General features: G+C 51.1%; 2 protein-coding genes and 1 pseudogene across 3 annotated transcripts; 2 read left to right on the forward strand and 1 right to left on the reverse strand.

Annotated features, from left to right (window-relative positions):
- The first annotated feature begins 2668 nt into the window (after positions 1–2668).
- Positions 2669–32344, forward strand: Grip2 (glutamate receptor interacting protein 2). The gene is made up of 24 exons (XM_038319543.1): positions 2669–2708; positions 10664–10744; positions 10989–11124; positions 11761–11906; positions 12547–12633; positions 13329–13404; positions 14301–14446; positions 15246–15393; positions 15478–15647; positions 16294–16416; positions 16741–16884; positions 18672–18858; positions 19276–19421; positions 20026–20106; positions 20334–20400; positions 20492–20637; positions 21655–21799; positions 23649–23788; positions 24296–24475; positions 25220–25391; positions 26427–26532; positions 29658–29801; positions 31226–31372; positions 32186–32344. Exons 1-24 carry the CDS (start codon positions 2669–2671, stop codon positions 32342–32344), a joined length of 3117 nt encoding a protein of 1038 aa, XP_038175471.1.
- Positions 32345–39462: 7118 nt separating this feature from the next.
- Positions 39463–111484, reverse strand: Slc6a6 (solute carrier family 6 member 6). 2 transcript variants are annotated; one of them, XM_038320293.2, is made up of 15 exons: positions 111420–111484; positions 96797–96840; positions 74171–74410; positions 72729–72863; positions 71058–71292; positions 61101–61233; positions 56416–56550; positions 55439–55542; positions 55193–55317; positions 51449–51561; positions 47473–47610; positions 46416–46518; positions 45879–45979; positions 43800–43970; positions 39463–41240 (listed from the first exon to the last, which is right to left on the reverse strand). In XM_038320293.2, the coding sequence occupies exons 3-15, from the start codon at positions 74397–74399 to the stop codon at positions 41100–41102; spliced, it is 1863 nt and encodes a 620-aa protein (XP_038176221.1). In that variant the 5' UTR covers positions 74400–74410; positions 96797–96840; positions 111420–111484; the 3' UTR covers positions 39463–41099. The 2 variants fall into 2 exon arrangements, with proteins under 2 accessions (XP_038176221.1, XP_038176222.1); XM_038320294.1 differs by having other exon boundaries at positions 111344–111426.
- On the forward strand, positions 63727–64295 carry LOC119806422 (annotated as a pseudogene).
- Positions 111485–142558: the final 31074 nt, after the last annotated feature.

Raw genomic sequence — 142558 nt, forward strand, 5'->3', positions numbered from 1 at the left:
CCTTGATCATCACACACAGCCTCTGGGTTTGGAGACTCTGAGTCTCCTGCCCGCTCAGTGGTCGGGCCACCCTCCAGGGTTACCCATACGTCCTGTCCCAGCGTGTCTGAGCATAGATAAGTCAGATGCTATCTCTGGGAACTGCAAGAGGCCTGGCTCCTGGCCACTGCATCCACCCTACACTCTGTCTCCTTCTCCTCTGCCTCCCTGGGCCTGGAAGCATTGGGCTAGAGGGGTGGTCACTGGAGCAGGTCCCAGAAGCAGCTTGGTCTGCACTTGGCTCCCAGGTAGGACGTTTCAGCAGCATTCCAAGATGCCTGAGTTCCTGGCAAAGGCTCCTCGCCCTTTTTCCCTGCAACCATCTGTGGCTCCCCCATTGCCTGCAGGAAGAAAGCAAACTGAGACTTCAGAGGCATTTGTTAACAAATAGGTTTGGCTGGATAGGCCACTCTTTCTAGCAAGTCCCCAGTGAGCGACATCCCTCAGTCCTTACTTGGAAGGATGAGACCTCCTCTGGCTCCATCTGCTGTTTCTCCTTCATCTTTCAGGAGGACTTTGTTCATAGGTTCACATGGTAGCTGCTTTCTCATTTCCACATCTCCTTCAAATTCAGGCTCAAAAACCTCCTCAGAGTTGCTTCAGATAGCTACATGCTCACCATCTGCATCCCCAAACCTCTTTACCAGCCCTTGAAATCCTGAGCGGTCCCAGACCTCAGACTCTTAGGATGGAGACTCAACTCCGCACAGATCAGCTGGGTGACCTCGAGAAAGTTGCTCAGCCTTTCTGTGTCCGAGTTCACATTCAGACCTCCTTTGACCCCAGGTCGACCCACAGTCACTTCCTCACATAGGCACAGATAAAAGGAAATAGAAATGTGTGGTGGGGCCAGGGGGGCAGGGCAGAGGCACAACCTGTTTCCCTTCCTGTCTGGTTTTGTCTGCCGGTCCCCGGAGCCCAGCATAACAGTCTCCTGTTAATCCATGGGGTGACCTTTCCAAGGGCTTCTCAGCCACAAAAGTAAATTCCAAAGGAGCAGCAAAGAGCCGAAGAGCTCCAGCTGAGCTTCCACTGCCAATCAGAATCACTCTTGAAATGCATCTGTCAAGAGAATAAATGTTTTCTTAAAGAAAGGGCAGACGGCATGCCAGACGCCTGTGTATCTTTTGCCATTCTATCCTCGTGGGGCTGCAGATGGGGGGTGGCTCTGCTAGAGGACCTCTGCTTACTTCCTTTGCACTAGCGTGGAGTTCGGATGCCCAGGAAGTCCTCTGTGCCCTGGTGAAGGTTCATGTCTTCATGGCCAGTCCCTCCTTGCCATTTCCAGACAGGGGGCCACATGGAGCCTGAGCGCTCTCTGCTTGGTACGACTCACTTACCTGAGATTCAGGCCCATCTTTTCCATTCTTACCAACTCTCCCAATGCTCCTAGATCTTTGACCTTGGCCTCAGTGCTGGCCCAGGGAACTTTCTCAGTGCCTGTGCTCTTCCCTTTCCCCTCCCGCTGAGACCCTCCATCCGCTTCTCTACTCAAGTTTACCTGATGAGGAAGGCCTTCTTGGGAGTAAGAACAGAGTAGACTTGAGCCTGTAGGTAGCAAACATGGATTCATCTGAAGGTGTCACCAGAGTTGGTTTGGGGTAACCTGTGACTTCCACAGTGACTGGGAAGCTAAGAATTCCCTGGTAGCAAGGACCCTGTATCTAAATCTCTGATGCATTTGGCTGGATGTACTGTGCAGCTGCACAGGTTGTAGGTAGCCCGTTGGGTATCGTGTGTCACTAATACTCTGCCCTTCTTCTCAGTGCCCATGTGTAGCCCTGGGAGAGTGGAATGGGGCAGGAACAATGAGTAGGTACCACTGCCCCACCTTGCGGGGGGGGGGGGTTCCTGGGGCTACATTAGGATCTTCCTGGTTGATTCCAAGCCCTGAGTGAAGGAGACAGATCAGTGTGCAGGACTGGGGCCCAGCTGGGACAGGCAAGGGGCAGCCTTCCAGCTGCGACTGCAGCCCATGTCCAGCTGCCTCTGCCCATCAAGCTCAGATCCTCGGCCTGGCATACTCAGTCTTCAAGTAATGCTTGTGGACACTGTGTATGGTAAGCTGTTAAGTTCATAGTCCTAAATCCCACCTTCCAGAGAGAAAAGTGAGGCAGAGAGAAGAGGGGCATCCCTGCCAAGGTTCTGAGGACTGTGAATACCTGCAGAGGTGCCCAGGGGGTGCCATGGCCAGAGAGGCTGTACTTTACGACTTATGACTGGAATTCCATGCCAGTCCTGATGAAATCTGTTCCTTACAAGGATAAAGTTTAGGAAGTCCTGTCTTTCTTTCCAGATGTAAAAACTGAGCCTCTGGGAGGACAGTCATTGGCCAAAGCCCTGTGGCATTTTAGGAGTAGAACCCTCTGTCCAGGATACTGTGGGAGGACCCGGGATCATGCTCTTCTGAGAGTCTGGGTGCTGCCATATGCCCTAGAGCTGAAGGGACCTCGGATACTCATCCTGGAGCCACAGTGTTGAAAGCCTTGTCCCCTTTAAGTAGAGAGCGGGCTGCAGTGGGTGGACTATGCCCAGCCAGTGGGAGGGAGCTCCTGGGCCCCTCCTTGGGAGGGTGAGGGAGGGACCTGGTGTGTGGCTAGAAGCTGTGGGCAGTGAAGAGACCGCAGACATGCTGTGTGGGATCAGCCGGGACAGCCCTGCTGAGGCAGGTAGGTGGAGCATGCAGACACCACACCTGCTGAGCACTGCAGAGGGGGGTCTGGATGGTGGGAATGGGACTGTCACTCTAGGGGATAGGGACTTGGGAAGTTGGGTGGGAAAGAGGGCATGGGATCCCTAGCCAGGCATATGCTGAGGGCTGTCTGCTCTGGAGCGGTCCTGTCACTGGAAGGCTGTCTCCCAGGGCTGTCCCTGGGACACAGGTTACAGGGTGTTCAGCCAGAAACCCAGGGAGGCTGCCCCTCTTGCCTCAGGGGAACGAGTAGTGCCGCCAGCTGTTGGGAGTATAGGGCTATCCACTGGACTGAGCCTTTCCCAAGGCCGGAGTATGTCAAGGTTTCTGGGGGTTCTGGGCTCTGGAGCTCAGAAAGAGGGGTGGGGCCCAGCTGCCACATTCCTCGGTGGTGATGGTGGTGGTGGTGGTGGTGGTGGAGGAGTGGGGAGGATATGTGGGGTGAGTACAGTGATCCCTGTCTCTGTCCAGCTGCCTCTTTCCTAACTTTAGCCTGTTGAGCCTGACATCCCCCCCCCCCATAGCGTGTGCCACCCTGCTCTCTGTGCCTTAGGGTCAGCACCTTCTGTGGAAGGTACTGTGTCTACACACCCCTCATGGGCCTGTGCCACTGGGCACCACAGGTCTCCTTTAAGGGACATCTCAGTTATAACAGTTGGCTTTGGGGACGGTGGAACTTCTGTGCTTGGTTTAAACCCAAGCCTGCTGGGTTTTCACCCCACTGTGTTCTTTTAGGCTTCCACCCCCGCCAGAGCCCGTGCCCTGGTCTTCTGGCTTCTGGGCCTCCATCTCTAGCAGGGCTTGTGTTCTGGTATTCTCCTGATTTGCCTCAAGCCCTGAGTTCCCAGGAGGAAGCGCCTAAGCCTGAAGTCTGCTTTTAGCTTCTGTGCTCTCAGAGCCCCCATAGGCTCTCTAGTTTCAACTCTGATATTTCTGCTCCCCACTGCAGCCCCTGAGAATCTCCTCAGTAGGTCATAGGACCTCACAATCACACTTGCATCGGTATTAGCTGACTTCGGGGAACAGCAGAATCTAGGTGTTCTCTATTTCCTTCTCCCCTCCCTGTTCCTCTATAGGTCAGCCTTTTTTTTCCTTGTTCCTTCTTCTTAATCACTGGGCTTCATGTCAGAGAGCCTGTTTCCAATAGTTCCCTCAAAAGTCTCAGGACCCAATATGGATCCCATTCCCATCGCTAAACCAGCCACAGGGCCTCTCACTGACCAAGCCTAATTGTAGAGCTTCTTCTAAGCAAGGGAAGGCGGCCAACAGGTGGTCACTGCATAGATGTCTACACTGCAGATGTGGGGTGGCTGGGGCCGAGGCCTCTGTGAGAGTGGGATTGGGATTGGGGTTTGTGGACTGGACTGGATGGACTCTGCCCGAGTGGATCTTTCCTCAGTCCATCCTGGGACTGTCCAGGCTCTCTCCTGGGAGCCTTTAGGGTATCTAAAGGAGGATGATAACATACTAAAACGGCTGAGAGCCCCACCCCCACTTATCCCAGCACATACACACTGCCTTCGAACTCCTGCCTGAAGGATAGGCAATGTCCTCTGACTCCTGACCACAAAGATGCCTTTGTCACCAGGGGCTGCCAGGCTTTAGTGAACACTGGCCTCCCAGCCGGGCTCAGGGCAGCTCAGGCAGAGTGTACGCACAATTTCTGCTGGCTCCCTCCTCCTTGGGGTCTTCATCGGAGCCACTTCTAGGTCTGGACTGTGGCCATGGGGGAACCTTAGAGGCCACCCACTTGGGGGACAGCCAGGAGCCTGAAGTCAGGAAGAGGTGGGCTCCACCCAGGCTCAACCCCTTCCTATTCCTGGCCTCTGGCCACTCATTATGCTTCTTTGATGGCCGTTCTCCTCACTCACAAATGGGGGTTGAGTTCCAAAGCTAGATGATTGCAGAATACTAGAAAGCCCCCACTCCCACCGCCACTCCCACTTGAAGCACAGTGAGGTTTTCCTGATAATGTTGAGTGTTGAGGAAGGAATGGCAAGAGTTGGTAGGGACATCATGAGGTATTGGGATGAGTCTGTACTGCAGATTCACGAGCATGACCTCCCTGACCGGAGGACATTTCATCAGGTTACTGCAGGAGTTAAGAGGGTGTTTCAAGATGTCTGGGAAATCTTTTAGGCACAGGGAGGAGTGATTCTAGTCATGGCTCCAAGGAGCCTTGCCCTACCTAGCCAGCATTTCCTGTATCCTCACTTGAGGTCTTTGGCGCTCTTGCTAGGGACTAGAGCTAGGAGTGAAGGATGAACCCCCCTTGGGTCAGGGACATGTGGTTCTGCAGCACACCAACTGTGGCTTCAGTCCCCCCATCACAGGACCCCCAGTGAGACCGCCCCCTTGCTTCTCAGTTCACTGAGAAGCTTGTGTGGATGCTTGCAGCTGGCCGGCGGAGGAAGAGCCCAGCAGGGTTGCCAATCCTCGTTCTCTCTGGCCACCTTGGCACTGCACAATGAGGCTTCCTGTTTGATGTGTGGCTACTGGGCTCATGCCACTGAAATGTACCGTGGCTGTCTTGTCTGTCATCCCATGCCTCTGCCTGTGGAAAGCTGGCTTCCTGGAGGTCTATTGGCTGTGGAGACCAAAGCCCACATCTCAACCGTCTGTTGATGCAGCCCTTCAGGGATGGAGGTGTCATTGTGGGACAATGTCTGTTTGAGCAGAGAGGCCTTTGAACAGGGACTGAAGTGTTATCATGTTCAGAGGAAGGGGACATACCGGGCAGGACCAGGTGCCCTGGGAAGCCATGTTGCCTGGGCTTGAATGCATCCAGGAATTGAGGTGTCCTTATTAACTTCTGTGTGCCTCGGATTCTCCATCTTTCACATGATAGTGATAGTGGCGCTTCGGACTCAGGCTTATCGTGAAGACAGAGTGGCAGTGACTTTGAAGTTTTTAGAATCAGGCCTGGGGCAAAGCTTGTTCCATCTTTTACCATGAGGCAGTATTCACTCTCTCTTTGCCTCAGTTTCTCCCCCTTTGTATCAGTATGCCAAGCTGGCCTGACTCCAGAGTTCACCCTTCTCTCTGTATACCAACAATGCCTTCCATATCCTGGCAGTCAAATCCAGGTTGGACAGGGATGTGATACCAAGCAACCGCTCTCCAGGAATTGTTGCTGAATCTTCACGAACCATTGAGAAAGTAGGATGCTAAGGGTTGGGAGAGGGGAACCTTGATCTAGCTGTCATGGGAACACGTGGGCCCCACTATTGGGTCTTCAGCTTCAGCTTGCTCAGCTGCCTCTGATGCAGATTCCAGGCCTCAGCTAAGTTTATAACATCCCCGGCCTCGTGCCCCCTTTTCTGGCACTCCGCTTAGGCGGCACCCTGGCACAGCAGCCTGGCAAGGGACAGACTTCCTTTTCCCTTTGTCAGAGTTCAGTAGCTCCCCGGGGCTGCAGAGGGAGGGAGATGTAAGGCAGAATCAGCAAGATTTGCCTGAGAAAAAAGAAAAAGGACTCACCCCTCCTCCACTTCCACCCGCCTCGCTGAAGCAACCAGGACCAGGTGTCCGGGCCTGTGCCCTGGCTCCCCATGAGCCCCGGAAGTGAATTTCCCTCTGAAGCAATTTCTGCAGCACCGATTGACTGAAGTAGTGCTTATAATTGGCCATTGCTGGAAGGAGGAGACTAGAAAAATGCAGATAAAAATATCCCTGTTTTTTATGCATGTTTCCAGCCGAAATTGGTGGGAAAGATGTTTTTTGAAAAGCCTTCATCTCTAAGCATGTAATTACCAGGTCCAGGAGCCCCCCTCCCCCGTCTCAAAAAATTCAAGAGGACAGGAGAATGTGAACATATTCCATGAAGGAGGATGCTTGGGGCCAAAACCCATGGAGCCATCTATAAATAAAGTGGTCCCTTAATTTCTCACTGTTCTCGGTGAGGGAGACACCTCCCCCACTACAGAGAACAGCGCATCAGGCATGCAGCCAGTTGGCAGTTCTGACCCTGCTTTGATTCTTGGTTTGAATTCTGCCTCAGTCTCTCCCATCCCAAGGTTGTCCTGGATGGGAAGAGGCATGATGTTCCCCCGAAAATGCATCACTAGATAATATCCATTCCTATGGGTTACTCTGAATATGGCTGGGGGTGGAGGGTCTTGGATTCAAAAGCCTCTTACCCTGTAGATCTCCTAGCCAGTATGACCTCCTGACCTTCAATGGAGGCCCCTGGCTCAACCTGAAATTCATGGCCTTGTTCTGACCTCTGCTAACTGCTCTCTCTCTCTCTTCTCTCTCTCTCTCTCTCTCTCTCTCTCTCTCTCTCTCTCTCTCTCTCTCTCTGTCTCTCTCACCACACACACACACACACACACACACACACCCCTGGCTTTTTATGTGCATTCTGGGAGACCCGAACTCGGGTTCTCATGCTTGCATGGCAAGCATTTTATCTTCTGCACCATCCGTCTCCCAGTCACTGCTTACTGACTCTGTGCACAATACCATTAGTCCATTTTGTAACCTCATCCCATCAAAACCTGGAGCTTCACAGCTGGCAGCCAGAGCCCAAGGCTAGCAGGATGAAGGATAAAGTCGGGGCCACTCACTGTTAGAACTAGAGGACCCACGTGATTTAGCTGCCCCACGGAAGTTACCATGACCGAGTTCAGCACTGGACAAGATCTGAGTATTGGGATGAAGAAAGCAGGGAATGTTAGCTTTAAAGATGGATTGTGAGGACACCACAGGGACACTCTAGGAACAGGGTCCCCTCCTTCAGCAGCTAGCTTCACAACCCTGGCTGCTGAGAGCAGCCTTGGGGATGCCTGGTCTTCAGTTCTCGGTTCCTTCGATTTTATCTTCAGGGTTCAAATCTCTACCTTTAACCGACAGATATTCAGAGATGCATTCCAAAGGAGTTACTGTTCTGGTTTGGATAAACTTGGTCTTCAACTACCTTGAAACATGGGCCGCCATACCCTTCCCCACAGACACATAAACCTTGACTCTTATCTCTCATCTCCCCTGCACAGCTCAGGAGGGAAGGGAGCCTATGAGGCTGGATCTGATTTGCCCGGGATAAGGCATTTCAATTTCAGAAACGTCCTGGTGAAATACCAGAGACATCTGCGCACCACGTCGCTGATGGAACCCAGCCTTTCTAATTTTATTAGCTCAATAACGTCTTGTTGGATTTTTATGAAGGACGTACAAGGGAGCAGTAACGGGGAGGCATAATACTAAATGGTGTGTCGCTTGCATCAACGGTGTCTGTGAACATGGGGAGGAGGGGGAACACAGAGAGCTGGGGACCCCACTCCAGGAGCCCTAAAAATGTTACTACTTTAACTGCTGTTTGACTGGTTATTTGCCAGCTTTGGGGGAAGCAAAGAGAACCTGGTCACTCAGCAGAGTAAGTGGAAAACCAAGACAGTTTTTCATGGTTTAGACTAAAGAAGGTGAAGGTTTCCACAGGTCTCAGTTGAGCTGTGGCCCTGACCCTAGCTAAGCCTTTCCCTTATGTAGGCTGAGCACGTCCCTGATCATAGAACAGTGGTCTCCGTGGAGGCTGATGTGACTCCCCCAAGGAACTCTTGGTAATCTCTGAAATCATTTTTGACTGCCTCTATTAATCTATTGATGTCTGGAAATAGAGACCAGGGGTGTTGTGACCCTTCCTACAATAAAGAGACCCCTTCCCAAGAAAGGCAGTCGAGTAGAGGTTGGGAAACTAACTGAGCTCCAGATAATCCAAGTTGTCTTGACTTAGGCTGATTTGCCCAGGCTGACCTCTAATATAGCAAGACTTAGGTGGGTGCCTTTGCCATCTGCAGAGGAACCGTGACTTCTGCTGACACCAGGCCAGAGGATTAGAGAGAAGATACCTCCCTACAGCTGTCGAGTGACAGACACAATCCACTTAGAAGGATAGACCTTTCTGTTCTGAGCTGGACTTGTTTAAGGGACAGGCGAGGGGCATGTGCAGGATCAAGTGAGGTCTGAGGAAGGAGTGGGAAGCTATAGATACACCTGGTGCCTGGGAAGGATGCCCCCTCCTCAGGTAGCACAGGGAGTCTGCCTACTTAGGCAGGTGTTGAGAAAAATGTGGCTTGGTGGAACACAGTATACGGCCTAGTCAGGAGATCCTGAGCCATGGGCTGGGGAGGGGGCAAAAAGTCTACCTTGGAACTGCCGGTCCGAGCTTCAGTTTCCTTATCTGTCAGTGCACACAAAAGTCTCTTCTCTGGGTTCACCCTGAGCATCAAATAAGGATGCAGCTGCAAGAACAGGGGAGTCCAGAGAAGGAATTGTGTAAAACAAGGGTCCTACAGGATGGGAGAGGCAGTGACTTCACCAAAGGGCAGGTGACCTGGATGCCCTGCAACTTCAGACTGTCCTGAAACACAGATGTGGTGAGCCTGGGAAGGGGTGGAGGAGGCCATCGATTAGCAGGCAGGGAAAGGCACAGCTCTCTCAGGCCAGTTCTGGGTTACGGGTGCTGCTGGACTGGGCTTGTCCCCAGGTGTCCAAGGGAGATGCTTCTAAAGCCCGTGAATAGCAAAAGTCACACAGCCTAGGTCGCGTCCTAAAACAATGCTATTTTTAATGTGTCACCTATGTGCATTCCAAGGACGGTCAGTGACCATCCCTCTGCCGTGGGCCAACCAACTGCACGTAAAATTTATCAGGAGAAATTTGTACTGAACATATGCAATTTCTTTTCATCACAGTCTTACATATTGTGTTACCCAGTCATCTGGGTCGGAAGGTACTCGCTGTCTGGATAACATACTATTTTATGAATGGGCTGGGGAACTGACAGACCTGGGGTTCTTTGGGGGCTTGGACACCTGATCCCTGTGGATGCTGAGGGACAACTAAGCTACCTCATTTCTAGATTTCCTAAAATGCCCGGCACAATGTCCACGCTGGTTATAGCTGCTGCCCTACATTACTTAGGGATTCATGGAAGAAGGGGGAAAAAGCCTGGGCATGTTCAGTATAGGAACATTTTTTTTTTCTGAGCATTTTTTCATAGTCACATTTGCAGGTGTGAGGACAGAGGGCTGACTGTATTTTCTTTATATCTGAAATATCAGGACCTGGTGTTTTTGTTTTGTTTTGGTGAGGGCCTTATAGCATAGGCTGGCCTTGGAGTCATTATATAGTTGAGGGTGACCTTGAGCTCCTACCTCTGGGGTGTGGGGAGACAGCCTGGGCCACCACACTGTGCTCTAATAACTCTCTTTTTAAAAATCCCCAAAGACGCCTGTCAGTGCAGATGAGACATGTCCCAGGAAGATAAGGAGACAGGAAATGAGAGAGGGCTGGTAAGGATCTGGGGAGAGTGGCAGGCCCCCGTCTTTCTTCTAAGCATTCTGAGAGAGAGGCTGAGAAACAGCACTCGATGATGCAACGGGAGAGATTTTTCATCCAGTAAAACTGAGGTTGGGGGGCTTACACATAAGTGGGATTTATAATCTGTAAAACGTTAACATACATGCGTGTAAGCACATGTACACATGCATGCACACAGAAGCACTGGCCAGGTCTGCTCACAAAACTACGGTAACTGCCTGCCCCACCAGGTGTGCATCTAGATCCTGGGACAGGGCCAACAGACCTGGGTTCTAAACCACGTTATGAAGCCCAGTTGTGTGATCCTGAACCCGAAGTCTCCCTCTCTGAGCCTTAGCTTCCTTTCTGGATAGTTGGGTAATATGAGCCATGATAGCAATATGCACTGTGACATGGGCATGTCAGATGCTCAGCCTTAGATTGGCCCAGAAGCTCCCGATGTGTGATCCTTATCCAAGCATTCCTGACCCTAAAGAGAACCCCAGGACTCCTTTACAGGATACCAGGTATAACGGGGGAACGGCATGAGGTAGAAGAGTTCCCTAAGTGGGATGAAGATGAAAGTGGGGCCTGGACCAGTCTCTGATCCCCATTTCTCCCTTTCTCCCACAGACGATGGGCCTTACTCAAAAGCGGGGAAGGACGGAACAGGGGCTGATGGGGCCCTGGTGTGCCGCCGCCAGAGCATCCCAGGTACCGTAGATCATGCTCTGCCTTGAGCTCTGCCCTAGGGATTCCAGTGACTCATGAAGTGTAGGCACTGACAAGAGCTGGCACTGTGCCCCCAATGTGGTCACTAACCCTGCCTGGTCCTCCCTGGTGGAGGAGGGCGATGTCACTCAGAGTAAAGTGGCTGAGTGCTTACCTCCCTGTCCTAACCTCCCCAGTCTTGGTCCCAGTGCAGGTACTCCCAGCTCATCTTCCTGTCTGTCTACAGAGGAGTTCCGGGGCATCACCATGGTGGAGCTGATCAAGCGTGAGGGCAGCACTCTGGGCCTGACTATCTCGGGAGGCACTGACAAGGACGGGAAGCCCAGAGTCTCCAATCTGAGACCTGGGGGCCTGGCGGCCAGGTGAGAGATGTGGGGCAGTAGACAGGGCATAGGTGGGGGGCAGATAAGAGGGGAAGCTTGATGTCTGCCACATCACCCCACCAAGGCAAGGCCACGTACCCTTCTGTGCCTTTCCCTATGACCCCCCCCCCCAAAGCACACCCCTGGCAGACTCCCATCCATCCCTCCATACGCAACACAGAAGTCACTGCTTCCAGGAAGTCCTCCAGGCTTCCAACCAAGGTAGCACCCTGTACACACTGTTCTGGACGTTTCTTTAGACAACAGGGCTGGAAGTTGGCCCCAGTGTCCAGATGAACCAATCAGAGGGCTGCAGAGGACCATGGGAAGAAAATGAGAGGAGTGGTGGATGGGACACTATAGCTGTTCTTTGGGTTTATGCAGGACGGTCAGAGATGTCACCATGATGCTGTCACCAGGCCAGCACAGTGGGACAGACTGGGAAGTTCTGGGTGTCACACCCAGACTTGGTTAAACAGGCGCCGTCCCACCCCCTTGCTGTGTGGGCCTTAGGCAAAGGAAGGACCGCTCTGAGTCTCAGCTCTCTGAGGATCCAGGGGTGGGGTGGGGTGGTATGAATGTTGGTACCCAGAGGCTAGCATTGGTCCAACGTGGGCTCTGGCTTTCCTGCTTTAGGAGCGACCTACTGAACGTGGGCGACTACATCCGCTCAGTGAATGGGATCCATCTAACCCGGCTCCGACACGACGAGATCATCACCCTGCTGAAGAACGTGGGCGAGCGCGTGGTGCTGGAGGTGGAGTATGAGCTGCCCCCGCCCGGTGGGTGCCCTTGGACGGGGAACTCTGTCCACTGCCTCAGGCATAGGGGGACACAGCTGCCTCCCTGTCCAGGCCTAGGGGGGTTCGGGGTCACCTAGACAGGGTGGGTGAGATCTGGAGGCTGGCCACACAGGCTAGGGCATGCATAAAGTATGTTGTCACCTGGTGGTGGGACCCTGCTCATAAGTTGGCATTTTACATAGTTGGGTAGAAGGGAAGGTCTGACGACAGGGACTGAATGACCTGCTCCCTGCCCCATGGCTTCCGATCCCACTGACCTGCACTGATTACAGTGGCCTAGGACTTCTCCCAGTTCTGAATTTTCAAAGTTGGCCTGAAATGTTAACTGGAGTAACTGGAAGCAAGCCTGGCCCGGCCACCAGTCTCACTGCATCCTGTGCTCTGCTATGGCCCTCATGAGCATGGTCAAGTCCTCTCCACTGTCCGTGGTGGACTAGGTGTGGGTAGAGACGAGGACGTCCCAGCACCTCCCCCTCCTCTGCCTGTAAAGTAGAGAGAGGTCAGCTGTTGCTGTGACTCTCTGACTGGTCGCTTGGTTCTCCTGGAGTGAGCCTTGGGCACTTCTGCCAGCACAGAGACGTGGCAGAGAAACTCAATGGAGGCCTTGATTTCTCCATAGCTCCCGAAAACAACCCAAGGATCATCTCTAAGACAGTGGATGTCTCCCTCTACAAGGAAGGCAATAGCTTTGGCTTTGTTCTCAGAGGTCAGTGTGACAGTCTTTCTTGGAGTTGAGATGATAAGAACAAGGTCATTGAGAAGCCGTGCATGCTCCCTGTCACATTAATGTGACAAACATTTTGCTTAGATATTTACCCACTTGTTTAACTTTAAATCTCTCAATCTTTCTCTCTCTCTCTCTCTCTCTCTCTCTCTCTCTCTCTCTCTCTCTGTGTGTGTGTGTGTGTGTGTGTGTGTAGAGCATGACACGTGTGTAAGGGTCAAAGGACAACTTGTAGGAGTCGGTTCTCTCATTTCACAGCATGTATGGGTTCAGTGTTTCAAACTCAGGTCATGAGGCCTGGCAGCAAGGATCTTACCTGAGCTATATCTCAGTAGCCCTTGCTTAGGACTTTAAAGGATCCTGGACCACTGAGTCAAACATTAAATGAAATATCATGAGAAGCGACATGTATGCATGACTTGATGAGAGCTCAACAACAGAAATGGGGAAAGCTGGGCCAGACTCATAACAGAGTTTGGAGTTACCAAGTAACTGAGGCAAAAAGGAAGAGAGGATGAGCTCACAGGAGACACACGCTGTTTGAGAGGATTTGGATTGTGTTTCTTATCCCTCATCTCACTTGTGGGGAGGGAGGCGGCCCAGGCTGGTGTCAAGGACTTTGTTTACCAGGAGAACAGTGGGTAAGAGATTCCTGCTTCCTGTTGAATTCTGTCCAGGAGGTGCCCATGAGGACAGGCACAAATCCCGCCCATTGGTCCTGACTTACGTGCGACCTGGTGGCCCAGCAGACAGGTGAGCCTGCATCCTGTGGCCACTTGACATGTGGATGTGTGGACATGTGGACACTGTGGTCATCTGAGGCCCTGTGTTTTCACATCACTTCCCAGGAGGGGACAACCTGCCCAGAGTCACTCAGGGATTCAGTGGAGGTGGCTAGGAGAGACCCCAGCTTGCCTCTTCCTAGGGTCCTCCTGACTCAGCCTATGACAAAGTGCTCTGGCCCCTGTGACTGGCCATTGCTGGGACCATCTGTATACCCTCTTATGACCCAGCAGTGCCTGGCTCCTCCCATCAGGGCCGGGAGGACAGGGTGTGGGATAGGAATATGTGCCTGCCCCTGTCCCCTGACCTCTCACCCTTCATCTCTGAGCAGGAGACTCCTGACCATTTTAAGAGAAGCCTGGACCCAGCTTGCTGTAGATCTAAATTTGTCCTTGGTCTGAGGCCCTGCATGAGTCGCTATTCATAGAACCTCCTGGAATAGCTTTGGCACCTGTCAGGGGTGACATTCCAGGGCAGGGATTAGGCCCAGACTGGAGCCCAGCTGAGTTCTTTCCCAAGCTCATCTGTCACTAGGCCAGAATCACTACTGGAAAGTAGGGGTGGGGACAATGGGAGGAGACTCTACAATGGGCAACATGGTATTTATATACCACCCACCCCTTCTCTGATGCTGTGTGTCCCCAGTCAGGTGAACACTCTCTCTGGGCTGTGGTTTAGGAGGTGAGTGAGTAGCCTCGAAGAACAACGGCAGCTCAGACATGCTGTGGGGTAGAGGGCATCAGAGCTAGTTTGGCACATTTTACCTGCCCTTTCTGTCTGTTCAGCCCCAACTCCTTCAGGCTTCCCTCCCCACACTGCCCCATCCCTGTGCCCTTCAGCTGACTGGGCTTTCACCTCCCCCACAGGGAAGGCTCCCTGAAGGTGGGTGACAGACTGCTCAGCATAGATGGGATCCCACTGCATGGGGCCAGCCACGCCACTGCCATAGCCACCCTGCAGCAGTGCAGTCATGAGGCCCTTTTCCAGGTGGAGTACGACGTGGCCACCCCAGGTGCGCTGGAGTCTGAGGGTAAGGGCCGGGGCAGGAAGAGGTCCCAGAGGCTCAGTACTACTTCGTACTGTGTGATCTAAGGCCAGTACCTTAGCTTCTCTGAGCCTCTTGACTATGCCAGGCATCTCCTGATCTCACTGGGGAACATGCAGGAACAATACAGGTGAACTCTGTGGCCTTGTGGGGAAGGGATGTCTGTTAGCATACTAGGTAAGTTAATATATGTTAGATGACAGAGAAAAGAGCAAAGAGAGAGGGGAAGTGCATGTGTGTGCACAGACACATGCAGGCGAGTGTGCACACATATGCGCACGAGCACACACACACAATCCACCCCCCCCCCCCCCACACACACACATGCACACAGATAAGCAGCCTAGGGCATAGCCTCTAACTAGGGCTTGAAGTGAAGGAGTGAGCCTTTGTGGACGCTCTAGGCAGGATGAACTGGAGGTGCAAAGGTCATGGGGGAGAATATTTGGCCTGAGAGTGAGGGGCCAGGTTGGCTGTAACAGATGGCTGAGTGGGGAGAGACCAGGACAAAAGTGGAGGTAGAAGCCACAGGGCTCCAGGAAGTGACTAGCTGTCAGAGAGAGCTGATGAGACCAGGATGCTTGGGGTGCAGCAGATAGAGGGTGTTTCTGAACTGCCATGGAGGCCTGACCCGATTTGCTGGTGGCTGTATGTAACTTTTCCCTTCCATGCCTCCCCCTTCCTCAGCAGCGAGGGTTAAGGACGGCAAAGCTAGTTCAGGTGGGACACTGAACACATTCTAAGGTTCTTCTTTTTCTTTTTCCAGACACAGTGGCCAATGCTTCAGGCCCGTTGGTGGTAGAAATAGCCAAGACCCCAGGATCTGCCCTGGGGATCTCTCTCACCACCGGCTCCCACCGGAACAAGCCAGCTATCACCATCGACCGCATCAAGCCAGCCAGCGTGGTGGACAGGTGAGGTGAGGCAGGGGTGCGCAGGGCAGAGGCAACCTGTGGCTCTGTCCACTGGACCAGCCACTCTGGGCTCCTGTCCTGCAGGAGTGGTGCCCTGCATGCTGGAGACCACATCCTGGCCATCGATGGCACCAGCACGGAACACTGCTCACTGGTGGAAGCCACCAAGCTCCTGGCCAGTGTGACTGAGAAAGTACGGCTGGAGATCTTGCCTGCACCCCAGAGTCGTCGGCCCCTCAAGCCCCCAGAGGCAGGTAGGCACCTCAACAAGTCTGGGGACCTAAACCTGAGATGGGGCAGGGAGAAAAAAACGAGGCACCAGAGTTCCAGGATGGAAGCCTTGAGCTGACAGGAGGACTGTGTGATGCTTGTACACTAACTGCCTGCCACACTTGGCAGGGAAACCCAGCTGTGGGAAGGACTATGTGGGGGCCCATGACGGACTTTGTTGACTTAAAGTCTGCAAAGGGCCTGGCTGGAAGCCCTAGGGATTCTTTCTGAGGAGGCGGCCACTCTCCACGTCTCATTATATATAGCCGAGAGAGGAACCCAGATCAGGGAACAAGGGCAGCCAATCTCTGGCACCCCATGGGGTTCCATGCTGCTGCAAAAGTTTAGGGGGCCTTGTGAACACAGCCTGCTGTGCCTCTTCAGTCTCTCCAAAGGGGCTTCTGTGGGTAGCACTCATCCGGGAATCTCTGAGCCCAGGGCCTGGCCTTCTTACCTGTTACTGTGGCTGATGCCTGGGTGCCGTGCTCAGCGCATAGTGGGCGGCAGGGTGTTCTGTGCCTCGCTGGCTTGGGCAGTGCAAAGGTTTTGGATCTCACCGTTGGTGTGCGAGGACAAGTCTGCCTGATGGCTCCAGACATCCGTGACCCTTCCCTCTCCTCTCTGCTGCAGTGAGAGTACAGAGGAGCGAGCAGCTGCACCGCTGGGACTCCTGCAGCCCCTCTTGCCACAGCCCAAGGCCAAGCCACTGCAGGGCCCCCACCTGGGCACCTGGAGGCCAGAACCAGAGCCGATGTAACGTACCCACTGCTGCAGCAATGCTGCCGTCCTGGTACCCCTTTCTGGTGGGCAGTGTCTGATGCATAGGGAGGGAACCGACACTGGAGCAGAGGGCTGCCCCGTGTCATTAGCCTGTCCCCAGAGGCCCGTGGAAATCCTAGTCAGGGAGGCCCAGAGCAGGAAAAAGACCTGTCCAAGGCCACACAGTAAGGGGCTTCGGTGAAGGGGAGACAGGATGCCTGTCTCTGTCCATGTAGCTGTGTAGTTCTCCAACCCCACTCCTGTGCAAGGGAATAGGGTCCTGCTGGGGCTCATGGGGCTGTGTTCTGGTCTTCCCAGCCTTGTCCTCAACTCCCTTCTCCTCACCAACCGTGAACCCCGCCTTTCCCTGTGCCAACGCCAGCACCCTGCCCCGAGGACCCATGAGCCCCAGGACCACAGCCGGGCGGAGGAGGCAGCGAAGAAAAGAACACAGGAGCTCTTGTAAGCTGGAGGCCGTCCCCATAGGGCACCAGTGTGGCTGAGGATGGGGCTGGGAGTGAGACTCGGGGTAGCGATCCAAGTACAACGAGGGATGGAGTTAAACAAAAATGATGTCATACACTGGAGAGTCCCACTTCTGACAGAAAGGAGCCTCTGAAGCCACTGTGTTCAGTGTCTGATGCCTGTCACCAAGGGTCACATAAGATCATTTCTGTGATATGTCCAGGGAAACCCAGAGGGACAGAAATAGGCTGAGGATAGATTGCCTGAGGCAAGATGCCGGTCCTGGGGCAATGGGTGAGGAGACAGTGACTCCTTTCTTTTCCTGGTTTGAGACGAAATCTCACTCCGTGGCCCAGTCTGGGCTAGAATGCATAGTCTTCCTGCCTCAACCACCCAAGTGCTGGGATTTCAGCCATGCACCACTAGACCTGGCTAGGGGGGGGTCTCTCGGGAGGGAATGACAATGCTTTAAGCCATCAAATAATACACTGAATGGGTGACAGCTTTTGTGTGGGGATCGTGTATCAATAAAACTGTTACCAGGAGCTAGAGAGATGTCTCAGTGGTTAAGAATGTTTACTGCTCCTGCAAAGTTCAGTTCCTAGCACCCATGACAGGCAGCTCACAATCATGTATAACTCCTCTTCCAGGGGGAGTTTACACCCTCTTCCGGCATCTACAGACACCCTCATTCACACACACACACACACACACACACACACACACACACACGCACACACATAATTAAAAGCAAAGAGGCATGTAGAATATAGAGCACAAAATACAGCACCGCCCTGAATCCGGTTTTTCTCTCCAAGTTTTAGTTACTCACAGTCAACCACAATCTAAAAATATTAAATAGGCAAATCTGGAAATAGACCATATGTTTTAAATTGTACACTGTTCTGAGTAACACAGAAAGGAAAAGCTTATGTCCATCCTGGGATGTGAGCTGCCCGGCACATCTGTCATGTATACACTACTCAACTGTCAGTCACCCTTTCTCATCTCTGTGGTCAGATGGGCTGGTGTCCACTTCTCAGGTGACACTTACTGTACTGAATAATGCCCAAAGAGCAATAGTCATGGGGTTAGGGGTGTAGCTCAGACAGTGAACTGCTTTCCTAGCATGTATGAAGTCCTCAGTTTTACCCTCAGTACTGAATAAATGGGCACAGTGGTACATGCCTGCAATCCCAGCATCCAGGATGGGGAGGTGGGAAGGTCAGAAGTTCAAGGTCATGCTACACAGAAAGATCACAACCAGTCTGAGCTATGAGACTCTGTTTCAGAATAAAACAGAAGGCACTACAGTAGTGATTCTGGTAATTTTTTGAGAATATACTGGTATAATAATTATAGTTTATCATTAGCTGTAGTTAATCTGTCTCTTCCTGGGACTTGTTAGTAGGTAAAAACTCATCATAGTGGGATGTGTCTAGAGTGTCTGTAGATTTTGGTACTATCCATGGTTTCAGGCATTTCCTGGGGTCTTGGAACACATATCCTATGGATAAAGAGGGTTCTGTAATATCATAAACAATACAGGCATCTAGAACCTCTGCCTTACAAAATCATAGTCCCTAATGCTGTCTCTTAGCCACTGGTCATGCAGGGTAGATGCCATAATGCCCCTGTACAGACAAAGAAACCCAGGCCCATTCCAGGTGGCCCCAGGACTCCTGCTTACCTGCCACTCTGGCTCCCAGACCTCTTGAGGACTCTGGCTCCGGGAGGGCTACCAGTGTGCATCTAAGCATCAACCCCCTGCCTTCGTCCCACAGTGTCACTGGCCTCCAGCACGGTAGGGCCAGGCGGGCAGATCGTCCATACAGAGAGCACAGAAGTTGTGCTCTGTGGAGATCCCCTCAGTGGCTTCGGCCTCCAGCTCCAGGGAGGCATCTTCGCCACCGAGACCCTGTCCTCTCCACCGTTGGTGCGCTTTATTGAACCTGACAGCCCCGCTGAGAGGTGAGTCTACTGCCTCTGTGGGCCTGCAATTTCGGGAGCTCTAGTCTATTGGGGAAACGGAGCCACAACTATGGGCCCAAGCTTCACAAATATACTTTTCTTAATCACCGTATTGGCCCCATGAGCAGTTTTACAGTTAAGGAAGCCAAGGCTCAGAGAGGTTGGTGCACTTGTCTAGAGTCACACAGTATGTAAACCCTACCTACCTGTCTGCCTCTGGGACTCTGTGTATATTGTAAGGACAATGGTATCATCCCTAGTGGACAGACAGAGAAACTGAGGCCCAGCAAGCTCAAGCCCTTACCTGGGGACAGGGCTGAGTCACTGAGACCAGGAGCTAAGAGTGGGCCCCCACTTTGCACCACATCTGGGGTTCTAGTCACCGGCTTCTTCTTTCCACTGGGCTCTGGGGGTTAGGTGTGGTCTGCTGCAGGTGGGGGACCGTGTCTTGGCCATCAATGGCATTGCCACTGAGGATGGAACTATGGAAGAAGCCAACCAACTGTTGCGGGATGCCGCACTGGCCCGCAAAGTTGTTTTGGAGATCGAGTTTGATGTGGCAGGTGAGTAGGTGACCCAACTGCACACACTCACTTTGGGTCCCTGACCCTCCCCCTTTTATGCTCCCTGGGACCATGCACAGTGCATGCCTAAGCCCTGCCTAGGGAGGAGTCAGGAGCCGGGAGGACGTAGAGTGGATTGCATGCAGCAGGGGCATAGAATGGGGCTGAAGGACCCCAGGCAGCGTAAGTCAGGGCTCTCTGGTCCTGGGAGTTCTACACTATGTGGACAGGACACTGCCTCCCTCTGACCTCTGTTTCCCCGTTCGTCAGACAGCGGAAGACGGGTGTGGTATGAATTAGTGATGAGATGTGAATATACCTGGGTCCAAGTGGGCCACGTTGGCTTCCTCGCTGGCCAGCATGCCCCATCTCTGGCCTCTGCCCTGTCTCTGCTCTGAAGACAGCACTCAGCTGTTTGGAGCCAAGTGGTCAGCTCTCTAGGCCTCAGCTTCCTCCTACATCAGGTGGAAGCAGCGGGGTGGAGTTGGAACGGTCACTCTCTGAGATTACCCCCTCCCGACCCATGAGAATCCAGAGTGGGTGCAAGACGCAGGTCTCTGAGCTCTTCTGGAGTCTCGCGTTACCCATGGCTGTTGGTTCACAGAATCTGTCATCCCAAGCAGCGGGACCTTCCATGTGAAGTTACCCAAGAAGCGTGGTGTGGAGCTGGGCATTACCATCAGCTGTGAGTCCTCTTGCCACCTTACCTGGTTTATCTCACGACATTGCCACAATGGGCTGCAGCCCCGTTCTATAGAAGGGAAACTGAGTCACGTAGAGGTGAGCTGATTTGCTCACAGCCACCCAGCCAGGAAGTAATGGGACCAGGAGCCAACAGTGTCCTCGCCCAACCCCACCTTAAACAGGGGCCCTTCAAGATTAAATTCACAGCCTGTCTCCCCTGCTCCACAGCAGCCAGCAGAAAGCGAGGGGAACCCCTGATCATCTCTGACATCAAGAAGGGCAGCGTGGCGCACAGGTGGGGCGCCACACGGGCAGGGGTGTGACTGCGGGGGTGGGGCACTGCCCATCTGCACCAGGCTCCTCCCATCCCCACCCCACTCATGCAGGACTGGCACCCTCGAGCCAGGCGACAAGCTGCTGGCCATTGACAATATCCGCCTGGACCACTGTCCCATGGAAGACGCTGTGCAGATCCTGCGCCAGTGTGAGGACGTGGTCAAGCTGAAGATCAGGAAGGATGAGGACAACTCAGGTATGTGCCTAGGAGACCATGGCTGATGGCCAGCTGCGGGGACAGAGGGGCTCTGGGAGGACTTCTGTAGACATCCCTTTCCCCTGTTCCAGGGCCCTCGAGCCACCGTGAGGTTCTCCAGATTGTGAGGTGTGCAGGGCTGATATCTGAGCAGCTTGCAGGTTGCAGGGTTGACTTTAGTGTAGCAGAGGCAGCCTGAACTGGTGGGAAGGGAGAGGCGGAAGGGGGTGGTGAGGAGTGCTGTAAATGGGGTGTCCGAGAGGGGGTGTGGGACCCTCACCCTGGAGAAGCCACTGGTGGCCAGTTTTGTTTTCCTTCCTCCTTGTCTCCTGTCCTTATTCCTTTCTTGCTTTTTTTTTTTAAAAAAATTATTTTGTCTTTTTATTCATTGTCTTTGTTTATCTTGTTTCTATGTGTATGGGTGTTTTGTCTGCATGTAATGTCAGTGAACCACGTGCATGCTTGTTGCCCAGGGAGACCAGAAGAGGGAGTCAGAGCCCCTGGAACTGGAATTACAGGTGGTTGTGAGCAGACATGTGGGTATTGGGCATTGACCCCGGCCCTCTGGAAGAGCAACAAGTGCTCTTAACTCCTGAGTCATCTCTCCAGCCCCTCCTTTCATTTCTTCCCTCTTTTCTCTGTCTTTACCCTTCCTTCCTCCTTCCCTCCTCTTCCTCCCTCCTTTACCCTTCCCTCCTTCCTCCTTATTTTCTCCCTTTTCCTCCTTCCTCCATCTTTCCCTCCCTTTTCTCTCACTTCTCCTTGCTATAAATCTTGAGTTGCTCTGGGTGGCATGTGAATCTGTGTTTTCAAATCTTGGTTCCATGTTCCTGTAGGTTTTTTTCTTCCTTCCCCTCATGGCTTCTGGGCAGCAGGCTGGGGGCCTGAGGTGCCTGAGCAGGTGTGTGAGGGGTTGATGGAGTCCTAGGTGGTGGGGAGAGCGCTGAGCCTGGGGAGGGGTGGGTCCCAGCCCCGCCCCCTCCTGGGCCTCACCCTCAGGAGCCTGTCCACTCTTAGATGAGCAGGAGAGCACGGGCGCAGTCAGCTACACGGTGGAGCTGAAGCGCTATGGTGGACCCCTGGGCATCACCATCTCCGGCACCGAAGAACCTTTTGACCCCATCATCATCTCTGGCCTCACAAAGCGTGGCCTGGCTGAAAGGTAAACTTTGGGATGACATGGGGAGGACCTGGGGATCCTCAGGGAGCAGAAGGTGGGCTTTGGAACCAGCCGATCTGATTGTTTACTTCCGTTTCAGCATCAAACAACTCAAGGATAACCACTTCCTCTCTGAGCACTTACTCCCCATCCTTCACAGAGATTTTGGTCCAACCCAGTGGCCAGGACAGAGGAAATGAGGACAGAAGGGCCCAGGGGACCAGAGCTGAAGGGTCCAGTCAGGGCAGGGCTGGGCTCACCTTCAGCTGCCTCCCAGAGTCTATCCCCGTAACAGCCAGTACTCTGGGGTCTCTGTGCGTCTGAGTATCTGGGGTAGGGCCCCGTTGATAGAGCCCCACGTGAGGCTTATCCTGAGTCCCTGAGGTTGCTGGTCTGCCTGCTACTCTAAGTGTCTCTGGGGCTGTGCCAGGGAAGGAGCCTTGAGAGGAAGGTGTCCTGACTGCCCCTCAGTGGGGTGGGCAGAGATGAAGTGGGCCCCAGGTGAGTGAGTCCAGCTTTCTACCTCAGCTTTGCCAGGGGTGAGTCAGGGGTGCCAGGAAGTGTGAGTTCCCCTGCACAGCAGGGCGAAGTGCCAGCTTGAAGGGCGAACTTCATAGAGTCCAAGCACCCAGCCCAGCTGCCTAGGCAGGGTCCAGACTCAGGCAGGGCTGCTCTGGAGCGCCCTCTACTGGACTCTAGAGAGACTGCAGGTGCCTAGTGGCCCACGCTGACTCTGGAGGGCGGTTCACAGCCTTCTACCCAGGGCCGGGTAGCCCAGAGCAGCTGCGGGACAACCTGACTTGCTCTCCAAACTGGCTTCCTAGCTGTCACATTCAAAAAACTAAGCGGAAAGAAATTAATCTTAAATAAATATGCACTTCGACATGTACCCAATATGCACTTTTTAAAGCTAGCGTGCAAATTCACGGGTTTCATCATGACATTTTCATATGAATATGCCATTGTTGCATTTTGTTCTTATCCCCCCTCCCCCACTGCCAAACATCTATCCCTCTGCCCCCCTCTTCCTGATCCCCTTCCTTCTCTTACATAGCTCCCCTCCTGTTCAGGTCCCAAGTGTCCACCCATTAGCCTCTATATTTCCCTGTGTCCCTGCTCCCATCATGGTCCTCTTATGATCTTTTTAACCCCTCCTCACAGATAGTTTTAACTCTAGCTTCCACATATGAGAGAAGACACATCATTTGTCTCTCTGAGTTGGACTGATTTTGCTCAATTTAATTATTTTCATCTGTTTTTCTTATAAATTTTGTTTTTTCCTCTTCAAGCAGTGTTACCTTGAACTCACAGAGATCCGCCTATCTCTGTCTCCCAAGTTCTGGGGTTAAAGGCGTGTTGCTACTATGTCAGGCAGCTATTTTCAGGTTTTTGAGAAGCCTCAACATTGACTTTCCTAGAGAGCTCCAGGCCAGCCTGTGCTACATAGGCCAACCTGTGCTACATAGCAAGACCTGTCTCAAAACAAAAGAGAAGAAGAAGGTGACTGACTTTAAGTTGAACCAATAGAGGTAGAAAGCCTGGAATCTGGGGGAGAATTGTTCAGCAGAAGTTCTGAGGATGGCTTGGATCTCTCACCCCTCTCTTTCTCCTCCACCCCTCCCTCTTTGTCTCTCCTCCCACCTCTCTGAGACAGGGCCCCAGGATCCTGCTCTGCCTCTGGAACACTGAGCCTACCAGAGTGTGCTGCTTTGCCTGATTAGCCTTCCTCCTGCACAACTGGGGCCGGTCAGGCCTGTGCCTTGGGGCCTCTGCAGGGTATCTGGAGGCAGGACCGACACACTCTGAGACTGTAGCATTTGGGCCTCATGTGTGCTCTGTGCTCCCTCCTCAGGACTGGCGCCATCCACGTGGGGGACCGCATCTTGGCTATCAACAGCGTGAGCCTCAAGGGCCGGCCCCTGAGCGAGGCCATCCACCTTCTGCAGGTGGCAGGGGAGACAGTCACACTGAAGATCAAGAAGCAGCTGGACCGTGAGCCTTGCCCCTTCCTGGGGACTTCCTGGCCTACACAGGAAGGGCAGTCCTGGGTCAGGCTATGTGTCACCAATCTGGAGAGGGGGTGGAACCAGCTGATGAGGAGGCTAAGAGAGAGAGGCCCTATGCCATGGTGGCATAGTGTGATATGGGGTAAATTCTGGGTCTAAACCATGCTCCTCATTGCTTCCTATCTCTTCAGGTTCCTACATGTTCCTATGTCCTATGCTCCTATGTGCTGTGCACGCCACAGTTTACCTGAGTCATGGGGTCTTCTGTTAATCTGGCCTCCGTCGTTGTTCACCATATGGCCTTTGACCTATTGCTCAACCTCACACACCTCTGTTTTCCCATCTGTGTGATGGGTTTACTTACTAGTATGCCCCCCCCCCTCCACAGCAGCAGCCAGGTTGTCAAGTGCCTGAGAATTCCCAGAAGTAGGGAAACTAAGGCTCACAGAACACCTGTCTCTGAGGTCACTGATGATGCTCCGTCTCTTCCCAGGTCCCCTCCTCCCCCGCCAGTCAGGCAGCCTCAGTGAGGCCAGTGATGTGGACGAGGACCCCCCCGAGGCCCTCAAGGGAGGCTTGCTGACAGCCCGCTTCTCACCTGCTATACCCAGTGCGGACAGTGCTGTGGAGTCCTGGGGCAGCTCTGCCACAGATGGTGGCTTTGGGGGCTCAGGTAATGGGCCCGGGCCCTTGAACAGGTTTCTGTGAAGGTGATCCCACTGCCTGGTCTTCTTGGCACCTTCTGTCCTAGCTGGCCTTTTCCTTCAGAGGGAGCTCCCAAGGGTAACCTGACTAACTCCGCCCTTCACCCGCCCCTCAGAGGCATCCGCAGTCCTGTCTTTCCTTGCCATGAGCTGGGGACAGAGCAGCTTTTATTCCTATGTCTCTCTCCTTATCCCCATGCCTAACACACAGTAGGTGTCAATTCCTGTTCGTTGTGTCCAGTTGAAGATGAGAAGGCAGACAATGTCCTCCTTGCCCATATGGCTGAGGCCCACTGGTGCTGCCCTCTGGCCTGTGTGGTTAAGGCAATTAGCAGAGAAACATCTCTGGGTTCTTGGCTTCAGGGAGGGCCTTTGGCTCTCCCTGAGTGTCCCCATCCCAAGCTCCAGGGAACGCTCATCCTCAGGGTTCCTGTAGGTCTGTCTGGGTGTGGTCAGATCTGAAACTCCATTTCAAGGAGGCCCTTTAGCAGGCCAAGCCTGTGGAGCTGACCGTGGTGCTGGAACTTCAGTGTTAACTGCTGGATGGATGGATGTTCAGGCGCTTGCTGGAGAGACAAGGACTCCTGGGTCTCTCAGTGGAAACTTGGGCCCAAGAAGGGCACATATCTGCCCACTGGTATCCAATTTCTGGGAACAAAGGGGAGCAAGGCAAGGATAGAGAGAAGGCCCACACCCCTCTCTCCACCCGCCAGGTTCCTACACTCCACAGGTGGCAGTCCGGAGTGTGACTCCCCAGGAGTGGCATCCCAGCAGACTGAAGAGCAGCCCCCCACCCCTTGAGCCCCGGAAGACAAGCTACACACCTGGCCCCACTGATGAGAGCTTCCCAGAGGAGGAGGAGGGGGACTGGGAGCCGCCGATGAGGTCTGTAGTGGGGACGCTAAGCTGGGGGTTGCCAGAGGGTGGCCATGCCAGGACGGGGGAGCTAGGAAGACAGAGGAAGATCCCCGGCCTGAGGAGCAGAACTGGGGCAGAGAGGGCATCTGTGGGAAGATGGCAGCAGACATGTCCTGTTGAGACAGCAGTCCGACTTGTTCCTCCTGAGCCTGTGAATAGCTGTGCTCGAAATCACAACACAGACTCAGAATTTGAACCCAGACTCCTCCTCAGATCAGGTTGCAGGAGGCATGCCTCTCAGTTCATAGCCACCTGGGCTGTGCGTGTTACATGTGTATGACTGGGCTCCTACAGCAGCCAGCTCCCACAGAGTGGGTCCCCACAAGAAACACCCATGCCTCCTCTGCCTGGACTCACCCCTCTATCTCCACTGCACTGTCCTCCTTAAAAGCAAAGCCAGGCCTTTGAGAAATGAGGACTTTGTGAATCGCTGTGTGGTGAATGGCCAAGGGCTCTCTGAGAGCTGTCAGGGGTCCTGCAAGCTAGGTGTTAGCTGCGGATGGGCCACACAATGTGGCCTGGCCAGGATGGGTGCCTCCCACCCCTTCCCCAGCACAAATAACCCATTTTCTCCATTCATCTGTGTCCTGGCTAGTTCTGGCTCTGTTCTGTCACTGTCCCGTGGTGCCATGTGTCTGGGTGGGATCAGACTGTCTTCTGGGGCTATCCCATGGATCTTTCTGTCTGTCTCTGTCTTCTGTCTGTCCGTCTGTCTTTCTTCCCAGGCGTCCTGTGTCATCGCTCTCCACCCCGTCTCATCTGCCCCTGTTATAATTGGCCACCAACAGTCTTGGTCGCCCCTAACTGCGTCTCCCCCCACATTCTGTGTCACCAACCACTGCCCTGGGGCCCCAGCACTGCCACCGAGGACACCCGCCTGCCTGCCTGCCCGCCCTATGGCCCCTGGAGCCCAACACTGGGCCCTAGGCCACGAAGACTCCTCAGGCCCAGCCCGCCCACCCTCCCGCCTGCCAGGAGTTGACGCTGTGGTTCCTGTTGCAGCCCAACCCCTGGCCCCGCCCGAGAGGAGGGCTTCTGGAGAGTGTTTGGAGAGGCCCTTGAAGACCTGGAGTCCTGTGGACAGTCAGAACTGCTAAGGGAGCTGGAGGTACTGTCACCTGACCAGAGGGCCTGTGGGGTACCATGCCTGGACACACTGTAGGGCTGGGGGAGGCTACACATCAATGGAGTCAGGTTCCTGTGTCACCTGGGGATGTGTAATACCTATATGTCTTGTTGCCATGACAAAAGCCACTTTAGAAAGGAAGGGTTGGGCTGGAAGTGGCTCAGTGGTTAAGGCACTTATTCAGATCCCAAAAATCCATATAAATGCAGAGTGGGCATGGCAGCCTGTCTGCAAATCCCAGCCTCTAGAAGGAGATGCCAGGGGATCCCCAGGCCAAGCTAGTTAGCAAGCTTAGCTATTATCGACGAGCTCTGAGTTTGATTAAGAGACCCTGCTGCAATGAATAAAATGAAAGAGCAATTCTGGTGGGGGGCGGTGATTTTGGACATCAACTTCGGAACTCCACATGCCCTCAGACATACATGCCTGTGCACTCCCACACATGTGCACATATACCCATGCAAGTATGCTTACCCACATATGCATGTCACATCTACACATGTGAGGAATGGGAAGGAGGAAGGATTTGTTCTGGCCCACACTACAGGACACAGTCTATCATGGCAGTACATGAAGCCTTGGCAGCAGGAGGCTGGGGGTGCTGGTCGCTGCGTCTGCAGTGAGGCAGCAGCGGCTTGAATGCTGTGCTTGGCTCTGTTGTCCCTTTATTCAGTCCAGAGCTCCAGCCCCTAGGTCAGAGCCACTCACATTCAGAATGACAAAGCCATTCTGAGCTCAGTTTGGGGAGCAATTGAAAGCTCTGTTTCATCTGCTGCCACCCCCACCCCCATTTTATTCCAGCATTGTTGACTGGGGGCATTCCCCATTCATCAGCCTTGCCAATTACCAAATTAAAAAAACGCAACAACCCTGTTTTGGTTTTTCAGTATTTCCTGTTTGTTTTCTGTCTTGCTCATTTTGATATTCATTTTCTTAGACGTGCGTGCGTGTGTGTGTGTGTGTGTGTGTGTGTGTGCGCGCGCGTGCGTGCGTGCGTGCGTGTGTGTGTGTGTGTGTGTGTGTGTGTGTGTGTGTGTGTGTGTGTAGTAAAGATATTCGTCCTGGTTTCTTAGCTATTTAATCTCCACTCTTCTTTTTTCATATAATATATTTTCAAAGCTATGAGTTGACCTGTTAGCACTGAGTTGGCTGTGACCCTACAGTTTTTGTTTGTGGACTCTTGTTGTCTACTCTGTATCAAATATTTTAATGGTTTCCACTGTCAACGTGAAACCCTTGAAATTTACAGAAATGCATGTTGTCTTAGTCAGAGTTTCTACTGATGGGATAAACACCAGGACCAAAAGCAACTTGAGGAGGAAAGGGTTTCTTCCACACCATAGTACATCGTCCAGGGGAGTCAGGATAGGAACTCAGGGTTTCTATCCTGGAGGCAACAATAGACGCAGAGGCCATGGAGGGGTGCTGCTTGCTGACTTGCTCCTCATGACTTGCTCAGCTTACTTTCTTATACAACCCAGCACCTCCTCCCAGGAGTGGCACCTTCCACAGTGAACTGGGCCCTCCCCCATCAATCTTCAAACAGGAAAATGGCCTGCCTACAGGCCAATCTGATGGAGACATTTTCTCAACTGAGGGTCCATCTTCCCACACGACGCTAGCTTGTGCCAGGTTGACATAAAAGTAGCCACCACAGGGGTTCTAACTGCTAATTGCCTTCCTTAATCTCCCTCCCAGCTCACCAAGCCTCTCCTTGACGGTATTTATCACAATATTAACCCAATTCCTAGAATTTGTTTCAATTTCTGTATTTTTAATTTCCCCAACATCTCTACTTTTCTTTTTTTTTTTTGCTTGTTGGTTGGTTGGTTGGTTTTTCGATACAGGGTTTCTTCTCTGTAGCTTTGGAGCCTGTCTTGGAACTAGCTCTTGTAGACCAGGCTGGCCTCGAACTCACAGAGATCCACCTGCCTCTGCCTCCTGAGTGCTGGGATTAAAGGCATGCGCCACCACCACCCAGCTAACATCTCTGCTTTTCACGTCTTAAGATTTTCTTTCTTAACGTCTTTTATTTTTTAGCTTCTTATTTTTCTGTATGTTTTAGACAGACTTACATTTTCTCTTGCATTTTCTATTAGTTCCAGCCTACGGGGTTCAGGTTTGCCTGTCGTGTCTCATGTGGTCTTGGTTCTGGTCTGCCTATCATCTACTGTGGTCAGAGTGGAGGTCACCTATCTGTTTTGTCTGTGGTCGGGTGGGCTTCTCAACTTCGTTGTTGCAACTGCTTCAGCTGCAGTTGCCCGTGCACTCTTTGCTCTGTGGTGTGGAGTGTCTCTGAGGTCTCAAGTCTTTGAGCTTCACTTGTCCCAAACCGGGTTTTGCCTGCATGTATATGTGCCCTACATGTGTGCAGCTCCCACAGAGGCTAGAAAAGGACATCAGAACTCCTGTCACTGGTTCCATAGGTTGTGAGTGCCAGGTAGGGGCTGGGGACTGAATCCAGGTTCTCTGCAAGAGCAGCCTGTGCTCCTTGCCATGGTCCCACCATGTCCTTTCTGGCCACCATTCCCTCCTGAGCACACACATCTGTTCATGTGACATTCTTCACCCGTTACTTGCTCCCGAGTCACCCTATTGTCGTCACATACTTACTGTAAGCTGCAGGGTGCTGGAAGACCCTTCCTCTCCAGGCTTTCCTACAGCCCAGCTTTGCTGTGTCCCCTCTGCCAGGGGCGCTCTTCTCTCCCCTTCCTGTTTGAGATATTAGCTCTGGCAGCATCGCTGATCCCTCCCTCTGTCCTACCTCTCCCTTCCCCTGTGCCTTGATGATATGAGCTGAGGCTCAGATCCCTAACTGTGGAGTCAGTTTCTGAATTCAGATTCTCTCTCTAAATCTGCTTGTCTGTAAAACAGAGAAAACAGCTCGGTACCACAGAACGTGAGATGAGTTAAACTTGTAATTGCTGAGAACTGAGCCTGGCACAGAGCAGATGTTAGTCTGCTGTTAATCCCCAGAGGCTCTTGTTCTGATTCTGTGATTGGCCGATGACCCACCTCCACTGTGTTCACCCTGTGACCAAGCACCTGCCTGACAGAGTCAGTTGGAGTAAGTATATGGTGTCTGAGTGACAGTCATGTTCCCACAGGCTTCCATCATGACAGGCACTGTGCAGACTGTGGCTGTGGATGGCAGGCCTGGCCCTCGACCTTGGCGCCGGAGCCGGGAGGTCCGAACATCCTCTGAAGACCTGCAGGAGCTGCTGTTGCCAACACCCCTGGAGATGCATAGGGTGGGCACTGGGGTTGGGAGATGCAAGTAGGCACAGTGTGGGCACGGGGGTGCCTGGCAGCAGGAAGAGCTTACCTGCTTGGGATACTGAGCCCCTTGTTGAGCTTGATTCTCCCTCACTGCAAAATAGGGGCTAGAAAGGGGACTTAGCTGTTGAGAGCACTGGCTGCTCTTTGGGGGACCCAGGTTTGATTTCCAACACACACACCGCAGTTAGAAAGCACTGGTAATTCTAGTTTCATGGAATCTGATGCCCTCTTCTGGCCTCCAAGGGCACCAGGCACACAAGGGGTATGCAGACATCCATGCAGGCAAAACATCAAATACATAAAATAATAAAAACTTTAAAAACCCAAACCAACCAAACAACAATAACAAAAACACCCAGGGATTTTTATTAGGTTTTCTGTAACTCTCACTATCTGGATAGTTACACCACACACCTATGCATAGACATGCCTGTGATACACTTTTGTGATTCATTTTCAGCAGTTATTATCCCTGTATGCACATACACATATACAAATGTGTATGATACATACATACATGTATATACACAGGAAGGTTACATTACATATAGGCATATATGTGTGTATATACAGTTAGTCCTCCCTACCTACAGGCTCTGAATTCAGACCACCAACCATGGATCAAAAGTATTCAGAGAAAAGCTGGGCATGATGGTATAGGTCTTTAATCCTAGCACTTTGGAGACAGAGGCCCTCAGACCTCTGAGAGTTCAAGGCCAGCCTGGTCTACATAGCAAGCAAGTTCCAGCCTAGCCAGAACTACATAACAAGACCCTATCTAAAATAATAAAATAATAATAATAATAATAATAATAATAATAATAAACAGAAAAAATCTGTACTGCACATAGGCTGGCTTTAGACCTCATTCCCGGAGCAGTGCAGGTAAATCACCAACCATGAGCTAGGAGGTCTTAGAAGCCCCTTGGAGAAGACTTGAACATGTGGGCAGACAGGCACAGGTTCTCTACAGATCCTACACCACTGAGCATCTGCAGATTTGGGGGTCCTCACAGAATCCAGGAGCTGGCACCCTGCAGATCCCAAGAGACCACTTTGCATGCCACCGTAGGCAGATGACTGACATCACCTTCCTGCCACCAGCTGCATCTCTTGTACCTGTGGGTATCTCTGTAAGAACCAAAACATCACAGCACATGCCAAATCCAGGGGTTTGCCCAGGGTGATGAAAACGCTATGATCTCCTACTTCCCTTTTTAAGGGACCCCCGAGCACAGGGACCTGCGGGCTGCACGTAGCAAGGCCAATATCATAGGGCACAGGCTCAATAGGCTGCTGAGGGCAGCCTGGAGTAGGGCCAGCCAATAGGCTGGATCTGTATCCCAGGACGTAATGGGGACTGGAGGGAGCAAAGGCCACCTCCTCTTCCTCCCAGGTGACCCTGCACAAGGACCCAGTGCGGAACGACTTTGGCTTCAGCGTCTCAGATGGCCTCTTGGAGAAGGGTGTCTATGTCCACACTGTGCGTGTGGATGGGCCAGCCCAGCACGGAGGCCTACAGCCCTTTGACAGGCTCCTGCAGGTAACTCAGGGAGGTCCCAGCACTGGCCCAGGGACAGAGCTCGGTTCTCACTGTGAGGGTGCATGGAAAGGCCAGGGGGCTGAGTGGGGTGAGGTTGCTCACACAAGAGCTGAGCTTCCACTCGCTGTTGACTACCTGGCTGACAGAGGGCCTGCCTGTCTAGAAACGGCTCCCTTAGACTCCATGGTGTAGGAAATCGCTTCCATTTTTTTTGTCCTGCCTTCACTCCAAACCATTACATGACAGGTTCCTTTTTAGTCTACTGGCCAGAACCAATCACATGGTCTTCTAACAGAAAGGGAGCCTGGGAAACAAAGTTAGCTGTTCCTAACTTAGCCTCCAAGACTGCCCTTCCCTTGCTCCAGCTATTTTTGTTCCCTTGTTGATCTTCTTGTATTTGTTCTAAATGTACTTATGTTTTGTCCTAAATCTGGGTGGGGTCAGGACTTCAGGAAAATCACACATTTTGATAAAAACCGCGGTTCTTGCCTCAAAGGGGGTTTTACCCTGGGCCATGAATGACTGAAATCAACACGACTTGTAAAAGCATTAGTGGATCTATCAGGTAGGCTGGTTACAGCACGTCAGAAAGCCATGTTTTAGATCTCTGATGCCATTCTTAGTTTGGGGGTTGGTGGAAACTAGCGGTCACTTGATTGTTAAAAGGACGTTAGGTCAGATAGCTCAAGATAAAGTCTGAGCTTTGGTCCTGCCACGTTCTAGCCTCTCTTCAGCTCTAGTCTTACAGGTGCAGCTTCTTTCTAGAGAATGTTCATTTACGGGGACTCTGTCCCTTGGCTGTGTACTGTGCAGGTCAACCATGTTCGCACTCGGGACTTCGACTGCTGCCTGGCGGTTCCACTCCTGGCGGAGGCTGGAGACACCCTGGAGCTGGTTGTCAGTCGTAACCCACTGGCACAGAGTCGCCGGACACCACGAGCACCAGGACCCAGCAGTCCCCAGATGCTATGAGGTCATCACGTAGCTCAGCTGGAGGAGTGGCCCCCGCTCATCCACTTGTGGGTCCACAGATTCCACACCCGGCAGAGTGGAATCATCAAGTTGGATCTTCAAGATGTTCGGTGAACCCCACCTAAAAGTGGTTAGCCCTGCTGCTCAGCCAAGAGAGAGTTGGGATTCCTCCAGATCCCTGCACGGTCACCTCAGAGCAGTGACAGGAGCGGGGACAGCCCTGCTCCATGTGTTAACTAGAGTGCGCTACCAGTGTTTCCCATCCTGAGAGGGGAAGAAGCAGGAGGACAGTCCTGAACTGTGGCAGGAGATGTTTGGTGATCCAGCTGTTCAGGTGGTACCCGGTCACACAGAGACGCTGCCACCAGGAAGGATGTGGCACAAGGAGGATAGTGTTCTCCCAAATCTTGGTGTTCTGAGAGCCACCAGCATCTAATGACTGCAATGAGAAACCCCAATTAGGAACATCTGGGGTGCCAGAGAATGCTAGCCCCTTCCGTCAGGTTGGCAGCTCAATTGTTTCAGCTTCGTGGGTGACTCTGGACCCCAGAGCAGAGCTGTGGCCATCAACCCCTCCTGCTCCACAAAACCTTAGCGCAAGTTACTACTCGGGGTGGAGAAGTCCAGGAGTGTCCACTCACCTGCTATTCCAACAGTTATAGAATCAAGGCTGGGTCGTAGCTCTGCTGCCTGCCCTACCAGTGGAGGGGAGAAGGAGGAAAAGGAAAGAGAAGCTGAGATGGAGGGAATCCAGCTGAATACAAGAGAGCAGCAGGAGGGAGCAATGTCCAAAAAGGCTATTCAAGGAGGTCCTCACTTCACAGCTGGGCGTACCAGCATCCCCTTTACTCGGGCTTCCTCCATTTCTGCCGAGCTTTCAGCTTCAAGCAGGACATAAGCCACCTCCCCGTGGTGTGGGCTGGTCTGGGGATTGGCTCTGTGTTTACCCAGTTCAAGATCTCAAGGATCCAGGGGCCTCCAACCCTACCCCATCTCCCCTTCTCTGCCCTTGAAACTCATTGCCAGAGAGACTCCCTGTTCAAGAGGACAGATGGGAGCCCAAGAAGCCATTCTTTGCTCCTGGTTCCCTTCGTGGCTGTGTGACCTTGGGTGAACCTGAGCAGATGCTGGGCCATCTCCACCTACTCACTGAGACCCCTTGGCTCTCTGCTCTTCCACGGCGTCCCCACTACCTTGCCCTTCGTGACTGCTTCCCCGGGTCCCTCAGGCCTGGGTCCAGGTAACCCAGCACCCTGCATTTACTGCCCCAGGGAACAGAGATACCACTCACTTACCATGGGCAACAAACAAATCTAGATCTTCGGCCTCGAGAGCAGGTGAATGACACAGCAGAGAGTTGACTCCTAGCCACCAGCACCCGATACTGTGTGATCTCGGGCAGATGGCTCCGTCTCTCCAGCTTTCTGGTATGTGACATAACTTGACTGTACTGTAAGGGCCTCTTGGCTTGGGAAATCTGTGTTCCACTCAAAGACTCCAGGCTCTGCAAATACAACTACTCGACCCCTGACCTCCCCTCGGGCTGAGGCTCTCCCATCTTCCCAGATGTATGCAACTAGGCCAAGCGGGTGGACCTCCTGGCCATGGCCTGAGGCCTTCTCATATGCAATACCCACCCCCTCCCGGCTTCTCACATCCCTAGCTTCCTCCCCAGTGAGCAACCTGCCTGCCTATGCATTTTGGGTACCTCCCCTGTGACACCCCTGCCCCACCCCCAGAGCTGTATTTTTCTCTGGCTAATATTAGAACATATTCCTTGTAAAGTATTTTTCTATATGGGTTTTCTTAGGGCTCCCAGGAAGCACCCAGCACACCCATGGCTCCATTGCACAGACTGGTCTGTCTGATCTGTCTGGGGCCTATGGTTAAATCTTTGTCCCACCAGGTATCAGTGACTGGGGGGATGGGGGAGGTGAGTGCTATTGGGATGAATTTTTAATAAAATTGATTAAATGCACACAGTAGGTTGTTTACTTTATAAAAAAATAACATGGCTGGTAAGGCTCAGCTTCTGTGTGAATCTTACAGCCCCTCAACTTCTTTTCATTCATTCATAAAGTGGTCCATGGACCTGAAGAGATGGCTCAGTGGTTAAGAGCTCTTAGTTCTCTTGCAGAGGACCTGGGTTTGGTCCCCAGAGCCCACATGGTAGCTTACAGCCATCTGAAACTCCACATCCAGGGGATCTGACACCTTCTTCTGACCTCTGCAGGCCTCAGGCACACATGTGGTGTACATACACACACACAGGCAAAATATTCATACACATAAAATGATGATCTAGTGGCTAAGAACATTTACTGCTCATCCAGAAGACCTGGGTTCAGTTCCCAGCATTCATATTAGACAGCTCTCAACCATCCTTAACTCCAGCTCCAGGCGACTGAACGCCCTCTTCTGGCCTCCATGAACACTGCACTCACAAGCACATACCCACCACACACACAATAAATAAAAATCCTTAGCAGAAAAAGTCAGCTGGCTGTACATCATAGTGAAGACAGTGAGCTGCTCATAAAGAGTCTTTGTAGAAGGTATAAAGAACAGTGGAGAAAACACTACCTATTGGAACAGGGTAACGAGGTCTGCAACCCAGGAAGGGCTCCTTTGAAGGAGGGATAGCCACAATAAGAATTGTAGGACAGAAGTCAGTCCAGTTAAGACCTGGAGGAAGTGTCCGTGTGTGTGTGTGTGTGTGTGTGTGTGTGTGTGCAAGTGAAACGAACTGTGCCATGAATGAGTCTGGCAGGCTTTACGGTCCAAAGGGGTGGTGGCACTGGAAATTCTGGGGTGGGACATGCCTTAGTCTGTGTAGCCAAGGAATCTTGAGCATTGGTGAAGGAACGTGCCAGGTGGATAACCTGGAGGTCTCACTGTTGCTCACCGGGCGGGAAGAGGCCTGCAGCTCCATCACTACAAGGCCCCAATGCAAGAGAGAAACCTTGTATCAAAAAAACCAAAAGAAAGAAAGAAAGAAAGAAAGGAAGGAAGATACATATATTATAATAAAATTAAATTTGTATCAATAAATCAAAATCTATACCAATGTAAAATATTTAAGATTAATAGTTGTTGTTTGGATTAAAGTCGTTTCAATAATATAAACTTTTATTCTATCACTTCTATGTCATATCCCCTTTTTTCTTTTAGAAGGAAGTTTTTGATTTAACTCCTTTGTTTGGCTTTTTTTCTGACTATGACCAATAACAATTTGTAACCAATCCTCTTTAAATGATAACAAACAACTGTTTTTATTTAAGCTTTTTTTAGGTCTTATGTGAATCTACTCTGACAATGGGTGCTATTTGTAGGTGGGATTTTCCTATCCTGACCTCCTGCTCCCAAATAACTGGGAACTGCTTTCCAAAAACAGACTTAAAGACTTAATATAGATTACAAATGTTTGAATAGCTCAGGCTATCACTACCTCTTACATTTAAATTAACCCATATTTCTTATTTATGCTTTGCCATGTGTCTCATGGCTTGTTACCTCATTTCCTACACATCCTGCTTCCTCGGTGGCTGACTGGCATCTTTCTCCACTCCACCGTTTTTCCTCCCCAACTCCTTAGTTTGGTTGCCCCCGCCCGCCCCGCCTATACTTCCTTCCTAGACTGGCCAGTCAGTGTTTTATTAAACCAATTTGAGTGACAAATCCACAGCACATCCTTTATATGAAGACCTGAAATCCAAAATGCTCCCAAATCAGAAACTGGATTAACAACTAAGATAAAGGCACTGTCAGACCTGAGCAACTGGGGGGCAGCCACCCAGTTCCACTACTGTCTGCTTAAAGCAAGCTGTGTGTAGAACTGGCCAGCTGACTGCTTCTCCCAAAACTGGAATTTTTGGGGAAAAGCAGTCCCTCACTGGTTTCTGACATTCCTTTTATGGGGAGGGGTTAGGGTTGATAGAAAACAGTTATTGAGATAATTGGCTGTTAGCACCTGGACAGAAGAGCTGGGACTCAGGACTCAAGGTTGCCTGTGGGGTGGATAAGTGTAAGAATCCATCATGTGTTAGGGGAGTGAAGGTGTCAGGGAAGACACTTTTTTTTTAGGCAAAAGGGTAGTCACATAGCAGAGGTTCAGGAGTTTGGCAAGGCAAAAGGGATCGGCATATGTCATGGGGTTACAAGTTCAAACATGGTTTGGAGGATACATTAGGCCTCAGAAACAGACACTCTTGTAAGGTATGGAGACTTAATGACAATGTGTAACAATGTGGCTCTTTGATGTCATGGTGCCAGGCTAGGGGGTGAGGGCAGCTCCTGGATGTGCTTGGCCTGCAAGCGTGAGGACCAGAGTTTGATCCTCAAAACCCATCTGAATTTGCCATGCAGGGGCTAGAGAACAGTTTAGGGGTTGAGAGCTCTTGCTGCTTTCCCAGGAGACTGGATTCAGTTCCCAGCACCTACATGGCAGCTCACAACTTAACTTCATCTTCCAGGGGGCTTTGATGCCCTCTTCTGGCCCCTGTGGGCACTGCACTCACATGCACATACCAAGCCACCATATCACCCCCCACATAATTGTTTATTAAAAGCCAGGTGAAATAGTTCTTGCAATGCCCTAGCTGGGGAGGAGAGACACCTGAATCCCTAGGGCTCACAGGCCAGCCTATTCTAATTAGCCAGCCCCAAGCTACTAAGAGACCCTGTCTCAAAATGCCAAATCAGCAAATGGTCTGAACAGCTGAGTCATCTCTGCAGCCCCAGTGAAATCCCTTTATAAACTGTACAGTGTCTGCCAAAATATAGATGTGAACACACCGCTCCAAAACATAACACCACACGTTCTTGGATTTTAAAAAGGAAATGTTTATTGTTGTGTTACAAGGTGATTATAAACTCCTCTAAAAAAAGCAAAGATGGATTTAAAATATCAATATACATATTCATCTAAAAAGCAAAAGAGGAAAAAAACACGAACCTCTGCAAAATGCAGGGTCGTCGTCATTAAACATCAATACACAGAGCTTGTATACTGCAAGACAGATCACACACCAAGGATCCTTCAAACACGAACGCTCCTCCCCTTGTTGATTGGTTTCAGGTTTTGTGTCTGTGTGTGCGTGTTTGTTTTTTTGTTTTTTATTTTTTACAAAAGTTTAAAATATCTTAAAAATATTTTGAAGTTTTTTTTTAAAAAATGTCCTGATGAGCCAGACATATTTCTGAAGGAGGCAAAACCCACGTTCTCAGCTTTCTCTTGTGCTAAATACAGAGTCACAGTTGTTAGGGATTAGAAAGATCAATTGGGTTTTTTTAAAAAAAAAAGTGGAGCTACCATCTCATTTTGAAGCCAAATATATAACAAGATGCTCTGTCCTTCAGGGAACATGCCAGAACATGCCTGTAATGATACCAACACCATCACCCCTCCACCCTCCCAAAGAACATGGAAAACCAGCTTCCTGTGACGACCCAACTACTGGGAGGTCAGCATGGAGGAGGAGAGGCAGGAGCAGTGCTTCTGGCTTCTAGGGCACCCCTCTCCATCTTGGGGTATCTGGGTATGGTTTTGTGTGTGGTTTTGGACTTGATGAAGGAGGGGTGTGCACAAAGAGGTATTTACAGTGTCCGTAGGGACAGGGGTCTCAGGATTGAGGGGGACTGTGAGGGGCCTTCTCTAAGATGCCTTCCTGGTTGCTGTCTGCGTCTTGGAGAGAGGATCAAGACTGGTGCCCGTTTTGACTGGTTGCCTAGAGCATTGCCCAGCCCAGAGGAGCAGGGCTGGAATGCTGGCGGCCATGGCAGTGGCACCCTAGGATACAGAAAGCCCTTTCCTGGACAGAGGGGACACATGCTGCTTTCTCCTCGTGCTTTGCCATGGTCTGCATGGTCTTTCCGGGTGTTAGGGAGATGAGGATTGGGGGCCAGGAGCATAGAGGGAAACTTCCCATCATCTTCTCAAGAAGGAAAGTAACCTTCTCAGGCTACTCCCTGCATAGCCTTGGCTACATGGAGGTCAAGGACCTGCCATTGTAGCGTGCCTCAGGCCCTTCTCACTAGTGCTGACTTTGGCCCTCAGTTTCCTGTGGTACAAGTTAAGGGGTAGGTATCAATTCCTAGCTCCTAAAGGCTTTGGAGAGGAAGGAAGGGTAGCATGGGGCTGGGGTGAGCAGGAGTAAGGATGGGTGGAAGTGGGGTCTGCTCTCTGCTCCATGAGCATGGACAGGGGCCCTTATCAGTCTGGCCTTTGGTTGACAAGGAAGGCCTGGGGGTTCTTAGCCAATGCCCCGGTTCCGCTTTCCTTCTGCCCATTCCTTGGAGATCCTGGAGCTACAAATGACTCAATTATCCAGTTCCACTCAGCTCACATGCAAGTTTCTCCTGCTCTAGGCCTTGGTTTTTCTGTTTACAAAAAGTGCCTTGGATTAAGGGCCCTCTGGGACTGTCCACAGCACCCAGTAGGGATCCTCCACTCAGGGGCTAACCGTCTTGGGACCAAATAACATCTCCCAGGAGAGGCCTCCTGGTCATCATCTAAATCCAGCATTGTGTCCTGCTCACAGCTGACAGGCAGGACACACCTGACCTGTCCCAGGCAAGGGCTGGGTCGGGGCCCGCTTAGCCCTCTCTCCAAGAGGCAGGCGGACCAGAATCACGAGCTCTACTTCAAAATGTTCCTTACATGCAGACACGGAAAGACAAACATCACAACGAGGGCTATCAGGGCCGGGGTGACAGTGGTGGGCATTGAAGACAGGTGCAGGGATTACTGTTGGGGAGTGGGCTCAGGAGGCGGCTGGCCTTCCATCCAGGCAGGGCCTGGGGACTTGGCCCGCTATGTCTTTGGTCTAGAATTTCTTTTGATCTGGGAATGATAAAAAGGCCTTTCTCAGGCCATTTCCAGAATGGTGTCATTTGTCTGCCAACCCAAAATACTGAAGGCTCGCCAGAATGGCATGCCTGGTGGAGGGGAACGGTAGACGGGCACGACCACAGACGCTGCCGAAGCTGGACAAGCCCCCCCTCTCCCTTACACTTTACCTGTCTTCAATCACCCACAGTGGTTACTTTTAAGGTTCCACAAAAAAAAAAAAAAAAAAAAAAACAAAAAAAAAAAAACAAAAAAAAAACAAACAGGGCACATTACAAATTGGTAAAATCAGGGGGAAATAAAAACTCCAATACACAGAAGAACACAAGAGCAACCAGAAATACACAGGACAACAGGAACACAGTAGAATCACGGGTGGCTGACTCAGCAACCACTGGAAGAGGACTGGAGGGTCACTTGGCAGAGTACATTGCTTTGGAGACAGAGAAATGTGTACATTTGTCAAAGAGGTTCAGGATGGCACAGTTGGGCCCAGTGGAAGCTGGGGTGAAGGTGTAGTGCCCTCTCCCTGGTTCAGAAGGAAACAGCCCTGCCTGAGGTCAGCCAGCTCTGGGGCATTGGCGGCCTCTCTGTGGAGACAACCTCAACCTACAAAATGTCCCCTTTGTCTTCTCTCGTCAGTTCCCTGGGGGCAACACCTGTCCAACAGTCACGGCAGAACAAGATCTGAGGTCACTACCAAGTTGGCTCTGTACTTGAACTCCAGCATCTATAGCCACTCCGAGCGTTCCGTGCCGGGAGCTGGATGGCTCTAGGGCGGCATCTTTAACAAGGGTTTGTCATGAGGCAAGGGAAGAAAGTATCCTCCTGGGGTACACTTGCCAGTCTGGGGTACACTCACCCTCCTGAGCTACTAAAATCCTTTGGTCCACTGACTTCCCTCCAGGCCCTCACCAAAATGCATTCTGCTTGGGGCACGCCCTGACCCCCACCCACCATGACTCCATTCAAATACAACAGCCCCTTCTTGTGTGTGCCCTGGCAGCTCCTGTGGACTGGCCTCGGGCAACTGTGTTGAATGCGCCAGAAAGGCTGAGGCTTCTGCCTAAGCGTGCTGAGGCTCCCAGCCCCATTCTCATCTGCCTTTCAGACTTCCCATTCCTGCCTCTAAGACCCATGGTGGTCCAGACAACCCCACTGACTACCCACCCTCTACTTTAAAATAAAAGGGAGGGGTTTGGCCCTGGTACAATGGCTTCAGCTGCTCTTAGGATCAATCCTTCATGCTGAGGGTGAGGCTATTATTTTGGCATCTTTCTTGTGGGTTCTCCCCACAGCCCTGCTCTCTCCTGCCCCTCAGGTCTGTTCAGCTAGTGAGGGCTCCCTCTCCTCAGCTGTATTCTTCCTCCTGAACCAGCACAGAAGGGACTAAACCTTTCTTGAAGATGTAACCACCATCATAGAAAAAATTCCACCCAGCATTTAGGGTTTTTTTTTTTCTTTCTTTTTTTGTTTGTTTTTGGGCAGAACTTTCTGCCAGCTATATAAGCACCGAAGAATTGCTTTTGAAAATGAGATCCATTGCTGGCAAAACCATTTCAAGTGGTAAAGTGTATGACAGACTCTAAGTATATATAGTTATATGTTAAAAAAAATACAATGAAAATTTTACCAAGTTCCCATAAAATACATCAAAATCAATAAGAAAGTCCATCCTCTCCCCAGGACTTAGGCCCGTGGGTTCTTTTTGTACAAAATGTCCCCCGAATCAAAACAAAATACACATATAGACATATACGTGATACACACACATACACATAGAGTAACATTTTCTGTGACAATTAAAAAAAAATCCTAGTACAAATATAAAGCTCTGTAAACCTGGTCCTATGAGAATCTAACGTTAGTAAACAGCAGGAAAGCGGCGCCCGTGGCGTGACCCGGACCTCACATCATGGTCTCCACAATGACGTGGCTGGGTTTCATGAGCGTGCCGTTCATGAGGGAGCGGGAGTTGAAGGGTGTGGCCCCCTCACGTTCCACAGCCCAGCGGTTGGGCTCTCTGGGGGTTATCAGGTATTTGATTCTCTGTTTAAAAAAAAAAAAAGATGAGGAGGGGTCAATAGGGGATCCAAGGGGTTCCTCCCCACCTACCTCTTGAATACCCCAGGGTGTTTGCTGTGTGGTATTTGGCCAACTGCCACTTACTCTGGGCCTTTTGTTGGTTTTTGGAAATGGAGAGGAACGGCACTCGATGTCCTATAGTGGTTTCTACAGCCAACCTCTGCACACATGCTTAAAGACAGGCCACACACAACTCAACGCGTAGGAACTTTCCCTGAGGAGCTGAGTTGTGTCTCCCTGTGGTTTATTCACCCTGGTTGCTTTGACTTGGGTTAGGTTAATAACCTAAGGCCCTACCTTCTCCGAGGAGAAAGTTGGACCCCTTGGCCTCCCAGAGCCTGTGTTCCCTGCTTCCGGGAGGCAGTTCCTCACAGGCAGTTCCTTCTCCTGCAGGGTTGAGAGACCACTGCAGGGAGGGCTCTGCCCTTCGAGACAGGAAACAGCGGGGAAACTCCTCAGATCCTCTAGGCATGGAGCCCAGACTTCCCAGTGTGGTAACTGATCAAGGAATCGGTGAGGAAAGAGTCCTCTCCAGGGACTCCAGGAAGTTACTAGCAGAGCTGGGAATGGAACTTGGCTCCCACCTCCCACCTTCTGCCCACTTCCTGCCAAGTGCTCAGACTGAAATGGGCCAGCAGTTGGGGTTGGGGTGGGGGACAAGAGGGGAAGATAAGGCTCTCCTAGGTATTTACATTCAACTATGGCAAATTAAGAGCCGGAAAAGCCACTTAAAGCCTGCATAGGTGTGTGGACTTGAGTTTTCCCTGGCACTGCCAAAGAATCTTTTAAAGACATTATTTCACTTGAGAATACACATTTCCACATTCTCTTGGAAAAAAGAAACAAAACAAAACAGAAAAAACCAACCAAATAAACAAAAAACACAAGACCTGGTCCTACAAACACCTGAGTTGCTCTAAGCAGGCCAACAAACCTCCCCATAGACCTAGCCTGCCTGCTCGGCTTCAACCCTGCCTCCCCTGCGTTGGAACATCGGGCTCCATCTGCAATGTGGCGAAGTGGCACCCGTCACTTGTAGCCACCGGGGCTGTCTACATGGGAAGCTCAGCTAGCTCTGGAATCCGGTAGGGCTGGAGATCCAGGTGTGCCACTAGCTACCTCACAACTCGGAGGCCACCTGGACAGTTGGTACTGCCAGACTGGCTGCAGCTCACTCTAGCTGTGGGGAGACCCCCCCCCCCCCCCGCTGCTGCTCCTCCCTCCCTCAGCAGCTCATTCTGAAGGAACCTGTCTGCACAGAGGCCAGACCAGCCTCTTAAAATCAGGCCTTGAGCAAGACAGTGGGCCTTCTACCCATACCCCAGCACTAGAGAGGCTGAGCCAAAAGAGCTGTGTATTTGAGCCAAACTGGACTATATAGTGAATTTTAGACCAGCTCGGGCTATAGATTCAGACACTGTCTCAAAAGACACCTGGGATTTCAAGAGACCCCCAGCTCCAACTTAATGACTGCTATAGAAGTTGTCTAACCTGAACAAACCTCTAGAAACTCCTACTATATTCAACTAACTTATGTTTGGGTGGTAATGACCCTCTAGGGTAGTAACCCAGGTTGGCTCGGCACTGAGGGCTCAGAGCAGACGCTGCACAGCCTGTCTGTCCTGGAATCTAGTCTTTCATCACTAACAATACAGAGGGATTTAGACTCTGGTTTAATAGTAGGAGAGCTGGGGAGCTAGAGGTCCTAGCCCCAATCCTCTACTCTCTAGGAGTCTCAGGGCCTCAGACCAGCATGTACCCCCAGCTCCTTCCCTGTCTCTTCTCTTCTCTCCCAGCCAACATAGCCCCCTCCAAGGGAAGAAGCCTGGGCCAGGCCAGAGGGGAGCCAGAGCCCCAGGACATCCTGGCTCCAGATTCTTTTTGTAAGAGAATAAAAACAGCTCAGAATAAAACTGTGGGGCCTTGGAGCCAGCCCAGGCACAAAGGTTAAAGTAGATTCTGAGAAAGGGATTTCGTGGAAAGAACAGGGGACTGCCAGGCCTGGAGGCTCCCACATTGTGGGAAGAATTCTTGAGGAGGCTGGGGGCAGGGAAGGGGCGCCATGAGGAGACAAGCAGTCAGTCCTAAAGGCGAGATGCAGGGCAGTGGGACAGGATGGCACACCCCAGCACAAAGGGTAACATGGGGGGAGGGGAATAGGGGGGAGTGCTGGGTTTCCTCTCCAGAGTCCATCTCCTGTCCTGACTCAGAACAGAGATCCCACACCCTTTAGCTTGGTATGTGAGGCCATTGTCCTCTCTCTAGCCTGACCATTAATCCTCTGTATCTGATACCAGGACCATATTCCATCTCATATTATGTTGGGTACTGTCCTCTTAAGTCCATGGTCCACTTCAAAAGTCACCACAGAGTCTCCTCCCAGGTGAATGGCACCTATCCCTGCTTGCAAACAGCACACTCCTGCCTTTTGTGCAGTGAGAGAAGACCAGGGACTCGGAGAGGGTCACACAGAAACGGGCACTGGTTGTCTGCCACCCCCCATCGCCCACGTCCCATGCTCACCACGCGGAGCGGTCCCTCCGTCCGGCAGAGGAAGATGAGAATGACCAAGGGGATACACACCATGGAGGAAAGAGCCAGGCCCCAGCCCAGCCCAATTGCCCAATCCGGGTACACGTAGACTTTGTTGTAGGTCAGGGGTACATACTTGACAAGAGAGAAGACGAAACATCCCTGTGAAGAGATGGGGCAGTCAGAGAGAGCGGGATGGCCTTTGCTGGGGCAGGGCCTCTCCCCTATCCTTACTACGGAGATGGGGCAATATTATCCCTGATAGGGCTCTCTAGGGCAAATCTGGCCAAACCGCTGCTCAGTGTCCTTCCCTGGCTTCCCAGGTCCTTTGGAACCAACCACATCAGCCCATAGCTATGAGCTCCTCCTCTGTCATCTGCCCCCACGCCTCAGGACTCTTTCTAACTCTTTAGCATGTGCCCAGGGCTGTTCCTCCTGCCTGTCCCTTTTCCTTCATTTTTCACCCTACTTCCACTCCAACACACTGGCCTTGCTTGCCCAGATCCCAGCTTTTTTCCTCCAGAAGCCATGTGGCCCTGATACCCAAAGTTTAGCAACCTCTAGAGCAGTGATTCTCAATCTGTGGATCGTAACCCCTTTGAGGGGAAGGGTGTCAAACAACCCTTTCACACTGGAAAACACATATATTTACACTACAATTCCTAACAGCATAATTACAGTTATGAAGTAGCAATGAAAGTAATCTTATGGCTGGGGGCCACCACAGCATGAGGACCTGTCTTAAGGGGTCGCAGCATTAGGAAGGTTGAGAACTACCGCTCCGGAGCATCTTTCTTTTCTTTAACAGCTGCAGCTTTGGGCATACCCAGCAAATGCTCAATAAACATCAAAGGCATGGCCGAGAGCCAGGCAACCAGCAGCCTCAGTGCCATCACCTCTCTGTACACTGGTCACCAGGTCTGGTCCAGGTGACAGGGTGTGGACCCGGCCTTGATCCTGAAGAAAGAGTAGGGTGGGGTGAACCCTGGACCCTAAAGTTGTGCAGAGTCCACGTTTGCCTTTGAGAGGGCCTCCTGGGGGACTGCCACGAGGCACCCTAGGGAGGGTCACGGGTGAACTCAATCAGCTGCTCACTGACTAACAACAAGGTCACAAGGGACATCGTGGCGCCGGGTGAGGGCAGATGGTCCATGGGACCCTACCTTTCTCTGATGCTTTCCACCCAGAAAGCCGGGGCTTAGGTAAAGAGAACCCCATAGGCTCTAGTCGCTACCTAGCTTTTCCATCAGGGAGCCTCATTCTGCCTCAGAGTACAGTCCACCTCTGTTCCAGGCAACTCTCCAGAGAGGAGAGAGAAGGAGATTGGGGGTCAATGTGAGAGGGACCCCACGCATAAGCCTGGGATGATTGAGAATGGCAGTGCTGGCCTGAGCCTGGCTGACTGCTTCTCTACCTGGGTTGGGCCCCCCGTTTGTGATCTCGACTTTGTTGGAGGATGTGTGTTGAGAACCATGGTCACGCTCATCAGATTCTAAACTGTCACCTGCCACTGAAGTCCCATGTCAGGGTGTCCTTGTCACAGAAGTGGGGAAACTGGGGCCCAGATAGAGAAGTGAATTAGCATGTCTACTCGGTCTAGCCTGGGAGTAGAGGCCACAAGAAAGAGGACCCATTAATCTCTAAGCACTGGTTCTAAAGTGAAGGCCATATGGACTCAGGGTGCTAGCCAGGAATAGCAGCGCAGGTGAGGCTCCCACACACTTAGGTTCCTAGGGCATGGGCCAGGATGGACTTTGAGAGTTCAATGGGTCTCACAAGCAGAGTCTTAGAGAAGGACCTTGCTAAAGGTGCCCATACAAGCATCAAGGCCGGCTCCAAGGTGGCGGGCAAAGGAGAGCAGCCTGGTCTAGTGGGGCTGCCCTTCCTGTTTCCTCTTCTTCACAAACTCTTATTGGTCCTACAGAACCCTTTTTAACCAGGCAACAAAGAGCAACCTGCCCACCCCTCTCTGGTATAGCTGAAGCTGGCTTGGTCAAAGCCCACACCTAGGAGATGCTAAGCAGAAGGCAGGCTCTCAAAGGGAGACTTGTCAGACTGGGTGAGACTTACAACACAGAGAGCTGGAGTGATGACAGCCCAGCTGTACTTCATCCAGGGCCCAGGCCGATAGCCAATCATGTCCTCAATACCGTCATATAAGTTATCACCGCCTATGAGAGACAGCAGTGAGGCTCAGGTGACACACTGGCCAAAGCTAGAACAGCCCTGCGGGGTCACCGGGGGACCTCTAACACCACCAAGCATGGTCAGGTGTGTCTAAGGCAGCTTGCCGCTTAGATGCAGTTGGGTGCCTGTATTTTGCTGCAAATCTTAAGACAGAGCCCACATCTCAGTGTGGCCGACCCAAGATATCTAAGAGGTCAGAGTGGACCGTTTCTAGGCCAAAGAGTAGGTCACTACAGGCTCTGGTGTGACAGTGTTATATTTATAGCCACATATGTTCCCACCTTGTGCTTTCAGTGGGATTATCTGTGAGATGCTCAAGGGGCATCCCAGAGGGAACATTCCGGGCAAAGGACTTTTTCCCATTAAATTCTCTGACCAAATGAACAGCTTGAAAAAGGATGTGTAAGCATGTATACTCACCATATATCCAGGCAATAACAAAACATTCAAAGAATGCAACCCACAAAAGGCATACACCACTAGCTGCATAGTAGTCAAAGAGTTGAAACACATACATGCCACCCTGTGAGGGGAAAAAAAAATCAAAGATAAAGTTGGTTTGTTATGTGATCTCCAGTTCCCTTCATATATAAAGGGCTATGCAAATTAACATTTTTTTTTAATTCTAAAGAAAAATGGGCAAAAGCTAGGATGATCAAATACAGGTTATGAAGAAAGGAAGAGGAAGAGGAAGAAGAGGAATGGGAGGGAGAAGAATATGATACTGGGGGCTAAGTGTGGGGTCTCACAGCACTTACAACAAATACTCTAGAGGCCAAGGCAGGTGAACTGCTATGAGTTCAAGGCCAGTCAGGGCTATATAACAAATTCAACTTCATGTCTGGCAAGACACACAGGGCTGGGGGAGAACACAGACTTTGTGTCTTACAACACAAAGGGTCACAGAAATCTATACACACAGGTGAGCTTAAAAGCCAAGTGTGACCAAGTCCAGGGAACCCCTGCTTGGTGAGTGGATGCCATCTGACTTTGAAGGGGTGTTCTCACAAGCACTTCCCTCAAAGTTTCTCCTCTGGTAAAGAAAAGTGGTGAAGGCCTGAACATGGTCTCGGCTAATGATTGACAACCTTCTAGAGAACTCAGGTAGGTCAGTGTGCTGGGGGCTCATCCCTCGTATCTGTCTTTTCTCTAGTCACTGCCATCTCCAGCCTCCAGTCTTCCTGTTCCCTTCCGTTCCTGGTGTCTCCTCCTCCTAGTTGAGGTACAGTTCCAGCCCTCTGGGCATAGTGGATGCTCTCTTCAGCAGACAACCACACAAATGCCAGGGCCTTGGTTTGACCAAAGCATCTCAAAAAGGGAGCGTGGGGGAAGCTACTTGGTCACTGAGAGCTGGATAGATCAAGGATTGGGAGGCAATCTGGAAGTGGTACAGCAAGTACCCCCCCCCCTCCCAGCTGTCTCCCTTATGGCTGGGCACTCAATCCAAATGTAGGAGGGAAATCTCTCATCCACCTACCTCCGTCACCATCGTCAGCCCCAGCAGGTAGCTGATGCTACACACGATGGCGATGAAGATTTCCCGACGATAACCCTTCCTTAGGAAGGACGGGTAAAGATCAACCAAGGATGTGATCTGTCCTTCGACTTCAACAAACTGACGGGTAAGAGAGAGAGAGAGAGAAGGGGTGTGAGGGGACTCAGCACTGGCATGGAGCTCAGAAAGGGGCCTTGGCAAATCTGACAAAAGATAGGACTAGGAGCCCTGTCCTGGGCAATGCCTCACAAGACCTACCTGGAAATCTACGTAGCCAAACCCTGGGCTGTGCAGGCAGCCACTGTGGTCTGTGGTCCAAGCAACTCAGGATGTACGGCTCTACTCAGGCCATCCCTGCCCTCATCACCGGAGACTCACCCGAGATCAGTCACTTCTCTAAGAGAGCCAGGGCCAACTCTCTGGCCTGACACACTTGGAGTGAGCTTGTGGGCATGATGGCCTTCCTCCTTTCCTTGATCAATGCCGGTGCCACTCATCAAGGCAATGAATGCTTAGCCCAACCCTTCACATGGCTGCTCAGCCAGAGCATGACAAGCAGGTCATCAACCTCTGCACTAACCAAATGGAAGACTCTGGGCAAACTCTGGCCTCAGTTTCCCCATCCACAGCATAGAGGCACTTCCCTTCTGACTCACATGGTGGCTTAAACCCACTGGAAATCATGGGATCCAAGAATCCATGGGTTCCAGACATCATAAAGAAAATTCTGGAACATCTACACACACACACACACACACACACACACACAGCATGCTTGAGGATGATCAGTCTTTCTACATCTTTCCATCCTACATTTTTCCAACCTAATGGTTTACCTGGGAGACTGCTATGTCCCTAAAAGAGCCACCTTGCTTTAATAGCAGCATAAAACTTCATCCTCTGGACCCATCACCTTTCACCTCACCAATGACACTGGCAATGACATTCCTTGTCATCAGTCTTTGGGCACGAATACACAAGTCTGTAACAAGGTCTTGGCAGTATTTGGGGGTCTAGGGGTCACAGAAGTTACTTAAATTAGAGGAGCTGCTCCCAGACTGCTCTGAGTCATTGAAAAATTGAGATGCTAAAGGTTGGGGATGTAAAACCCGGCAGCACGCTCTCCTGGCATGCAAAGGCCCTGGGTTTGATCCATAGTACTGCATTAACCAGGCGTGGTAGTACACACCTGTAATCCCAGCACTCAGGAGGCAGAGGCAGGAGGATCAGAAGTTCAAAGTCAGACCCGACTACATGGTGAATTTGAAGCCAGCCTGGTCTACAGGAGATGCTGTCTTGAAATAAAAAGATACAAAGGTTTGGGGACAGAAGTTCCCCCAGCATTTCTATGAGAACGATCTAATCATGAAGGCCTTCGGGGGCTGGAGAGGGAGAACATATTAGAACAATTAGAGAGAAAAATCCCTCTCATGTGCCAGAAGAGATAGCACCTGCACCCAGGAGTCAGGGATAAGATGACCAAGAAGTTCCTAAGCCGAGCTCAGAGAAAAAGGTGGACTTTATGATGTCTAACTGAGATCATAGGCACAAAGGGGATTTGAGCCTAAAAAAGAACTGAGTGGCAAACCAGCTACCTCAATGCCAAGCTATAAAAACAAGTTAAGACAAAAGGTGGTAAATCCGAGCCAAGACAGGCCTCTCTCAGCCTCAGTTTCTCTGGCTGCAGAAAGGGTAACAGTGACATCCAGGTCAGAACACTGCAGGAACAGGAGCTAATATATAAAATTTGGGTGCAGTGGGCTGGGGAAGAGCATGTATCTAATATGGACAGTGTCCTGGATGGATCCATCCCCAGCACTACAAATAAAGAAATCTGCTGGGGGCTAGAGAGATGGCTCAGAGGTTAAGAGCATTGGCTGTTCTTGCAGAGGTCCTGAGTTCAATTCCCAGCAACCACATGGTGGCTCACAACCATCTGTAATGAGTTATAACACCCTCTGCATACATGCAGACAGAACACTATATACATAACAAATAAATAAATCTTTAAAAAAGGAAGGAAGGAAGAAAGGGAAGAAGGAAGGAAGGGAGGGAGGGAGGGAGGGAGGGAGGGAGGAAGGAAGGAAAAGCTAAGAAAGAAATCTGTTGGTGCAGCACTTGGGGACCAGCCTCAATCTGGGAGTATGGAAAAGTTCCAGGGACAAAGCCTGATATTAGACATACTCAGTGCCAATGAGCTACACATGGAAAAAAATGGCCATGTGACTTCTGGCACTTGGTGGCATCTTGCACAGTAGAACTCTGTGCACCCCTATGTAAGGCTGGCTTCTCCAGTTCTGTAAACCAGAGTCTGGAAGGCCAGTCATCTATTTTCTTGCTCGTCTGTGCTTGAGTGAGTGATGATACCATTAAGTCATTGAAGCCCCAAGCCTTGGGAGCCCACTCCTTTACATAGCAGGGCACAGAGGAATACCCCAGGGCCAGCTTTCAGAGCCCCTCAAGACTCTCCTTTTAGCCTGTGGCTCAGCTGAGAGTCACACATCCTACACTGAGACCCGCTCCCCCAGGGGAAAACACTCATGGCAGCTCGGGCTGGGACAGTGGTGAGCCTGTGTGGCCAGTTGGGAGCCATGGTGATGTCACGCTTAGCCACTCATTAACTTGTGTCTTTGTTTTCTTCTTCCCCTCTGAGCGCTGGAAGATGTTCTAAAAGCCACTAAAAGGCACTGCATGGGGTCTGCTCCCAGGGCCAAGCTCTCAGAGCAGGAATGATTAACAGAATCTTGCTTGTTTACAACAGTGGTTGCCCATCCCCCAACGACACAAGGATTTGTTTTTCTGGCTCTGAAAAGTTTTCGCTGTCTTCTCTGTTAATCTGACCCCCCCCCCCCCTTGGCTGCCAAGTCTTGTACAGTGTTTTTGACCTTGCTAGCTGCCTCCTCTGGACTCGTTCACCTCTGCTTGGTTCTGAGTCCCCAGGACCCATCCTGCCAACGCCTTCTGAGGAAGGGCTCAGTGGGAAGGTGATAAGGAGTCAGGCTCCAGACCTGACCCTACAGGCTACTTCAGTTTGATGGCCCTTTCCTGAAGCAACTGGACCCCCAAGCCCAGGCCACATAGGAGTTTCTCCTGCCTTCCCTGCCTCTCTAACCGGCTTGAGCGCACGACCACTGCCCAGCACATATCACAGTCACCCTCCTGGAGTTTCAGTATAACCCCACAAAAAGATACACGTCAGGGAAAGAGACCCACAATCTCTCATGAATCTCCCGGGCACCTGACTTCTCTATGCCTGGCACTGAGCCACGAGCTTCACAAACTATACCCATTAAGCAGGATGAGGAAACTGAGGCTCAGAGGGAAGATGATGGATGTGGCCATCGTCACACACTACCTCCCCTGAGCTAGATGCAGCAGCTGCTGGCTGGCTGACACCAGTACTCCCTGGAAGTGAATGCCTCTTGTGGAGTCCTACCAGGGAGCTGGGGCAGGATGTAGGGTTCAGAGCACAGGAAAAGGCTAGGAGGCATGGCTTAGGGCAGAGTCCACACTTAGTGCAGGTGAAGTCCTGGTTCCACCCCCAAAATAAAACAGATATGGAGATAAGGCAGATGTTACAGCAGCCAGAGGATGGGGGACAGGCCGGCCTGAATCAGGAGCCGTATGCCAAATGTGGGTTCAGCGTTTCTGGACGTACTTGGGACTGTGGTGGCCTGAACCATGATAGACACATTCACTGACACTTGTACCTCTGAGTCCTGGCCTTCTAATTCTCATTTATGGCTTGACTTTAGCCACATCCCCCAGTCACCCTCATCTCCTTGCCGGGGTGATAGCCTGGAGCAAAAGGATGGAGGGTCTCCTCCCACTGCCGAGCTGAGGCCTTTCTCTGACTGGTTGAAGCCTTTAAGTTAGGGATCTGAGTGTCCCTCAGCTCCAATAAGGATGGGTTCTCCCAGTGAGGCCACATCAGCACCACAGCCCCACATCCACATACCTGGCTGTCCAGTCCAAGCAAGAGGAGCATAATAAAAAACAGAATGGACCAAAAGGTGGGCAACGGCATCATAGTCACAGCTTTCGGGTAGGCAATGAAGGCCAAACCAGGACCTAAGGGAGAGAAACGGGGAGGGGGACACAGGAGGACAGACATCAGCACCGTATCAATCAGAGCCCTGGGCCTCACAGAACACTCATGTCTGAGTGAGGAGAGGGTCACTTAAGCCCCAAATGCAGGAGGAGCCAGAGAAAGAGACTGGTGGGGCTCGGGAGGGGCCCCAGGTAAGAATCTGTCTCCTATCCAGTACATGGCCTCCTCTCAGGTGAATCTAAACCCGTACAGGCACGGGATCCTAGGGGCAGGGAGCAGGACTGAGCCTGTGGCTCAGGCGGCCAGAGACTGAGGAAAAGGAGGACCCGCCCCTCCCATAACCAAAGCAGCACACTGACGCTGGCTGGAAGGAAAGTCGTGGTTATCTGATTCGTGACACGAGGCTTTGCAAAGAACGCTTTCTATTTTTGAGTTAATGGCTAAAACACTGTTTGAATGGAAAGAAAAAAAAGAAATTTAGAATCATGCCCAGCAGAGCAAATGGCTCTTCAGGGGCATGCCTATGGGGCCTCTGTCCCCCACAGTTACCCAAGTTCACACAAGGCAAGGTAGAACCAGCCAGACCTGGCACTGAGGGGAAGCAGCATGGGCAGATGGGTCCCCAGGCCCAGGAGACTAGCCACACCCCAGTCCTCATCCACCACTTTTGCTCTTTTGTGGGCTTTAGTCTCCTCTACCTGAAATGTGAGGATCAGGTGGCCCCAGGATCCTTCTGTTCAGATTCTCAGAGGTGGATCCTACTGCCCAGAAAAGGGCTACAGATCCCTATCAACAGGGAGCTCTCGCCAGACCCGGAGGCAGCGAGGGCCAAGAGGTCCGCCCACTCCATGTGCCTCTCACAGAGTCACTGGAACACAAACATCTCCTGCTTGCAAAAGCCCCCAAGTAGATGCTTCGGGGGACATTATCAAGCTGGTACTTGTGGGCTGAAAAGCTAAAGTGAAATCAGCTACGAGAAACAAACAAACCAATCAAGAAGAAATACAGGCCAGACTACAGGGGACTTGAAAGATGTTCTATACTTTAAAGCAAACATCAAAACCGAATGAATGGCTTAAGGAGAGGGAAAAATAAATCCACAAAAACAAACCAATTTTGCAAAAAGAAAAAAAACAAACAAACATTTTTTTGGAACCAGAATTCACTCAATAAAGCATCAACAAGCGCAACTGTGCCGGGAAGAGCGAGACTCTCAATGCCGTCTGAGAAACCCTGCTGAAACAATGACCGGGGACAGCCAGCCACTGAAGTGGTCAGTAGAAGAGGTACTAGAAGATTCTGTAAGGGGGTGGGGGCTGGGAGCTGCTTACCAAGCCAGAAGCTGCTTGAATGAGCAAGATGGAGGGGAGAGAGAGCTGGGTGCAGAACACGTACCTCCCCCCCCCCCCCAGGATATCATGAAACACACTGGGGATCTAGTTAGAACTGAAAGGCATTCTGGTTCCCCTAAACTCCAAAGCTCTGACCCTGCCTGGCCTACCCCAAGAGTGAGGAATCAGGACTAGCCAACTACAAGACAGATGTAAAATGTGGTACCCCCTGCCCCCTGCAACACCTCTGCACCAGACGCTGTGAGCAGACTCAGTTCACTTACTTCTGCGTTTCACTTCAGATTTTCATAAGCCAGTCTCAGGAGAGGGCCTAAGCACCCTTCTCTAAAATGACAGTGAACTTGGGGAGGGTAGAAGCCGAGAAAACTTAAGCCATTCTGATGCCCGCCAGCACAGCAGAGCCATGTCCTGTCTAGGCTTCCCTTGGCTAGACAATACCCTCGTTCGGATGCACTTTTCTTTGTTATAGTGCTCGCTAGAATCTTATGGAGTCACTGTCCCTCTTGCCGTGCTGGCTGCTCAGGCATCGCTGTGGGGAAGGAGTGACGAAGTCTTGGAAGTGGAAGAAAGAAGAAACAACCCGGACTGACCACACACGCAGCGTGAAAATACCTGTTGTGTACAAAGATCTCCTCATTCTCTCCCCTAACAAACTTCCTCTGTGCCCTTGGTGACACCCAGTTACTGATTTAGAGTACGTACAAGCAGAAAGAGTGACATTTGTAGAGGGGCTGGAAGTGGTACCTAGAGTTAGACGCCTTGCCATACAACTTTGCAACACAGGAGGCTGCGGTAGAAGTTCTTGTGCCCTGAGTCTCTCCTGTCTGTGGAGCCTCTGAGGATGGGCAAACAGTTCTGAGTGTCCGGCTGGGACACAGTGCAACAGACACATGTGCGCAGTGTGGAGTTCACACTGGTAGGGGGTCTGGGTTAGAGACTGGCAGCAGGCAGGGATGAGGGGTGCCTAGGTCCGAGGTGCTAGTAGGAAGGGCAAGGGCCATAGTAGAGGGCCCATCAGACATGCAGTGGGCGGGGACTCAGCATCCAGACACACTGCCTGTGGCTAGGGCCTGGCCCAGCCAACTCAAGCAAGGCTCCTGCTTTGGGGTTCTTGATCTCATCTGAGACATGGGGACACAGTGTCAAAGTACCCTCTGTCAAAGTATCTTCTAATATGAGGGCTCAGGACTGGGAAACTGGAAATGACCTTGAGTTTCAAACCCAAGGAGCTCAAGGACAGAGAATGACAGGGACTTCAGGTACCTGGCCCTGGTCTACAAAAACCCAAAGAATAACAATACAGTCTGCCCCTATCTCACCCATCCCTGTGGCCTGAAGGGAACCGCAGCCCGGAGCTCTTGGCAGCCTCTAGAAGGTCCCGAGAGGCTGTGGGCCATTAGGTTAGATTAGACAATACCTGACCACTCTCCAAGAGAACTGGGTGGGGAGGTGACCCCTGTGAATTTCCACCCCAGAACCCCAGGTTCTACAAGGCTGAGTTGCAGGCTTAGGCCAAGGTCAAGTCCTCAGACCCAGACTTCTGAGACACCATGATGAGGTGGTAGGATTCTAGTTCATGTTGCAGACTTTCCCGGAGCTCTGAGTCCCATGTTGCTAAGGAAGGACCCAGTCTGTGCAGAGCCCAGGGCCCTGACACTGACCACTCATTCTGTGACTGAAGGCGTCTTGAGTAGCAACATGGACCCAACTGGCCCCTAACCCCTAAGGCAACAGTGTTCTTATAGCCTACCCCCAAATCAGCTCTGTCACAGCCCCTGGGTGGTGTTCCGTCCCTGCCCTCTCACTCCTGGTGACTGTGGTGGAGGCTGGGAGGGGTGAGGCTTGGTAAACAGACACAGGAAGGACGGAAGAGTGGATCGGCCCGGTGGTGGAGCTCGCCGGGAGCAAAGAGCAGACCACAGAAATGAAGGCTAAGGCACCAGCAGGGCTGGTGATGGTGTGCTAGCTGTGGCTGAGCCTCAGCTGGACAGCAACTTCCATGGCTAAAGCCAGTGGTTGTTGGGGAAGGATTGGGGGCTGGAAGACCATGACTAAACCAGCCACCAATTCCCATCTCAGCCGCCCGTGTTCCTCCCACCTTCAGTGGGCCAGGATGCACTGAAACCTTTAAATGTAGTCTTTGTACTCAGGTATGGGGGGCACGTGTTGAGGGGAGAGGGGATGTCTATGTAAAAGCCAGGCTCCCTCCATCCCCCTGGGGTCTGGCTCCATGCCTGCAGTACTCATCTTACACACTAGGTGGCAGTGCCCACCACCACTGCCACCGACACCACCGTACCTGACTCAGCCACATCAGCAATGTCCACCCCTTGCTCTTGTGCCATGAAGCCCAGGATGGAAAAAATTGCGAAGCCAGACACAAAACTGGTACCACTGTTCAGGCATCCCAGCAGCATACAGTCCCTAAGTTACACACACGTCAGGGGGTAAGTTAATCACAACACAAGGAAGCCACGCTCCCTACTTCTCTTTTTCTTTAATCATCATTTCTAACGTTCACCGGGCCCGCCAGCGCGACACTTGCCTGTACGAGTTATACTTGTACTTGTTGTAGCTTCCCAGTGAGGTCATGGCCCCCAGGCAGATGGCATAGGAAAAGAATATCTGGGTTCCGGCGTCGATCCATACCTGCAAGGGAGGGGAGGAAGAACATTAGGGTGAACACGGGGATGGGAAGGGGCTGGCAATGTGAGGATTTTTGACCAACCATGACAAGGTCTACATGGGGATCCTCAGTGTTGATGGAACCCCAGAAGGCAGAGCCAGGTGCCTCTTCTTTGTGCATCAGCTAAAAGACCAGACTTTAACTCTGGGGTAAAACTCTGGGTACCACTCCAGGAACCCTGGTATTTGTATCTACAGAATGTGCCCCTAGCCTACCCCGCCCTTCAGCGTAACTTTCCATACTCAGTAAAACGTGATCTTTACCCCGTCAGCTCCCAGGCTGTCACGGCCTACTCCTAGGTCAAGGCTGCTTTGACGGCTAAGTCCAGGGAGCTGAGAGGCAGGCTTCACTTCTCCAGGCACTATCCCAGTAGCTATGGAAGGCGGCACACCTACCTTCCGGGCTCACAGCTCAGGCCGGCCACCAACCCTGCTCTAGGGGCTCAGAGACCCAGAAATGCTGGCCCCTGGGAGGCAACTGGAGAACTTGGGATCCTGGGACAAAGGTCTCAAAAGGCACACAAAAGCCTCCTGGGTTTCACCAACTCCTGACGCCCTTTAGCTATGTGCTGAATGGGGGGGACTTATAATACGACCCCTTTAACTGCCAACAATCCTAAGTCTCTCCCTCATCTGAGGATGCTGCCTTGAATACCGAGTCTCTAGTCTTGGCACGGGTGGAGCAGGAGCCCCAGCCTTAGCCAGTGCCATGCCTGAAGCCACAAGCCACCACTGGCCCGGTGGAAAAGTACTAGGCAGCAACTCTTGGCTACACCTGGGCGTTGAAGAGCCACAAGAAACACTGCCACCTGCACCCTGAGCACCACCCTACCATACCTGTGGGTCCTCGAGGCGGCTGATGTCAGGGTACAGGTAGAATTTGATGCCTTCACCAGCACCTGGCAGGGTCAGTCCACGGACGAGCAGCACCAGAAGCATGGCAAACGGGAAAGTGGCGGTGAAGTAGACAACCTGGAGGGAGGAGCAAGAGGGGGTCAGGTAGACTGTGAGGCCGCAAGGACTCTGCAGACACGCTGGTGTTGCTTAACCTCTCTGAGCCTCTGTCACCCTTCCTAGATAGGCTATAAGAATCTAGCTTATAGATGAAAAAAAAAAATTAAATCCTGTGGATAATTTGCATAGCTCATCTAAGTTCAGAACTTAAAAAAGCAGGCAAGACGGAAAACAAATCCTCCCCGCTTGGAAGAGCTGATCCCTAGGAGACAAACAAATATGAACAGTGTATAACTGAGAATCACCTATCAGGGGTATAGTCAACAGCCCAGTAGCTGTCACATGGCACCCAGCACACACTGACCGCCATGACACTGTCAGCGTGACACTGGGGTGAAGAATCAGAGGACTGGAGAGATGACTCAGTGGTTGAGAGCACTAGCTGCTTTTGCAGAGACCTGAGATCAGTTCCCAGCACCCCCTGGGCAGCTCAGGACTATCTGAAACTTGAGTTCCAACGGATCTCGTACTCTCTTCTGGCTAACCGTAGGCACCAGACACATACATGTAGGCAAAATACCCACACACATTTAAAAAAAAGTACAAACGGAACCAGGTGTGGGTGCACATCTGTAGTCCCAGCACTCAGGAGGCTGAGGCAGGAACGTTCGGAGCTGCCTGGGGATACAGTGAGACAAGCGGCTCCTCAGCTCCAGTTCTGGGCCTTCTCTTGCTAAGAGATGTGGGACACAATGATTACTCTCCCTGGGCCTCGGTTTCTTCTCTGAAATGAGGACAAGAGTCACAGCAGCCCTTGTCAGAGGATGGGTGAGGAGATTAGTCAGACAATAGCAAATGGTTGTCAAGACACAGCCTGCTTAACCGTGACTTGAGAGGAAGTGGGTGGGAACTTCTCTAAGGTCATGGCCAGCTTACAGGAGACCCATGAGGTCACATTGTGTGTCCTAATAGGCCGGGGTCAGGGGTAAGAAAGGGACTGGTAATAATGCCCTCTGCCTGGTCCCATGCGCTATCTGGTCATGCCACTGCTGGGCTGTTGGCCTTTACAGGGGGTAGGTGACCTGAGGGAAGCCACCACTTTCTAGGGAGTCAAGTACCTCGGAGGGGAACTCAAGCACAGTGCCTGGCAGTTGGTGGTCACTATCCCTCTCTAGACTTGGTCTCCCCATCTCGAGGTGAGAGTCTTGGACTGGATAGGCTTAGGTTCCCAGCTCTGAGGCTACAGGACAAGGAGGTGGTTGGCCCAGAGGGTCCCCTGAGCTGTCACTCACCTGTCCTACCTCTCACCCTCAGTCAAGGTCTGCAGGGAATGTCTGGAAACGCTCAACAACCCAAACGGTGGTGGCTGGTGGCATCCTACAAAGCGGAAGGCCCTCTCCTGCCTGACACCCTCCCTGAATGCCTTTCCTTCTTCGGGCCTTGGTGTCCCCCAGTCACCCTTGTTTCTTTTTCCCTTGATGGACAGACAGACACCTGGGACAAAGGCCAGTCAGGAAGCCATTGAAAGGGTAAAAGAAAAAAAAACCCTGCCTGTCCCCTCCCTTCCTGTAGATAGGTGGGCAGCACCCCTGGCCAGGTCCCCTCTCTGAGGCCCTGCAAGGCCACACCCAAGTTGGTAAACAATAGCCACACACAGGAGCCCCTCAGGGGTCCCCAGAGAGCTACCACTTCAAAGCAAGTGGATTGCAGCTAGAATCATTGGTGAGCTCAAGGCGGAGGGGGGGCTCCCTGACTTGCCTCTTTAACAAGCACTTACGTGATGCCTGCCATGTGCCCAGCATGGTGTTGTGAACTTAACACCAAACCTGGATGAGCTCAGGAACATTGCCACCTGCCCTTTCTTTTGCGAGGAAACTGAGGCCCACACTGGCCAGTGTCACCTGCCTGGAATCTCCAAATAGTAGGAGGTGTCAGCAGTGGGATCTGATCTAGGCCAAGTACTTCTGGGGCTCCCATATCTTCAGGAGTGTTACTGTCGTTGACAGCCCTGCCCTGCTTCTCCTGCCATCCCTCCAGAAAGCCACCCTTGTTTGCAGCCTCTGCTGCTCCTCGGATGAGCCTGGGAGCCCTTCTCTCAACTTTTCCGTGACCGTCCCTTGGGATCCTCCAGGGAGAGGCTGGTGCCAGGCGCCACCTTGGGCCCCTGACGGTGGCCCAGTAGGCCTTGCTGTGGGACGTGGTATTTTTCCACTCCTGTTGCTGATTCTTCATAGCTCCTCTGAGCTCCGGGCCAGAGCCCTTGAAGAAAATGGAGGCTTACAGGACACCTCGCCCGCAGCACCCTGGAAGCTAGTGGGTGCAAGAGGGAGCGAGTGTCCAGCCTCCTGTTAGTCAGCTTAACTTGGGAGCAGATGGCCTGGACGTCATTCATTCATTCATTCATTCACTTTACACCAGGGGAAACTGAGGCTGAGCAGGTGAGAGGGATTTGCAAAGTCATTCTGTTCGTAGGAGCAGGGCTGAGACCAAACCCAGGTCAGGCGCTGTCTGCTCTGGAGAGTGACCGCAGACCCAGCCATGCACATGCCCAGGCCCTTCCTGGGTGAGTGTTGGCAGGCTGTGTCCTGTTGAGGACAAGCACGAACATGCCTGGCTTCTGCTTCACTGCACCTGCAGCTCAGCACAGGGATGAGGCTGAGAGTGGGGAGAAAGGAGCTGTCTTGAGTTCAAATCCCAGTTTGGCCACTGATGAGCTGTGTAGCATTGGGAAAGTTAGTTAAGCTCTCTGAACTTCAGTTTCTATTGTACAGGATCGAAGAACTTCTGGAGGATTAAGAGAGCTGCCATCCAGCACTGAGAGGCCATGTGGACACCCCAGCTACCTGGCTTGTTGAACGAGTAAGATTGAGGCTGAGTTTGGGACCTATTTCAGACCCTCAGAGTTGGAAAGGCCTAAGCCAAGCACCTGAACTTGGCCCTGGGGCATCTGGGGCCCAGGCCCTCATCCATCACCCTCCTGTCTCCTGGACTAAGTTAGCCACGGAAGCAGGCTTGGCCAGGACAAGGGCTCAGCCCCCACGGCTGGGAGCCTGGTCTGCAGCCAGGGCTGGAAGCTGAAGCCAGCCAGGGTGGGCCTCTGGACGGTTAGGAGGGCAGGCGGACGGTCTCTAAGGGCCTCTCAGCATTGAGCTGGAGGAAGTCCACAGAGCTGTTTGTCTTGGCTTCTCTGACCCATCAGGCCTACTATTGTTCTAGGAACCACGCGTGCCCCACAGAGCAGGGTGTAGCTCAGGGTAGGTTGGGGGGGGGGGGCAAAGGGAGGAGGGACTCTGGCCAGTCAATTTTCAGAGGCGTCTCAGCTGCAGCCTGGTACCCTTTATTTGGCCTTGGATCTGTCCCCTTCGTAGTGTGCTGTGTCTCAAATATTGCTGACTGGTAAACATCAGCCTCCTCCATCAGAGTGGGGGCCTCCTACCTCCTGGTCAGATGCACCAGAGGTCATTTCCACTGACCATTGCCTCTGCCTGCAATACGCCCCTCAGATACTCAACTCTCCACACCTCTCTCGTCTTCGCTCAGTCACCTCAGTAACTCTTGCCTGGCTCTCCTATCAAAGACACCTTACACTCCTTTCTTCTCTCCTGTAACCCTCGGCACCAGTATCCCATGCTCAACTCTCTGCAGCCCAGCTTTGCCCAGCCAGCCCCAGATGCCGTACACCATAGATCCCCTCACCCTGTTTCTAAGACAGGAGGCTCAAAGGACATCAGTGCGCCCCTGAACACGGCTGGTGCTCTCCAGCACGCTCGGCACCAAAGCTCCTTGGACACTCGCTTCTACGTGGGGAAACTGAGGCAGTGGGCAGAAGGCAACTAAAAGGGGTCAGGCCCACTGGTCCACAGGCCTGGGGCATGCCTCCCTCAACCCTCATGTTCACTGTTCAACAGCTGAGGGGACAGGCTTGGGGGAGGGGCTGCTCTAGGACAGAGGAAGGCAATGTGCAAACTCCCAGGACTGTTGGTGAGAAGGGAGCACAGTAGACAGGGTCCCAAGAAGACGGGCAACAAAACGTCACATTCTCTCTCTCTCTCTGCTTGTCCTATGAGATGATGCTAGCAGGGTGTGGTTCAGGTCTGGCTGACTTCCCTTCAGACTGAGGTTCAGTACAGCAGAGGGGCTCTGCATCCCAGCACAGGAACAGTGATACAGGGCAGCTAAACAGCCCTGCTTCAACATCTGTTCTAAACGGGGGGGGGGGGGGGGGGGCGCTGTCAGCCCACTTTGCAAAGCTAGGGTGCACACTGTGGGCTGATGGATGGCCATAGTCTGGCTGCCAACCGGCCTCTGGCTCAGTGAGCCTTGCTCATCACACCAACATTGCACATCAGGGAACAGGGTGACGGCTGGTGACACAGGCTCAGCGGGGGATACCTGGCTGCACACCAGTCGTGAGGTCACTGAGCCCCCGACACCGCACGGGGCTATTTGCCTGCCTGTCAGAGCGCTCCTGTGTCCCGACATGGGCCCTCCTCCAGGGGTAGAACTCCATGAGGAAAAGCTGTTTGCAGTATAGCTATCCCAGAGGCAGGGGACAGGGGCTCACTCACCTTGCCTGTGGATCGAACACCCTTCCAGATGCAGAAAAAACAGACGAGCCAGACTAAGAGGAGGCAGAGTGCAAGGTCCCATTTCAGAGCGCCTGGGTGGTCGATTCCAGAGGACAGGCTGAGCACATTGCGCCTTTGGGGAAAGAGAACAAGAGGTCAGGAGCTGGGGGCCGCCGGGCAGCAAAGCCAGCATGGGCAAAGTCCTAGGTTCTGTCTCCAACAAAATAAAATACAAAATGTCCATTTTCATTCCAGCACCAGGGAGGCTGAGGCAGGCCTGGGCTCCATAGTGAATTCCGGGCCAGCCTGGACCACAGAGTGTGACCCTGTCTCAAAAATAAGTAAGCAAACTAATTAATTAATTAATAAAATAAAGCAAGATAAATCAGCACCTGTCCACGTCTCTGTAGAGACATCTCCGTGGTAGCCCCCACCCAGGCATCGCATGTGCGGAACTTGGGGCCCACTTGTCAGGAAGACAGTGGAGGGCACTAGGACAGCAGGGCAGCCAAGAAGCTGCAGAATCCTTTTAAGGTGACCTCAGCCTCAACCCAGCCAGGCTATGGGCAAGTCCAAGTCTCCATTTTCTCCTTTGTAAAATGGATACTGGTTTGTGTGGTGAGAAGGCTCAGCATGTAAAGGAGCTTGTGGCCAAGCCTGCTGTGATCTGGAGCCTGCATGGTGGAAGGAAAGGACTGACTTTCAGGCTGTTCTTTGACTTCACACACACACACACACACACACACACACACACACACGCACGCACACGCACACGCACACACACGCACGCGCACACACACGCACGCACACGATGTTTTTTAAGTGGAGAATGATTATCTGCAGGACATGTGGACAACGCTCAATTTTAACTGTAGGCCAAACACAAGGTTCAAATCTTGGTGTCTGTCCAGTTGCTAACCTAGGCGAGCTGCCTAACCACCCCAGACCTCTGTCTCAGTATGTAAATGCGGGTGGATCCCCCTCCCAGTACCTTTTGTCCTAACTTCCTTGATTTAACTCTGACTTTTATCTGGGGATGGTGGTACACACCTGTAATCTCTGGCTGAGGCAGAAGGATTATGAGTTCTAGGTCACCCAGGGCTACATAGTCAGATCCTGTTTCAAAAAAACAAATTAAATCAATGGAAAACAAAAAACTAACCCTGCATGTTATCTAGATTGTTCCCAAAGTATAAGCCTAAAAAAGGCAAAGTGGGTTCTATATGGGCACAAGGTACCCATCTTGCGGCAGTAACTTATGAGGAAAACACCACAGGAATGTCCAACACCACACCATGGAGGTGGCTGACCCCTGACACACCTGATCACATGACTACAGGAAGTAAGCATGCCCACAGAAGCTGCTGGCATACAGCGGGTGCTTAAGTAGTGCTGGCTTCCTCCCTCCTTCCATGCCAGATTTTTGGAGCTCTCTGGAGGAGGCAAGTCTGTAACTTTCAGGACAACGCCCAGGAAGAAGAGGCCGCTAACATGCTCAGAGTCACACAGCAGAGGTGGGGTCTGTGGAGTCAGATACCTCCAGACATCTTTGTCACCTGGCCCCTCCCCACAGGGAAGGAACTGGAGGAGGCAATGCAGGGTGCTCACAGCCAAGATGACTATGAAACCTACGGCCCAGGTATGCTGTGTCCTGCAGCACCCATGCTGAGCCTGCAGATCTCGCTCTTCCCCAGGCCTCCAGGTTACATGCCACCCAGGCTTTGAGCTGCCAACCACAGCAGAAAGAACACAGGGCCCCACACTCCAGGAGAGTCCCAGAAAGAGACAGTCCTTAGAGTTGCAGGCAGGTCCGTCCCAGGGTAGCCTCTGAACAGGTGGAGACTATACAAGCCTCACTTTCTCCTTTTGTAAACGGGTAGTGCCAGCTTCTGCCCAGGGTGCTGCTTGGGAAAGCATTCTAGGATGTTCTAAGCTTTCAGTGAGTTAATGGAACCCCACAGTCAGGAAGCCAGCTGGGTCTTAATACCCTCTGAACCAGGACCTTTTGGCCTTTTTCCTCCCAAAAAGCCTCAACATAGGGATTTTGAATAAATTCAAGGGTCCTTCTCAAATGGCCTTCAGGCAACATATTTGGCCCACAGTCATTGTTCCCAGGACCCAGGATGACATCTAGGACACAGCAGGATCCATCAAACACCCACGGAATAAATGAACCACCCAGAAGGAGAACCAAGTCTCACACTACTGGGTCCATGCAACAGGAACCCCCAAGCCTAAAGGAGGGGCAACCTCGCTCACAGTGACATCAGTGCCCCTCACCATGTGGCTGGAAGAGTGTGTGGCTGACAGGAGACGGAAGCTGGCAGAATCTGACTACTTCTTGCCTTTTCCATTGATCTCATTCAATTCATGGGGTAGAACTCATTCACCGCATTTCACAGATGGGAAAACCAAGGCGTGGAGGGTCAATTTACCCACACATGCAAAGCCACTAAAACTCCAGGCCTGCCTGAGTCCCAAGGCTCTCCCAACTCCACTACAACATGTTCTGATTTTAAAACAAAATAGTGCCTGCTTTTCAGAAGGACCTCCAGGGCGTTCTGGCTCCCCAGCCATCTTGGTGACTGGTCTTGGTTGGGGGCCGTCCCGCACCTAAGGCAGGAAGATGGTGGCTGCAAAGAAGACAAAAACATCTCTGGATGGGGCTGGAGAGATGGCTCAGCTCTTCCAAAAGTCCTGAGTTCAGTTCCCAGCAACCACATGGTAGCTCACAACCATCTGTAATGAGGTCTGGTACCCTCTTCTGGCCTGTAGGCATCTACATAGACAGAATATTGTATACATAATAAGTAAAAAAATATTTAAAAAAAAAACATCTCTGGAGTCGATCAACTCTAGGCTCCAACTTGTTATGAAAAGTGGCAAGTCTGCCCTGGGATACAAACAGACTCTGAAGATGATCAGACAGGGCAAAGAGAAATTGGTTATCCTTGCCAACAACGACCCCATTCTGAGGAATCTGAAATAGAATACTATGCCACGTTGGCTAAAACTGGTGCCCACCACTACAGTGGCAATAACATTGAACTGGGCACAGCACTACGCTACAGAGTAGGCACACCAGCTATCACTGACCCAAGTGATTCTGGTATTATGAGAAGCATGCCAGAACAGACTGGCGAAAGCAAACCAGCAAAGTTTTCCTTTAATAAAACTTTACCAGAGCTCCTTTAAAACAGAAAAGAAAAGGAGAAGGGAGGAGGAGGAAGAGGAGAAGGAGGAGGAGGAAGAGCAAGAGGAGGAGAAGGAGGAGGAAGAGAAGGAGGAGGAGGAGGAGGAGGAAGAAAAGGAGGAGGAGGAAGAGGAGGAGGAGGAGGACCTCCAGGTACTGGAAGGCTGGCTCAAAGATTAAGAGCACTGGCTGCTCTTACAGAGGACCTGGGTCCTATTCCCAGCACCCACATGGCAGCTCACAACCATGTATAACTCCAATTCCAGGGGAAATTGCACCCTCTTCTGATTTCTGGGCATTAGATGTACAAGTAGTACATATATGCACACAGGCAAAACACCTATAGATATAAAATATAATTAAAAATTTAAATAATAAATGAAAGGGCCCTCCAGCCCTCCACTTATGAGCTGGAATCATCTGGTGGCTCAGGGCAGCATCCTAGGGTACCTTCACAAAGCAGGCTAACAGCCAACCACATGCAGCTGGGACCCTGCCAAGCTGAGACCTGGCAGCACCACAGAACAAAAAGCCCTTCCCATTCAACATTCAGCACTTGGGTGCCAGCCATGGAAGCTCAGAGTACAGGGAGAAACAGCCCACACTCGTGTGAATGGGCCACATCAGGGGAGAAGAACATGGCCCTTTTTCACACCTTCACACATGCAGCCTTTTCCCTGGCCTGCCCTCTGCGAGTGTGCCCGCTGCAGCGGATGCTCCAGGTGACTAGCTGCAGCACCCACTTAACCTGCTTCCCTTCCCCGCTGACTCTGACCACCCCGCGGACATCAGGCTGACATAGTCTACTCAATTAATGATTGGCCACGAGACCGCCATGTCTCTCTGTTCTTTGGGGCAATCCATCATGAAGCTCAAAACTCCAAAGTCAGATCCTGCTTGTCCTGAGAGCCCCATGACTCCCTTTCTGCCGATTCCCACCACCCTGCTAGGCAAAGCCCAACAGTGCCCACTGCTGCCAGGCACTGCCAAGTAGAGTTGCTTTTGGCAGCCGAGACAAGCAAACTGAGTCCTTTTTATCCCTCTGCTGCTGGACAGTCCCTGCAAGGTGGCATCCACTGACATTTCAAGGTGGATTTTCCCTGACTCAGTAGCTAGCTCCATTCTCAAGACTATCTCCTATCATTCTTCCAGCCTGGGGGCCCACAGACAAAGCATTCAACAGGACGTGAGCTGGATGCCCCTCTGTAGGGTACATCAAACCTCGGGGCAGACTCATGTCAAGTTCTTGATGTATGGATAAAGTAGCATATAGGACAGAGTGAGCCTGCAGAGTAGGGGGCATCAGCCCAAGACCAGCTGCTGTGATAGGGAGAACCGGAGCATACACCAGTGAGCAGGCACTGGGGAACAGGACTCAGCAATAAATGCAGCTCTTTTGCTGTGTGAGTATTCATATATTCATATATGTATATATACATATACACACATTATAGACTTTGGGGGTTGTGTTGAGACAGGGTTTCACTGTGTAGTCCTGGTTGTCCTGGAACTTGCCTTGTAGACCTTGAACTCACAGAGTTCCGCCTGCCTTAGTCTCCAGAGTACTGGGATTAAAGGCATGCGCCACCCCTTCACCCCACCCTGGCTAGATATTTTTTTCTGAGACCGAGTCTCACATAGCCCAGGCTGGCCTTCAACGGTTGATCTTGCCTCCACCTGAAATTACGCAGTACTGAAGTCATCAGACTTCACATGACTTGCCAGGGCCATAAAATTTCCTAGGAATAGAAGGAGTAAGTCTGTCAATCAGGCTCTGACAGACCCAGGCGGGCCGGAGCGGGAGAGTAGTCAGAGGGACCCTCCACTAGTCCTCTCTGCGTGCTCTCTCCAAGGGGGATTCACAGATCCCCGGGGCCTTCTCACTGCACCGGTGCATGCATGAGGTAACGTTGCCACACCCTCGTAGGTGCCTCCTAAACACCTGTTTCCCCCACGATGCCCTGCTCAGGCCCTACTGTACCCCAAAGTCACTACAGTAACTTCTTCCCAGCCTACTAAATTCTCTGCACTTGTCAGAGGGACCCCACAGTATCTGTGATGCCAGCTCACATCCTTGGCTCCACATCCTCCCATGGCTCCTGCCTCCCTCCTAACATGTCTCTCTCACCTTCCACTCCAATGTTGTTGCTTTAAAGAATGCAGGGAGTACCTAACAAGAAGACTAGGGTAGCAAACAGACAGGAAGCCAGACATCATGGGTGTAGAGCCATCCACTCTACCTCCCTCCCTCACCTGCCCCTCGACTTCTTCCTCAGGGGCGGAGTGTGGTCCTTGAACTGTTGCTTCTTCAGCTACGGTTCTGCCATTCACAGAAAGTCTCTTTCCAGGTTTCTGTACTGATGCACTTTTCCCAGGGGCAACCATTATTCTGGGACACCCTGCATCAAGAGCACCCCAGCCCTCTCCTTCCCCAGCACTGGTTCCGCTGTCCGCACTTTCCCATGCTGACCTTCCTTTCTGACTGGTTGACCTGTCTGTCTACTAGAAAGACAGCTCCGTGCATGCGGCCCTGCATCTGTCTGAACCACCCAGTACATGAAGGTGTACTGACATTAGGTGAGGGAATTCACTATAGCCATTTGGTAGATGGGGAAACTGAGGCTCAGCCTCCCATTGATCCTAGGCAGTAATCAAGCCTAGGGCTGATTCCTTTTCTCTGATGCCCTCTGGGGGCACATCAGTGTGTCTCTGGCCAGGGCTCCCAGCCTTGAGTTTTCCAGTCTCTTCCAGAGGTAAGCTGCAGATCTTTTCCAAGAAAAGGACCACATCTTGCCAGGATGGGAACTAAAAAATTGTGGCCGGCCTGGTCGCGTGTTTGCAGCCGGCTGCCCTGCTGCCGTCCAGTCAGTACTTGGAGATGTAAATTCATCCTCAGAGTGGGCCAAATCGTTTCCTTTTGACTTCAGGCCAGCCGTTTATTGGCCGCAGCCGTCCCCTGGAGACTGGCAGAGGCAACAATTATAAAAGAGCCGCCGGCCGGAGCATGGGGCCCCCACACAGCCCTTCCCGCACTACCTCCTTCTTCCGACAGCTCTGGAGGAGATTGGCTGAGCATGGCTTGTGTGCAAATATGACTCATTTCTTTGATTCTAATAGAATCTAATGATCCATGCTGGGCTCCCAGGGGGCCCTGCAGGAGCCTCGGAGGAAGGCCTGGCTCCAGTCTGCTGAAGGGCGTTAGGCCAGACCAGGCCCCGCCTGTCCTCCAAGGCCTGTGGGGGGAAGCAGGAGGTTTGGGGACAGAGGTGACCTCAGAGGGGGAGGACTAGTGGGATGAGGCTGTAGGGGCAGAAGTTCTGTGGTTCCACCATGCAACCACTAAACATGCCCTAACGACAATGTAAAATGTCAGTCTCTGGGGCCGAGTGGCTTCTCACAGGAATCGCAGAGGCTAAGAAGGTGCCTGGCTTTGCAGACAGGGTTAGGTGTGGCAGGGACAGGCTGAGAGAGGGGCCCAAGCCTGATGAGAGACCGGAGAAATACAGATATGAACGCACACAAGCAGTACACCATGTGACCTGTGATCATGGACTTGGCTCCAAAGCCTGCCCTGTGTCACAGGGGTAGGAGATAGAGTGGAACACAGATAAAAAGTTCCCTCAGGGTGGACTGGTGGGTGCTGGCTCCCCAGAACCCTAAGCACATAGCTTGCCCAGGTTCCTTAAAGTCAGAGAGCAGATGTGAGTGCTGGGGCCAGGCTAACGCTGGCTCGCACAGCATAGAAGGACGACTCAAGCTTGAGTTCCAGCTGCCCTGACCTTAGAGGGCTGGGCATGTGGGAACTACACTTAGACCACACGGGGGAGGGGAGTTCCCCTCTGAGGTCCTCCTGCCTCCATGGTAACCAGCAGAAGGGAGGGGTCACGGGGTAGCTGACAGAGTCCTCTAGTGATCAGAAGCTGGGGGAGGCTCTGCTCCCACCATGCCTGTTACCTTTGGCTCCCAGACCTCCAGATCTGGTTCAGGTAAAGAAAGAAGGGAAAACTGCCTGGGCCTGGGCCAGTGTTCAGAGAGCATTGCTGTACCCGCCTGCTCCTCTTTGGCAGGGTAAGACCACAGCTTGGGAAAGGCAGGAACGGACCAGAGCTTCAAGGAAAAGGCAGGGAGTGACCAGGAAGCCAAGTGTCTTTTACCTGCACATGTGAGTCCCTCAAGAGGTGTGGTGCACACAGGGAGGGTGGCTGGATCCTGAATGCATGATGGAGGGCCAGTGAGCTGCACATGGAATGTGAGGAGGAGTGTCCCACTTGCCTTGCTCTTTCCCCTATGTAAGAAACCTCAGGGGCCAGCAAGAGGGCTGACTGGATTAAAATGCTTGCTGCTAAATCGGACGACCTGAATTCAGTCCCTGAAACTCATGTAAGAACATAAGGAAAGAACTGGCTCGACATAGTTGTCCCTTGACCTTCACATATGTCATGATGTGCATGCCTCAACCCTCCTAAAATAAATTAAACAGAGGAGCAGGAGGAGAAGCCTTTGCATCGAACACCTCATTGAACCCGCCCTGTCACCTTCCTGATTGCTGCTTCAAGTCCAAGACAAGGGAGCTTCTTGGAAGCAGGAAGCCCTTACAGACTTGGTGATGCTCTTGCCCACCCCACTTCTGTACACAAGCTCAGTAGACGGCTGCTCCGAGGCTTCACCTCAACCTGCTCTGTGGCTCTGCTCAGTGTGCCCCAGGCTCAGGTGCTGTGAAAATACTAAGGTATTCTCAGAGGTTCTAGAATTCAAAGTCAGGTCAAGAGCCTGTGCAAGCCAGTGTGGGCAGAAGCCGGCACTCCTTGGACACAGCATACCCACAGACACTGTGGAAGAGCCTGCAAAAAAGTCAGTGGAACCAGGCATTTCCCTTAAGTCTCGGTGTCTCTGAGGTTTTCCTGACGAGAAGCAAAAGCCAAGTGCTCTGCACAAGGTTTCTAATACAGGGGTGCTGGAACAGGCTCAGGCTGGGAATGTCTGAGGAGAAGGCAAGGGGCACTAAGCAGAGGTCTTCCCAAGACTTTCATGCCACAATGACAGGCAAAGGCAAAAAGAGCATGACTCCCCTGCCACCAGAGCCTGTGGGCATTTGAGGGGACCACATACAGATTCTAAATGCCCCCAGAACGGATACTTAACCACAATGATGGCATAACATGAACAGTACCCCGAATGAGAGAACAGCTTTTCAGGGTGACCATGCAGAGGTTCGTCCAGCTAGGACTGCAGTATAGCCCTTAGGACGGTACTAGGGTCATCCCTGGTATGGACACTGAGGCCCAGAGAGGAGACCACATCTGCCCAAGACAGATGTGGCAGCATGAAGGTTCAAACCTAGAAGGTAATGAGGTTCAGCAGATACCTCAAGGCTGGCCAGGTGCCAGAAGCCTGGGAGTGGTAGCCCTGGTAGCCACGCCATGCCAAGAACAGCATAGAAAGGCCAGGGCTCGTGGCCTTGGGCCCCTTCAAGGAAAGGAGTGAAATGCCAATATTCCTTTGTTTAAAAACCCAACTCTCTGAAGGGTGGGGAACCTACTTTTAACACTCCCTTTGTTTGCTAGTGGAAAACATACCCATCAGAATACCCAGAGTCCCCAAAGCCCAGGGCCCTGCCTGTGAATATAGTACAAAAGGCCTAGGCATGGCACAGGCCACCCAAGGAAGGCCACCTCCTGGAAGTAAGAAGAGCTGACCCATCCCTGTAGGCATCTCAACGCATCTCTCCCCTAACGGTTCCTAGTTTGGCATCCTTGAAGTAGGATAACACCTCAAAGGCAGCCACTACCCACCAAGGAGGATTCTCATCCCACGGTAGCCTGGGTCAGGCCTTTGTCTGCCTTGACTCTCGGCTGCACAAGAGGCCTTATCTGAGTCATTTCCAGAGGTGAGAGGCTACCCCTGACTAAGCACCCTGAGTTAAGATCATTTGCTTTCAAGGGAAGTGATGTACTGAAGGGTTTCTAATCAACTTCCATGACCTGTTAGGATGTCCTGGAACACAGGCTCATGAGAGTTGCCCACCTGCCATTAGCACAGGAGATATCTATGTGCTGTTCACATGCTAGGCTCTGCCCGTCTGTTGCTCCTCAGCTGTCTATGGCAAGATAAAGGGGAAAGACTGAGTGATGAGATCACCCAAGTCACCCACTCCTAACACCCTCTCCATTGTGAGGCCAGCCACAAAAGAGTTACCCATGGACACATGAAGGAGCCCAAGAGCAGACCTACCAAACTGAGCACACCCAAACTGGCACCAAGTAGTCATGAGTTTAACAAACTCTCTCTCTCTCTCTCTCTCTCTCTCTCTCTCTCTCTCTCTCTCTCTAAATATATATATATATATATTATATATAGTTTTACTATCAACTCACCTTTTCATTTGAATAACTATATGAATGCAATTTTCTCTGTGATAATAAAATGTTTTCCCCAAAATATATTAAGAAAATTATCATTTTCAAACACATGTACACCTATATTTGGAGAAAATTCTCTCACAGGAATCCCATGGAAAAAGAATGATACATTATCCTCATTTGACAGTTAAACTAAGGCTCAAAAGGCAGTGGGGTAACTTGCCTTATGAAAGCAAATAGCCATTAGGTGGTAAATTGAGATTCAATTCCATCTCCTATGAGATAAAGGCATAGCATTAACTCCAGCTGTGTTTCCCTTCCCTCCAGAGACAGGGTCTCCCACAGTCAAGAAGATGCTGTCCCCTTAAGACCTGCCCATGCCCTTCCTCTTTCCCATGAACTTACTCCCAGAACTCGATGACAGGCGAGGTGAAGTTGGTGGCCCTAAGGGAGATCCAGAGACTCTCATTCCTACGCAGGGTGTCCTCCAAGCACTGTGGTGTGTTCCAGCTGTGGTTGCAGTGGGCCCAGGGAAGCTCCTTCTGGAAGGACTGGAATAGGTAGTATGTGGCCCAGGCCAGGATGACAATGTAGTACACATTCAGGAGGGACACGATGACGATGGATGCGTAGCCAATGCCTATGGGCAAGGCAAGCAAAATGGACACGCGTCAAAAAGAGGCACATCCAACTGGGAGGCGCTGGTGTCCTGGGCTGTGGGTCAAAGGAGCCTTCTCAGCAATAAGCAGAAAATAGTCACAGGGTGAAGGAGTAACTGATGAAGAATAGGACATGTGAATGAGTGGTCAGAGAAGTGGTGGCTGGACAAATCACAGGAATGAAAGTAGGGACAAGACAATAATGGTGCAGTTGGACTGTTGGATGGGTGGACAGAAACATGAATGGACAGAAGGATGGATTTTTCTATAAAAATGAGTGGGTAGAAATATAGATGGACAGATGGATGGTAGATGGATAGAAATATAGATGAATGAATTAATAGAAACATGGACGGATAGATTGGAAGGATGGATAGATGAATGAGAGATGGATGGATGAATAGATAAATGAAAATATGGAGGGAAACAGGGTGGATGGGTGGATGGATGAAAACGGATAGATAGGAAGACAGAAATATAGAAGGATGAATAGATAGATGGAAAGACAGGTCGATGACAGATGCAGGAAGGAAGGAAGAGAGATGGATGGATGGATGGAAGGAAGGAAGGAAGGAAGGAAGGAAGGAAGGAAGGGAGGTGGATGGATGGATGGATGGATGGATGGATGGATAGATGAACACATGGATGGTTGGATGGAAACATGGAGAGATGGATGATGGATGGTTGGATGGATAGAAATGAATGGATGGATGCAAAGAGCTAAATAAACAGACTTTATATTCATATTTGAATGTATATTTGTTGTATTTATAATCTAATTCTTGATGTGTACATATGGTGGTTGGTTGGAAGGCTGGATAAATGGGAGAAAAGGAGATGGATGGCCTAATTGTTGAGTGATTTAATGAGAGAAAAAATAGTATGTAAGTATTTATGTGGGTGACTGAAGAAGGGACTCATATTCCCATTCCTCCTGCTCCATCACAGTAGTGATCACTCTAAGTATAAACTTAGTACCAAGCACACATGGAGCCACCATCAATAAGTGCTGGCCACACACACAGAACATTCAGACGTGACTGTCATTCTGTCTTCACAGCAACTATAATGAGAATATTGTTTTCTAGATAAAGAAATTGAGGCTCAATGAAGTCCCTAAAACTACCCCAAGGAGAGAAGCAAGGCCTGAACCCAGACAGTCCTCCAGATTCCTGCATTTTGAGAGAGCTGCCAACTCACTTATCCAAACACCCACAGAGGTGGCCCCAAAGGGACTTTCTAAGCAGCCAGAAACCTGCTGTATCTCCCTTCTCCCTGCCTCTTGGTGACAGTGACATCACAACACACTGCTGCCCTGCATCTGGCACTGATACACGTGAGGAGATCTGATAAACCCAGAAGATAGCAGCTGTCACTAAAAACCTGGTGATCTCGGTGATCCCGGCTACATACTCACCAGAGAACAAGGGGCAGATCTTCTCCCAGCAGGTGATACCCCCTTCTGAGGTGTACTGGCCAATGATGACCTCCAGGAAAAACACAGGCAGGCCGCTCCCAAACAGGAAAATAAAATACGGTATGAGGAAGGCACCTGTCAAGTGAGCAGAGGGGAGAGGGTGAAGCTGTGACTGTCATAGCACGGTCGCTAAGCTGCCCACTCCCAAGCCCTCCCCACCAAAGTTATCAGGAGGGAGGGGTGTAAGCATGGAGGCCAAATTCAGACTCCACTGAAGATTCTCCAGGCCCGCCCACCTGTCCCACTCACTAAACTGCAAATCTACCAGGTTCTCCAAGCCACCAGGCTGGTGCCTATGCCTGTTACCTGCCTGCCTTCTCCAAAATATCCTTCCCAATAGAAGTTGCTTGGCTTGCTAGACCCAGGTACAGCACTACCTCCTGCTGGAGCTTCACCCATGTGCCACAGGCCAGCCTGGGTCAGCGGCCAGGAAAGTCCAGAAGCAGATGGGGTGGAAAGCAGGAGGAGGAACCTCCAGCTGGTGGTGGGTGTCGGGGGGAGACAGGGAATGAAATATCTAAAGGGGGTGGTCCTACCTGCGTACACTAATGGCTTCAGCGGGTCCATAAACACTGTGAAACTGTGGGCACCTTGGGTCTAGGCTATCTGCTTTGTTCTAGGGAGCAGCTAGGATACTCATCAGAGTTCCCAGGACATCTGATACCTATGAGGTCAAGAAACCAGGTGCTAAGAGGAGGTTCCCCCCAAAGCATTTCTCCTACCACAGCAACAGGCAGGAAGATGCCTACCTGTACAGTCACATGACAAGTGGGTGCCACCTACATTCTTCTCTGGTCCCCCTCTGCACCAGCGAAAACAGATCTAGGCTGGTGCTGCCTAACTTTGACACCCAAGAGGGCTCTCTCAGAGACCTCCGTGGGAGGAGACACAGCCCACACAAAAACCCAAACCCACCAACTCAACCCACCACATCTAGAATACCTTCATTTTATGGCAAAGGTTACTGGCTTGCTATTTATTGAAAGAGACAGGACTAACTTTTTGGAATACAGAGGGTGAGGTTAAAAAGCAAAATCAGGGATCAAGGATGCTAAAAGAGAAGGCTGTGAGCTCAGGTGGTAAAATAGAGGAACAGAAGGCATGAATGTCTGAGGCTGAGGGGGCATGGGTGAGACAGGACAAACCAGAGGATCAGAGGGGGTGAGGGAGGGTCCTTCAGAAGAGGATCAGAGGGGGTGAGGGAGGGTCCTTCAGAAGGTAACCTAGCCAGAGGCTAGCACAATACCACCCTGTACTCAGGCATGCTGACCCTGTGTCTGAGGTGCAGTTGGGGCAGGGTATACCTGTCCTGGAGAAGGTTGCAGAATAGGAAAAAAAATCTCTCACACTCTGGCCTAGCCTTCAGTTTGACCCAGACTTACCTCCACCATTTTTGTAGCAGAGGTACGGGAAACGCCAGACGTTGCCCAAACCCACGAATCCTCCGGCCACAGACAGCACAAAGTCAATCTTGCTGGACCACTTCTCCCTCTGAGGGGGTTTCCCCTCAGCCTCATCCTCAGGCCGCGTGCCTGGGCTTTTCCCTGGAGAAGGCTTCAGGATGTCTTTGTGGAAGTCTTTCAGACATTGCAGCTTCTCCTTGGTGGCCATTTTCTCGTTTTCTATGGAAGGCAGAACCAATGAGGAGGATGAGGTCCACCCCAGTGACTTAGAACCAGGTCCTGCCCCCACTGCAGCAGGAGCTTCCCCACTATAAGTCCCCATCACAGAAGCCATCTAGACCCCAAGGATCTCAAAAATTCAGGGCGTAAACATCTGCAACCTATAGAAACAACAGGCTCCACTTCCCAGGCACCAGTCAAAGAGAACCACCGGTGGCCCAAGACCATCCCTTTTGAAACAGCAAATTTCATTCACCTGTGTACCCTGAGCAGTTCCAGATATCTTCCACAGGAGAGGCTGCCTGCAGCTCCCCACACCAGCAAACACTTTTCTAATTTGAGGTCTTCACAGAAGACAGTAACTCACATCTCAGGTATCCCTCCCCCCCCCCCCCCCCCCCCCCCCCCCCGCAGAGCCTAGTGTGGGGTCTGACCTCCAGGAGGTGCCTGTTCCCAGGCGAAGAAGGGAAGCAGGAAGGTGGTGTTGGCTGTACAGAACCCCATCCTGGGAAATAGGCTTCACCATCAGGGTATAGAAAACGGGTAGTTACAGAATATGTTTGTAGCAGAAAAAAAATAAGGCTTTCTTATGCAGAATTATACAAGGATGCTTGTGGCAGCTGAGGATGTGAAACCAGGGCAGAGTAGTGTGGAATAAGAGCACGGAAAGCCTGGGTCCCATCCCAGGCTGTGAACCAGGACTTGCTACTTAGTATCCATTACTCAGTCCTGCTGACTCCAGGCTAAACCCACCGACCACAGCAAGCAGGGGTCTTGCTTTCTGTTTCCTGCTGCGCCTGGACATAAGGAGGCTTCCTAAGCCTGCAACAGTCCAGGGTCACCCTCCTGCTTGGACTCCACCCTGGGCAGGGGGTTGTATTAGCTGTTGTTCAGCATCTTCTCCTAGTATCTCCCTGTGTCTCTGGAGCTTAGCGAAGACTGTCACATCTTATGGTGTGCACCATCCAAGTCATCAAAGGACAGGACACATAAGCAGGTCCTTTGATAAGAAAGGAACCGAGCACATCCAGAGACATTGTCAAGCCAGGGTCCTGTGAGCAAGGGATCATATGCAGCATGGCAGAGAGCTGCAGGGTAGGAATGGGGGGGGGGGGGACTCAGAGCTAATAGCCCTCCTTGATCTTTTCTGAGCCTCGCTTTCCCCATTTGCAGAATAAAATGAGTGACAACAAAGGTAGCTGCAGAGCCCAGGACACACCTTGTTTGTCTTCGTGATCCAAGTCGATACTTGGCACTGAAATATCAGATTTCAGAGAAAAATGGAAATTTGAATTCCTCTTACAAATCGGGAAGGTCAGAGCACACAGGGTCTGTGCTCCTCATAAGAACATCCGCTGAAATAGATACAGAGTGCACCGTTCCCAGCTCCTGCCCTCTGGGAAAGCACCTTCACCTGCATGGCTGCAACCTGGCTTCCCACAGCCAACTCCTGCCTGAGCACACTGCCCAGCAGGAAGTCCTCTCCATGACCAGAGATAAGGATCTGTCCTGTTTAGAGCTCTGTCAACCGGCACACAGTAGGGCATCAGAAAAGTGCTGCTGTACCAGCAGAACCTCACTGCCATGGGGAACATGGTAAAACCTTGCACTAAGGTCCAGAGTGGCTGCCAGAGACATTAGGGTATACAGAAGTGACATGCCAGGTCCCCGGGGGGCTCTGCAAGGAGAAGCCCAAAAGCTCAATAACCCCACTTCCCCCACACCTCCTTCCTCTCACTGGCTGGCTTGGGGTGGAGGACCCCAATTGTTTCACTATCTGGCAGGGAGCAGACCAAGAAAGGCTTCCTGGAGCCACTGGGCAGCCCCCGGAGTCCTTCCTCTGTCTGGGGGAGCATCCGCATGGCCTTTCTCTGCGGCTCCCCCGGGGCCCCGCATGCCTTAGCAGGCCTGTGGCCACTGTGAAAACAGCTCGAGCAGCCAGCATTGTTCCTGCAGCAGGTCAGCAGCCCCCGATGGTTATCTGAACAGCTTATTGTGGCCTGTGGTGGGCGCATAATTGGAGGATGTGGGACTCCACTCCCTCCCAGGGAAGGGTCCGCTCAAGAATGACCTGGAGCCTCCAACTGAGAAGGGCTGATCCACCCTTTAGACACGTCTCAATCCTTGGGGCAAGGTCAGCATAGTTTTTAAACTTAAGAGGAGGAGAAGGACCAGCTTCCAGTACTCAGGAGGGACAGAAGGGGGTCAAGGGTCTCCTGGCCTCACAGGCAGCTACTGGCCAAGGCTGGACCTATTAGGACCAGGACTCTAATGCCCTATGGCCCACTGCACTGACAGCCTGGCTCTAGATTCTGGACTCCCAAACCCACTAACAACTCTCCAGGAATGTGATCCTCCTTCACCATCACCTCTCCTCCCTATGGGAGTGTGGTCCAAGAAGCAATGGTTCTCCATTTGCCTTTGGAGAAACCAGGGCCCAGTGCTTCTGCCTCAGCATCACGTCCCACCCTCAGGTTGACTGCAAATCACAGGGCTACCATCTAGGGAGGGCAGCCCCAAGGTTTCAGACTCCCCTGTGTCCAGAGAAGGGCCTGCATAGTCCCAGGCACCCTGCCCTTCTTCCCTCTTGGATTCTCATTTCAAGCCCTTCGTGTGTGCCTGACCAGCAGCCCAGCAATATACTATTCTAGCAAGACCTGCAGATCCACTCAGCACATTCTTGGCATCCACCCCCACGTCCCTGTCACCATGGCAACCTTCTCTCTCAGCCAGCAGCCCCTAGCGCAGGCATCTACAGCAGCCTCCCCATAGGTCTCCTTGCTGCTCTGCTGCCCCCCAGCCTATTCTCATGCAGCAGCTGAAGGCAGCTTAAAAAAAAAAAAAATCACATTCATAATGGACCCCAGCTCTCAGTGCATTGCTAGAGGGAAACACCAGGCCCGCTCCAATCCCTGGCCCTCCTAGATTACAAGCAAGACCCTCACAAACCCTTGTTCCCCCCCACCACCATGTGGGACAATCCCACGGGAATGTTGCAGCTTTCTCCACTCCTATGCTGGCTGCTCCAGGCACTATGGTAGCAGCTTGGTGATGTGAGCCCTGAGGGGCTGAAGGACCTTAGGCAAGGTACTCAGCCCCTCTTCATCTGGAGAGCAGTAGTGCCTGTCATGGGGTGCAGAGAGAGAAATGAGGGGGTACACGGAATAGCTCAGAATAGCACGTGGCACATAGCAAGCACTCCCTAAAATAATAGCTGGCGTCATTATTACCAACCCCAGGGTGGACAAGGCCTTTATCCCACTCAGCAAGAGATGAACAAGAACCAGCCAACTCTAAGATCACTGGAATGAGCTGGTATCACAGAGACCCTGAGGCTTTGCCTCAGCCCTTGGCTTCTCTGCCTCTGCCAGCCCAGCCTGATTTCTCATGACACCCTGCCTAGGGTCCGCCTATATAGACTCCCAGTTAGTTCACTCCCCTGGTGGTCAAGAGGCCACAGCCTAACACAGCGAGCCCCTTCACACCACCTGCTGGCAGTCTGCTGCTCCAAGGCAGTTGTGTCTCTTGGCTCAGGACCCAGGGTTGTTCCACAGTGGTGAAGGTGCTTAATTCTCTTTCTAGGAGCTTCCTTATGGTTAGCGCAGCTACAGGTGATTACAGTTCGTGGAGTTGCAGGCTCCAGGATGAAGTGTCCCTCCCCATACGGCTGAAATCACTGTCCCTTTTCCAGGGGTGACTGCCAGATCCAGCTGTGCTTGAAGATCACCAGGCAAGTTTTGTCACATACACACAGCCAAGTTGACCCTGAAGCCAGTGACATTGTGGGTTTACAAGATACACTTTTGTGGCCAGTTTAAAAACATCAGATTTTTTTTAGTACCTAGGCTAAACTATTTCAGAACAGTTTCCTGTTCTGTCATTCTTTGAGGGGACAGAAGGGAGGTATGCAAGAGGGAAGACAGGATCTCATATATCCCAAGCCGGCCTTGAACTCACAGGTTGGAGGGATGACCTTGAACTTTTGATCCCCCTGCCTCTACTACACAAGGCTAACTTAGTGCTGGGGTTTGAACCCAAGGCCTTGCATACACCTATGCAAATGCTCTATCGGGGAGCTGCTCCACAGCCCACAGAGACTTCTAACACGTTCCCACACCGCAGAGGCAGAAGTGAGAGGAGAGAAGTGTTGGCCAACTCGGGCCACACACAGGGGCCAGGGTAGATGGAGCCAGAATTCCCCACCTTGCTTTACACCTGCAACAGAGTACAGATCAGGAGAGTCTACTGTGTATAGATAGGGCTGCTGGGTCAGAGGAGTGGCCTGCCCAGTGCAGACTCAATACCCGGCTGCCTTCCTCCCAGGACAGGTCTAGCCCCTCTGGCCTTCAGACATTCTTCACACCAGCCAGGCTGGTCTTGAAGCTGATTTATGATACCCCTGCCTCCCCAATATTTGCCTCTTCACTCTAATACAAGGGGCACAAAGTCCCAGCTCTCAGTGCCAGCATTCGCCTGCAGGATCTTAGCTCAAATATAAACGATCCCTACTAGAAATGATTAAAATCTCTTACTGTTGCTGCCTTCACCATTCAGGATCTCATATCAAGGAGGCAGGCATACATCTGCTTCCTCTTGAGTTTGTCCCCGGCCCACCCCAGTGCCTAGCACACAGCATGTCCTCACAGAGAGCTTGGTGAGAGATCAGATGTCTCTTAGGGAACCTCTGCAAGAGAAATGAGATGCTCTGTATTCACCGTGAGCAGCTCTCAAAACAGGCAGGAGATGGGTCACATACCCATTGCACATGTAGAGACACTTTAGTCTGAAGGGCCCTGCAGAGCAAGTCTGTGGCTAGACCTCTTTGTACTGTCCTCTCTAGAGAAGAGCTTCCCTCCTGCCCTTTCCCTCTTCACTGCAGAGCCAGCAGGCATGAGCTTCCATGGAGGCCATGATGATGCTTCGTGATCCAGGACAAGTGACAACCTCTCTGTGTCTCACTGGAATATACTTGAGAGCTCTCACCACACTATGGTGAACAATAAAAGATATATTCAAAAACTGTCACGAGAATTACAGATTTTCAGTGTTCTCTCCATACTGTAAAGTATGCAAGAAAGTTGGTTTGATAAAGCAATTCCATAACAAATACGTATCTAAATCCTCATGTTAGGGCTAGAGATGGATTTGTGGTTAAAAGCACTTGCTGCAGCCAGGTGTAGAGGTGTATGCCTTTAATCCCAGCACTTGGGAGCAGAGGCAGGGGAATCTCTGAGTTTGAGGCCAGCCTGGTCTAAAGACTGAGTTTCAGGGCAATTTCTCTGAGTTACACACAGAGAAACCCTATGTGAAACCCCAGTATTTGGGAGGATAAAACTGCAGGATTGCCAGCAATTTGAGACTAACTTGGGCTACGTAGAGAGTAACTGGACTACAAAGCATAACCCTGTCTCAAAATAAAAGTAAATTCATAAAGAGACTGGAGAAACGGCTCAGTGGTTAAGAGCACTGGCTGCTCTTCCAGAAAACCCAGGTTCGATTCCCAGCACCCACATGGTGGCTCACAACTATGTGTAACTTCAGTTCCAGGGAACCTGATGCCCTCCTCTGGTCTTTGTTGGCACACATGTAGTGCACATACAGACATGCAGGTAAAACACCCATCCTCGAAGATGATGATGATGAATGATCATAAAGGAAATGAAAAGAGTTGCATTTAATAGTAACCACATTTCCCCAGCATTATGCTGAGCTCTCCCAGGCGTTCTTTTAGCTAACTCCCTCCAAAGGTGCCTGCATGGCCTTGCTTTTGCTGATGACACCACCCAGAAAGGTGACGGTCATTTGGCAGTGGCCACACAATGCATACTTTACTAGGCCTGTCCAAATCTCCAAAGTCCATGGTCTTAACTATGACAGTCGGGGATGCCATCTCTACAACTTCACAAGTAAAATAGGGCCTGGTGCCTTTAAGAAGCCCGGTGAGATGATAAGATGGCTCAGTGAGCAAAAGCGCCTCCCCTCAGTCCCTAGACGTGGCACCCACAGGATGGGAGGAGCAAACTCCTGCAGGTTGTCTTCTGACTTCCACGAGTGGAGTGACCCATGCACATACAAACACATTCACACTCAATAGATGCAATTTTAAAATAAAAAATAAAAAGCAGCTGCAAGCCACTAGGCCAGCTGACAAATTAGGGAACCGAGCTCAAGGGCAAACAGGGAAGTGAAGGGCCACATGACCTGACAGGCTGAGCCAGGGGTCATGGGACTGTGATGGAGGGCCCTGTGCACAGCGGCTTGCCTCTAGTCAGCAAGTACATCTCAAGGATCAAAAGGGAATCATTGGAGCGAAGTCTCTCCAGACTAATAGCAAACATACAGGTGCAAGGAGCAGAAGGGCTGGGATCCATCAGTAGTGTCTGAGGAGGAAGGCTGGGATCCGTCAGTGATGTTTGAATAGGAGGCCTGGGATCTATCAATAATGTCTAAATAGGAGGGCTGGGATCCACTAGAACTGTCTGCCAAGGGTGTGCTGTTCTGCTCAGGTTCCATCTATGGCCTAAGAGGTATCTAACAAGCATCACCGGATTAATGTTTTCTGCCCTCTAAGCAGGGTAGAAGTTTCTGTGAAGAAAACACAGGAGCCAGGGAGATGGCACTGGCCAGAAAACTCAGCTTTTGGGAGGAGGCACCAGGATCAGGAGTTCAAGGTCATACTCAGCTACCTCATGTTTGAGGTTAGCCTAGGATACCTGAGCCTGGCTCAAAAAAAATTTTTAGGAGAAATTACTCATTTGAAGCCCTTTTTAAAAAAGTACACCTTTAACCGATTTAATCATTTAATTGGATCACATGGCCTTCATCCTTTGGTAATCTATTTCTGCAAAGAGGTTAAGTCAAGCGTGACAACTGAACCATCTCCAGAGGTCTGGCAGGCAAAGGCAGAACAGAAGAGCAGGGACCATGGAGGATGGGCAGCTGTAGGTTCCCGCCAAAGGTGCCTCAGGGACTGGGATCCCTTGGGACCATAACCTCCATGGTGTCTCAAGAGAGCTGGCCTGCATAGTACACAGTCCAACTTCTAACACCTGTGCTCCAAATGCAAAGAAAAAGGGGCGTGGCCCAGCCTGGGCTCAGCCAACACAGCCCCAGTGAAGGACAGGGCGCGACTTGTCAGGGTATACTGGCAAGGTCAGCTGGAGCCCCCATGGCTTGTTCCAATGAGGCCAACCAGGAAGCTTGTGGTTTCACTGGACAGGAACAGAACACAAAACAATGGACAGCCTTGCCCTCACCAGAGTGAAAGTGAACTTGCTGGGGCATCATCTTAGCTCTCCGCCTCTGGCCAGGGGGCCTATCCACCTGGGGCTCAGCATCCCACCCCTGAGCTGGCTGCAACCCCACCCTCTGTGCACAGGGTGGATGCTGAGGCTCAGAGCAGGAAGGCTCTTGCTCCACATCTTCACCCAGAGGACCACAGGACCTCCAGATCAGACCTGCCTAACTGAATAATGCCTTTTACCAGTTTACAGGGGCAAGCAGATAGGGTGATGTGGGTTCTGTTTGCAGGCACACACACAGCTGGTTTACACCCAGACAGTCATGCTTCCCACCATACTGCCATCAAGCCAAGTTCTGTCGAGAAGAGCTGGGGGAAGAGAGCTCTGAGGGGAGGGGAAAGTATACACGAGACAGTCATACTAGAACCTGGAAGAGTAACTTAGTGGTTAAGAGCATCAGCTACTCTTCCAGAGGGCCTGGATTCTGTTCCCAGCACCCACATGGCGGCTCAATCTAATGCTCTCCTCTGGCCTTTGCAGGCACTGCATGGACATGGTACAGACATGCACACAAGCAAAATACCCATAAAATAAACATAATAAGCCAGGCATGACGGCACACATCTTTAATCCCAGCATTCAGGAGGCAGAAGTAGGTGGATCTCTGTGAATTTGAGACGGCCTGGTTTACACAGTCCAGCAAGAGCTACACAGTGAGGCCCTGTCTTGAAAACACAAACAAGCCGGGCTGTGGTAGCACACACCTTTAATTCCAGAACTTGGGAGGCAGAGGCAGGTGGATCTTCAAATTCAAGGTCAGCCTAGTCTACAAGAGCTAGTTTCAGGACAAGCCCCAAAGCTACAGAGAAACCCTGTCTTGAAAAACCCAAAGGGGAAAAAAAAAACACAAACAAATAAATAAAAATTTAAAAATAGCTATATTAGACCTGGTAAATAGACAATGGCCAGAGAAGACCCGTCACTGTGGGCACAGGAACTCCAGTACCTGTTTAAACCTAGGTTTATATTAAGTTTCCCACTGTCCCACTGACAGCTAAAACCCTTTCATTTTACAAGCCCCAGCTTTCCCTCCTTCCAGTTCAGGAAGAGGGTCTGAAGGGCCTGCCTGAAGTGTTAGGTGACTTTCTGGTCATTTAACCCCAACAACCTGGAGCTACCTACTGCCCTCCTAAGCAGAGCCTCTCACGGGATGGGTGGAAGGCAGCTGCCATTGTGTGCAAAGAAGGACCAATGGCCAGCTGACATCCTTCCTATTGGCCGAAGGTCCGCCCCTGGTGATATGGGGAAGACAGTGCAGAGCTACCACCAGACTCCAGAGATGAAGGCAAGCTCTGCAAAGCACAGGGTCCCCCTTCTACATGCATGATTCCAGGCCTGGCTCAAAGTGGCAGCTCTCCCTGGTAGCAGGAGGTGGCTGTGTGGAGACAAAGTCCCATCTGTCACTTGCCTGTCATCTACTTGTTTGGTCTGGTTACAGGGTCATCCTATTGTTCCCTAAAATCAGAGATGGTGGGACAGCACGTTTTATTAAAACAGCACAAAAATTACGGGAAGTTCGGAGGAAAGACAGGAGACAGAAAGAGGCTGCAAAGGGGTGGGGTGGGGGAATAGGGAAGAACCTTCCCCTCTGAGCTAGACACCCATGGCCTAGGTCGGGGACTGGGGATTGAGGGAGTAATCTATTTTTCAAATGCCATTCAGTAGACCTCCAGCTTGTGGTAACAAAGCTAGGCAGGAGGAGAAGGTAGGGGAGGAAGGGAGAGAGGGGGAGAGGGAGAGGAGAAGGGAGGACTAGAAGGGAGAGGCAGTGAAGGAGGGGAAATGAGGGGTGGGGACAAGGGAAAGGGAGAAGGAGGAAGTAGGGAGGCCCGACCACACCGCGGTGTCTCCTAGGTGCTCTGGGCCAGGGTGTGTGCACCTGGAGACGTACACACAAAGCTTCAGGGACACCTGGCTCCTGGCCTGGCCAGCCACCTGTCTTCTTAGTTCCTAGGTGGACATGCTCTTGGCTCTGAAGGGGCAGCTCTGCTCCTCCCCACTTTCTCCTCCCCCCTCAGCAGAGGAGCCAGAGGAGGGTGAGTCAGCAGGCATTGGCTCCTGGCACTGACTCACCCAGCCACAGAGCTGTCATTCACCTCCAGCAGTGTCACTTCCCCAGCATCTGGGCCCCGGGGCCTCTCGCGGTGGGGGTGGGGCACCAGGGTCCTGGAGCGGGCACTTTGGAGCCCAGGATCATCTCTGGAGGGAGGCCTCCGCCACTCACACAAACCTACCCTGTATCCTCTGAGACAGGGAAGAAGAGCCCTGCTTTTGCTCTGCAGGAATGCAAGAGAAGCCCCAAGCAGAAGCTCCAAGCATTAGGTCACTTTGTGACCCTCGACACTGCCAAGCCCCTTAAGTTGTCACCGGTGCTGTCTGAAACCATGGCTTCATGGAGAGCAGGCAGTATACTGTGCTAGGTGGCCTCAGGCAAGTTACTACTCTTGAGCCTCAAGCCTTACCCTCTGTGCAGTGGGCACGAAGTCTGGGCACAGTGTGCAATGTTTGTAAGTACTGCCCTCCCCACAGTGTTCCTCTTTCAATGCTTCATTTTCCCCACAGGAAGGGCCTCCTTCCTTCTTTCCTGGAATCAAAGCATCTATCAGACTACGACCTAAGATCATGGCAGGAGCAATCACTTACCCAGAACCACCCTCGGTTCTGAGCAAACGGGAAGCTGTGTGTGCTTCCCCGCCCCCACTCCCAGGAGCTGAAGCCCTCCATGGGATGCCTTCTCTCACCCCACACCTTGGCTCGAGTGCCCTTGACCAGGGACACTAGACCATCCAAGAGGAATGCACAGAACCCTCACAGGGTGACGGGTGACGGGTGACGGCCAGCCTCCAGAGCAAGGTCTCATGGCCCTATTGTATCACTGGTCTGTGCTCAGCCATCTGCCACCCCTCCCACCAAGAGTCCCAGCTGCCTCCTGACACACTGAACACATCAGAGTGGTGAGGACCCAGTTGATGCCCTGCAGGGATGCCTGCAGCGCCACAGGGCAAAGCGCAGAGATAGACAGGGCAAAAGAGAGTGACCTGGAAACTGTTCTTGACCTCAGAGCACAACTTCCCCAAGAAGATGACGATCTTTTGTTGTTGTTTTGGAGAGCCCCGAATCTTAGCTTCAATTTCTATTATACAACACATTCCCTGAGCTGCTCTCCACATGACTCTGAGGTGAACTTGCTGGGGTGTTTCCCCAAAGGTTTGTCGAGCACCAGGGAATTCCCTTGGAAGCTGCATGACACCAAGAACTTAGCCCCCCACAGACTCTGCCGAGGGTGGCCCAACATGAATCGCCGCAGGAGAGGGAACTGGAGAGAGGTGAGGGGAGTGGGGGCACTCCTAATACCCCCACCCTGCAGGTATAGTAGGTGCCAGAGGCAGAGAATAAACTCCTATTGCAAACCTGGGTGCACGGGATTCATATCTAACTCTGTCAGGATGACGGACGTTGGTGCAGCGGGTGGCGGTGGCAGCGGCTTCCAGGGCTACAAGATGGTGCCTAACACCAGCTACTGCTTGGCTAGAAGAAAAACTCAGCGTTAAAATCCAGGTGGGGACTATGTGGAGATGGACACAAATCATCTGTGTCTTCCTCTGTGCACAGGGCATCTCCCAGGGCAACCCCAGCACTTGCCTCTCCACTGCTAGCCTGGGTAAGCGCTGTGATGTCCACCCAGGGCACACACTGCTTTCTCACCACCTGTTGCTTAGGTGGCATCCTAAGATGCAGCCACACCAGCCGCTGGAGACTCCTCAGAGGTCAGCCCCAGCTCAAGAATTAGTAGCTGCCTAAAGAGCTCTCTCGAAAACGTCACCTGAAATCTAAGCTTCTCCAACCTCTTCTGTCCGGTCCTGGGTGGGTGACCCCTTTTGTGACCCAGGACTGCCACACTCTCCTGGCATTTCTCTTTCTGGCTGGAAGCTCTTAGAGTATCCATGTTTAAGGATATCCCACTCAGAACGGAAGCCCCCTTGGTCATCCCAGATCCTGCCCCATCACGCCTACCAGTCACCTGGGCTGGGCTCTGGTGAAGAGCTGGGAAACTTTGGGTAAAGTTTCAAGAACTGCTTGAGAAACCTTGATGTCTTCATTTTGTTTTTGACACAGGGTCTCACTGTGTAGTCCTGGCAGGCCTAAAATTCATCATATAAACCAGGCTGGCCTTGAACTTGTAGCAATCCATCTGCTTCTGCCTCCCAGTGAAAGGTGTGTGCTACCTACCACTCCCAGGCAGCCAGTCTTCTGGAGAACCCTGGGGCATAAGCTTGGGTGTGGGTACCAGGACCCATCTGTACCTATTGACTCAGTCTTAAAGGTGGAGCCCAGAAATCTCACCTGCTACATCCGCTTCCCAGGAGTCTTAGAACCAAGACTGGGAAGGGTGGGATTGTAAACTGGGAGGCACCGGATAAAATGTCAAACAAAGCTCACCAGTGGAAGAGCCATTGTTTGGCTGATGCAGTGCACATGTGCCAGGGTATATGCAACAGGGGCTGGGGAGGAGGGGGTGGACAGAGGCAGGCAAAGCTGAAGGCAGCTCTTCCAACTCTAGACAGGGCCACACACCACCTGCCTCAACTGGAAGGAATCCGAGAGACAAAGATGAGGACTGTTGGGGTGGCTTCTGGGACTGGGCAGTTAAGTGGGGGCTGCCTGTCTGATCCAAGGGGAAAATGTCAGAGGTTACCCCCAACCACAGTGGGTAGCCAGGGCTACAGAAGTTCCCCCTCAGCTCAGCATCTCAGTAAGGGCAGAAAATAGCTGGGCTAGCCTCTCACAGACGGCACCATACCACAGGGACATGTCTGAGATTTGTGGGAGAGGGTACACCATCTCCTGCTGTTCTTTCCCAGCCAGAGAAACACCGCTATGGAAAGGCAGACCTTGGAGGCCTCCGTCTCCATTGCGAAGACAGACTACCCATCATTGAAGTGAGGTTAAACCAGCTGGTTGAGGAGCCCCATACCTGGAGCCCCACTGTCCCTCCCACACACAGACACACTGGTCTCTCTCAGGCAGAGAGCACTCATAAAGCAGTCCCTGGAGCATGGGCCCTGCTTAGCAGCACTGTTGGGATTCAGTGGCACCAGAGGTCCTAAGAGCAGCACCTGGCACTGCAGGGTCTGCAAAGCCCCAGCTGAGAAGACAGCGACAAAGTGACCAACATTCTCCCTAAACCTTTGGCAGCCAGGATTTGGGCACAGCCCTGCTGAGTGTCTGATTGGCTCCCTCACTGTCAGGGCTCAAACATGGGGTGTCACCCTAACACCCCACCTCCTCCATTGCCTGTCCCTGACCCCTCTTTTACGTCAGTCATTTCTGATCTCCTCAAGGGAGGTGCCCATTGTAGAGGACTGAAGGCATAGCAATCGCTGCTTCAGACTGACATCTTTCTAAAGAGCTTTGTCCCTATGGCTGTGTAGACTCACAGCCTGTGTTTATCTGGGACAAAGCCTTCACCAGCTGGTACTATTGGGGGAGACAGGGTCCCGAGTTTTTTTTGTCTTTTTCTACAATGCTGGGAATGTAGCCCAGAGATCCAAATGCTAGGCAAGTGCTTTGCCAGCAAGATGCACCCCAGTCCATTTCTACTTTTTTGTTATTAAAAATGTTTTCTTGGGGCCAAAGAGATAGATGGCTCGGCAGTTAAGAGTGCTGGCTGCTCTTCTGGAAGACCAGGGTTCAATTTCCAGCACCTACATGGCAGCTCACAACTGTCTGTCATTCCAGTTCCAGGAGATCTGATACCCTCACACCAATGCACACAAGATAAAGTTAAAAAATGTTTCTCTTTTCCATAAAGGGGAAAATAACTTTAAAAAAAAAACTCCAAGGGGCTGAAGAGATGGGTTAGTAGTTAAGAGTACTTATTCCTCTGACAGTAAACTAGAGTTTGGTGGCTCTTGACCATCTGTAACTCCAGTTCCAGGGGATCTAATGCCCTCTTCTGGCCATTGTGAGCACTGCACCCACATGGTACACACACACACACACACACACACACATACATATGCACATTCATATACATAAAATAAAAATAAACTTTAAAAAAATCTCTATAAGGGGCTTGAGGTATGGTTCAGTGGCAGAGCTTTGCCTAATAATACACATAATACACAGAGCCTCTGGTTCCACCCTCAGCACTATGGGGGAGGGGGAAATTCCCACCTATTACCACCATGCAGGCCCTAGCAACTCACAGTGGGGTATACCACCACACACCCCAGTGTATTTCTGGCTCTCCCCCTCCTCAATGTTACCTCCTCAGGGAAACCATCCCTGCCCAGCCTACACCCATCTCCCAGCAATGTGGCTATGTTTCCCCAGCAGTAATCCTGTACCTTCTCTGGTGGCCTCAAATTGCTTTCTGTTCCAGGGCATGGGCTGGGCCTGCCCCAGGTGCACTGAGAAGAACCTGGGTTTGCCGTAGTCATAGCAACCCTTTGTTCCTCTAATTCCAACTGTTTTCCTATGGTTGAAATAATAACTGCAGCTGACATGCGGCCTCACAGCTCTGGGTGCTTTATATAATTCCACCTAATAACCGTGTTGTTTTTTTTTTTTTAATCAGGCTAAATATTTCCCCTTCTTCCCTTAAATCCTTCTCCAGTGATTGCTGCCGCTCACTTATCTCCTAATTAGTCTAAAGGTAATGGGACTTCAGAGCACCTTAGCCTCCAGGGACAAAATCACTCTAGCAATGTCCTAGGCACATGGAGCGACACCCACATGCTCAGCCAGTACATCCCAGGCTCATGGCATCCAGCCCTTACTGCCAGTGGGATGAGAGCCATCACCCCACTTTGTAGATGCCCAACCAAGGCTCATGAGGCTGAGCTACTTGACTGAGGTTTACACAGCCAGGAAGAAGCACGCTCCCGAGTCTTGAATCCTTAACTGCTGAGCTCAGGGTTGTTCCAGGTTCTCACCTTTAACAACCCAAAGTCCTACCCCCTTCAACTTGGTACAGGAAAGTACTGTGGCTAAAGGCAGAGGGGCCACTTTGCAAATTAAACCCTCCTCCCAAATTAAAGAGCCCAAATCTCCAAACCACAGTTGCTTTCACAGGCCAGATGCAGCCACGTGGCATGGTGGCTATGTGGCAGGTGGCAGTGACAGCAGCAACAGACACCCACATGCCACACAGGCCTTGCTAAGTGTTTTCTCACTTAATTATACCCAGAACAGGTGAAAGTCAGCGAGACCAGCTGTGATTGCTAAGTACTGACCCTCCGGCTAAGAAAGAGGGCTTGTTTTCAATCATTAAGTTTAACCAAGTTAACACAAGCAAGAGGATAAAGTCCAGGGAACGGCTCCTCTCCAAGACTAATGGTGGGGACAGCCAACTAGAGGGGCTGCCCCAGCCTAAGCCATTTCCGTAAAGGGATGCCTCTCCTCACCCCCTGCCTGCCCCTACAGTGCCCCCACCCCTCACCTTCCCTGAGCTGTCACTCTGAGCTCTCGGTCACTCAGACTCTCTCCAGTATCCCACCCTCCGCAGCCCAAGGCATAATCAGCTTAGTCATGTATACAGCCTGGGCCACCCAAAAAAAGGTCTCCTTTTCCTCCTTGGGGGCAAGGATACCTGTGATTTAGGCCACAGCTATAAATAGCCCCTAACTTCATCCTTTTTAATTGACTCATCTATTTATTTGGTCAAGGAGTTCCTTCTGAGCCCTCCCCCACCATGGCCGAGTTCTACATTAATACTTCTTCCTGACATCACATGGCTGATGCCTGGAAAGGGGGGGGGGGGGTCCCACCCCTGGTTGCTGCAGCTTTGCTCTCTGAAGTCCATAGCAGGCGACACCTCCTTTTGAGAATCTGGTCCCCAGATTCTACTGGGCTCCTCCTCCTCAGCCTCACCTAGATTTTAACTGGAACCTAATGGGTCATTGGCCATCTGAATGGTGGCCTCTGGACCCTGGCTTCTCCCTGAGGACCACAGTAGCATCATCTGCTAAATGGACCATCTCAAATTACATAAGACAAGGCTGGAGGAAGGGACTCAGCACAAGATCAGATTCACCCTGTGAGACATTACACACCCTCTGCCCCGGAAGATCAACCGGCTTTTATTTCATGAACTTTTCAAACAAGCACTGACTTTGACCAGGCCCTTCCCAACTCTGTGAAAGAAAGAAACAAACCCACCAGGAAAACACCGGATATTCTGGTTCTCCGACACACTGGGTGTCAAATGAGCTTCAGCAGAGTGGTTCTCTATGACCCACCCCAAGCCCTGTGGAACGTCTAACTAGGTAAGACTGAGAACAGTGTCCCTCCCAGGACCTCCAGCCAACGTGACTCTTGCAGCTGAGTTGGGGTGAGAGCCAGTTGTGCTTTTCCATCTCGGACACCCGCCATCCAAACAGTTACCTAACAGCTGCAAGCTCCAGCCACAGAATATGGCCACTGGTCTCCACAGTCTGGTTCCCCAAAGCAGAGCATGGCCAACCCCCTGGGCACAACATCCAGCCTTGAGGTCACCAGGTGAGAGTCCCCTCCCCTGCCCAGAAGACACGCCTTTCTCAGCTTCCTGAAAGTTACTCTTTGCTTTCACTCTCGGGGACGCCAAGCGTTAACACACGCCACTTCCTCTAAGGGTAATGTCCTTCCGGTTTTCTGCCCACCTGTTGCTTAAGACCTTGGGACATGGTTCGTGCATCCAGGGCATCCTTACAGGGGTGAAGCTCGGTGCTGGAGTGCGTGCCATGGTTTCCATGCCTAGCACAGGCACACATACCCACGACAGCTTCAGACTCCCATTGCCCTCGAAATCTCCAGACTGAGAAGTCTGTCACTCACCTCAGAGTCCACGGGACACAGCAAAGGCAAAACCACAGGAAAGCCCACTACATTTGTTTTTGGAGACAGTCTCGTGTAGCTGAGGCTGGCCTCAGCCTCACTGTGTAGCTAAGGATAGCCATGAGCTCCTGATCCTCCTAGGGGCTGGGATTTCGAACACACACGCCCACATCAGCAAAAGCCAACAGTTTTTGATGACCGACAATCAGACTTTCGATTCTCACTTTTCATATACATCAGAGAGTTTCCCCAAACTTCCCCTGCCGTCTTAGCAGCCCTGGTCTTTCCACAGGATAGCAAAGCTAGAAACAGATGAAAAGTGAACTTTCTCAAAGACTAGAAAGGCCAACGGGAAGGGAAAAGTCAAGATCCAGCCCCAAGCAGAGAAGGTAAGCTGAGGTGACATTTCTCCTTGGCCATAGGATCCAGGCATCAGTCAGCCTGGAGAAGGTCACTATCTGACCTGTGTGTGATGGCTCACACCTATAATATTTCCCAGCAGCCAGGAAGCTGAGGCAGGAGGATGGCTGTAAGTTCCAGGCCAGCCAGAGCTGCACAGCAGAACCCCGTCTCAAAAGAACAAAGGCCACTCTAGTTCTGCCTCTTTTAGGGTGACAGATGACTCTGAATGTCTCCAAGAGCAATGCTCTGTGACCACAGTTCAAAAGCTGCATCATAGGAGACACAGGCTTTTAAAAATAGACTCTGGGGCTGGAGAGATGGCTCAGTGGTTAAGAGCACTGGCTGCTCTTGCAGAGGACGCACAGAATGGCTCACAGAGAGGTGCATGTGAACGCTGACTGAGTCAGGGCTCTGTATTTTCCCTGGCAATCCTATCCAGTGACCCAAGGGATCCCTGCGTTATCCACACCCCAGCACAAAACACAAAGCCCAGTTTGAATACTCGGGCTGTCTGGTGTGAAAAACAAGGTCTCACGCTCTCCCTCACTAGGCCCCTCCTATTCTTCTTCCCACAACCATGGAGCCTCTTTCCTTCTGGCAATGGAGCCCTTTTGAAGTCCTCTGGGCTTTCCCTCTTCAGGTATTCATTACTGAGGGAATGTCATGCAAACGACAGACATCCCACCTTCTGCTAGCCTGCTAGCCTGCTCTCCTGACAGACATTACTAATCAATTGTGGCATTGTTCCCACTGATCCAGCACCAGCCTTAGATAAAAGACAAGACGAGGCCCTGTAAGAGAAAAGATCAAGGGCTCCAGGAAGGAGTGGAGGGATGAGGACAGAGGCAGAGAGAGTCAGCCTGAGAAAAGATGGGCAGAGGGAGGTCAGCCAAATGAGTTAAGAGTGGGATTGGGAGGTGTGCCATGCTGGGGCTGAGACTCAAGCAGGGATTGGGACCTGGGCGGGATCAGTGCTTCAGGGAGGGAAGAGCACTTGGCACCAAGAGGGAGGTCCCTTGTACCCTAAGTGACAATGGGGCTTCACATCTTGTCATTCCCACCCAAAAAGCCTGGAAACAAGTGACACTCCCCATCCCCCAGGTTTTCAGTGAGAAAGTGGCAGCTGTCCAAGGCGCCTCAGTGAAGGGTGGGAAACAGGTAAAGATGGGGTGAAGGCTCTCCTTCCAGGGATCCTGAAACCAGCCCCTTCTGCAGATCAGGCACCCAGGGACTGGCTGGCAACAGGTGAGCAGGTGGAACCTGGCATTTGTGGGGAAATCTATGTCACAGCAGCTACAGTATGGGACACAAGAGCCAGACTGTCCAGACTGCCTTCTGGGGCCTCAGTTTTCCCACCTGTGACATGGGTCAGACTACGGGAGTGCCCAGTACAGTAAAGCATTGTGAAAATGACAGCTCTGTCCCTGTCTGTGTATGCTGACTTCTTCAAAACAGCAGGGCCCAGTCACACCAGCAACAGGAAGGTGTAGCAATGACAGCTACTGAGCAACTGCTATGCCCCTGTCGCTGTACCAAAACTTTTGGTTTTTCTTTCTTTTCCCTCTCAGAAGGCGGCAATGCATGACTTCATACCCATTTTGGCAAAGGGCACAGGAGGCAGGGATGGGTTCAGGGTTACCAGAGAGTAGAGTTTATTTTTAACTTCCTACTGTTGACGGGTTTTTGTTTTGTTTCTGGGTTTCTCAGGTCTTCTCCCAATGAGAGTCTAGTTGGGGTGGAAGGTTCTGAATCCTCGCTTCTCGAGGGCCCCAAAGAGAAGTCGCTAAAATGAGGCTGCCACTTCCCAGTGCCCCAAAGCTGTAGGGGATGTTAGGCAGGAGGGGCAAAGAATATGGTTTCTGGAGAAACAGAGATTTGACATTGGGGGTCTACACATCTTCAAAATGGGCACCCCAGGATAGAAGTGCGCCTGAGTGGCAGAGCTCATAGTATCCTTCTTTTCCCCCTTAATTCAAAGGCAACAGTTTCATTAGAGTTTAAAGAAAATGCCCAGGCCAGGCGGTGGTGGCGCACGCCTTTAATCCCAGCACTCGGGAAGCAGAGGCAGACGGATCTCTGTGAGTTCGAGGCCAGCCTAGTCTACAAGAGCTAGTTCAGGACATGCTCCAAAGCCACAGAGAAACCCTGTCTCAGAAAAAAAAAAGAAAGAAAATGCCCAGGACAGGCCAGCTATAAGTCGGAGCGACCACTCAGAGGACAAGAATGGAGAAGGGAGGAAGCCACACTCCTTGAGATGAACTGGAAGGGAAGTTGAGCACAGACAAGCAGCCACACAGCCAGGAGGGAGAGTGAGGAAGCCCAGAGCATCTGTGGGGTCTAGTCAGCATCCAAAGGACAGAGGCAGAAAAAGGAAAATGTACCTCGTGGGGGCTTGTCAGAACTGGGTCTCATGTATTCTTTTAAGAATAATTCGCTAGCCCCGCCCACAACTGAGACTATACCTTGTCTCAATTCCAGAGGAAAATGTTGGCCAGATACTTGTGGTCCCACCTACTCAGAAGGCTGAGGCAGGGGGATGGCTAGGGCATGGGAGTTTCAGACCAGCCCAGACAACACAATAGGACCCCAGTCTTTTGCCTTTTCTGTTTCTCTGTGTAGCCACCCTTGCTGTCCTGGAACTCTGTAGACCAGGCTGGCCTCGAACTCACAGAGACCTGTCTGCCTCTGGCTCCCTAGTGCTGGGATTAAAAGGCATGTGCCACCACTGTCTGACTTGAGCTCTTTTATCATAACAAAACAAAACAAAACAACAACAACAACAAAAAACAGGGTCTTACTCTGCAGCCCTGACTAGCTTCAGACTCCGGGCTACAGCAGCTCCCGGGCTACAGAGACCTTCATGCCTCAGTCTCCCATGTGGTAGGATGACCGGTATGTTCCACTTTGGGCAGCTTATAGACAAGTGTGTGCACACACACCACTCCATTATACTGTAGTGACCCCTGCATGGTGGGAAAAGGGTGACTTTTAGTACTTTCTGTGTTCAAAACATGACTTTTATCATCAGGGTAAACACACAAATGCCATTTTCTTACTGACAAGTCCCCTAGGGAGCCTGAGATGAGGCTCACTGCTGAGCAGGGCTGAGGTGGCACTTTCCAAAGGACAACTGGAGTCCACAGACAAGCAAGAGGTATGTTGTGCTCACAATCTCTTCCTTGGAGTATCTAGCACCCCCAAAGGACAAGCACCCCAGAAGTGGACATCCCAGGGGGCAGCACCCTGAAAAGTGAATTTGCCTCTTCAATTGAGGGGGTGTAGCTGCTCTAGGGACCTCTTTGATACAATAACTCTATGTGGGGTGCTTAGCACTAATTTTGTTAGTCCTACTGAGACTCAGAGATATTTGGTGATTCCCTTCAAGGTCACACATGAGGCGCAGACTGGGGCTAGGCAGGGGGGCTTTGTTGTTTGTTTTGTGGTTCCAGAGAAGGCGTCCCAGGCCTTATACGGACCCACGGAGCCACATCCCTGTCCTGAAGCCAGAATGAACCTGGACCTGCCTGACTCCTCAGCGTTATGCTTCCCACCATAAGGCTGAAAAGATATTATCTCACCCTTCTCAGCTGGAAACCCAAAGGCCAGAGGCCCCACGTGATGTGTGAGGGTGGGCCACACCCAGAACTCAAGTGTGTATCATTCCTGTGTAATACGCTCCCTGCAAATCCACGTGGAGGGTAGAAGGGAGGCCATGAGCCTTTCCAGAAAGAGCAAGCCAGGAGTGTTGTGGGGCCGTGAGGGCCAAAGTGCCCTATAGCCTGGTCTGCACCTGGGACTAGCACTGAGAAGCAGCCCATCCTCCATCTGCCTATGAGGCTGCCAGGCCCCAAGGGGTCAGCCACTAGCACAAGACTCTTTATCTAGAAACAGAACTCACATTCCAGCCTCAGAGCAAGCACGGGCCTCCTTGGCTTCCATTATCCTTGGCTGCTCATTAACCAGCAGCAGGAAGGCCTTGGGAAGGGGAAGGGGCTGGGCCTGAGGGGACTCCCTGCCTATGGCGAGGGCAGTAGGGCAGTGCCACCAAGTGGGCACCAGAGTTGGGCAAATGGGTTCAGAGTTGTGGGAACCTGGGAGGTGCTCCTTTATCCCTGAGGTCTAGGTTTCCCAATCTGCGCAACGGAGATATCAGTACCTAGTATTCGGCACGACTCAAAGTCCACACCCAACTTGCTGGGGGGTGAACCATGCCTGGCACTCAGTAAGCATTCCACCTGTTCATCTATATTTTCACAGAAAGAACAGGAATTCCTTCTTCCTACGACTCTTGAGGCTGTAACATGGCCCTTGGGGTTGTAACCAGGTAATGTGTTACACTTCCAGGCAAGTCCAGTACCCGCTGACAATAAGTGTCCCTGACACATGGCCATTACAGTGAAGGCTGAGCACAGCAGAGCGGGTTATCCGTCCACTCAGCTGCTCAGAGAGGTCTTCTCGGCCTCTGGAGATGGACACATCTGACACCAGAGAACCTATGGTCTCGAGTTGGCTGTTTGCGACCAACACAGGAACACGGTGGGCCAGGAAGAGTGAGTAAAAGTGCAGTTGGACCCAGCCACAAGGGGCAGTTACCAAGGGGCTCATGAGAGCTCTACAGATGTTCCCAAGCTGATCATGCCCCAGCCCTGTACCAGTGAGAGACCTTCTTGGGAACTGAGAGTACAGCTCAGGATAGAGCATTGTTTCAACCCAAGCCTCCGCCCCAGAACCAATAGAAGAAAAGAGAAAAGGGGGGGGGGAGGGAAGGAGGTTAGATATTAAGAGAGCTCTACCCAGGAAGGTGGAGTTCTCCAACTTGAGAGCAGGGTCCACAGGTGGGTCACAAGATTGATAGAGTGGCAGGACAGGGGAGTGGCTGGCAGATGGCAGGGCAAGAACTTGGAACATTCTCGAGATCTGTATATACCCTCCACGTCAAGATTAAAAGGACCTCAAAGTCCCGAATTTAAAATCAACTCAGTCTGAAAACAACATCAAAATCCTCCTTCTGAGCACCCTTACAACTCTGAGCTAGAAGGGAAAAACTAAAGAGACGAAAAGGCAAGCTGTAGTGAGTACCAAGACAGTCAGCAGATTAGATATGAGAACTATGTCAATGTTAAATGTCCGGGGCTGATAACTGGGCTGTGGTTACGTAAGACGAAGGCCTTGCTCTTATGAAATTCGTGAAGGACTAGGGGAAGGGGCACCCCATTTGTGAATTACTCCCCAATGATTCAGCAAAAATACTATTCGTGTGGCTCTTCATAGGACAGACAGCAGTGGGTGTGGATAAACCGCCCTGGCCAGCAACAACACTAGGACCATCAGTGTGAAGGGCGTCAGAAACTCACTGACATCTCGGAACTTTGCTGAACATTTTCAGTTTTGTTCTAATAGATCCTTCAGTGAAGCTGGGGCTATAGTTCAGTGGTAGGGCTCAGAATGAGCACCCCTCCATCCCCAATCCCCAGCAGCGCTTCTGTGTGTGTGTGTGTGTGTGTGTGTGTGTGTGTGTGCGCGCGCGCGCGCGCGCGCGTCTTGGATCCAAAATCTGGAGCATCCTGTCTGGAGCCAGGCCACCCTTGAAGTGGGTCTCAGAATCAAATCATCCAAGCTCCCATACCCCATGCAGCATCTGCTACATCTACTCCCTGGCACAGCATGAGTACAGGCAGGTCAGGTGACCCACCACCCAGAGGTGCCAAGAACAAGGTAATGGGGCCACCTCAGGGATCTTGTCTTCCTCTGGAGCCTGGAGGACACTTTAAACGGGAGACTCCTCCCCCATGGGATCTGGCAGTGGGTGGCAGTAAGTAGTGGGGGGGGGGGGCTGAGCCTGTAAGGAAGCTGAAAAACTACTTACACTTGAAAGGCTCCTCTGAAGAGGCTGTGGGGCTGGCTCTGCACCTGTCACAAAGAGGAAATAAAGAGGTGTGGTCAGAGCCCAGGGTGACCAGGTCTGACCATGGGTGACTCTCAACACACATATGCTATGGAGGGGCCTCCTTTGAGCCTGTGGGACCAGGGACTTGACATGGGAATGCTGAGCCCCAGGCATGCATATGCACACACAGACCTGCACTCTCACCCAAGTGCTAATGCAGCCCTATGTGTCAGTCAGACACAAACATATTCTCCCTCCCTCCCTCTCTCCCTCTCTCCCTCCCTTCCTCCTTCCCTCCCTCTCTTCCTCTCTCCCTCCCTTCCTCCCTCCTTCCCTCTCTCCCTCTCTCCCTCTCTCCCTCCCTCCTCCTTTCCTCTCCTCAGTCTGAATCCTTCCACTGGCTTCAGTGCTCTTGAACCCAGACAGTCCAAGTTCCAGGGAATCACACTGTGAGAAGCTGTTAGAAGCCCGGGTAGGTTTGATGTACAAAAAGGTCCCTTTTAATGTTGGACGTGGTGGTGCATGCCTTTAATCCCAGCGCTTGGGGGAGGGGCAGAGGCAGGCAGATCTCTGTGAGTTCGAGACCATCCTGGTCTACAGAGTGAGTTCTAGGACAGCCAAAGATACAGAGAGAAACCCTGTCTCAGGAAGGAAAAAAAGATAGAAAGGAAGGGAGGGAGGGAGGGAGGGAGGGAGGGAGGGAGGGAGGGAGAGAGAGAGAGAGAGAGAGAGAGAGAGAGAGAGAGAGAGAGGTCCCTTTTGAGCCAGGGAGATGGCTTGGCAGGTGAAGATGCTTCCTGCCAAGGCAGATAACCTGAGTTTGCTCTCCCGGGCCCACAAGGTGGAAGAAGAGAGCTGACTCCTGCAAGTTCTCCTCTGACCCTGCTCGGATACATATACACATATCATACATACATATAACAACTTTTTTTAAAAATAGAGGTTCTTTTTGCTAGTATGCATTGGTAAGTTACTCACTAGACCAGGTCAGAAAGTCCACACCACTACCGGTTCTGTAACCTGCCCGGGTTCCTGGTCTGTCATTGGCTATCCATCCCCCTATGGACATGGCAAGGCTAGACAGAGGGCTGGAGAGGATTCTTTTATTGTGATCATCATCGTCGTTATTATTATATTTCTTTGTGTGTTGGGCGGAGGTATCACGTGGAGGTCAGAGGACAACTTGCAGGAGACTCCTTCCACCATGTGGGTCCTGGCGGTTGACTTCGGGTCAACAGGCGTAGCAGATAGCAAGTGCCTTTATTGGCTGAGCCACCTTGACAGCCCAGCCCCAAGAGTCTTAGAAGGCAGAGCCCACCAATTACAGCATTAACCCAGGAAACCTGCTGAACTCCACTGTCCAGCAGCTCTCCCCTGGGGATGGCCCAGAAGCCATCTCATGGATTCTGACTTATTTGTTCATGTTACGGTGTTAGGGTGAACCCCAGAGTGCACGCTCAGTGGGAACACCACAACAGGGCTGCACCACAGATGCTTTTTTTTAAAACAGGGAGCCTCTGTTCTTTAGGACTAGATTTGGGAAACAGACAAGGCGGGCAGAGCTCAGGGCCTGGAGTCCCAGGCCACCCGCGGTGCTGCTGGCCCAGACACAGGAAGGCTTTTCAGCTTTCCTGGAATATAAAAATGTGAAGACGCAGGAAAGCTGTAGTTGTTGATGGAGAGCTAAGATTTCAAGGCCACTTAAACTGGGATTAAAGGTGCTGCGCAGGGGTGAGGGAGGAAGGTGGGCAAAGGCACCTGTCCCTGCTTAAGCCCTCTTCTCCTTCTCCCTGGCAGCTCTGCTTTCTAGCTCCTTCCACGACCTGAGCAAAGCTATGGCTGCCGCCCTGTCAGTACACACCAGACTTCCTCCTCAGCCCTCTCACTGCATCAGGGCACACACAGAAAGTCTGAGGTACCACACGGTAGGAATAGGAAACAATTTCTGAAGCACCTACTCTGTGCCAGGCACTGTGTGGGGAAAGATCACAGCAGCGCCCAAGAAGCTGAGATCCCTGTTCTCAAGGAGACCAGAATCCTAGGGTAAAGACTGAGACACGAGCAAGAAGCCACTGGGGCTTCTGCCACTTCCGGACTGGACACTGCCCGACAGAAGCGGAGTTGGACTGGTAATATCTGCGATGCATGAGGCACAGAGATGGACAATGGCAACCTGCACCTTGGGCTGTGCCAAAGGAAGAAAGACTGAGGAGGATGGAGTCAGCCATGGTTAAAGCACAATTCTCACCACAGTGTTTGAGGAACAACAAAGGCTGTCACTCTGTCTGGGGTGAATCCTGACCAGTAAGAGGCCAGCTCACCTCAGACAGAGAAGAGCAGCTTTCTGTGTCAGTGGGTCTATCTAACTTGCTGGCACACACACCCAGCCTGGGAACAGCCTGAACTGATTTGACCTGGAGATGCACATGTATTGATCTCATCCTACAAGGTATCTGGGGACTGATCTCACCTCCTACTTCCAGGGAACATGCGAACAAGACCTGGCCAATCGGAGGGATCGGTCATGGCTAGCTCACTCGTGGACTTGACTATACCTGGAAAATTAGAATGATAGCCAGAACTCTTGTTCAAAAAAACGCTGGAGCTTGGGGAGCTGGCAAGACAGCTCAGTGGATTAAAGACATTTGTCACACAAGCCTGGAGACCTGACAAAGGTGGAAGGAGAGAACAGACTCCACAATTTTTCTCTAATACACACATGCAGGCCACACCACTGCCCCCAACACCACACACACACACACACACACACACACACACACACACATATACATAATCCTAAATTTTTCTTTTAAAGAAGGCTCCTACTAAGTTGGGATGGCTTGTAGGAGTGGGGTTTCACTGGGGCAGCTAAGGTGCCTGCAAGGAGAATGGACCAGAATGGGGCAGACTGGTGATATCTCAGAGCCTGGATATAGCCACCTCTGAAGCACACCTCACCTGGCCTCTTCCATTAAAGGATCAGTAGATGTTCTCTTGACTTTGAAAGTTAATTGAAACTGATTTCTACCAATTACAAGAGCAGAATCCAGTCCTATTAGGGCATGGAGGTACACACGTGTAATCCCAGCACTGAAGAGCTGAAGGGGGAGGATCGTGAGTTGGAGACTGACCTGAGCTACATAGTAAGTTTGAGGCCAGTTAAAGCTAAATAGAAAAACCCTATCTTAAAAACTAAATCAATGCAGGGCTGGAGAGATGGCTCAGCGGCCAAGAGCTCCTGCTGCTTTTGCAGAGAACTGGAGTTCATTTCCCAACACCCACATTAGGAGGCTCAGGACCAACTGTTACTATAGCTTCAGGGAACCTGAGGCCCTCTTCTGGCCTTCTAAGATACTTGTAAATACTTGCACATACATACACACACACAGACACACACACATACATATGTACATACATACAAAAACATGAACACCAATAAAAAATAACTAAATGCATAGAGATGTGGCTCAGGGGTAGAGTGCTTGCCTACTATGAGCAAGGTCTTGTGTCCATCTTCAACAATATTATATCACGTGTGTGTGTGTATGTGTTAGAGAGAGAGAGAGAGAGAGAGAGAGAGGAGAGACCTATGCCCTGGCTTGAACTTGCTGTATCATTTTATGCTCACTCCTTATCTCTCCCATCAGCCCATTAGTACCAAGGTGGAGGATGCAGGTGACATCTGAGGTCCCCCACAGTCTGACATTCTACCTGTCATGTATCTGTTGCAAAGTTTAGGCCTGACCCTTCCCCTTGTTCTCAGCCCTCACCTCAGGGCACACAGGAAGACTGTTTAAATCATTCCTCACAGGTAGACCTGTGAAACATCTGGAGAGCTCTCCACAACAGATTGTGAACCCCACCCCCAGCTCTAAATGCCAGATGTGGGTGGAGCCACCTAGTCTCTCTACTATCCTGTGATAAGTGGCAGTTCTGGTCCAGGGACCACCATGCTCTAGGAACTCAAACTCAATCTGTCCTTTCCTTCAGCTGCTGATGCCAGGTGACCCATGTAAACACACATCTCAGGCAGGTAGGAGACCAGACCACAGGGCCCTCCCCTCAAAGCAGAGCCCAATTTGAGACAATTCCAGATGGCTGCAGCTTTCCACAAGGGTAGCACCAGTCCTGGGTCAAGGGGACAGCCTGTGGCACAGCCCCTGCTTCTGCTGGCCCCATGCTGAAATGTATCTAGATAACAGGAGGCCATTTGAGGGGTGTTCCACAGGCCCTGTGCTGTCTTCCAGAAGCCAGGAATCTCTCTCAAAGAGTCCCCTAACACCACCACCACCCCAGCAGGCAAAATGCCAGATCCCACGCTGTGGGCCTTGTCCTGACACACTGCCTGGAGCAACCAGGCCTGTCTGCAGGGCCTGGCTGGCCCTGGGCTCTCCCCTGACTTAACATCCGACTTGGCTGCCTGCAAAAGTCTCCTGCGGCTTTTTGGACCGCTAACACTGCAGTGTAAGTAGCAAGCGGCTTCCCCATAGCATCCTTTCCAAGGTGGCACTGGCCCAAGGCCGGCTCAGCCAGCTCCCAGGCCTATGACCTTGAGTCAGTCACCTGCCTTCAGGGAGGCCTTGGGGTTTTCCTATGCGAAACCTGAAGACTAAGGAAATAGAATTTATCAACTAATTCCTTTTCAACTTTTGGGTAAGAAAGATCTGTACCCTGGGTCTCCCTGTGTGGCTCTAGGAGCTAAGTTGCCCCAACACCTGGGCTCTGGCCACACTCTCTCCTCGGCCTCCCAAGAAACTAGGACCCAGATGCGCCCACTGTTAGGGTGTTATCTTGGTTAGGCTTTTTAAAAGGCTACTGGATGCTAAGTCCCAACGTGGAGGCTGAGAGCCCAGTGTGGTGGTGCACACCTGTAATCCCAGCATTCAGGAGCCTGAAGCCGGAGGGTCATGAGTTTGTGGCCAGCCTGGGCTGTAAAAAAAAATAAAATAAGAAATCACATCTAAAAACAAAATCTGAGCAGAACCAGCAATGAACCACGCCCAGGCCCCTGGTAACAAGAAAGAAAGGGGCTCCAGGCTGGATCCTCAAGGAGGTGGGAATTGGTGGTAGTTACCCTGACCTGCCTGGGACTCAATAAACAAGGAGAGTGGTTTTCCTCCTGGCAGGATGGGGCTTTCTGAGGATGCTGGCAGAAGGCATACTCCTTATATTCAAACGGAAGCAAATTATCCTTTGGCTGGAGCCCATGGCCGGAACTTCAAGTAGGAGTTAACACTAAGAAGATGTGGCCCTCACCTAGTGAGGAGACCATGGTCGGTTCCCTTGTTCCGCCTGTTAACTGCCCTCAGCCCCATACAAAAATAGACCCACACACATGTCCCCTGGGCCCTGCCCTGGCTGGAGGATGGGGTATACTCTCAAAGAAGGCCCAGCTCACAGCAATCCCTCATCCAGGCCATACTGACTCAGTGCCCTTGAGTTAGAGGAGAAGCCTGGCTTCCCCCAGCTTCTTTCAGCCCACAAAACACCGTCACAAGGGGTGGGCAGGTTCCCAGCCAGTGGGACTTGGGGACGTGAAGAACCATAAAGGAACATCACAGCTGTGGCTTAGCACACAATCCCGGCTTCCTGGAACAGTCCACCGTGCTACGCCTTCCCTACTGGGCCCTGATGGGTTACAAGAAGAAAAAAAAGTTCTACAAAGAAACAACACCAGTGTTTTATAAGGCTTCCCAGGGCTGGAGCAGAGCCCTTACCTACAGTCCTGGGTTCCATCCTTGGAATCACCCCCTCCAAAAGAAATACACAAAACACCTGGTGTGGCTGAAAACTGGCCCCGGGGAATATTCGGCAAGAGCTGACACATTTCTCAGGCTCACAACAGGACACCTTTAAAAGAAGCCCACCTTCTCCCCGTGAAAAATGAACGACAGAAATAGATGCCACAGCACCTAGAAGGGGCTGGCAGGCGTGGGATTTTTTTTCTCTCTCTCTCCTTTTAAAGGTTTGTTCTGCTCTATATTCTCCCACTAATAGCGTAAGCAAACCCACATTGTTCCTTAGGAGATCTTCCCTACTAAAAGTCGGTTGCCACAGGTCTGCTTGGCACCACCCTGAAACTCTAATCTCCGAATTGGGGCGCATCCTTTCGGAGCAAGGGTCAGGCCATCTGGAAAATCAGCAAGAGGATAGATAAGTGTAAGATACCTCACACCATGACAACACAGACATTAGACTCTTCCTCATTATCCACCAAGTGGTCTCCTCAAACCCAAGGACAGGAGAGAGGTAAGGATCCACCCAGATCACGCCGGGAGCCAGAGGCCAAGCACACCAGCCCTGACTCTCAGTGCCTGACTTTGATTTTAGATGTTTACCCGAGTAACTTTTTTGTTGGGGACATCTCTCACTCTCTCCAGACAGACAGCCCCAGGAGGGCGTACTTCAGGCTGTCCTATTCACTGGCCATATCTATATAGCCTGGGATGAATAAAGTACCTGCTAGGCGGGTAGATGGGTGGGCCCAAGCCTGGACCAATAGACGTTCAAAGTATAGGCTCTCATTTCAGGATGGGGGTGCACTTCTGTGAGCCAGGCCCCTCTGCTAGATGCTGGAGTGTCTCCCCCTCCTTTCACTGTGTCCCCAGTTGGTGAGCAGGCAGATATAAGGCAAGCTTACAGAGGTCCAAGCTCAGGACTCAGGCCTAGAGTCCAACAGAACTGAGGCGGGTAAGTTCAAATCCACTTTGACTCTCTTGATCTTTGGCTTCCTTTATGTTAAGCACCACCCAGGGTCAAGGAACAGAACACTTCATGGACCAGGACACTTCAAGATGTACCTTGCTGGAAGAAAACTGTGGGGAACAAAGGACCAGGCTCAGCTGAAAACCCCAGACTACAAGGACAGGTGTGGCAGATCCGGGAAAGATTCTAACATCCAATTCCTTAGAGTTAATCTGATTTTACAGAGCACGGTGGAGCCACTGGAAGACCCTTGGGCAGGAGACTGGCTCAGCATCACCACTTAGATGGTACAGAAAGGCACCCAGAAGGCATGGTGGCTGGTCAGGAGGCTGTGGATAGCAGGTGCCATCTGGTGATGGAATGAAGGTCCTTGAAATCATGACCAGCCTTCCATTGAGGCTGATTGGTCCTGGATCAGGGGCAGAATCCTCAGAACAGCCCTGTTCCAGTGCCCTTCACCCAGTAGGCATGACTGCACAGACCCACGGGCCAGCCACACTTCTCCACCCCCTGCCAAGCATCTAGCGACCTTAGCTAATGGGCTTTCCTCAGGAAGGGGGTTGATGGAATATGGCATCCAGTCAGATTCCACATCTGCCCTGTTACAAACGCCATGGAAACAGGACACTCAGAATGTCCCAGCTGGGAGACGTCGTCTAAAACTCCACTTAATGGCAATACTGAGGCTCGGGGGGATGGGGAGGGGACAAGGTGACTAGACTGACCAGCCTAGAACATGGGTAGGCTCAGCTAACAGATGTCACTTGTCCACTGGATGCCCAACAAGTGTGGGCAACACGTCCTTCCCACCCTTCCCCCGTGCATCTCAGTCCTAGGCTGACCAGAGCCCAGAGCCGTTCATCAGTGCCAGGCTCCGGCTCTTCTCCAAGCTTTCCGAGAGTTGGGTCCTGGATTACTGGTATCTCTTAAGCAGCTTGCCCTTGGGATTCTTCCTTCACACCCTGTTCCCATTAACTGAGACTATGAACACCACCACGGAAATACCGAGGTGAGGGGCTGGGGTTGTGGCTCAGTGGTACAGCACCTGTCTATCTGTGGAAACGCTCCCTGGGTTCCATCCCCAGAAAAGTCAGTTGCACAAGATCTTGCCAGTGTCCTTAATCTACCTCCCAGAAGGGGAGTTTTATATAATCAGAATAGTGGGCGCAGCAGGAGCAAGGGAAACTGAACAATAGGTGGTTTGAAGGTTGGATCTCTCCCACTTCACTTCACCCAGACCTCACCAGAGCTCCTAGTCCCTGAGGTGAGTGGGTGGGGCTGGTTAGCTGGATGATCCCAAACAAAGTCCACAGTACCTCAGCTCCACAGTGAATGGACCACTCTTCCGCACACCTGCGACCTGTTCAGAAGCACCTGCCCTCAGCATAAAAGGCCTGGGATTGTACATTAACCTCCAGATACCCATCTTCTCCCCCCACCCCCGCCCCGTGCTGCTCTCACCCTCGGCAGAGACTGAAAGCCACCCAGCACCAGAGACTGGTTTATTCATTGCTGCCCTTCCTACCGCTGGGACAGTGCCTGACATACAGTAGGTGTTCAATAAACATCTGCAGTGCAACCATTGGTACACACACCTGCAGTTTCAGCCACCTGCGAAGCTGAGGCAGGAGGATTGAATGGGTGAGCTCCTGTATCAGTGGAGAGGCCTCGGGCTGCTGTTCACCTTTAGGGCAAGTAGGAAGCCACTGGGTGGGGCGACTCCCTCACTGAGTTGTAGTCTGGGTGATCAGCTAGGACAGAAGAGGTCAGTGGGTCACAAGCCAAGGATGTTCACAGTGGGCTGGTGGGCTTGTATGTCCTGTGATGTGTTCTGCAAGGTGTTCAGCAGTGTGTTCTGCAGGGCATTCTGCTGGGTGGCAGGTCATAATGGGCCATTGTTTTGTACAGACCAAGTGGCAGAACCTGGAACAGTATGATGCTGTTTTTGCTAAAAACAAAACCAAACCACAGCTGGCTAGCTGACTAGCTGGCTGGCCCCCCTGAGCAAATCCTTACACCAACAAGGAAATGAAAACGGACCCAGAAAGTGATAAAAAAAAAAAAGCAGACTGCGTTCCTACAGACTTTCAGGTACCACACAGCTAAAGCTGCACGTAAGGGCAATAGATAGCCTTGAGGTCCTTACTGACTCATTTTGTAGTGTCGGGGGTGGAACCCAGGGCTGCACATACTTCACAGCTTGTACCCTCAATCCAACCTTATATATGGATCTCTTGTAATGATCTGAAGGGAATCTATCTTAGCTTATGATGGTTCTGTATTGTACTGCTTGAGGTATATGATTTCTAACTTAAAAGTGAATCATTTGGCAGTTTCTCATTTCTATGTATATAAAATGGCATGTCCATAATTGCACACAAGGCCTACAGGAAGTCTCTCACAATCCCACACCTACAAACAAAGCAACTGTAGGGCAGACGGACAGGCTGTAGTATGGTTTCCAAGCTTCTTGCCCACAGGGCACATGACCTCCAGTTTATACAGCATCCGCCCTTACACATAACTAAGATACAATTTAATTTATAAATTAGTCACTCAGAGCAATAACTCAAAATAGAATAATAACCTTATACTGTCATAAAATGTATTCAACAACTCATGAACTGCTCATTTCTAAACTCTTTCATTTAATATGTCTGGGCTACAGTTAGCCATACATAATACATACGTACATACGGTGCTGGGATTACAAGGGTGATTCATCACGCCTGGCACAAATCCACTGATACGAGGCGGTGAGAGACATCTAAAAGTGCTATGTAGAGGGGCGGAGAGAGCTGGAGTTGTGGCTCAGTGCTACAGTGTCTGCCTCACAAGTGTGAGGTCCTGGTTCCAACCTCAGGCAAACAAAAAAGCAAGGAGAGAGATGCAGGGAAGAGCCTGAGCTCAGGACCCCAGCACCCACATCAAAAGGCAGACGGGGCCATGCACGCATGCAAAGCCAGCACTGGAGGGGGACAAGGACGGCAAGGTGGAGTTGTTGGTCACCATCCTAGCTCCAGGTTCGGTATGAGAGCATGTCTCAAAAAATAACATGGCGAGCAATGGGGGAAGGGACCTGATGCTGAACCCTGGTCTCCACACACAAGTGCATACATGAACACACACACATGCACACGCACAAAAGGTAGAGCACAACTGAGAAGGCATGTAATGTTGACCTCTACGCTCCACCAGCACACATACACATTTGCACTCACACGCCCTACATGCACCAACACACATCAAGTTCATTCACAAACATGTATGCAAACATAAGGAATATTTATCTTGATCTGGAGGGTACTGATACACTGATATCTAAATCCATTGAACTACAAAGCATCTCTGCATTTTCAGTACATTATACAGATTAAATTTTAATTTAATTTAATCGGGGGGAGGGGGTACCAGAGTCCAAACTTGGAGCCTCAGGTTAAGCACACACTGTATTACTAACCTATAGTTCTGGATCCTTAAACCATCTTTTCACTTTTAAAAAAATGCTATTTATTATTATTGTGTGTACCTTACGTGGCATGCCAGGGTCTCATGTGGAGATTAAAGGACATCTTTGTGGCATTCTCTCCTTCCACCACAGAACCTGGTGGTTTAACTCATTTTCAGGTTTGCGTGGAAAATGATTTTACCTGCTGAGGCATATCTCGGACCCCAGATGCTGTTTGTCTTTGTTGTTGCGGAGTTGGGGTAGGGGTGGGGGTTTCTTTGTATAGTCTTGGCTGTCCTTCACTCTGTAGATCAGGATAGCCTCAAACTCAACAATTCATCTACCTCTGCCTCTGAGTACTGGGATGAAAGGCATGTACCACCACTTCCCGGTCCAAATGCTTTTTAAAAATCACAGGGCAGGAAGTAGCAAAAAGACAAGATCTCCTGAGTAAAGTGGGAGCATGGGGACCTTGGGAGAGGGTTGAAGGGGAGGGGAGGGGAGCAGAGAAAAATGTAGAGCTCAATAAAAATCAATAAAAAAAAATTTTAAAAATCACAGGGAAAAGTTAGGCACTGCAGCTCACACCTGTTATCCCAGTACTCGGAAGTCTGAGGACGGAGGATGGTGACAAATTCCAGGCCAGACTGGGCTACATAGTAAGTTCCAGATTAACCGCCTCTCAAAAACAAAAACAATCCTCTTCCTGCCTCCCTGACCCCATCCCCCTAAGCCCAGCCTCAGCTCAGGTTTCCAAAAGAAACCACTAACCCAAAGCAGTGGGCAGGGAACAGCTCCCCCAACCCCACCCCCACCCCCGGCTCTGCCCATAACTTTCCCTAAGGATGCCAGATCTGCATGCTCCAGGGAAGTGGGAACCAGCAAGTTAATGGCCTGGTACCTGTTAAACAGGGCATCCAAACCTTACCTGGTGTTTACAGAAAGAACTTGAGGTTAGTACAGATTCATTGGTACAGAAAATGCCTTGTACGATGAGCAAGGGAAGCCCAGCAGGCAGCCATCCTTGATCTCTGGAGCCCAGCTGAGCTTCTGGATCACCATTAGGGGTCTCTCCCAGGCTCCAGGGTGACTGACTCCTGCTACTGTCCCCAGACCCTGTTCAAATCTATTTTTCTCCCATATCCCCATAGCTTTATGCCTGTAACTCATAGCCCACCACCAACCTGGCTCCGGCCAGATCTATTCATGTCTTCTGGTCCTCTCTCTAAATGGGACCCTGCAGACATATTCTACAAACATGCTTCGTTAGTTAGCTTCTCGGTTTCTTTAAGCCCTCTACGTCTCTGCCTACCAGACCAGCTTACCCTGCTTCTCTCTCCATAGGAAGCATCCATCGACTCTGATATCACCTTCAACTCTACCTCACTAAACATACACTGGGTCACACACTCAAGTCTTCCTCATGTCATCCTCAGGACGACAGTGGTCACTGCAGCAGCCACTCCCTCTAGGTTTCTAGCTCCTCATAGCCAACATTCTAACCTCAGAGTCAAGGTTTCTTAACCAACTAAAGGAGACACATTAAGAATGAGCTCCCGGGGCTGGTGAGATGGCTCAGAGCACACTGGCTCCTCTTCCAGAGGACCCAGGGTTCAGTTCCCAGCACCCACATGGCACTTCACACCTGCCCGTAACTCTAATTAGTTCCAGGGGATCTGACACCCTCACACAGACACATCCGCAGGCAAAACACCAATGCACATAAATTTAAAAGTATGAACTCTAGTTCTCTTTCAGCATATGGAAGTTCCAGGATCTTAGCTGCTCCCCCAAAACAATGTACATTCAAACACCTTCTTTAGCTAGGGTAAGTTGACAAACACCAGGAATCAGACCCAGACCGCAGCCCCAAAGAGCCTGACTCTGGCCCGTGACCACTGCTGAAGCGGAGATCAGATCAGTCAGTGGAGATCAGATCAGTCAGTACGGCCTGGGGTTCCATGACAGCCCTCTATTCCCACCCAGATCCCCCAGTGGCTGAGGCTGGGCAGCATTCCAGGGAGTTCTTGTGATTGACAGCTCTTTCCTGTGTCCAGGAATGCGCTCAGTGACTCATGGCACCTTATCACTGAGACCTTTGGAAACTTTCTGAGAACTAAACCTTTGACAAGTCAAGGTAGAAACAGGGTCCCCAGAGCCCAGGTTGCATCTGGGTGGGCGGGGTGGGGGGCAACACCTGCCGCAGAAATGGCAGCAGGGTTCCACGTGAAGGTGCAGGGAAGCAAGACGGAATATGAGGCACCTTAGTGCCTCCCCTCCTCAACACCCTCTAGCTCTAAGGACCAGAATACCTTTGTCTCCCATTTTCTCCAGACCCAACTTCACTTTCATGTCCTCAACAAACTGGTGGCCCAAGTTCTGTGAAGCCAAAATCCACAGCTGGCCATGACGAGGCTTTTGGAAGCCCAATTCTGTACAGTTCAAGCAAGGCAGGCTCCTAGGCAGCTCTCAACTGGCCCATCTGTAGAATGGGCTTTTTCCCCACTGTCTGAGCCTCCAGATTCTTCCAAGCAGATGGGACCCACAGCAGTGTACAGAGGGGTTAGAAAATCAGGGAGGCTGACCATAACAGAGCTACAGGCAGTAAGTGCCAGGGTATCTCCCAAGGGACAAAAGCTCACGTTGGACTGCGCCACAGCCCTTGCCACACACCACAGTGACCCAAGACCTCGTGACACAGTCTAATCAGGAGCGGAGCCCGGCTTTACAGCTTACCGCAAGCTTATTCAGCCTCATCTCCCTCAATCCCCTCAAGGACAAGGCGAGGCTGGCCTTAGCGTCCTTGTTGCTTGGACAGCCAAGCCCAACCTAAGAGAACTACCTAAGGTCACCATTAAGAGGGACACACTCTGTCTGGGGACAAGCCTTGGCTCTTAGATAGGGACATACCCAATGGGTAGTATACCCCACCCATTTCACAGGTGAAGAAACTGAGGACAAAAAAAGCATTGCCCAAGGTTAACTGGATGGCTGAGCCAAAGTCTAAGACAGCCTCTAACAATCTGCCAAAACCATCCTATTGTGGGCTCTCGGCTGATGCCTAGGACCCCCCTCCAGCCACCCATCATCATCTTGCTAAAACACTTCCCCTTCACCCCCCATTCCCCGATGACTCCCTGATAGAGAGGGAGGCAGGCAGGCGGTTGCTAAGCGCTCACCCGCTCTCTCATAAAAATAAACTCCTTCTGGCTTAGAGGCTCTGGGTGAGATCCCCTCCCTACCAGCCAAAAAAAAATTATTTAAAAAAGATCTCCATGACATTTATTTAAAATCCAGCTGTGCCAAATCAGAGGCCAATTTACTGACATCCAAATGGAGCCACGTGCTACCAAACCGCAGTCCGAAGACCCTCTGGGTCAAGCGCCTGGCCAGTCTCTGAGATGATTTATTTACCCAGGCAGGAAACGGGGGCCCAGGCTGTCTCCCAAGCCTTTGGGGCTGGTCCTGGGGGAGGCAGGGATCTGGCAGAGGCCTGGCAGTGACCAAAATAGCCAGGTCCATGGCCCTGCCTAGCACACGCCTCCCTTGCGGCCAGGCTAGTCTAGGCTGAGGCTTTGGGGCTGTAGGACCTGTTTCTGAGACCTGGCTCCTTGTGTGGCTTCCCCAGTGGAAGCGGACCAGAACCCTCCCACCCAAAAGAGGAACCTACAAAGGGAAGGGGTGAAGTGTGGAGGAAGATCTGTCCAGCTGATCCACTGGCCATTGCCCCTGGCTATCCCTCCGGGCCTCAGTCCTGCTACTCAAGCCTGGGGGCGGCTGTCACTGCTACCTGCATGCCACACCCAGGCAGCACCTGGAGCCTCTCACCTCTCCTAAAAGCCACAGATGACCACTGGGTCCACTGGGCAAAAGGGATGCCCTCTCAGGTACCGCTGAAAGACACCAGACTTGTCCACAACCAGGGACCGAGATACGGTTACATTAAGGGACACACACGTGCCTACGACCAGGGTTCCCGAGACAGAAGACACAACCACACCTACAGGTTCACAGAGGCAAGACATATATAGCAACACACGAGAGCGCACATCAGAAGACAGAGACACACGGCCACACTACTCGCAGTTATCACAGCCCAGGACACAGCCCATCACATACCCTGGGGTGCACATGTGCACGGCTGCCTGGACTGCAGAAACAGCCACCCTCAGAAACAGACAGAGACAAGGAGAAACCCAGTGAAACACACACGCGCGCGCGCACACACAAACACACACACACCTGCCGCCGCACCAACAGCCCCAGCCCCTTCGCCAGGGAAACAATAACTCCCTTGGCTGAGGGGCTAAGCAGGAGACCCTCGATCACACCCTCGGTAGAAAAGGGGATGGCGGAGCGCGGGGAGGCCAGACCTGCAAGGGACGCGGGGAGGTGGTGGAACGCAGCCCGGGGAGGGGGCTGCAGTCGCGGCCCGCACGCTCTGGGTACCTGGGTTGCTAAGCCCACGGCCGCTGCGGATGACCCGGGACTGGCGGGACTGGCGGGACTGGCGGCGATCGCGGCGTTGGCGGCTGGGCACGGGAGCTTGACTGCAGCCAGGTCCCGGAGCACGACGCTGGCGGCGGCGCGGAGGAAGCGGTAATTTATAAGCGGCTTCTCCCTGACCTCGCGTGTCTGTTGTCTGAACAGGCAGCTCTCCGCATCACCCATCCTGCTGGGTGGAAAAATACCAGCTTGGCCGGGCCTGGGGCGGGGCCTGGGGCGGGGCCTGGACTCTCGGTCACGCCCACATGCGGGACACACACACACACACACACACACACACACACACACGCATGCACGCACGCGCGCACGAGCTCGGACACACAAAGAGCCCGGGCTCGCTTCGTCGAGCGCGCGCACCCATCCTCATGCTCTATCGAAACGCTGGTGGCAAATGGCACTGCTCAGACCTCTCTTTCGGGCGATGAGGAACTAGAGACCTAGACCCCTGGCTCATCTCCTGTCCTGATAGCCACTACCAGATCACAACGCTCTCTAGCACATCCACCTAGCTCTGGGGATGAGGCCTGGGGCTGCTGCAGCTGCTAGGTCTGTGCCAGAATCTCTTCCTCCTCCGCTATGACCTCCTGGCCAGTGTGCAGCTCTGCGAGCCTGGCTGAGCTGCTGTGGAAATGATCACTGGAGCCAAGTCCCCCGGCCCACAAGAGGTTGTCCTGGCTTCATCGTGGGCTGTGTGACCTCAGGCAAGTTCCTCAGATTTCTGTGTCTTGGTTTCCTCATCTGTAAAACGGAAATAAAAATAGTGGAACTCATCACTTTTGGCTGCTGGGAGGCTCCAAGGTTAACAGAGCCCGAACAGGGCACCAGGCACCTACGAAGTGCCAAACGAGTGTCAGCAAATGTGACTATTTTTAAATGGAGATGGGGAGTGTGCCATTATTCTTGCCCTTATTTGAATGAGCAGGTCCTCTCTCTGATTGTACACACCCACAGCCCGGCTGAGCCTGAGGTGGCGCTGTGTGACCTTCAGTTAGGCCTTCCCCTCTCTGAGTGCCCACTTCCTTTTCTTTCCTCTCCACTCTGTCTGCACACAAGTGGCTGTTAATTTAGCATGCCTCGCCTTTTGCCTCTTAAACTGAGAATAAGGGCCCTGACCTGGCCAGCCCGAGCCCATTGTCCTAGGCTGGCACAAGATATCAAGAAGCAAAATAACAGAGGGGGCATTTTTTTCTCTAGCAGGCCTCATTCAGTCCCCCTGCCATTGGGCTCCAGTTTGTCCTCCCACCAGGTGCCCCCGAGACCACCTCCAGCCAGTCTCCACAGTGGTCCCTCCTGTCTGTAGTCCAGGAGCACACACAAAATGCCGCAGGTAGCTTCTGCTGCTGCTCTTCTGAATGTAACACTAGCTAGAGGGAAAACTGAGGCTAGAGGAGAAGGGACTTCAGACAGTGGGTATGATGGCCCACACCTATAATCTCAGCACTTGGGAGTGCCAGGAGTTCAAAGTGAGCCTGGACTGCATAGTAAAACCTGAATTTAGAAAAAAAAAATTAGATGGGTAGTGGTGGTGTATACCTTTAATTCCAGTATTCAGGAGGCAGAGGCAGGCGGATCTCTGAGTTGGAGGCCAGCGTGGTCTACAGAGCCAGTTCCAGGACAGTCAAGGCTGCACAGAGAAACCTTGTCTTGAAAAACCAAAAAAAAAAAAAAAAAAAAAAAAAAGAAAGAAAGAAAGAAAAAATCCACACTTTTCCAGACTCAGATATCACTAACCACAACACAAAGGGCTGAGGCCAAGGGGCAGGTTAGAGAGTAAGAAGTGGCTGAAGTTTGAACCCAGAGCACACTTGAGGAAGCCAGGGACACTGGGGGCAGGCAGAGGGACCTGGGGCGGGAGTGGGGGAGCAGAGGAAAAAGGGCTACAAGGCTGCGAAGGCCTTCAGGCTTGGCATCACAGGACTATGCAGACAGCCAGGGCAATGGAGGACACAGTGGCATAGCAGGCACAGGGAGGCAACTGGAAAGTCTCTCGGGGAAGCCTGAACCTGAATGGTGCACAGTGATGGCTATATAGAATGGTAGGGACGCGGCTCAGGTACCCAACTACCTTTCCCCTCTTTGATGTCAGCTCTGTAAGTGTGAGATCTGGTCCTTGACTCCATCAAGTGCACAGGACTTCACAGCCACGGTGCACAGAAAGTGCTCATATTTATTGATTTATTGTGCTTTGAGATGGGATGACCACTACATTGCCTAGCCTGACCCCAAATTGTTGAGATCAAGGCACCCTACTGCAGAGCCCTTGGGTAGCTGGGGTCACAGCTGAATGCCACTTGGGTCACCACACTTGCTATATTTATTTTGTTTAGCTTCCTTTCTGAAGCACTTTCATAGCCAGCAGAATTCACTTCGTGTAAACAGGTTCAACCCCTGGCCAGAGCATCTCTCTCTGTGAGCGAGCTTGGCACTGCTATTTCTCCCACTTTGCAGAAGGAAAAACTGAGCCACAGGGAAAATAACTGGCCTGGGGATGCTCGGCCGGTGAATCACAGAGCTGGAATCTAAAGGTAGACCGTCTGTTTGTTTCCAGGGGGGCTTTGGGAGCACCCAGCCCCAGGTTGTGGGTGCAGCAGGTCAGTCAGGCATGAAGCATGAGCTCAGCATGTGAGAGGCCATGGACTGTTGGAGGAATCACAAGTCTCAAATGAGGCGGGCTATGCTGAATGCAGCTCCAAAGGCTTTCCCTGCACTGGGCTTCATCCGTTTATTGCCACAAATGAAAATTGAGGTGATTTTGCATATACAAACACCTGTCTCCACAGCTGTTCAGATGCTTGGACAGGACTGCTGGGCCCAGGAGTTTGGAGCTGGTCTGATAATATAGGGACACTGTGTCTCTTTAAAACAAATTATTTCAGACTGTGGGGTGGTGGTGCATTCCTTGAATTCCAGAACTTGGGAGGTAGAGGCAGGTGGATCTCTGAGTTCGAGGCTAGATTGGTCTACAGAGCAAGTTCCAGGACAGCCAGGGCAATGCAGAGAATCCCTATCTCAAAAAAAAAAAAACAATAGTAATATTTCAATCCAGGCATGGTGCCACACACATTTAAGGCCAGCACCCAGAGGGCAGAGGAAGGTAAATCTCTGAATTTCAGGCCAGCCAGAACTACGTAGTAAGACCCTGTCTCAAATAATTTGTCCAGACACAATGGTACACACTTGTCATCCCAGCATATAGGAGGCAGAGCATCAGGCGTTCAAGTCCAGGTTTGGCTACAAGAGACCCTGTGTCAAACAATTTAAAAATAAAATAAAATAAAATAAATGGGGGGGGGGGATAGATCAGCAGAGCTCAAACAGCTCTTGCAAAAGTTCCCATCACCCATATCAGACAGCTCACACTACCTTTAACTCCAGCTCCCGGGGATCAGATACGTCTTCTTGACTCTTAGGACACTATGTGCGTGTGTGCGCGCGCGCACACACACACACACACGCACACACACACACACACACACATTAAAAAATAATCTAAAAGGAATTAATAAACCTATAGTTCCAGCCCTGAAAAGACTGAGGCAGGAGCATTGGCTGCAGTTTAATAAGATCCTATCTCCAAGAACAAAAAGTAAGGGCCAGCAAGTTGGCTCAGTAGATAAAGGTGATTACTGCAAAAGAGATCCAACCTGAATCTCCAGAACCTATATGGTAGAAGGAGAGCCAACTCATGCAAGTTGTCCTCTGACCTCTATACACATTGTGACACACACACACACACATACACATTTATGAATGAATGAATGAATGAATGAATGTGAAAAAAACTTTAAAAAGAAAATTGGATTCTCTTGAAGATTGTAAGAATGGGCCCCCTGCTGGCCCATCACCTACCTGTCCAAAACTATCAAGCACTGAAGGTTTCCTTGGCATGCTCACATGCTAGACATGTACTCTCCCTACCCCCTGCCCAGGATATCACAGTTATTCCCTAGCTTGCAAATGCCTCCACGAGGCTGAGCTGAGACCCAGGCCCAGGCCAGTAGTGGGAGCTGCAAGATTCAGAAAGAGCTATTGGGCACCCAAAGCACCAAAAACACTGGCGCTTATGAGGAGCTTCAAGGAAAGCCAGGCAGAAGTCCCTTCCATGAGCCAAATACTGGCTGACATTCCAATGGGACCAACTCATTTCAGGAATGAAAAATCGATGTTTGGGCAGAGCTCCTGGGGACATGCGCAGGGTGATGGCCAGGGTTTGGGCTTTTGGTCTGCGGCTGTAATTCACAGCAGTGAACACGGTTTGTAAGAAGCCACTGGGAGCACATTACTCAGAAGCTCTCAATAGTGACATCAAATCGATCCAGGGCTTTGAATGAAACCTCCCGACCCTGCCAGAGGAACTCCTGTCCTATCTGTCAGGTCATCAAGAGTAGTGGCAATGCTGAGGGCGGCACAGTGCATGCTGGGCCATCTGGCCAGCTCAGGAAGGCCACTTGGCACCAGCTCTGCAGAGGATCGAGGATCATCTTGGCCAGCCTCACAGGACTCAGAACACCATCCCCCATGAAAGCCATGAAGAGACAAGCAGGGCCATGAGGTGGCCAGCGATTCTTTCCCCAGCAATATCACTTTCTCCTAGGCACCCCCTCCCCAGTGTGTCCACATGCCCAGCAAAGCACCAGTGGTCACACCATAGAACTTGACCAGAGTACCCTGCCTCTCAGGAACTTGCATCCAGCCTACCTGCCTTCCTCTTGCCTGCTTGCAAACCCCAGAGCCCACCGTGGGCTGTGCCACCTACAGTGAAGCATAGACCTCTCTGTGCCTCACTGTTTTGATCTGTACAGCCAGACTAAATAAAACACCAGTGCCCCCCAGCACTACTGTGAGGGTCCAGTGGAGAAGGTTCATGGGAAGCACTGAGCAGGGTCTCTGGCACCGTTCACCACGGGGCATGTGAAAGTACTCCTCTTACCAATATGCTCCCTGCCTAGGGCCTTCCCTCGTCTGAGCCTTCGTTTGTACTGTTTCTTCCCTACCCAAAGCATGTCGCCCATTGGCCTCCTGCAGCCTGGGACTCAGCCAAAGCTCGAGCTCCAAGCAGGAAGTACCCAGGAGGCAGGCTCCCTAGCAGTGCCCAGCATGCAGCCAGCACAGAGGAGCATGGGAAACCATTGCCGGATGTGGTCTTGGGGAGGTAAGTCCCTGAGCCCCACTTCCTCCTCTGTCTGAGAGAGCAGACTGCCCCAGAGCCAAAGAGGCAAGGTATCATTGAGAGGCATACTGCAAAGGACCAGGGATCAGCTAGCAAGTACACATTGCTGTACGGCTCTGTCAGGTCCCTGGGAGTGACTGCAGGGGCCAACTTCTTCCAGGCCTTCTCCCACCCCTAGCCCACCTCCACTCCCAGCTGAGGGCATAGGAGGGCACCACCACCTTGGAAAACAGCTTGGCAGTTTTAGATAAGGTTAGAATTTTCTAGTAAGGCTGAACTCTTGGCCTGTGAGCGAACATCCCCACGTGCAAGTACTGAGACTCGGAATCCTACCCCCTTGTGCAAGAATGTGAATGGCCGCAATATTCATGGCAGCTAAAAATGGAAACAGCCTGGTTGTATCAACAGGAAAATAGAAGCCGAATGATTGCTGCTCTTGCAAAAGGACTCCTGGGATGCGCAGAACCACGAGGGAGCTCAGAACACCCTGGGTGAGAGAAGCCAGACTCCCTGTGGTTTCATTTACATGGAAAATCAGACCGAGATCTGAGAGCGAGGACTGCCTGAGGGGAGGGGAGTGGCAGAGCAATGGGGGACCAGAGTACCCTGGTCCTGAGGAGGCCACACGGGGGCTAGATGAGCACATCTGAACGCTTTTTCCGTGGGCAGTACACAGGTCTTTGATTCTGCAGTCCACACCCCCACCCCATCCTTCCTCCCATCCAGTTATAGATCAAAATACTAAGCCAAGGGGCTGAAGAAACAGCTCAGTGGTTAGGAGAGAATAACTGCTCTTGCTAAGAACCCGAGTTCAGTTCCCAGTGCTTGCATCAAGCGACTGGCAGAGTCTGCAACTCTGCCTCCAGGGGACCTGGTGCCCTCTTCGCTCCTCCTGCCGCATCAGCACATACCCACCCCCCCACATATTTATACATAAATAAAAACCCTTAAAGGCAAATGTTAAGCAAAGAAAGCAGGACTGCCTTAAGCTGGGGATGTAGCTCAGTAGGCATAGCATTTTTCTAGAAGTCACAAAGCCTTGGCTTCAGTCCCCAGTCTATATGCGCTAGACTTGGTAGCACAAGCCTAGAATCTCTGCACCTAGGAGGTTGGAGAGTCATAAGTTCAAGGTCATCCTTGGTTATGTGAAGAGTTCTAGGCCAGTCTGGAATACTTTAGACTTTATCTATAATTTAAAAAAAAATAAGGAAAAATTGTATTTATATTGAACATATCCAGAAATTTTCCTTGTTATCATTCCCTGAAACATGCAGCAGAAAAACTGTTAACGCAGCATTTACAGAGCATTATGTTATTCTAGTTATTATTTTCTGTCAGTGCCTATTAGAACTGAGGTCTGGCACAGGCTAGGCAAGTGCCCTGCGGGGAGACCTCCCACAGCCCCATCTAGAGATGACTTACCGCGTTCAGGGAAGGTGCTGACATTACCAAAAAACACTACCTCATCACCACTGTATACGAGGGATGCAAACATGTATAGATAGAGGGAAGGCATGCCACCAAGCCTGAAGACATGGGTTCCGTCTCTGACACCCAAATAAAAGAGGAGGGAGAGAAAAGATCTTCCAAGGTTTTTTCTGACCTACAAACACACACACACATACACACACTCACACACTCACACACTCACACTCATACACACCCCCACAGACACACACACACACTGGTCTCCCCAGGCACTCAGGCCTCCTCCTGATTTTGAACCACCTTCTGGGTGCTCCCATGCCCCTGGAGGCCTGTGAGACAGAACCCACACCCACACACTCACCCCCCCACCTCCCCACACTCACACCCACTCACACACTCACACACTGGTCTCCCCAGGCACTCCGCACTCCTGGCACTGCTGCTTCAGAGCCTTTATACCACTGCTCCTATGCAGGGCACTTTCCCCTCAGCGCTTCTCAAGTTGACTCCTGTGACCCCGGCTAAGTAACAATCTTAAGATCTCAGCTCCTCGGTCTCCTGCCTGGCTTCTCAGATAGTCACTGGCCCATTGTCCTGCCCTGAGTTCCATCCTCAGAACCACAGAAAAGAAACCTAGTACCAGCCATGCATGGCGGCGCTTGGGAGGCAGAGACAGGTGGGGTCTTATCGAGTTCAAGGCCAGCCTATGTATAGAAAGATTCAGGATAGTCAAGACTAGTAGAGGGACCCTGTCTCAAAAAACAAAACAAAACAAACAAACAAACAAACAAAACACAAACAAAAAGAAATACTGATGTCTATTTCTCCTCTTCACCAGAAATTCCAGTTTAATTGAGTGTGAGACTATTTTTTTTTTTTTTACATATTTAGACAGGCTCTCATGCATCCCAGGGTAACCTCAAACCCACAGCAATCCTCCTGCCTCCTAAGTGTTTGGTTTACATAATTGTTAAACAAGCTCTCCAAATAATGTGAATGGCTCATCAGGACCCAGAAGCTTTGGCCCACGGGGGCTAGGCACCCTATAACATCATAGCTGCCCAGACATACCCAGGCAGGCCCACTTCCTCTGCCCTAATTCCTCTACATTCTTGCTTGAGTCTCTCTGAGGCTGCCTTCTTATATTTGGGTATTTCCCCTCCCTTCCTAAACACAACAATTCAAAATATTCCTAGCCTCCAGACAATAAACAAAGCTGGGGAGGCAGCTCTCCTCTTTGTGCCCACTTATGGCCTGATCCAAGGCCTCCCTGATTGGGTACTCAGACCACTGGGACTGGTCATCTGAGCCTGGGTGGAGGGGGCCAACTTTCATTGCTATAATCCCAGAATCCCATGACTATTAGGTGATCCCCCAGGCACACCACCAACACCACTTTCCCAAGGAAACAGATGTGAGTGATTTAGGCTAAGATACACAGCAAGACTGATAAGGACCCTCGGGCCTGAGGTTTCCAGCTCTGGGGCAGATGTAGGCTCTGGAATGAGAAAGGGCTTTAAGGCTGTAAGGGACTCTGTCCCTTATCAGCTGTTACCTCAGACAAGAGATCAGCTCCAGGCTAAACCTCTGAACACTCATTTGCAAATAGAGATGACTACAGAGCCCCAGCTGAGGTCACTGTGGAGGCCCTAGTCTACACAGGGCCAATGCTCAGAATTATTACTGTCATTCTTGAATGTTTTTGTAATGATGGCAAAACTAGCAGGAATGAGCAAAAACCCCAGGGGGCGACGGTGGAATGGGGAAAATGGGAGGTTTGATGCCTAGGTGCATGCCTGTGCTGCCAGTGGTGGTGGAGGCCAAGGAATCACAAGTTCAAGGTCAGCGTAGGCTACATCGCGAGTTCAAAGCACGCCTGAGATTCATGAGACAGGGTTAACAAGAAAAAGAAGAGGGTACGCGGGTTGGGGGGGAGGAGCAGAGGGGAAGATGCAAAAGGAAATGTTAGGTCCTAGAAGGATGGAGCTAATGTTGTCTTGGTGGCAGTAGCCCTGAGGGTGACTTAGGCCCCTCCTCCTGCCTCAGCAAAGCTTTGATGCTTTTTGTAACTAGTTGGGATCTTTCGGTGCTGGGAATAGAGCCTAGGCCTTGCCACCAACCTCCATCCCCAGCTATTAGAAGTCTTTAAGCCTATTATTTTCTGCCTGTGTATTGAAAAGCTGGGAGCCCAGCCTTTATCCACATATCTCCCTTTATCCCACACACGGCCCTTTGTGTATCAGCGGTGGAGAAATAGGGGTGACACAGAACACGCGTCACCCGTAACACAGCACAGACAGATCAGGGCATACGCCCTTACTGATCACTGGATATGTGATCAATGTGTGGATGGCTCTCTGTACAGATACCAGTTTCTCACAAGTGGTCCAGCCAGACAAGACAGATGAAAATCTCAAGGTGTTCCTTAGGCTCTGGTCTTCTACCTGAGACAACATTTGCCCGGGTCCCAGGCTTTACAGATAGGCCGCCTTTCTACAGTCCACCCAGCTGCACACTGCGCACCTAGTACACCCAAGGCAATCTGTTAGTCTGGCCTTCGGTGTGCCCAGTCACCAATGCACAAGGAAGACACCTAAGAACTGTTCTACTTGTGCTGTGTGACAGCGGACAGATCACCCAGCCTTTCTGGGTCTGAATTTCCCGGGATGTGATAACAAAGGAGGCAGAGAGACAATGCTCACCCATGAAAGCACCAATCACTAGAGTTAATTCTACCTAATGGGGGAGGGTTCTCTTTTCATTTAGAAACTACTCTAGCTAGGTGCTCACGGGTTGACACCCTTTGCCACCTGTCAATAACCTGTTCATCCCATTTTGAGGTTTGTTATTATTTTTTATTTTTCTGCTGCATACAGGATCTCTCTTCACATGCTAAGTAAGCATCCCCAGCCCCCACCTCCTTTTCTTACAAAGTTGTGCCCAGAGATTGAATCCAGCTGGGTTGTTGGCTTACCATAGCCCTTGTTTTTATGATAGTTTTACATTTTAACAAAATGTGTACCAGTGATGTAGAAGTGTACTTAGAAAAGAAGTTCAGCAGAGAGAATCTTCGAGGCCCTGCAGTTCCCCATGCTGCTGTCACCACAGTGGATCTGTTCTGCCACTCTGGAGGCCTGCAGGCCTAAAACAAGGCCCCAGCTTTGCTGGGGTTCTCAACACTACCCTTGCTTGTCCTGGTTCGGGTTCGTATGGGTCTCCATCATTCCCTGAACTTCTTGGTCCACATCTGTCTCTTCCCTGCCTTTACCTTTGTGTGGCATTCCTCTGTATCATCCTCTGTCCATCTTCTGTGCCAGGCTACACATTCACATTTCCTTCTTGTTTTATGGAGGAAGGGCTTCCTGTAGCCCAGGATAGCCTCCATCTGCCTATGTAGCCAAGGATGACTGAGCTTCTGAACCGTGGGGGAGCTAGAGGTGTGCACCACCATGCCCAGTTCATGCAGCGATGGGGATCCAACCAAGAATTACAAGCTTCCTAGTCAAGTATTCTCCCCACTGAACTACAGCCCCAGCATCTCAAAATGCTGTGGAAAAACTAAATTTTACAAATAATTAGTGGAGGAGGGGGGCACGGCTGCGGGAGATGGCTCGATGGTTAAGAGTACTGCTTTCAAAGACCTGAGTTCAGTTCCCAACACCCATGCTGGGCAGCTCATAACCATCTGTAACCCTAGGTCCAGGAGATCCCGTACCCTGTAGGCACCTTCACACACTCACAAATAAAACATAACAGTAAATCTTTAAGACTAGATGTGGAGGTACACGCCTTTAATTCTAGCACTTGGGAGGCAGATACAGACAGATCTTTGTGAGTTCAAGGCCAGCTTGGTCTACATAGTGAGTTCCATGATAGTCAAGATTACATAGAGAGACTCTGTCTCAAAAAAAACAAAAAAAAGCTGGGTGGGAGTGGCACATACCTTTAAACCCAGCACTCAGGAGGCAGAGGCAGGTGAATTTCTGTAAGTTTGAGGCCAGCCTGGTCTACAGAGTGAGTTCCAGGACAGGCTCCATAGCTACTGAGAAGCCCTGTCTTGAAAAAACCAAAAAAGTAAACAAATAAATAAAAATAAAAACATAATAAATAGATTAAAAAAATTAAAAAACCTTTAGAAACAAAAACTAATTTAGAAGTTGGGGATGTGGATCAGTTGTACCTGCTCAGGTGTGCTGTTTGTTTTTGATTTTTGAAACAATACTGACCTGGAACTCACTTGACAGCCAAGGACGACTTTTACCTTCTGATTCTCCTGCCTCCACCTCCCAAGTGCTGGGTTACAGGTGTGCACCACCACACCTGGCTTATGCAGTGCTGGAGATAGAACCTAGGACCTCCTGGATGCTAGACAAGCACTCTACCAACTGATCCACATTTCCAGCCCCTAAATTGGTTTTTGTTCTTCAAGAAGATTCGGGTTTAAGCATTATTTGAAATCTTCACAGCACCTATGGAAGAAGATTCTGGAGGATTCTGATAATCCCCAGTCATTCCTTGAGTCAGAGCCGAGATGACTTTAGGAGAACCTCCTTTAGTATAGGCAAGACAGGAAGGAGACTTCAGCCAGGGCCTCCCCAAGCAAACCCTCAGCTCTGAGCTGCAGCTAGCTCTCCCACTCTCCCCACCCCAGCTACCTTGCTCTAGAGCCTTTCCTGAAGATACCCAGGGTTGTTCAGCAGACCCTGTGAGCATTTGCTATAGTTGGGGCCCAGCACTGCCTCTGGCCACACATTGCTTGGCCTTTGACACATTCCACCCCCAGAAAACTTCAGAAGCAGCAGCTGTGCCCCCACCCGTCCACCCTCCTACCTTCCCACCCCCACCCTCTATGATGAGCCCTGCTAGTCGATGGACACAGTACTTGTGTTCAGCTTAAATGTGCCAGGAGAGCCAGGGAGGCTGCCTGAGAGTGACAGTGTGGCTTTGTAATGAGGACTTCAGAGAGGTAGGCTTTGCTGTCACAGCCCAGCATGTAATTGTAATTGTTTAATTTGCTCAGTACTTTCCATTGTTAGACTCTCCTGAACAGGATTCAGGAGTCCAGGGTACCACAGGTACATGTATGGAATGAAACACTGCGGGCTGGACAGATGGCACAGTGGTTAAGAACACTGGCTGCTCTTCTAGAGGTTCTGAGTTCTAGTCCCTGCACCCACCTTGGGTAAAAATAGTTTCAGGGTATCTGATGCCCTCTCCTGGCATCCTTGGGCACTGCACACAGGTGGTGCATTGCTATACAAACAAGCAAACGCTTATATACATAAAACTAAACAAATCTTTAAAAAAAGAAAAGAAAGCTTAAAGTCTCTAAAAGAGAAAATGTGCAAAACACTGTTGGAGCTCTCTGGCCTTATAGGACTGTGGTGTTGGAGATGCCATTCTTGCTACAGTGTAAGGGCTTCAAAGTCTGTGTTGTTACTTTCCTGTTGTCATGAGGAAAGACCAGATAAAATCAATTTAAGGAAGAAAGGGTTTATTTTGGCTCACAGTTCAAGCTTCAGGTAGGGAGCCGGCAGCAACAGCCTGAGGCAGCTGGTCACATTGTATCCGCAGTCAGGGAGCAGAGAGAGGTGAATGCCTGCTGGCTCTCCTCCTCTCCTCCTTTTTATTCCTCTGTGACACCAGCCCATTTAATGGTGCCACCCACAGCCAAGTGACTCTTCCCACTTGGGTTAACCTGTCTAGAGAAGTTCAGAGGCCTCCCGGGAGGCTTGTCTCCTAGGTGACTGTAGATCCTATCAAATTAACAGTTTAAACCAACAGGAAGTCACAGACTCAGCTAGCCTGGGCGGGGTCCAAGGATGTTCCAGCTCAGGAACCCTGGTTCAACTTCTCCTTGACTATGCTTTCTTTTCCTGACAATTGTCTGATTGGACCTACATGATAGCGGTGGAGGTGAGTCTGGAGGTCCCTGGTACTGTGAAGTGCTGAAGGGGCCACAGGGAATGAAAAGTGCCTCCGCTTTTGGTTAAATGATTCTACAAATCCTCTCTGCCCACTCCACAGTTCTGTTTCTTTTCTATTTTAGGTTTTTTTTTTTTGAGACAGGGTCGCCTTTAACCCCTGACTGTCTCAGATTCCCTATGCTGCTAATGCCTTCACCTCACCTCTCAAGTGCTGGGATTACAGCATGTACCATTATGAAATTATGAATCCTCCGTGGTCTCCACCTTCCATGATCTCCACCTCACTTTTCTTGTTCTTTCTCAGTCTCCCTAGAACCTTCAGTGGCTCCCCATTACCTGTTCCGATATGGTGACTGTCCTAGAAACCCACAGCATCCTCCTTTCCAACTCTCCGTCTCTCTCCTTACCCAAACGTACCCAGCGGTGTGCCCTTGCACTCCCTCTGTCCCCACTTGACTCTTTCTTTAGCCTCTACTCAGATTCCCTTTACTCACCAAGCACTACCCAGCATCACCATTCCACCACACCTTGCTCCCTCTCCCCCTGGGTTGTCTGAGCCATTCCTGCAGCTCTCTACTTCCTGTGGAGATCAAGGACAGCAGTGTGGAGCCAGTTCTCTCCTTCTACCAGACCGAGGGCTAGAACTCTCGTCATCAGGTTTTCCAGACCAGCACTTTGACCAGCTACACCCTCTCTGGGACTTTAAAAACTGAACCCTTGGCCTTGAGCATACTGGCTAGGTAGGTACTCTCCACCACCACCACCGCCACCACCGCCAGCCACTCCCCAACCTTGTACTTTTCCAGAAGGAAAGCTTTTCCCCAAGCAGCAGGTGCTGTCACATGTGTTTGGTCAGCACTGGCCCCACGCCATTTTAGATGGCTTACACCACCAGGTCAAGATCTATAAAACCATAATCCAAAGCAACTCTTTTTCTAAATTGACTTTCCTGAGTGTCTTCTTTCAGGGAGAACTCTGACTGAGACTCTCTTGTGAAATTCCTCTTTGCCCTCTTTCTGGGGGATCCCTGGTCCCACTGAGGCAGTTACAGATGCACTTCTGCTCCCACACACTGACCAGACTGTCTTTGAACTTCTTGTGAATGGGTCATATAATGCGTTTGGTCTCTTTCCCTAAGCAGAAGGACACAAGATGGAGTGACTAGTTTAGGATCTCTCTCTCTCTCTCTCTCTCTCTCTCTCTCTCTCTCTCTCTCTCTCTCTCTCTCTCTGTGTGTGTGTGTGTGTGTGTGTGTGTGTGTGTGTGTGTGTGTGTGTGTTGCAGCAGTCAAGCCTTTTGTTGCTAAGCAGTAAGTGTCTGTTCTATGGATGAACCAGTTTCTGTTTCTGCTGTTGAGGCACAATTGGGGTGTGATCACCTTATCAGTTCCAAGGCTGGGGTGTAGTTAGTAGTGCAAGGCTGGTCTTGGGGCTGGAGTCCTCCTGACCTTCACTTCCCCAGTACTGGGATTGCAGTCTACCCAAGGCTCCTCCTGATTTTATATAAACTGAGTAAATAGAATCCTAGCAGTCCTCAGGAAATAAGAGAATCACCAAAATTCCAAGGCTAGCCTGGTCTACATTGAGAGTTCCAGGCTAGCCAGGACTATATAGCAAGAGTCTGTCTGGGGTTGTATGTATATATGTATGTATGTATGTATGTGTGTATGTATATATGCATGTATGTGTGTATGTATGTATGTGTGTATTTAATTTAATGTACTTCGATATACATTGTAGTGTGAAAGCGGCGGGGCTGTGTCCCTCCACCCGGCCGCCGGCTAGCTTTACACCCGAAATAATTACACGGAAACTGTATTCTTTTAAAACACTGCCTGGCCCATAGTTTCAGCCTCTTATTGGTTAACTCTCACATCTTCCTTTAACCCATATTTAGTAATCTGGGTAGCACCACGAGGTGTGGCTTACCAGGAGAGATCTTAACCTGCGTCCATCTCGGAGAGGAGCAGCATGGAGACTCACTATGGCGAATGCCTGAAGCGTCTCCCCAACTCTACTTCCTTGTTCCCACAATTCTGTTCTGTCTACTCCACCTACCTAATTTTCTGTCCTCTTAAAGGGCCAAGGCAGTTTTCTTTATTAATTAACCAATGAAAGAAACATAGACAGATAACTCTCCTCCATCAATACATTATGTGCATTATGTTTTGCCTGCGTGTGTATCTGTGTGAGGGTGTCAGATCCCCTGGAGCTGAAGTTATGCAGTTGTGACCTGCCATCTGGGTGCTGGGAATTAAACCCAGGACCTTTGGAAGAGCAATTAGTGTTCTTAACCACTGAGCCATCTCTCCAGTCCCCTGTCTAAAGTTTTAAAAGCAAAATAATGGGGCTGGAGAGATGACTCAGCAATTACAAGCACCGGCTACTCCTGCAGAGAATCAGGGTTCTATTCCCAGCACCTACATAGGGCCTCACAACCTTTAGTAATTCCAGTTCCAGGGGATCTGATGCCCTCTCCTGGCCTCTACCAGTACCAAGCCCCAAGACTTAAATACAGAAAAAATAAATTCAAAAATAAAATAATGTTTTAAAAATTAAAAACAGCTCATGATTCAAGAAATAGATATGCAAAATTTGAAAAATGAAAATTAAAATAAAATAAAAAATGATTTTATAAAAAGGTTTCTTTTGCCTCTTTCTAATATCAGTTGATCTGGGTATTATAATCTTAAATTAGTCAGATAATACAAGTCTGAAGTCTCAAAAGGAGGAACAGAGAAGGCCAAGTATGGTGGCACACACCTCTAATCTCAGCATTTGGGAGGCAGAGGCAGGCAGATCTCTGAGTTTAAAGCCAACCTAGTCTACATAGCAAGTTCCAAGACAGCCAAAGCTACATAGAAAGATCCTGACTTGAAGACAGAGAGAGAGACAGAGAGAGAGAGAGAGAGAGAGAGAGAGAGAGAGAGAGAGAGAGAGAGAGAGACAGAGACAGAGACACAGAGATACTTTTTTTTGTTTTGTTTTACAATGCTGAGGATGGAACTCAGGTTCTCCAACTATCGGGCAAGTGTCTGACCTTGAGCTAAATCTCAGTCAAGTTTTTGTTTTTTGTTTAAGTTATATGAATGTGTGTATGTCTGTGCACATGAGTGAAGTGCCCAAAATGGCCAGAAGAGGGCACTGGAGTTACCGCTCTTAGCTGCCTGATGTGGGTGCTGGGAACTGAGCTTGGGCCCTCTGCAAGAGCACTACACAATCATAACAGCTGAGGCATCTCTCCAATCATTTGCTTTAAAACAGAATATCGCTTGGTTACCTAGGCAGGCCTACAATTCACTGTGTAGTCCAGGCTGGTCTCAAACTTGAAGCAATCTGTAGAAAGGACGGCGGGCTGCATCCCGCCACCCGGCTAGCTTTGCCCAAAATAATTACACAGAAACTGTATTCTTTTAAACACTGCCTGGCCCATAATTTCAGCCTCTTATTGGCTAATTCTCACATCTTCCTTTAACCCATATTTAGTAATCTGTGTAGCACCACGAGGTGTGGCTTACCAGGAGAGATCTTAACCTGCGTCCATCTCGGAGAGGAGAAGCATGGAGACTCACTATGGCGACTGCCTGAAGCGTCTCCCCACTCGTGCTACCCAGCATTCTGTTCTGTCTACTCCGCCTACCTAATTTTCTGTTCTCTTAAAGGGCCAAGGCAGTTTTCTTTATTAATTAACCAATGAAAGTAACATAGACAGATAACTCTCCTCCATCAGCAATCCTCCTGCCTCAGACCCCGATTGCTGGGAGTACAACTTCAAGCCACACTTGGCTTCAAGTCTTGGGTTCTGTGTGAGAGTTAGTCCAAGGTTTTGAGCAGCAAAGCAACAAGATGTGATTTATTGATTGGAGCCTCCTGGGGAACTGTAGTGTTGTTGGGGGCCAAGAGCAAATATGGGAGCCCTGTGAGCAGTGGGGTAGAAGTGTGCTGAGCTCTTGGGTATGGCTGCTCCAGCTCAGTCCATGTTAGCTGCGGGCACTGCACTCCAGATGGCAGGATTCACACACAGCTGTTCCATGTCTCTGTGCCTGGCTCTGGGACCACAGAGGGGAGGGGCCAACCTGCTTGGGTGTGCCTGAATTCTGGGAAAGGGAACAGCTTCCAGGTTGGATGCTGCGATAAAAAGAATAATTTAACCTGTTTCCCAGCAGGTCTTGGGCCCACTTCTGATGAGGAGTGTGCTGAGGTTGGCTGTACAGCTCAGTGGTAGAGGGTCTGGGAGGATGGTTCCCAGCACAGCAAAGAAAAACAAATGTCCTAAGAACCTTTTCAACACCTTCTCCTGAACACCGCTGTATGAAGCAGCTTGACATGGCTGCAGCCATCTTGAGTCATGAGAGGCACTTGGTTACCTTTTTCTGCATAGCCTCCCACAGAAACCCATAAACAGATAAAGCCATTCCAGTCCCATGGGTCTTAATCAGTGACTTTTCCGGATCCTCGGATAAGCAGACACATTCCAGCCAGTGGAAGCCCCTTAAAACCACTCTGATTTCTGACCTGGCAACCAACTGGTCACAATGCTGCTGAGACCATCTGCCAGTAAATTTCTAATAAGCCACAGCATGCAGCCCCAGGTCTGCCTCTCTTGGTTTCCTAGTGTATTGGGGTGGGTCCCCACACCACACAGGACTGTATTGTTCTGGAAAACCTATGAATCACCGGGGAGGTTCAGTTCTCTCCTCTGCCTTGAGGGAGCACAGTTCACATCGCCTTTGAGTGGTAAACAAAAGTTGAGAACATTTATGTCTACTTCCTGGGAACATGAAGTGCCCACCCTGGGGCTCCAGTGCCACACCCCCTCATCTTGATCCTGAGGATACAAGGCCTCTGTGTGTCATGGATACATAATGAGAGGCCATCCCCTGGCAACCTGGGGGCAGTTTGGACCTGAAATCCTGCCATCTCAGGACAGTAGTGTGACCTCAGGTTGTCTGTGTTGGCCGCCTATTAGATCACCCCAAAAGAGTGGTTCAGACAATAGATGTGTGATGTTTGCTGTGGCCAGGAATTTGGGTGAAGGTGGTCAAAGGGTCATGGGTCACTGCCATGGTATCATCTGGGGCTGCTCTACTGTTATCTGGAGGCTTCATGTACTCTCTTAGGGCTGGTGCACTAGTGTTGGTGGGATGATTCAGTTCTCTGTGGATGTCCTTCGCACTGTGGCTGGCTCCTCCTATGAAGCAGTCCCAGAGAGCAGGGTGGAAAATGCAGTCCTATGACCCAACCCCAGAAGTCACCCGTCATCCTCTCTGCAATATCCTTTGGGTCACTGAGGTCATGATGTTTGTTGGGAAGGGACATGAGAGATATGAGATTCTTTGTCTCCTGACCACCAAATTGTAAGGATGAGGATGGAACCTGGCCCCCTCTGGTCTTCCTGGGCACCGTGCTGTGGTACCAGCCTGTGGCTGGACTTGCAGAGGTCCTAGAAAGCATGCCAGTTGTAGAGGACATCTTAGATCACAGCAGCAGAGGCCACCCCAGCCAGGACTGCTGGGCTGGTGGGTGGCAGGACCCAGGAGGAGAGCAAGTTTCCCAGCCTTGTAGAAACCAGGGAGGTCTCCACAGCAGCTGGCTTGGATGTCCAGAAAGCTTAGGCCTTGAGTGGGGGGGATAGTGTCACCGTACATAGCCATGGGAGATGAAGGAATCAGACCCATGGCATGGTCCTCAGAGACACTCCTCTCCCCAGCTCCTGTCTGACATAGAAATATCAGTCATGAGCTGTGTTCTGTGATCTAGCTGTGGGCAACAGGGACACGCCTATGACCACCACAAAGGCCTTAACACTGATGCTGGGTTAGGGACAGGGTCTAGAAATCACCACCAAAATAAAGGGTCATTCTGTTTTAGCCAAGCTTCATGCACATGCCACCTCCAGGGTACACCATCATGTCCCCATGTGACAAATGGGAAAACTGAGGGCTGGAGCTCACAGCCCTGGCTAAAGTCACAGACAAGGCTAGCCCAGACCTTTCTGTTGACACCCCAGTCCAGACAGATGCAGGTGCTGCAGCCTCCGCCTCCTTGCAGAACACACAGAGCCTCTTTGGCACCGACCAGAGGCCTCTGAGGTCCAGGGCTTCCCAAGTTGGGAAGAGGCAGCCTGTATTCACGTATGGATCAGCTTCTGTGCTCAAGGTCAGTCATGTGACTAATTAATAGGGCCTGTGAGTCCCACAGGAGGGATTTTCAGGAATTGCTGAGGAGTGAAAAGGATTGCCTGACCTCTCTCTCTCCTTCCTCTGTCCAAAGGTAAGAAGAGATGCAGCTTCATTGCCCAGAATCTGTGAGATACTCCATGCATGTCGGTGTGTGTTTGTGTGCCCATTTCACAGGTAAGGAACAAAATGCCAGAGGGAAAGCTGTTGCCCAGTTATATGTGCAAGTGCAGAGCCAGGCCTATGCGTGTCCCTTCAAAGTGACAGGGAGCCAAGGAGACAGCTGAGCATGCGGAGTGCTGCGAGGCATTGAGTGTGGACCCCCAACATGGAAAGCTTGTAACCCGTCCTGGAGGGACCAACATGACAGGATCACTGGGGTTTTCTGGTAGCCTAGTGGGTATGGCAGACAGGACTCACACAACCAGTGACGAAAACAGAAAAATAAATACAAAAAAGAGGTGATCTTCAGGTCCCATGAGACCCGTCGCAAGGGAACAAGGTGGAGAGTAAGTTGGCAGGATACTTGATGTCCTACTGGGACCCTCCACAGCCACCCCTCATCCCACTCCGCTCCTGAGGGATTGTCTAGCTCACGTGGGCTCTGTCTTCCGCCTCCTGAACTGGGCGTGGTAGGCCCACACCTGTAATTCCAACTCTCTGCGGGTGCAGGCTGGAGGAGCAAGAATGTCTTGGCCATCTTCGGTCACACAGCCAAATCACAGCCAGCTCAGGGTTCATGAGACCCTGTCTCAAAACAAAACCCAACCACAAACCCCTCTGCTTTGATCAGCTATGGGTTACTTTTTCTTGGTCACCATGCTGGCCCCAGCCACTAAATAATTGACCAACACAGCTCGACAAGTGGGGACAATTGACCAAGGCTGAAGGTCAAATTACAGCAGACCGTGACCTTGGACAGTTTACCCTCCTTGGCCCCACTGAAGGGAGCTTGTGCTTGGAGTTTCCTAATCTAATCCTATTCGTTTTAAATTATATTTTATATACATATCTACCTACAAAGAATATAGACCAGTGTCAGTATTTTTCGTGTTTATGTATTTTGAGAATTTTTTTTGTTGTTGTTGTTGTACTGTTTTGTTTTGAGATAAGATCTTATTATTGGCTAACCTAGTACTTGCTGTGTAGCCTAGACTAGACTCATGGCAAACCCCTTGCCTCAGTTTCCCAGGTTTTGGAACTACAGGCGTGTGCCTCTGTATCTGGGTAGGTGCTATCCAAGCATGGTGTCGCTGTGTCACAGCCTTCTCTTCTGCTAGAGCAGGGACATGATGGGTGATTCTTAGGGAATTGTCTTTTCTCCTCTACAGCACATCCCAGAGTTTCGTCTGTGCTGGTCCCTGTCAGTCCGGTTCACTCATTCTTGTTACTGTACTCAACTGGCCCAGCTCACGCCCAGGTGATGTGATTTTGGTTTTCCTGTTACAGATGAGAAAACAGGGGCTCACAGAGGTTAAAAGCCTGTCAGGTCAGCCAGCTTCTAAGCAACAGAAAATCACAGCTGGTCCCCAGAAGCTCCCGTGATCTTTTATACTCAATTATACGAACGATAAGAAGGGAGCAATAAATAGAAAGAGAGCCCTGGGAGCCATCTCATCCTTGAGGGCTGGTCAGGAAGGGGGACCGGGCTGACAGGAGGCTGTCCAAGGCCAGAGAACACTCTCAGTTCTGGAGACACGGCTCAGCAGTTAAGAGCATGTGTGGCTCCTGCAGAACACCTGAGTTTGGTCTCCAGCACCCATCCAGAGGGGCTCGCAACTGCTTGTAACTCCAGCTCCAGGGGACCTGATGTTTTCCCACAGCCCTCTGGGGGCACTTGCACATACCCACACATGTACACATACCCCCCCACATGTACATACCCACTACATGTACACATACCTACACACACGTGTACATTCCCACCACATGTACACATACCCCCCCACATGTACATACCCACCACATGTACACATACCCCCCCACATGTACATACCCACACACACATGTACATACCCACCGCATGTACACATACCCACACACACATGTACATACCCACCGAATGTACACATACCCACACACACATGTACATTCCCACCACATGTACACATACCCCCACACATGTACATACCTACCACATGTACACATACCCCCACACATGTACATACCCATCACATGTACACATACCCACACACACTTGTACATACTCACCACATGTACACATACCCCCACACATGTACATACCCACACACATGTGCACATACCCAAGTACATTCATACATACAAAGACATACATAATAAAAATAAATCTTTTTTTGTTTGTTTGTTGTAGGTTTGTTTCATTTTCTTTTTTTGAGACAGGGTTGTTTCTCTGTGTAGTCCTAGCTGTCCTGGAACTCACTCTGTAGACCAGGCTAGCCTCAAACTCTGAGAATTGCCTGTCCCTGCCTCCCTAGGGCAGGGACTAAATGTGTGTGCCACCACCACCCAACATAAAAATAAATCTTAAAACAAACAAATAACAAAAAACCACCTTCAGTCCCATATCCACCCGCCATAGGAGTGCATTGAGGACACAGAACATAGATCCCAGGGGGGCTCAGGTTCTGCAAAACACCTTTTCAGCTGGGCATGGTGGCATCTGGGGCAAGAGGATTACCATAAGTTCAGGGCCAGCCTGGTCTATATATATAGTGAGTTCTAAGCTACCCTGAGCTATACTGCGAGACCCTGTCTAGAATAATAAAAGACCCATCCATACACACACTTAAAAATTAAAAGGACCCCTCTTTCTCTAGACAATGAATTGGAACAGCTTGAGACAGACTCAATTTTGAGCTTTAGTTTCCTTGTTTATAACATGGAATTAATCGTTCCTGACCAGAACATTTGAGAGTTAAAAATCATGGAGAGGGCTGGAGATGTGGCTTGGTTGGTAGGATGCTTACCTAGCACGAGCAAAGCCCAGGGTCCATCCCCAACATCACCTAAACCCAGTGTGGTGAGGCACACCTATGGACTTTCCTTCAGAGAGGTGAAGACAGGAGGGCAAGGAATTCAGGGTCATTCTCAGCTACAGCGACTTTGAAACCAGCCGGGATTACAAAAAACTCAAAAAATAAAAATAAAAAATTCAGGGTGACACCATCAGCAGATCAGGCTCTCACTACAGGCAGGAAATCAGCTAGAGCCCTGGGCTGCCTGTCTTTATTCTCTGGTGTGATGGGCTTCAGGAGGAGGGGCTATCTTCTTCCCATGGTCTGGGTAAGGTGCAACCCAAGCCCTAGTCTTCAAAGATCCCCCTGAGCTCCTTGGAGCTTGGAGTAAAGGCTTCTGGCCCATGCCCACATTACTAAGCCTCTGGATATAGCTGTGAACACAATCAGCTGTGAACACAATCCCCCGTCAGCTCATGCCCCAAACATATGAGCATGTCACCCAGCACCGGAGAAAACCCCTCCTCCAACAGCCTCCACCCTTTTCCCTCCCCATCTCTGGGGGCCAATAGTTGCTTCTCTCAGACTTTCCACAGCCTCCCCGACCCTTAGACCATCCACCCTCTGTGCCTGGCACAGGCTCTGCCTTCCTGCCAGGGGCAGCAGCTGCTGGGGGAGCTGCTGCGGGGGGAGTTTCTGCTGGGGAGCTGCCTACCCTTACATCTCTCTGGCACCAGGCACCAGTTTAGCATAAACAGGAGTCCACAGACAGAGCTCATGTAGGGCACCTTCAGAAAGAGCCCCAGCTGGGATACAGCGGGGACAAACAAAAACACATATGAGCATCTGAGTGCTAAGGGCTGGCTCCTTCCAACCCTTGTTGGTTGATCCATTCAGAACCTCAGGAGAAGGTAGCTGAGGCCAAATACCACTACCCTAGATGGAGGGGTGACGGGTGCATTCAGGAGCTTGGGTGTAGCTTCGGTACAGAGTGGGGTTTGGGGTTCAGTGCCCAACTTACGGCTCAGGGCAGAATGCACAGGTAGTAGATGGGTTTCAGTAGCACAGGTAGAGCGTGTGGTCCTAGGTTCATTCCCCAGCTTAGAATTCAGAGCAGCCCACTGGCACGTTGATCTTGGTGCCTCTGTGCAATAATACTTAGCATGTGGCCTGAGCTGAGTCCCAGTGTTCTGATCTCCCATGCTCTGTTGGGTGATGGGATGATGATGAAGGCAGGATAGGGAGGGAGTGGGACAAAGGTTTAGGGTCAGGATGCTAAGTGTATCATAGGTTGGAAGGTCATGACAGCAGGGGACACTGCCAGCAGGAACAGGAAGGCTGGTCTGGTTGAGTGTATGTGTGTGTGTGAGGGACAGTCCTGGTAAGTGCCTGGGGTCTTCAAAGGAAAGGAGTCAGAGAGACAGGGATGAAGCCATAGATCCAGCCACCTTTTTAATTAAAATTAAAATTTTGAAACAGTGTTTCTCTAAGTTGCTGAGGCTGACCTTGACCTTTCTGTGTAGCTCTAGCAGACCTTGAATTTGTGGAGTTCCTAGCTCAGCACAAGCTGCAAGGATTCTAGGTGTGGACCACCATGTCCTGCTCACCCCCAGTTTATAACACAGAAGAGCAGAGTGCCAAGAGCTGAATACCAGGCACATTGCACCTGGGTACCAAGCCAAACCTCCCTTTAAAGAGGGCCAAGGGCATCTGAGTTCTCAGTCCTCAAACCAGCAGGTACAGAAAGGCCCTGAAGGAATGGCTGAATTCATTCCTGGGAGGGACCAGACTCCATTCATACCTCTTCAAGACTGCTAGAACCATGGTAGTAGAAGAGACAATTAGAGAAACTGAGGCACGTATTGCAGCGTTTCTCTCCCAAAAGCCTCCTCCTGAGTGCTCAAGAAGCCCTTCCCCGGAGTTAACGCTCCAGGCTGAGTCCTTTGGTGCCTGAGTCCCAGGTTTGCCTCCTGCAAACCCTAGCCTAGCTGCTGTGTCTGGACCTAGCAATGAGGATTGGGGAAGTATGAAGTAGAAGGAGGAGGGTCTCTGGGCCCCCGTGCTGGGTGGAGTAGGCAACATTTACTGCCCTCTCTCACCTGCCAAATTATCTTTAGCAAGTTCAGGAAGCACATCCGGCTTTTCCTGTCACTCTGTCGGAAACTTCATGGCAGCCTCTGCCGAGTTAGACCTGGGTAGGGGCTCCATGTCTCTTTTGATTCTATACCCTGTCTGCCTAGATTTTCATTGGCTCATTGGTCTCTCTCTTCCCTTCTTCTCTCTTCTCTCCTCCTCCCCCTCTTTCTCACCCTCTCTCCTTCCCTCCCCTCGTCTTCTCTCTTCCCCTCTCTCCCTTCCTCTGTCTTCACTTCTGAGAAAAACAGCACCCATTTCAGAGCCCCTTTACCATCTAGACATTGGAGCATCCAAACACAAGAAAGTCCACTGGAGGAGGCTGGAGAGATGGCTCAGTGGTTAAGAGCACTGACTGTTCTTCCAGAGGTCCTGAGTTCAATTCTCAGCAACCACATGGTGGCTCACAACCATCTGTAATGAGGTCTGGCACCCTCTTCTGGTATGTGGGCAACTGAGGCAGAATCTTGTATACATAAGAAAGAAATAAATTGAAAGAAAGAAAGAAAGAAAGAAAGAAAGAAAGAAAGAAAGAAAGAAAGAAAGAAAGTCCACTGGAAACCGCCCCTGGTTGAGCAGGCCCCCTTTACGACTTGCCACATTCAGCTGGGGCGTAGCAGATCCCTGGGTGGGAAGAGGGGTGGAGGGATGGTGCCAGCAGGCTGTGGAGTACCTGGTCTCAAACCTGCCTGGATGATAAAACTTACCCAGCATGTCCCCAACTGGCGCCCTGAGGCAGTCACAGGCCAAGCAGTCCCTCCTCCTCCCTGCCTTATGGGCCTGTCCCAGTCAGTCCAGATATTAGTATCTCAGGCCCCTCAGCAGAAATCAAGTTTATCTAGCAAGTGTGGCCATGCATGCTTATAACCTCAGCACTCAAGATACTGAAGCACGAGGATTGCCATGAATTCCTAGCCAGCCTGGGCTATGTAGTGAGACTCTGTCTCAGAAAATAAAAGACGTCGAGATAGGTCAGCAGGGTTTGCCATGCAAACCTGGTGACCTGAGTTTGCCTCCTGGAACTCCCATAAAAGTGGAAAGAGAAAAGTGACTCCCCAGAGTTGTCATGTGACCTCCACGGCATGGGTGCTGACATGTCACAGACACGCTAATAATAAGGTTAAAAAGGAAATGACAATAAAATGACTTGTACAAATGGTTGTGTGTATATGTGTGTATATATGTGTTGTATATATCTGTATGTGTTTATGTATGTGTACATGTACATACATTTGTTTGTGTTTTTTATGTATATGTGTGTGTGCACAGTGTGTGTATGTGGGGTATGTGTGTGAGTATGTGTGTATGTGCACATACTCCCATGGTATGAACCCTAGTCACTTGTTATGGTGTGGCCACTCTGTGCCTCAGTTTCCCTATACAGAAGATAGAAGCATTGCCATCATCATCCTGTGGAATAAGTGAGGGGTGTTAATGCAGTCGTGGACACAATCACAGGCCCCAGTCTTAGCCTGTGCCCACGCTGATGGCGACAAACTGAACTCGTCACGCCTGTGTCTGGATGCCTGGGTAGCAACTCTCAGTGTTGTGCACCATGCTTGATCTCTGACAAAATCCAGCCTTCCAGAGAGGGAAACTGAGGCCCTGGGGGGACAACTCAACTAAGATCAGACAGCACACAGGTGAAGTAGGAGGTGACAGGCATGACTCACAAGGAGACCCAGCCTGTTCCAGGCTTAGTTCTGCCCTGAGGCAGCCTGAAGCCCAGAAGGGTGAGTGGGACTGCTTCAGGGGCCTCTGGGTAGTGGCTGAACTGGCAAACACCAACACCTTCCGGAATCTTGTGTTGGGAGGTGGCTCTGGGACACCAAAGGGGGCACCAAGGGAGCAGCTGGGAGGGGCCTTCTAAGGCTTCCAGAGAGAGGCGCTGGGCAGACTTTGGTCTGGCTATTCCAGAGGTAAGAGCAGAACATGGGTGCTGACTGTAAGGCAAGCTAGGGGCCTGCCAAGGAATAAATGAGTGAATTTTTACCACACATGCTAAGATCAAATATGGTCCTAGAAATCAAGACTCTGGCCGCACAAAATCATATATAATATGAAGTTGACCTTGAGCACATGGTTTATGTAGTCATTACAATAGCCTCACAAGGAAGCAAATATCACACACACACACACACACACACACACACACATTTTTTGACATTTGTGTATGTGCATGTTCGTGTGGGTATGTATGTACCATGGGGCTCACGTGGAGGTTAGAGAACAATTTTGAGGGGTCAGTTCTCTCAGAGTTCAGAGACTGAACTAAAGTCATCAGACTTGGTACACAGACTTTACACACTGAGCCTTCTTGTTGGTCCTGCTATATCCCTTACCCTGGTCCCAACATGCTGGGGTATGCAGAGAGGTGAGGAAGCAGGATTCTCTGGGTTAGGGTCCCAGCTGAGAAGCCAAGGGTCAAGAAGGGTGGAGAGGAGGCAGGAACAGTAGAACCTTCCAGAAGAAGTCAAATGTTTGAATCACACACTGAAAATAATAGAAGCCTGAGGTGCTGCTGATGAGTGCCCAGCACAGCCATCCCCTGTCCCCAGGCCTGTCTCCGCCTCCCTGCCTAGCAGGCTAGGGCTGTGTTCTAGTTCCCAGCTGAGTGCCTGTCGGGCAGGTGTCGCAGCCCATTTCAAGAGGAGGAGACTGAGGCCTCCTCAGTCAAGGGCAGTATTGGACTGCATTGGAGGCTTGAGGCATCAGTGGTGGTCAGGATGTGCTAGTGGGAGGAGGCCTGATCCTGAGGAAGGACAAAGCCCAGAAACCTAAACTTGTTTATACCTGGGGTTTAACGCAGAGCGTGTGGAGGGGTGGGGGTTGCCATATGAGCAGGCAGGTAACAGCAGGCCTAGGGCAGAACTCTAGGGCAAGGGGGTGGACCAGTTCAGCCTTGCCCAGGTTGGGTGTCTGCATGCCACCAGGCTGCCTGTAGGTCAACTTTTTCTCTTTTTCTTTTTTCTTTTCTTTTTCTTTTTTTTTTAAAGATAAGGTTATCACACAGCATGTGACCCAGAGTGGCCTTGTATATTCCTCAGACTAGAGAGTGTCCTGGGCTATCCTCATACAACACAGGTGGAGAGACAAAGGCATGCAACCTGACTGAGGTAATACAACGACAAAAAGGCAGAGTAGAGATTTGAACCCAGACCCTGGCTGTGGAGTCTTTCAGACTGGCTCCTGCTGCTTGCTTCTATTGCCCAGGTTAAAATGCTTTATTCATGATGAACCTGAGAAAAGGCTCTCAAACCAAGGGCTCCATAGAAGCAAATGTGAAGGCATATGTGGTTTTGATATTTTCTCTGGGTGCTGTTTACTTGTTCAGGACCAGAGATTTGCTTTCTGTTTACTGACCTAACAAAGCAGCAAATAACTGGGAAACTTGGGCTGAACCCTCACCATCACAGACAGCCCCTTTGACCAGTGACAAACCTAAGATTCAGTGCTTTTGGTCACTGTCAGAAGCACCTGGCCAGGTGGAGCTGAGCTGGGCTGAGCAGCTTGTAGACTCCCAGGGCAACTTCAGGACTGTCTGCCCTGCAAACTTCTACCAGGTAACAGCCCTCTCTCACTGCAGAGCCAGGACTAGTGTTTCCATTCTGGAGGCCTGCAAAGAAAGGGCTAGTCCCATGGTTGGACCAGTGAAGCAGGACAAGAACACAGGGCTCTTCTCTTCAAGGTGGGTTGGCTTGAAGCAGTAGTAATTGGCCCATCCAGAATAAGGTAGAGCCAGAATTGGTTTTTAGTAACTTTGATTATATGGATTTATGGGGTACGGCACAATGAATAGATACATGTATTCGGGTATAGCAGTCAAACCAGGATAGTTAAGATCTTAAGCCATGCATGGCTGTGCACGCCTATAATCCCAACACTTGCAAGGCAGAAACAGAAGGATCTTGGCTCTCTAGAGAGTTCAAGGTCAGTCAGCCTTGATTACATAGGATTCTGTCTCAAAAAGGAAGGAAAAAAATTGAGGCCGAAGACAGTGGCTCAGTGGTTAAAGCACCCACTGCTCTTGCAGACTGGGCAGGTCACGACCTCCTGTAACTTCAGCTCCTGGGGATCTGATGTCATCTTCTGGCTTCCTGAGGCACCTCTGTGCTTGTGGTGTACATAAATTCATGCAGGCGCACTACACATATGAAAATAAATAAATAAAAACACAAATTAAGCCTTAAAAAAACAAAAACATCTTGTTTGTTTTGAGACACAGACCCGTATATCCAGGCTGTTTTTGAACTCCATATTTATCAGAATGACCTTAAACTTTTGGTCCCCTTGCTTCTATTTCCCAAGTGCTATTATTTTACTACCATTCCTGTTCGTTTGTTTTTGTTTTTTCAAGACAGGGTCTTACTAGGTAGCGCTGGCTGTCCTTGAACTCACTATGTAGACTAGGCTGACCTCAAATTCACAGAGATTCACCTACCTCTGCCTCCCAAGTGCTGAGATTAAAGGTGTGCGCCACCACATCTGGCTTCCAATCCTGGTTTAATTTGGTTGATTAACTTGAGCCCAGGGCTTCATGCTAGACAATTAGTCTATCAACCAAGGTACTCCCAGCCTTCCTTAACCTCTCTTTCTTCTCTCCCTCCCTCCTTCTTTTCTTCTTCCTTGCCTCCCTCCACCCATTCATCCATCATCCATCCATCCATCCATCCATCCCTTCTTTCTCTTTTCCTCCTCCTCCTCTTTCTCTTTGTCTTTTAAATAGGATCTCTTTATGTCGTCTAGTTTAATCTTGATGTAATGGCAATCCTCCTGTCTCAGCCTTACCAGTACTGGAATTACAGCAGTGAGCAGCCACTGTAGGCTCCTTAAATCTCTTTAAATATTCTTTTGTTGCTTCAAAGTGACAGTTATTGCTGCTTATAAAATGCAGTGTAACATTTCAATAGAGAGCATCAAATCAAGGTCCTTAACCTTCTAACTCCCTGGGTTACATTGTTCCAAGTCTCCAGACCCCTCTCAGGTTCAGGTCAATAGCCCTAAGTCTTCTCTTACCTACCCTTTCTTTCCCTAGTTCTTCATTTCCAGCAGACTATCTGGGTCCCTTCCTCCCCAAAGCTGGGACCTCAGATCCACCCCCTTCACTCATTCCCCTCACCACCTATCAGTCAAGGCCACTGGGCTCACTGAAGCTACCCCTGGTTCTGTTGTCATAGAGGGGTGTGGGAGGAACACAGAGGATATAGCCAGACCATGATACAGAGGGGGAATGGGCACTGAGGGATTGCAGAGAGAGCTGCCTCATCTGGGTCAAGAAAGCCCTCCTGGGGACTTCCCGGAGGAGGAAACCTGACCTCCCCAGGCTACAGTACAGTCCTGAGTGCTGTTAGAGGCAACGTACAGACAGCCTCCTTGGAAAGCAAGAAGTCCTCTGAGGAACTGAACTGGGGTGGGGGTGGGGAGTTCAGGCCCCTCCAAATCTGACACCAGGTTCTCATCAAGCACCTGGTCCAAGACTGGTTCCCCCTCGCACCCATAGTCTTGTCATAGATCTGTAGAATGAGGAGGGCCTTCAAAAAATTGGTGAAGGTCATGGTGGCCCAGACTTGGCTGGATTTGCCAAAGCTCACATAGCCAGTGGGAGCTCTGAGTGGATAGCATGGCCCCCTATTCCTTTCCTTTCTCATCCTTATATTCTCATTATCTCCCACAGTTCTGTCCCGAGGAGGTTGGTTATCACTGGTCCTCCGCGGAGCCACTGGGCCCCAGCTCAGGCCCACATAGCATGAGGGTGTGGGAATGAACAACAATGCTAGGTGTTATTTTTGTTGATACAGGGTCATATGTAGCCCCACATAGCCTCAGACTCATTAGGTAGCTGCAGATGGCCCGGAGTTTCTGCCTCCTGGGCACTAGAATTACAAGTCTGTGTCACCAGGCCCAGGGATTACCCTCAAAACGGAAGTCCTTACTATAAACGCCTCCTCTCTTCCTGGACAGAGGCCAGGAGAAGTCAAATAACCATCCCACAGCTTCACAGCAGACAGATGCCGCGCAGGGTTGGTATCCGTGCTCAGGACAGCCAGGGAAGGGCAGCATGTTCCGGTGACTGTGAACGCTCTACCTGAATGGGGTCATTCCCAGGTGTGGGCGGTGACATGTCTTGGGTGGTGTTTCCATTTGTAACTCTTGGCCCTGAACTGGGTGTCTCAGAGAGGAGAGACTAACTTGAACTTAGCTGAGCTCAACCTTGGCTGAGATAACGGAGCAGCCTGGGGACTGGGCAGGGTCAGCGTCCAAGCAGAGCTGGCTGCCAGCGTTTGCACACGCACCTCTCTGCATCACCCTGCCCTGTCATGGCACGGGGACTGGCAGGCAATGTCCCCGAGCTCCAGGCACGCTCTGCCTACACCTGCCTCTACCTGCCTGATGGAATGTGGAGCTCTGGCAGCCAGGAGGCTCAGCTGAAGGGTGAGGAGGAAGAGAGGGAAGAGGGGATGTCACTTGGGGGGTAGGGTACCCCTGAAACAAGCCAGTCATGATTGCATCTAGGCTCTAAACTTCCTAGCCTGGGAATTTCCCAGGCACTTCAGAACTGGCCAGGACCTCAGTGGTCTTGTTTGAGAAATGGGGGTTTGGGGGTAGTATTCAGCCATTTCTGAATGATCCTAAATGTCACAGCCCTGAGGCTGCTACTAGGAGAGACCCAGAGAGGTGAAGGTACTTTCTGCAGATCACACAGCTTTGCTTTTATAGCAAGTATCCAGTGTAGGCCCTGGTTGATGGAGCAGCTCAGGGCTGGTGTTCCCATAGCTGCAACAGATGAAAGGGGCTCAGAGGCTGTGAGTGTGTGTGTGTGTGTCTGTGTGTCTGTGTGTGTATGTGCGTGTGTGTATGTATGTGTTTATCTCTCTCTGTGTGTGTATCTGTGTGTGTGTCTGTGTATGTGCATGTGAGAACTCTTGTGGAAGGGGGTAGGGTGGTAGGGTGGGATGAGATTCTAAACCATTAACAACTGAAGGATTCTCTTTTAAAAAGAAGAAGGAGGAGAAGGAGGAGGAGGAGGAGGAGGAGGAGAAGAAGAAGAAGAAGAAGAAGAAGAAGAAGAAGAAGAAGAAGAAGAAGAAGAAGAAGAAGAAGAAGAAGAAGAAGACGACGACAACGACGACGACAAGGTCACACGTAGCCAGCCAGTCATGACCTTCAACTTCTGATTATCCTGTTTGCCAAATGCTGGGATTAGAAGCATGCCCCACCATGCCTGGTTTATGCCATGCTGGGGATGAAAGCCAGGGCCTTGGGTATGCTAGGCAAGCACCCCACTAAGCTACAACCCCAACCCCACAGTC

This window comes from Arvicola amphibius, chromosome 2 (assembly GCF_903992535.2).
Source record: "Arvicola amphibius chromosome 2, mArvAmp1.2, whole genome shotgun sequence".
NCBI lineage: Eukaryota > Metazoa > Chordata > Mammalia > Rodentia > Cricetidae > Arvicola > Arvicola amphibius.

Excerpts from the sequence above, each read along its gene's own strand:
- Grip2 (XM_038319543.1), top strand. The coding sequence starts at position 2,669 with ATGCTGTGTGGGATCAGCCGGGACAGCCCTGCTGAGGCAG. Across the intron at positions 13,405-14,300 it reads CCTGGTGGCCCAGCAGACAG|GGAAGGCTCCCTGAAGGTGG; the intron begins GTGAGCCTGCAT and ends CCTCCCCCACAG. Across the intron at positions 14,447-15,245 it reads GTACGACGTGGCCACCCCAG|ACACAGTGGCCAATGCTTCA; the intron begins GTGCGCTGGAGT and ends TTCTTTTTCCAG.
- Slc6a6 (XM_038320293.2), bottom strand. The coding sequence starts at position 74,399 with ATGGCCACCAAGGAGAAGCTGCAATGTCTGAAAGACTTCCACAAAGAC. Across the intron at positions 72,864-74,170 it reads CTGCTACAAAAATGGTGGAG|GTGCCTTCCTCATACCGTAT; the intron begins GTAAGTCTGGGT and ends CTCACTTGACAG. Across the intron at positions 71,293-72,728 it reads GATCTGCCCCTTGTTCTCTG|GCATTGGCTACGCATCCATC; the intron begins GTGAGTATGTAG and ends CCTTGCCCATAG.